Source organism: Arachis hypogaea, chromosome 18 (assembly GCF_003086295.3).
Source record: "Arachis hypogaea cultivar Tifrunner chromosome 18, arahy.Tifrunner.gnm2.J5K5, whole genome shotgun sequence".
NCBI classification, from domain to species: Eukaryota; Viridiplantae; Streptophyta; class Magnoliopsida; order Fabales; family Fabaceae; genus Arachis; species Arachis hypogaea.
Genome location: NC_092053.1, coordinates 117,168,514 through 117,312,692, shown reverse-complemented (window position 1 = coordinate 117,312,692; position 144,179 = coordinate 117,168,514). Strand labels below are relative to the sequence as shown.

At 36.3% G+C, this 144,179-nt stretch overlaps 4 protein-coding genes and 1 non-coding gene across 24 annotated transcripts; 4 read left to right on the top strand and 1 right to left on the bottom strand.

Annotated features, from left to right (window-relative positions):
• The first annotated feature begins 48,472 nt into the window (after positions 1-48,472).
• On the top strand, positions 48,473-49,829 carry LOC112771969 (MLP-like protein 43). Its single transcript, XM_025816835.3, has 2 exons — positions 48,473-48,761; positions 49,215-49,829. The coding sequence occupies exons 1-2, from the start codon at positions 48,572-48,574 to the stop codon at positions 49,487-49,489; spliced, it is 465 nt and encodes a 154-aa protein (XP_025672620.1). The 5' UTR covers positions 48,473-48,571; the 3' UTR covers positions 49,490-49,829.
• Positions 49,830-70,403: 20,574 nt separating this feature from the next.
• Positions 70,404-72,765, top strand: LOC112771968 (MLP-like protein 43). Its single transcript, XM_025816834.3, has 2 exons — positions 70,404-70,668; positions 72,214-72,765. Exons 1-2 carry the CDS (start codon positions 70,479-70,481, stop codon positions 72,486-72,488), a joined length of 465 nt encoding a protein of 154 aa, XP_025672619.1. The 5' UTR covers positions 70,404-70,478; the 3' UTR covers positions 72,489-72,765.
• Positions 72,766-78,121: 5,356 nt separating this feature from the next.
• Positions 78,122-82,337, bottom strand: LOC112771654 (plasma membrane ATPase). Of its 20 annotated transcripts, none has more exons than XM_072223964.1 (7): positions 81,919-82,337; positions 80,938-81,061; positions 80,618-80,723; positions 80,183-80,337; positions 79,237-79,357; positions 78,917-79,112; positions 78,122-78,584 (listed from the first exon to the last, which is right to left on the bottom strand). In XM_072223964.1, exons 1-4 carry the CDS (start codon positions 81,923-81,925, stop codon positions 80,290-80,292), a joined length of 285 nt encoding a protein of 94 aa, XP_072080065.1. In that variant the 5' UTR covers positions 81,926-82,337; the 3' UTR covers positions 78,122-78,584; positions 78,917-79,112; positions 79,237-79,357; positions 80,183-80,289. The 20 variants fall into 20 exon arrangements, with proteins under 20 accessions (XP_072080065.1, XP_072080066.1, XP_072080064.1 ...); XM_072223965.1 differs by having other exon boundaries at positions 78,122-78,578; XM_072223963.1 differs by having other exon boundaries at positions 78,122-78,636; positions 80,192-80,337.
• A 6,352-nt stretch (positions 82,338-88,689) lies between these two features.
• On the top strand, positions 88,690-100,194 carry LOC140181438 (uncharacterized). Its single transcript, XM_072225006.1, has 2 exons — positions 88,690-89,465; positions 99,807-100,194. Exons 1-2 carry the CDS (start codon positions 88,690-88,692, stop codon positions 100,192-100,194), a joined length of 1,164 nt encoding a protein of 387 aa, XP_072081107.1.
• Positions 95,113-95,220, top strand: LOC112773521 (small nucleolar RNA R71). Its single transcript, XR_003188068.1, has one exon. It is a non-coding gene; the product is annotated as a small nucleolar RNA R71 (small nucleolar RNA).
• Positions 100,195-144,179: the final 43,985 nt, after the last annotated feature.

Genomic DNA, 144,179 nt, shown 5'->3' with positions numbered 1-144,179 from the left:
AAATTGTTAAAAATTAAAGCGGTTGACCAAAATGTAATTTTTTTTGAAAGAAAAAAATTTATTCGTTTGTTTGGTCCATTTTTTGGCCCATTCTAACTTTCTCTTATAAAATTATCATATTTTGTTTTGTTTTAAAAAAAAGGCCAACTACATTCTAGGAATTTTGTACATAACATAGCATTTTGTAATTAAGGTTATGAAAATCGAATCGATTATTAAGCTATTCGAGTTATTAATTTATCAGTTTAAAAGTTTAATAAATTTAATCGTAATTCAACAAAATAATCAAATAATTATATAATAACATATAAAATTATAAATAAATACACAAAATAAAAATATAATTAATTAAATTATATTCTTATAATATTAATTAGTATGTCAAATTATAATATTTTTACTAAGGTTTTTATTAGTGTTATATGTAACAACTCAAATTTTTGAGAAATTATATAATGAGTTATTTATGATTTATTATAATTATTGAGGATTTTATTTTAAGAAAATTATTTTACTGATGTTAATTAAATAGATTTTTATGATAAATAAAGTTTAAATAATTAGAATTTTCATATACTCTTTATTATAATTGAATATTTCACATAAATTCAGTAATTGAAAAATAAAAAAGAATTGTATAAATTAATTTAAGTAACTTCTATTATGAATAATTTATGATTTAATTCAAGTTCTTTATTTTTAGAGAATAATTTATTAAAAATTGTTAAATTGATTTTATAAATATTTTAAGTTTAAGATAATTAATATTCTTGTGTAATTTTACCATAACTGATTATTTAACATAATTTGAAATTAAGATTATGATAATAGAAAAATAATAAAAAGTTATATCATTTAATTTGAATAATTAATATTTTGAGTTTAAACTATATTTTATAAAATGTGATTAATATATTTATTTTATAATTTAAATTAGAACTAATTAATTGAACTTAGCAATATGTTGATAAATAATATTTTTAAATATTTTGAATGAAGTATATTTGGTTTTAAAATTACTCTACCCTCCAATTTTATCAAAATATCTATTCATATTTATTCTTTATTCTTTTATAAAATCTCTAATTTCTAACCCTAATTCCCAAATTAAATCACAAACCCGAATTTCCCAAATAGAGAAACCCTAACCCAGTTACCCTTCACACTCCAGCACCGTTTTCCCCTTTCACTCACTCAACTTCATCCCTCAACCCTAGCATTTTCTCCCAATGGTACAAAGAAGAGAGAAAGAAATGAGATTCAGAGAGTGAGAGAGAGCTCGCATCCGAAAGTGAAGAGGAGATGTAGCCCGCGTTGCTGCCTCCATCACGACCGATCCGCCGCCATCCATGCTCGCCGTCACACTACCACGTCGCCACCGATTTGTCGCCGCAAAGCTTCCCGTGACGCTGTCAACCTGCTGTCAAACTGTCGCCGCCGCTGTGCTATCGAGAAGAGAGAGCTTGCGCCGCACCTTCGTCAACCCATCAAAGCTAGTGCGAGAGGAGAGCAGGAAGGGACGGTGTCGCACACTGGAGAAGGAGAGAGGAGCTTGCCGCTGCCGCGTCCTGTTGTTGCCGCTGTCACGAATCAGATCTGAGGTGAGAGAGAGAGAGAGACGCGAAGGAGGAGGGACGCCGTGCGTTGCCGCCGCACCCAGTAGCATCCTCACCGCGAAGCCATCATCGCCATTGAGGAGCAGAGTCACGAGTGAGGGAGAATGTCGCAGCCTTGGAGACCGCCACGCCTTCGTCGCCGTTTCTTGCCGCCTCTTCCGCCAGAAACCGCCATTGAAGTCCCTTTTCTCTTGGTAAGCATTATCGTCTCTGAAACCTTTAAAATCAATTTTCCGTTATAGCCTCTTAGGGTAACTGAGATGATGGTAACATAGGGCTGAGTTGTGGTTCTTGCATGCTGAGTTTAGTAGTCGTGCATGCAACATCAAGCTACCGCGTCATCAACGGAGTCGCCGCCGTTCCTTTTTCTCGGCTATTCGTAAGTTCGGTAAGCTATTTTTTGTTCTGAATTCTTTTAGTCGCTGCTCTGTTATATGTTTCTAAGGTCCTTGCAACATTAATACTTTAGGGTTGAGTTTCGATTCTTATCTGCCATGATTAGAGTTGCTATAGTTGTGGCTGTCGCGGATTGTGCGCTAAGAGAAAAGATTTCCTTGACGTGTTTGGTTTTTGGGTTTCGGCTTGCCGAGGTAGGGACAATTTCTTAAACTTAATTTACTACTAAGAATTGTTTTAAGTCGATATAGATATGAAAAATATATTTTTATGATTTTGCAAGTTTTATGAATTGAACTGAGTTGTCTGGAATGAATGTAAATGCTAGTTTGAATAGTTTATTGATTGATTGAAGATGCTTAGTTGGGTATTGTATTTGGTTTAAGGTTGTTATGATGATGATCGAATTGTGATTATTTGTAATTATTGAGTTGGAAAGTTAGTTTTATTAAATGCTATGTAAATGATTTTCTTGGTTTGGGGTTAATTGGATATTTGAAATGAATCGGTATTTGAAACGATTTGGGATATTAGGAATGGACTTTGCTTATTTATCAAAAATGATTCTGAGAATTGAAAATGATATTAACATTTGAAATTGGTTTGAATTGTTGGTTATGAATTGAGTTTTGGAAGATGATTTCTGATCTTGGAATTAGTTTGAGTCATTGGAAATGGTTGAAAAAAGGTTGAGAAATGTTGTGGTTGGGACCCTTGATAGGTGGCAAAAGTCCCAGTTTTAGAGGAAACGCTGTCGAAATTTTTATAAAACTTTAAAACTTTGTTTAAAGCGTTATTTAAAAGCAAATCTGAGTTTAGGAATATTATTTGATTTCGATTTATTGCGGAAAGAGTCTTGTTTTCAATTCGATTTATTAAGAAAAGTATAATATTTTAAATTCAATCTTTTGAGGAGAAATTTTGTATAAGTTATGATTTGAGTTCGGTTTGTTAAGAAGAAGAAAGAAAGGAAAAAGAGAACACGGCACATGTGATTTATGAAATGATTAAAAGGTCACGAGAGGGTGACAGAAAGTAAGTGGTTAAGGTGCTGATGTGAAAATGTTAAGCCGTGGGCTTTATGTGTGAATGATTGTGCGGGGATACCCGTGTATATGGAATGACTTCCAGGAGAAAGGGGCACATGCCTTAGCTGGAGAATCAGTGCATGCAAGTACTTGTAGAGGTCATGTTCGGCATACTTCAGCTGGAGAATCAGCGCCTGCAAAGGTTTCGGATGTTGCAGAGGTTATGCTGTTGGAATGCCTTATCTGACTTGTGAGTCGGATTGCGTTGGGTGCGGGTCGAAACTGACAAATGAGCTTATTACCTACGTTAGGGATAGACATGCATCATGTTGCATTTGTGTGCTTTGTTTGGGTGTGCTTAAGTGTTTTAGTTTGCTTATTTGATGAATTCTTTTTAACTGGTAACTATTCTGTATATGTGTTTGCCTTGAATTTGATTGTGTTGGTGAATGATTGAGTTTTGATGGTGAATTATTTTGATTTGGGCCAGAGGCCAAGATTTGGTTATGTTTGGGCCGGAGGCCATGATTGACTGGATTGGAGATAAGTTTTGATTAAAATGTTATTTTACATGGAATTTTTGTAAGAGAATATGAATTTTAGATTTGAATAATAAGCTGATAATCATTGTGTTTTGAAAATAGTTTTAATCACAATATCTTCTTACGAAAATTCTTAAAAATCCTCTAATGAGAACTCTTTCGAAGACGATGTTCTCACTCCCGTACAGACTTTCTTTTCAGGAAATGGACGAAGACGCTTATGAAGAGTTTTTTTTAGTTTAACTTATGCGATATGGATGTATTAGTTTATTTATTATTATTTTTCCCTCGCTATTAATATTATAATTTTTGTAACAGGGTCATGATTGGATTTTTGACGGTTCAGAATTTACAAATGAAATCTCGTTGCAATACAGTTTCTAAACCAACACTAATCCCTTCATACAAAAATTTTGTTTGTCACAATTACAAACCCCTAATTTTCCTAATAACCGAAGTATTTAAACCTCGGGTCGTCTCTCAAGGAATTGCAGGGTAGTGTTCTTGTTATTGGCCATAGACATGTATATTTTGGGGTTTTTATTGGGAACAAGAAAAGTAAATGATAAAGGAAATCAAATGACAAAAAGGTCTTGGCAAGGTTTAATGGCAAGGTTCTCTATCCTTATCACTAACCACAACATGATAATTGCAAGGATCAATCCCATTAAGTCATCCTCTAACAAGTAAAGGAAAGTCAAATGAGCTATATCAATCCAAGTCCATAAGTCCTAGCTATTCACTAATTGAATTAATGAGAGCTAGAGTCAATGGCTATCAACTATCAATCACTTGGACATTAGCAACTCAAGAGTTCCTAAGTTACCTTCCCAAGCCAAGAACATAAAATTCTACTCTAACATCTTCTCAAGCATTTTGACAAACACTTGAGAGGTATAAAAGGAAAACATAGTAAGTTGACAACAAGAATGAAATCTAACAACAATTATTGCAAAGAATTAACAACAACAATCAAAAAGAACATTATTGACATGAATTACCTCAAATTGAATTGAAAGAAAAGTAGAAGAGACAAGAGTAAATCTACAACAAAGCATGAGAACAAAATAGAAGAAATTACAACAAAAGAATAGAAGAACAACATGTAACAACAAAGAATTGAAGAGTAGGAGTAGAAGAGAGCATGGATTGAAACCTAAATCTAAGCTTATTGACCTAACCCTAATCCTAATCCTAGAGAGAAGTGAGAGCTTCTCTCTCTAAAACTAACTCTAAACTCTTAACTAAGCTAAACTAAACTAATGATGCCTTCCCCTTCAATCATTGGTTCCTTTTATCTTTTCCCGCCAAAAACTCAGCTCCAAATGGGGCTAGAAACCCTCCAAAATTACCAGGCACAAGTTCTTCTTTAAAAATCACGTGCGACTTTCGTTGCGTACGTGCACAGCGTGCGTACGCGTCCCTAGAACATTTCGCAATCCGTGCGTAGGCGCATAGTGCGCGCGCGCGTCCATGGGCTTTCTCCAAATCTTCAGCTTTTCATGATTTCTCCACTTCGTATGCTTTCCTTTCACTCCTTTGATCCCTTCCTAGCCCTTTTCAACCTGAAATCACTAGCAAACATATCAAGGCATCTAGTGGAATCAAAGAAAAATTAAAACTATCGAATTAAAGGTCTAAAAAAGCATATTTTCACATCTAAGCACAAATAAGGAGACAATCACAAAATCATACTATTTCATTGAATAAAGGTGAGGAAAGGTTATCAAAATGCTCTAAATTAAACATAAGATAAACCCTAAAAACGGAGTTTATCAACCTCCCCACACTTAAACCTTAGTATGTCCTCATGCTAAACAAAGAATGAAGCAAAGGGTATGACATTTATTCAATGCCACTAAACTATCTAAATGTAAACTATTTAAATTCAACTATCTATTATGAATGCAAATGCTTGGTCAAAACAAATCAACTTCCAATAGAATATATGTAAGCACAAGGGCTAAAATAATGGAAATCAAATCCAACCCACAATTGTATTGAATTATCAAAAGGATTTACAAACTTGCATGAATATAGATGATAGTGGTAAATACATGTAATTGAGCAATCGAACCCTAACCGGATGTGTATCCGCTCTATTCACTCAAGTGTTTAGGGGTTGATTTGCTCAATTCTCCCCTAATCATGCTTTCCAAAATTTGTTCTTCATCTAACAATCAACAATTATTCAATGCATGCATATAAATATCATGAGGTCTTTCTCAAAGGTTGTAATGGGGCTAGGGTCAAGGTAGGATCATATATGGATAAGTGGACTAGAATTTGAATCTTTGACGAGCTTAAACTTTCCCACCTAACCTATGTAATGACCTACACAATTAAGTACTAACCTAACTACCCATCCTTCACTTTTCACATACTCATGTGTTTTCCTTTGATTTTCACAACACTTATGCATTGACTCTTGTTGGACTTTACTTTGGGGTTTGTCCCCTTTTTATTGTTTTTCTTCTTTTTCTTTTCTTTTTCTATTATTTTTTTCTTTTTCTTTTTCTTTTTCCTTTATTTTTCTCATTTTTGATCTCTTTCTTTTTTTTCCAAACTACATACAAGAATCTCAATGCATAAGGTTTAACAATTTATTAATACATGAGCATGCACCCAATTCCCAAATATAAAATTACAAAACACCTTTTTATCCCAACCAATGTTCCCAATCTCCCCAAACTTGAATATAAAATAGTTTCACTAGCCTAAGCTAATCAAAGATCCAAACAAGGGACTTTATTGTTTTCCACTTTAGGCTTGTAATGTGCTAAAATAAAGAACAATTGGGTTAAGCGTATGCTCAAATTTGGTTGACAATGGAGAGTAAAAGGTGGGCTATTTGGGTAAGTGAGCTAAATGAAATGATGGCCTCAATCATATAAATGCATAAATACAAGGAATAATTGGACATAAATAATTAAACAAATCAAGGATCACAATCATAGGAAGAGAACAATTTCACACAAGAAGGAAAATAAGTGGTTATAAGATGTAACCACACAATAGGCTCAAAACTCACAAGCTTGTGTTCTTAGCTCAAAACATGCTTCACAAAATATGAATTCATGCAAGTTCATAAAAAATTTTCAATCAATTGGGGTGGTGCCCTATAGATAAATTTCTTGGAAAATTTCATTGTTTTGACTAAGCTTATCCTAAATGCAATGTTGTGATTGAGAAATTCTAAGATTCCTTAGTTTACCCTCTTTTCCAATCAAAACAAAATTCTTTTATGCACAAAGGGTTTAACTAGGTTTTCAACAATTCAAAACATTTTTCAAATCACAACCACAAGGCTAAAATGCAATATATATATATATATATATATATATATATATATATATATATATATATAATAAAAGTGTGCAACAACCAAAATAAAAGTATACACAATAGCAAATATATACAATAATCCCAAAATAGTACAAAATAAAGCAAAATAAGATGAACTAAGTGATAGTGTCCAAAAATGTTCACCAAATCCACCGACGGCTACGACGGTGACCTCCCCACACTTAAGATGAAGCATCGTCCTCGATGCTACTGATCGGGCTCATGGTGAGGGTCAACAGTCGCATCTGGCTCCAGTTGGGGCTCAGTCTGGGGCACTGGCTCCTCGGGAGGCTGCTGGGTCTCCTGAGTAGCCTGCGTCTGTGGAGGTGCCTCCTGCTGAACCGGCTCCTCAACATGCTCCTCCTCGTGCTCTGTCTCGTGATCCTCCACATCGGAAGCAGGAGAGTCGGGGAGAGGGGGTAGCTCAATGCCCTGTGATACAAATACCTGATCTATGCGATCAAGACGTCGTATGATACGACGCTCGCTGCGCTCCATAAAGCGAAACAGGCGCTGTACTAGCAGATATGTCGGCTCGGGTGCTGGTGGTGGTGGTAAAGGTGCTACTGCTGCTGCTGAAGAAGAGGGTCCTGTCGCTGCTGTAGAAGATGAGGGTCTAGTTGCCTCTATTGCTGCTCTAGCTCGAGAGCGGCGCCTGAATGGGGGCTTCTCATGCACCCACGTACCCCACGGAATAGTAACCTCCTTGTCGTCGTCGTCGTCGTCTGGGGTGTTGGTGTCACGTCATCGTCCCTCCTTGGGGCACCGGCTAACTCAATCATGCTAGTGACCAATGTGGAAAATGGTAGAAGACCACGGATGTGTGCTCGCCACATGCCTCGCCTGATCAACCGGGGGAAGTATACCTCCTTCCCCTCCATGACACAGCCAATCAGAAGAAGCATATCCATCGGAATCTCAGAAAAATGGGTAGTAGGCAGGACATAGTGGGCGAATATCTGCTGCCAAGTCCTAGCCTCTTTAGACAGATAAGTAAATAACATCCCCTTGGGCCTTTTGTTGTTAGAGTCCATCACCCAAGGGGCGTCCGGTTTGGCAATAACGCACTTCAGCTCCTCATAATCAAAGGTCATAGCATTTATAGCTATCTCTGCCTGCTGGTATGCACATGTGTCACCGGTCCGGGGTAGACAATGCAAAGCACCCTCAATAGCAGCCTCAGTCACTAAGACCTGTCCGCCCCGTAGGTGGACTGACTCAAGAGTCGTGTAGAAGAGGTTGCAATAAAACTCCTTGACCCATGAAGTGTTTATCCTTCCCCAAAAAAAAAGTTACACAAGTTGAATTTACCAATTGTTGCAAATGAATGAACCATGTTCAAGGAAACTGTCAAGTTAAATCAAATGGTGAATGTAGCACAATCCAAAAGGCATTTGATTAACTTGAAAAGTGAAAGCACGTAAGGGTTCGAATGGATGCATATCACGGGAATCATGACAAAAGTGGCAATGCCAACCCAAACAACCCAGGGTTGAACTTAGTAAACTCAATTGAAGCTCAATTTGAGAGGTACACAGTCCAATCCTAAGTAACAAGTTGAAGAATAACAATTTTCCGAAATTCGGTCAGCATTCTGGTAGTAATTTAGACGTTCCCGGATAGCAAATAACAGCAAAATCAGTCATATGAGTTCAACATATCAAACAGGTAAAACACTCAAGGAATTCATATGACTCGGCAGCATTAAGCAAGCAAGACAGCAGTGAAATAGACATATACAACAGAGCACACCACTCATCATTCATCATGTAACACTCGAACAAATAAACACAAACGGAGCACTTATCAGGCCCAGAATCATCTAACCACATCCTAACTACCTAACAGCATGCATTTCTAAGCTAACCTAACAAACAGATTATTCAACTAATTAATCTAATCTAATCATACCAGATAATGAAAAACAGTAAAGAAATAGAGCAGAGGCAGGGTGTAACCTGGAGTGCAGAAGCAGAAATGGAAAAGAAAGATAGAGGGAATGGATGGTTGATGACAGCGCTGCCTCAATAGTGGTGGCGACGGCGGACTCACGGTGGTGTAGGAAGCAGCGCAAGGAGTAGAGGCTGGAGCAGGGGTATGAAGACAAAACAGAAGGAGAAGTGCAGAGGAGTGGCGTTCAGTAATGGGTAGGGGTAGAATGTGAGAAGGGAAGGGTTCGCCGGCGGCGCTGGTAGTGAGTCGCCGAACAGAGAGTGAAGAGAGGGAGCGGTAAGGGAAGAAGATAGATGGGAGTGAAAAGAGGGGAGAAATATAAGAAGAGATGGATGGGGGTGAAGGCGGCCGGCGGCGACGTGGTGGTCGCGGTGGCGCTCGGCGACGGTTGCAGAGAGGAGTGAAGGTGAGGGGTTATGGGATTTGAGGGAGAGACGAAGAGGGAGAGACGTTGGGGGTGAGGGTTGCGCAAATGCGCTGGGTTCATCGCGTGGTTAAGGTTTAATTAATTTGAATCCACGCGTGCGCGCACCGCGCCGTCTGCGTGGGTGGAAAAATGAGTGAGTGGCGCGGGAGCGTCCTATGCGTGTCCGCGCATTGTGAGTTGGGCCAGGGGCTTAACGCTAGCCCAGAGTTAGCACAACTCTTGGGGTATAGGCCTGGGAACTTCGTCAGCGCATTGGCGCGCACGCGGCATGTGTGCGTCCGCATGCATTGCAAAATATGTATATCAATGCGTATGCGTGCAGTACGCATACGCGTGCATGAGGTTATGCCATTAGCTTAGTGTTGGCGCGAGAGTGGCCCAACTCTCTGGAAAATGTATGGGCCTGTATCCGCGTATGGACGCGCACGCGTACAGCGTGCGTATGTGTCCTGCCCCCTCTTTTTTTTTGAGATATCAAAAATAGCTCAAAAATCCTCCTAACATTACCTAAAGCTCAAAATTAGCCAAAAATATAAAGTGACAAAAATTCTCTTTGGCTTTTTGGGAATTTTCAAATACAAGCAAAAGAAGCTTGCCCCACAAGCAACCTACAATGAATTTATTGAAACAAATATATGGAAAGAAAACTATCTACAATGGTAACTCAATTCACTTATTAATAAAAAATGTAAGAGGGTGGAAAGAGTTTACCATGGTGGGGTGTCTCCCACCTAGCACTTTTAGTTTAAGTCCTTAAGTTGGACATTTGGGAAGTTCTTTGTCATGGTGGCTTATGCTTGTACTCATCCTTGAATCTCCAAGGATCTTTGCTCCTCAAATGGTTGACAGAAGTTCCAACCATCTTCACCAAGTTTGGATGGAGTTCCACCCAAGATATGAGCTCCCATAGTTGGTCTTCGTGCTTCGATCCGGGATCCCATATCCTATTTTCGCATCCGTCTTCTTGTTGGTCTTCATGAATTTTCCGTTCGGGTGGTTGACAAGTAGATTTCTCTTTAGCACACCAAGTCTCTTTCCTAGACCCATGTAAAGTAGCATTCATCCAATCATGGTCCCTATACTTTGAAGCTTTGACCTCAATGAGCCTAATTCCAAACTTCCAACCACTACACAACTCCTTTTTACCCGTTGTTCTACAAAGAGCTCTAAGTTGTTCATCCGTTTCAATCAAGCCATATTCAAGTGAGAAAGTAAAGCTTAGGTTTGAGGATTTTACCCACTTGAATGATATGTTGGATGGTGGCTTAGGGAGGGAAACCTCCCCACACTTAGACAATGCAAGGTTAACTTCCTTATGCTCTTCTTTGGGTATTTCTATCTCTTGACAACTTCTTTCATCTTCTTCTTGCTTGTTGACTTCTTCCCATTCCTCCTCATCATCAATCAAGTCAAACTTAGGGGGTTGTGTGAAATCTACTTCCATATCAGCTTCACCTTTGATGGAAGAGTCTTCAATGAGATCACCAACATCATTTGGTGTTGAGTTGTCTTCAATAGCTTCAATTTCACGCCCCATGAGAGAGGATTCAATTATTGATAGGAAATCATTGATGATTGAGTCCATCTCTTGATCAACCCCCTCATATTCTTCAATCTTTATATGCTCCGGAGGTTGTTGAGACTTCCATGGTGGTTCCGCATCTCCTAGATCTTCAACCACTTCTTCCTTTTCTTCAATGATCATAGGTTTCTCCAATTGCTCCAACACAAAGTTTGACTCTTCCTTCTTCTCCACCGAATTTTCCAATTTCTCTTTCATGCTTTGCTCTTCCTTTGGTTTTTCACATGTGGCCACGAAAGCACTTTGAGTATTCAAACATTGGTAACCTAAAGTATGCACTACCTTAGTCAAATTATTCACAAACTTTAGGGTGTTCCTTTGCATATCCGATTGTCCTTGAAGTAGCAAGGTGAGAGAGTCATCTATTGGGGCTTGGAGGGGATATGAAGGTTCATTATTTTGGAGAAAGGGTTCATAATAAGAAGGTGGTTCTTCATAGTAAGGGTATGGAGATGGCATGCATTGAGGTGCTTCTTGGTGGTAATAATGATAGGATTGTGGTGGTTCTAAAGGTTCTTGCTCATAACGATCACAAGGAAATGGCATGGGTGATTGGTCATACAATGGATGTGGGTCACAAGAAGGTGCTTGGTAAAAATAGGCTTGTGAGCATGGTTGATAGTCATGTTGAGGATAAGGTTCACGAGGATATGGTGGTGGTACTTGATTATCACAGAAAGAGTCACCATAGCCATTGAATTGGCATGCACTAGGATGCAAATTATACCTATAAGTATCCGGAGGTTAGATCCAATAGGAGTGATCAATTCCTTGAGACTCCTCCCATCTTAAAGTGTTCCATCCTTGGTACATGTTGTCATTGGAGTCCGCATTTCCTACAACATAGTGAGAACCAAATTCATAGCCAAAATGAGAATTCATAGTGGAAAAACAAAATAAAACTAACAAAATCTAATAAACAAGCGAAAGACAAACCTATTCACACTATTTACATATATACAATAACCAATAACATAACAACATTGCAACTCCCCGGCAACGGCGCCATTTTCATGATTGGATTTTTGACGGTTTAGAATTCATAAATGAAATCTCGTTGCAATACAGTTTCTAAACCAACATTAATCCCTTCATACAAAAATTTTGTTTGTCACAAGTACAAACCCCTAATTTTCCTAATAACCGAAGTATTTAAACCTCGGATCGTCTCTCAAGGAATTGCAGGATAGTGTTCTTGTTATTGGCCATGGACATGTATATTTTGGGGTTTTTATTGGGAACAAGAAAAGTAAATGATAAAGGAAATCAAATGACAAAAAGGTCTTGGCAAGGTTTAGTGGTCAAGGTCCTCTATCCTTATCACTAACCACAACATGATAATTGCAAGGATCAATCCCATTAAGTCATCCTCTAACAAGTAAAGGAAAGTCAAATGAGCTATATCAATCCAAGTCCATAAGTCCTAGCTATTCACTAATTGAATTAATGAGAGCTAGAGTCAATGGCTATTAACTATCAATCACTTGGACATTAGCAACTCAAGAGTTCCTAAGTTACCTTCCCAAGCCAAGAATATAAAATTCTACTCTAACATCTTCTCAAGCATTTTGACAAACACTTGGGAGGTATAAAAGGAAAACAAAGTAAGTTGACAACAAGAATGAAATCTAACAACAATTATTGCAAAGAATTAACAACAACAATAAAAAAGAACATTATTGACATGAGTTACCTCAAATTGAATTGAAAGAAAAGTAGAAGAGACAAGAGTAAATCTACAACAAAGCATGAGAACAAAATAGAAGAAATTACAACAAAAGAATAGAAGAACAACGTGTAACAACAAAGAATTGAAGAGTAGGAGTAGAAGAGAGCATGAATTGAAACCTAAATCTAGGCTTATTGACCTAACCCTAATCCTAATCCTAGAGAGAAGTGAGAGCTTCCCTCTCTAAAACTAACTCTAAACTCTTAACTAAGCTAAACTAAACTAATGATGCCTTCCCCTTCAATCCTTGGTTCCTTTTATCTTTTCCCGCCAAAAACTTAGCTCCAAATGGGGCTAGAAACCCTCCAAAATTACCAGGCACGAGTTCTTCTTTAAAAATCATGTACGGCTTTCGGCGCGTACACGCACAGCACGCGTACGCGTTCCTGGAGCATTTCACAATCCGTGCGTAGGCGCATAGTGCGCGCGCGTCCATGGGCTTTCTCCAAATCTTTGGCTTTTCATTATTTCTCCACTTCGTATGCTTTTCTTTCACTCCTTTGATCCCTTCCTAGCTCTTTTCAACCTGAAATCACTAGCAAACACATCAAGGCATCTAGTGAAATCAAAGGAAAATTAAAACTATCAAATTAAAGGTCTAAAAAAGCATGTCTTCACATCTAAGCACAAATAAGGAGACAATCATAAAATCATGCTATTTCATTGAATAAAGGTGAGAAAAGGTTATCAAAATGCTCTAAATTCAACACAAGATAAACCCTAAAAACGGGGTTTATCAGAGGGATAGGAGTTGTATGATTTGTATGTATCTAATATGGATAAGTTACTTGAGTAAGAAGTTTTGTTTTATATATATGCTTGTTTATTTTATTGTAAAAGTGAAGAACTGAAGATTGATGGTTTAGAAGTTATAATAAATACTCATTGTAAGTATAGTTACTAAACTAAGCAATCAACCTTTCTTACAAATGTTTTGGTTGTCACAAGTAACAAACCCCTTTTTAAAATTGATAACCGAGTATTTAAACCTCGGGTCGTCTTCTCAAGAAATTGCAGGGAGGTATGTTCTTATTATTGGTTATAAGTCTTGTAAATTGGGGGTTTTGGAAAGAAGGAGCAAGTAATGTAAGATAACAAGTCGTTAAAATAATAAATAACAAAGCTCTTGGCAAGGTATAAGAACTGGAAGTCATATCCTAGTTATCCTTATCAATTGTGATGAGAATGGATTTTTCTCCTACTTTGTTAACCTCTAACTATGAAGGTAAGTTAAGTGGATGAATTAATTTTTATTCCTCAGATCCTAGTCTTTCCTTGGGAAAAGTTAGAGTTATTGGAACTTAAATTAATTCTTGAAGAATTCCAATTTTCAATCAACAATGAGTTTGATAACTCAAGAGTCACCAATTATTTAACCAAAGCCAAAAGGAAAAATATCTAAATTAAATTAAAAGCATTTATAAATAAAGCAAAGCAAAATTAAATCTGAAAATACCTCGAATTGCATTAATAATAGAAGATCAATCTAAACATAAAGAGTTCATAAATTAAATTAAGAAAAGAAATAAAAAGAACATTGAACCTGGGATTAAGAGGCACTCCTAAAACTAAGAGAAATCCTAAATCCTAATCCTAAGAGAGATGATAGAACCTCTTTCTCTAAAAACTACATCTAAATCCTAAAATTGTGAATATTGAAAGCCTGATTATGAATGGATGCATTCTCCTAATTTATAGCCTCTAATCTGTGTTTTCTGGGCCGAGAACTGGGTCAGAAACAGCCCAGAATTCGCTGGTTGCGAATTCAAACACGCTGATTTTTCGTCACTGCGATGCATCCGCGTGGAACACGCGTTCGCATCGCCTATCGTCAGGGAAACTATGGTATATTATATATCAAATCGAAGCCCCAGACGTTAGCTTTCCAACGCAACTGAAACCGCATCATTTGGATCTCTGTAGCTCAAGTTATGACCGTTTGAGTGCAGAGAGGTCAGGCTGGACAGCTTTGCAGTTCCTTCAACTTCTTGTACTCATTCCACTTTTGCATGCTTCCTTTCCATCCTCTAAGTCATTCCTACCATGTAATCTCTGAAAACACTTAACACACATATCAAGGCATTTAATGGTAATAAGGGAGGATTATTATTTGGTAATTTAAAGCCAAAGAAGCATGTTTTCAATCATAGCACAAATTCTGGAAAGGAATTGTAAAACCATGCAAATAGTATGAATAAGTGGGTAAAGAGTTGATAAAACCACTCAATTGAGCATAAGATAAACCATAAAATAGTGGTTTATCAACCTCTCCACACTTAAACATTAGCATGTCCTCATGCTAAGCTCAAGAGAAGCTATAAAGAAATGAAGAGGAATGGTAGAATGCATGAAATGCAACCTATCTATATGAATGTAACTATATGCAAAAATGTTTCTACCTACTTGGTTAAAAATAAGTTCTCCAAGACAAACATAAATCAGGTTTCACTAATTCAATTTATACAATAAAGGACAAGTGAACTTGTAAGAAGATAGCTCATGAAAGCAGGGAACATAGAATCAAGCATTGAACCCTCACTGGTAGTGTATATCACTCTAACTCTCAAGTGTCTAGGGTCAATCACTCTATTCTTTCCTAGTCATGCTTTCTAAACCTTGTTCTTCATCTAACCAATCAACAAATACTTAGCATACTAATGCAAACATCATGAGGTCTTTTTAGGGTTGTAATGGGGCTGAGGTAAAGGTAAGGGTACATGTATGGCCAAGTGAGCTATAATATGAATCTTTGACTAACCTAAGCTCTCACCTAATATACATATACTCTATATACTGTTAAATTCATGCCTAACTACCCATAATTTCCACTTTTGTATGATTTCCATACTCATGTACCAAATTTTTGATATTTCTTTACTTTTATCACATGTGCATTGATCTTTTTATTAACTTAGCATTAGAGTAATTTTGTCCCCTTATTTATTTACTTATTTATTGAATATTTTTGGATTTTTCTCTCTTTTTTTTTGTAGAGAAATAAACATAACTTATCAATGCACATGGATTTTTCATTATTTTTCTATTTTGGTTTTTCATAAGTAGGTTCCCAAATTCCTAATATTCAAATAAATTAGAAACATGATACATTCCCTTATCAACCCATGTTCCCACAATTCCCCATACTTAGTTGATGCACAATCTCTATCTTAAGCTAACCATAGATTCAATTTGGGATATATAATTGTTTTTCTGCTTAAGGCTAGTAATGTGGTAAAATATAGAATAAATGGGATTAAAAGGCTCAAGGTGGCAAACAAAGGTGATTGAAAGGGTAGGCTTATTTGGGATAAGTGAGCTAAAATCAAACAATGGCCTCAATCATATGCAAGCATGTAAATACACTAAATATTGGACATATAGAATAGAACAAAGCAAAGATTGCAATCATAGAGAAGAAAACACACAAGAATAAAAATTTATCGTTAAATAATGTAACCATATAAATAAGCTCAAAATCTTACGGGTTGTGTGTTCTTTGACTCAAAAACCATGTTCCAAATATAACTTCAAACAAGTTTTACACAAAAAAATTTTTTTATTTTAAATTAGTGAAATTTTTCAAAAATAGGATCTTAAAAAAAAACTTATTATTTTAACCAAGCAGTGGCTAAAATGCATAAAATCAAACAATCATGCAGTGAAACATGCAAATGTAAAAATGTACTAAATAGAATATTGGTGTTGAGAAGGAAATAACTAACCCATGGAGATCGGTATCGACTTAAGGTTGCACCGTCCTCGGTGCATGCTAAGATGTGCAAGTGGACGGGTGGCTTCAACTGATGCTTTTCGCTATAGATTGTGCAGATTGACTTGCCTGTCTCCCCATGTAAACGTCTTCCGGTTCTCTTCCGGGTGGCCATCCTGAAAGAAAAAGGGAAGAAAAGTAACCCAGAAATAAAGATAAGAAAATAAATGAAGTATGGGTGGGTTAATGCCAAATGATAAGAGTCTCATTTACATGAAAGCTTCAACATGTACGTGAGAAAATAATAGAAGCCATGGCATACCAGTGGTACAAAATTTGCAACAATGGGAAAGAGAGTGGGGAAGGAGAGATAATATAAATTCATGTCAATGCAAAAGTAATACAGGTATAAAAGATTGGCATTGATTTAAATAATATTACTCAATCAGAATTAAACAAGTCACTAAGCATCAAGAAAATACCAGAAAAGATGTAACAGTTGAATAAGAACATTTGAACACCAATAATAATTTTAGAAAAATAAAAATAAAAATATGCAATGAATGAAAGTATACAAATAAATTAAATAAAATGAAAGTGAAAAAGGATGAGAAGTTAAAAAGATGAAGAAAAAGAAAGTAAGAAAGGAGAGAGAAAGAAGAAAAGATAGAAGAAATTAGGATTTGGGAAGAAAAAAGATAAGATATTTTTGGCAGAGTTGGATGAGCTGTGCGGCGCGAGCGATGCGGATGCGTGGGGTACACGTTCGCGTGAGCAGTGCTTAAATGATTCGATGCGATCGCATCGGTCACGCGGACGCGTGACATGATCCGTGCGAGTGGCGCGAGGGCAGCCGCGCGCTCGCACAACTCTCTGTTCGAAACTCTTTTGGCCAAAATATTGGGTGACGCGGTCGCGTGGTTGACGCGATCGCGTGGATGGCCAAGATCGGAGGGCGACACGGACGCGTGGGGCACGCGGTCGCGTCGTAGGGCTTGTGCGTCTAGCACCATTCTAGCCCAACTTACTGCCATACACCCATTTACGTCGATTCCACAGATCCACGCGGTCGCGTGGGGGACGCGGACGTGTGGGATGCTCTTTTGCCACATGACGCGGTCGCGTGGGGTCAAATTATGCTAAAGGCACGTCTCCAGCCACGCTCTCACGTGACTTTCTGTTCGATTTCTTTTCTTCCCAATGCACTGGTGACGTGGACGCGTCAGCGACGCTGCCGCATCGCGTGTGTGCTTTTTTTTTTTTTTAATAATGCAGTGTGCAGAATGCAATGCTAATATGAATGTTATGCATGATTCCAGGTTCAATCAATACTCAAAAACAAACAAAATAGACTAAAATTAAAACTGAAAAAGGGATGATCATACCATGGTGGGTTGTCTCCCACCTAGCACTTTTAGTTAAAGTCCTTAAGTTGGACATTTGGTGAGCTCCCTGTTATGGTGGCTTGTGCTTGAACTCATCCAGGAATCTCCACCAATGTTTGTACTTCCAGTAACCTCCGGGATCCCAAACAAGGCACATAAAGCCCTTGAGAAGTTTTAAACAGGTTCTCAGGCTTCCAGTGTGCTGAATGTCAGAACAGACTCTAGGATCCCAAACTTTGCTTTTACACCCGTCTTTGTGTTGATCATCATGATTCCATCCGGGTAGCAAGCAATCTGAATTCTCACTAAAGCGGCCAAACAACTTCCTAGACCAATTCAGTTGAGTTTTACACCAACCTTTGCGTTTAAACTTAAAGCTTCCAACCATAATGAACCTTGCAGGACAATTCTTACCACTGGCCATCTTCCTCTTACTCTTAATGCCACAAAGAGCTCTAAGTTGACCATCCGTCTCCAGTAGCCCATATTCAAGTGGGATTAGAAAGCTAAGGGATAAGAATTTTACCCACTTGAATGTTGTGAAGGATGATGGCAACTTAGGGGGAGGGGTCTCCAATAACTTTGGCAAGGTGATTTCAAGCTCCACTCCCTTGTGCTCTTTGACAACTTCCACCTCTTTGCAAACTTCTTCAATTTCAACCTCTTCCTCTTGGTAGCTTTCTTCCAATTCAATCTCTTCTTCATTACTTACCAAGGGAATGGGAGGCTGTGCTTCTTCTTCTTTGGTCTCCATCTCTTGATCAACCTTTACAAAGTCTTCAACCATGATCTGCCTTGGAGGTTGTACGCTCTCCTCAACATCAACATCAAACACCGTGGAAGGAGGCTCTGTGACTGGACTTTCCAATGGAGGTACAGCATCTCTTAAGTCTGCAACCACTTCTTCCTTTTTAATAATTGCTGCTTTGTCCAGTTGTTTAAGTATAAAATCGTACTCATCCTCGATGATTTTCTTTCCATGACAACTCCTTTCAACTACTCTTTCATCTTCAAGGGTCTCTCCTACCTTTACCCGTAGAGCCTCCTCTAGTTCCTTATGAAGTATGGATTCGCGAAGATGATTCCTTCTTTCTTGTTTCATATCAATAGCATGATTGGGATCATCTTGCTCTTGGATTGATGGATGTGGGTGCTCTTCCATGGAGGGTGGTGATGGGATGAAAAGATCATTATGTGGTTGAAAAGGAAGTGCACTAGAGCTTGAGGGTTGAATTTTGGAGGTAGAGGGTTGGTTTATGCGGGATATAAGATTTTGGAGTGTAGAGGTGAGACCAATGATATTAGAGATGAGTGTATTGTTATCCAATGGAGGTTGGGGTGGATCTATGTATGGCTCATTCGGTTCATAGGGTGGTTGGTATGGTGGATGTGGGTTAGGGTCATATGGAGGTAAATGGTGTAAAGGGGCTTGTGAGTTTGGTGGTTCAAAGGTATGTTGGGGATGGATATTGTGAATATTGAAAGCCTGATTATGAATGGATGCATTCCCCTACTTTATAGCCTCTAATCTGTGTTTTCTGGGCCGAGAACTGGGTCAGGAACAGCCCAGAATTCGCTGGTTGCGAATTCAAACACGCTGATTTTTCGTCACTGCGACGCGTCCGCGTGGAGCACACGTTTGCGTCGCCTATCGTCAGGGCAACTATGGCATATTATATATCAACTCGAAGCCCCGAACGTTAGATTTCCAACGCAACTAGAACTGCATCATTTGGATCTCTGTAGCTCAAGTTATGACCGTTTGAGTGCAGAGAGGTCAGGCTGGACAACTTTGCAGTTCCTTCAACTTCTTGTATTCATTCCACTTTTGCATGCTTCCTTTCCATCCTCTAAGCCATTCCTGCCCTGTAATCTCTGAAAACACTTAACACACATATCAAGGCATTTAATGGTAATAAGGGAGGATTATTATTTGGTAATTTAAAGCCAAAGAAGCATGTTTTCAATCATAGCACAAATTCTGGGAAGGAATTGTAAAACCATGCAAATAGTATGAATAAGTGGGTAAAGAGTTGATAAAAACCACTCAATTGAGCACAAGATAAACCATAAAATAGTGGTTTATCAAAAACTATTTTTCCGGTTTTTCAAATAAAATAGCGACACGGTTTCGAGTCAAAGGCTCATATTTTATTATTAAGTACCTGAAGTCGTCGTAATACCTCTTGCTATCAGAGTGGCGCAACCAAAAGCGTGACATTCTAATAGTGAGGATGTTACATTATATTATAATTATAATTATTTGACTAAAATCTTTCGACAATTTATAATCTCTTAATATGAAATAAATTTATTAAGAATTTGAAAATTTTAGACTTTTCAAAAATTTTCTTTTAAACACAAATATATCTTTTAGTATATATTCATTTTAGATTTTATGTGTTATATTTTATTATAGTAATATTTTGGACATAGGTATAACTTAGTATAAAAATAAAAAACTTTGGTAAAAAAATAGAAAATAAATGATATTACATATATACGATGACAAATAAAATTAATAAGAATCTTGGCCTAGCCCGGGCATCCCCCGCGGCCCAGTCGCGGTCGTTGTCTGGTCTCCGTTTCACGGGCCTTGGCCTGCCTCGGGTAACCACGCCTTCTCATAGGGACTATTTATGGCCTCCAGCGAAACTGCTCTACGGGTCGAATTTCGACGCAGTTAATGAAAAAAAAGGTTTTTTTTACTCAAGTAGAAAAGTATAGTCCATAATATTAACCTTAATATCACTCTTCACTAAACCTTTATTCAGGAGCAGCACACTCCACTCCTATTACTGTAAAGATGATAAAAAAGAAAAAATAAAAGCAACATTCCAATTTTTTTCTTATATATATAATTTCAAAAAATATACATTGTATTCACATTTGTCAGAGGCTAGATTGCACATTTGCCGTCAGATTTTTCGTTAGAAACATGAAGAAAATTTGACGATATTGAAATTACTGTCAGAATGAATTAAACGGTATAAATTTTGTCAATAAATATTTATCGTTGGAATTTTTTTGTCTGACAATAATTATTGTCAGATTCTGCGACGAATTACTAGCTCGGAGAACCAATTGGTTATCGGCAAATTTTTCTAATGGTATTCTTAGCGCCAAAAAAATGTTGTTTCTCATACTATTACTGTCATATTATTCCCACAATAAATCTGACGGTAATGTCAATTTTTAAAAAAAATGAAATAAATAGTTAATTTTTAACTTTTAATTTAAATTTATTTTTCACACAATTAATGGTCAATTCATAAATAATGAAAACCTATTATTTAAAATAAATTATACAATATTTAAATAAATTAAAAGTCAAGTACAACAAATAAATACAATGAAACAATAAAACGAAACACTAATAACTATAGATCCATGTAGTCCTCCTCGTCGTCGTCGTCAGTCCCGTGGCCTTGAGGAGGCGGCATAGAAGGCGGTGATGTCTGTGTGCCACCAGTAGGGATGATGACAGCGGCACGCATCTGAGCCTAGTACACTTCCATCTGAGCCTCCATATGCTGAAGCCGCTCCAGCTGCTCCCTCCACTCTAGCCTGAGGTCATCTGTATCTGTTATGCATGTGAGAATCTCCTAATACCTCTCCTGATAATCGCTCAGCTCTTGAGCCTGCTGGTGAAGGCTGCGTTGGAGCTCCTGCACCTGCAGCCTCAAATCCACGCCTTTTTCGGGCTCGACGACTCGACTAGTTACAGAGCCTGACGACGACCTCAATATGGAGGTGTGGAGGCTACTGGTGAAGAACGATCCCAACCCATATACATGGTTCTTGTGCGGCGCTGAGGAGGTCTCGCGTCAAACCGCATTGGGATTGACGACTGAAGCTGCAGAGCCATTGACGGCGTCCTCCCCACTTTGCTGAGACTGCTAAGTCGCGGCCTCTAGTCTCTGTGTGTAGGAATCCTATGTAACACAAGTTATTGTGATTAGTATGACAGATATACAGTTAATCTCTAATAATTTTATACTAGAAGATCAGATGTATGTTTACTCACATAATGGTCCTGAGACCGCTGATAAGCAAATCTCGCTGTGGTCTCCTTCAGGATGTGGATGTACTTGAAAGTCTCCGCCAATATCACCTCGCGATCCAACGACTTTGACTACACATGTTAAATTGAAACAATATGATTAGGACGCCTAGTAATGATATGCAAAAGAATATAACTAAATTTTTAACAAAATTAAAGTCACTACACACCAGCTTGACCTTAGTCTTCATGAAGGTCGTTGAGCTGCCGGTATACTTGGACGACCTGACCGATGCTCTACTAGCTCTGTTTGTGAGACGTCGATGCCTGAACCCCTCGTTGGTCTCCTGATGAATAACAAAGCCTTCTTTATCTCTGGTCGAAGCCAGCTCATCAGGTGGTCTCGTCCTTCACGAACATCCTCCAATATCTGCTGGAGTCGCCGACCCATTCCATGGTGAAATATTTATCTGATGGTAAGATTGTGCTCAGCGTCCCATATAAAGTGTAGCTGCAACAAAGAAACTTTAAAATTAGTTAATCAAAATATAAGATATAAACTAGCTAAAAAGGTTGGTAACTAAAAAAAAATAATTACTGCCCATTTCTGAAACCATCGCTCTCTGGACTCAGTGGGGATCTTCTAGTAGCTAGGCTAGGGATAGTCGTACATCAGCTTGATGACATTGGTCATCTCCTGAGTACACGCGTTGCTGTTCAGTGCAAACTTAACAATAATCCACAAACAAAATAATATGGCAATAACCATAATCACAAAGAAAAAACACTAACCAGGCAACCAAATCTAAATCCACTAAACAAGAAACAATAACCAGGAACTTGTAGTAATAACTATAATCAGTAAACAAGAAATACTAACCAGGCAACCAAACCTAAATCCACTAAATAAGAAACAAAAACCAAGTACTTGCAAAAATAACCATAATCAATAAACACAAAACACTAACTAGGCAATCAAACCTAAATCCACTAAACAAGAAACAATAACCAGGCACTTGCAGCAATAACCATAATCAGTAAATAGGAAACACATTCAGCCATTCAAACCTAAATCTACTAAACTAGAATAAATTTGAAGGCACTTTTAGCAATAACAATAAATAAGAAATATATAAGGCTCAAAGTGATACTTACCCCATGCCGCTATCAAGCCAAATGGTCAACCGTACGATGGAAGGTGGTGGAGGGACATCAGCTGCCTCACTTCCGTGAGAGGACTGGGCCGCAGCATCCGTTGCTGGAGACAGCGTCACCGTGGCAACGGGCTGCTGAGTGGTAGGAGGCGGCGTCATTGTCGTAGATGGAGGCACGTAATTGGGGTTAGGGACCAAGACGAACAGCTGTTCTGCTAAACTCGCAACCAGTGACCCCACCGGGATAGTCGAAGTAGAGGGAGAGAATCCAGAATTTTTGTGGGTGCTGGAAGAAACCCTTCCTCTACCACGACCACGTCCACGACCAATAGCTTGATCCGCGACACCTCTACTTGTCGTCATGATTGCAAATAGCATACCAATTAACAGAAATTTAGAACAACAAATCAACAATAAACTATAATAATACCAATGTAATTCTTATAACTAATACTACAACATTAAGTTCAACATTTGATGATATAAACAAGTGTCTTAGAATCAAACCATTTCAACCAGAATGTTCATTATTGGATCTAAATCAGATACTAAGTATGGAAAATACTTCAATCAAGCAAATTGGCATTTACACACAACATACATACACAAAACTCAATTAGCAAATAATTTGCAACACATTACAATCCTTTATCACAAAGAGATTTAATTAACTATGCCAAGCAAAAATAAAACATCCTAAATTACATGGTAGGTATAACACGCAATTTAAAATGGACAATAGACATAGAGGCATATAAACTCACACTTAGCGTGAACATACATCAAATATACAAAATCAATATAACTAAGTAACAGTTGAAATTTCAAAATCAAGTCAATGTTATTCAACCAAATTTCAGCAATTGTTCAACAAAACAAATTGTGTTTTAACATTAATTCACACAAATTCAGTATATTCAACACAAAATCAGCAGTATTATCCATCAATTCAGTCAATTTTCAACACTTTCAATAATATAACACAAACTAATAATCCTAAAACTAACCTACGTTAATCACCTAAAATAAAAAAATTAACTCTAACTAAATTAACTAACTAAAATTAGAATAATGAAACAACCTAACCAAAACTGAATTTGAAAAAGAAAGTAAAACAAAGTTTAAAAAAACGGGAATGCAGAACAAAGAGAGAACATAGAAGAGGTGAAGATGCAGCAGCACTATAATATTGCCGGAGCTAGAGGTGGCAAAAGGGTGGTCACCAAACGCTGGGGAACCCACCAAAGGCTGGACAGCAGCAACGCGATGATGGTGGGGGCAGTGGTGGTAAGACAGCGTGAGGAGAAAGGAGAGGAGGGGAAGAAGGAGAAGAAGGGAGTAGTCGACGGTGGGTTGACGGCCTTGGAGATGGGGCTGTGATGGTGGTGGTCTCGATAAGATGGTGGTGATGGAGAAAATGGAAGAAGTAAGAGAGAGGGATGGTGGTGAATCTCGAATGAGGGGGAAGAAGGTTCATGATTTTAATTTACGCCCTGTTATTGTCGGATTTACCGTCAGAAAAATTCGACGGTACACCATTGCGGGTCACCAAAATGCAGCATTTCACTAATTAGGTTACCGTCGGATTTTTCTGATGGTAAAGGATGCGCTAGTTTAATTTTTTTCCTCCAAATATTACTGACAAATTTACCATCAGAAACTTAGATCTGCCGGTAATTACTTAATCTTACGAATTCATTGTCGTTACTGTCGATAAATTCGTCGCTATTCTGTGATGCTAAATCTGACGGTACTCAACGTTTTCTTATAGTGTAACTTTAAAAAACTAGTCAGTTTCCAATTTGGTCTTATTCTATCAGTTTCTGGCCAATTTTTTTATTTTTGTTCTGTGTTTTAATTGATGTTTTGATATAAAATCAAGAAGGATAATGTGAGGGGTATATCAAGTGCCTAAGAAAAAAAATACTTGAAGTTGGAATTGTTTGAAATTCTTAGAGTCTATACTGTTAAGTGGATTTCAACTTAATACACTAACACTTTGTGAGGTGATGGATCAAAGTTTTCTTATTTGTAGCAATTTATCAAGCAGCATACATACTCAGTGTGTAAATCCTAATTAATGAATAATTAGTTAATAAATTTAATTATTATTTAAAAGAATTAGAAAATTAAAATTTGATAAGTTAGAAGAGTAGAAATATCAAAAATATGAATTTTGGTACTAATTTTAAAATTTTTGCCCCAAAATTAAACCGTTGGTCCGAATCGATTAGACCGGATCCAAACTGGGTCAAGGCTCAATATATAAGGCCATAATACAGCCTCCTTCTTCCCCAACAAAGGGAATCATGCTGAATGAAGGCGGACTCAAGAACCCTAACTGCATAGTTTCTCAATCTTTAATCTTCTATATCTTTCAATCCGGAGTTTCGATTGACGAGCTGTCAGTGGCCACATGTTCGTCTCAGAATTCTTTACAAAATTCACCAAACAATTTAATAAGAACTTTTCAATTTCTCAACTAGCATTTCTCCTTTCAAATTTGAAAATTTTGGGTTCTTAGGTTTTGAGATTTTGTGATTTAATGATGTTAGGTGTGCTCTAGTGGTGAAGAATCACTAGGTTTTGCTTCGATTATCCATGGGAATGGTAAGGAACTCTAAACCCTTGTGGTTATCTGATGAGCGGATAATTTATACGCTTTTTGGCATTGTTTTCACATAGTTTTTAGTATGATTTAGTTAGTTTTTAATATAATTTTATTATTTTTTAAATAAAATCACATTTCTGGACTTTACTAGGAGTTTATGTATTTTTTTGTGATTTTAGGTAATTTCTGGCTAAAATTGAGGGACTTGAGCAAAAATCTGATTCAGAGGCTGAAGAAGGACTGCAGATGCTGTTGGATTCTGACCTCCCTGCACTCGAAGTGGATTTTTTGGAGCTACAGAAACCCAATTGGCGCGCTCTCAATTGCATTGGAAAGTAGACATCCAGGGCTTTCCAGAAATATATAATAATCCATACTTTGTCCGAGTTTTGACGACGCAAACTGGCGTTCAAATGCCAACTTCCTACCATATTCTAGAGTTAAACGCCAGAAACAGGTTGCAAATCAGAGTTAAACGCCAGAAACAGGCTACAACCTGGTGTTTAACTCCAAAAAGAGTCTCTATACATGAAAGCTCAATGCTCAGCCCAAGCACACACCAAGTGGGCCCGGAAGTGAATTTCTACATCATTTACTTATCTTATGTAACCCTAGCTACTAGTTTAGTATAAAAACTACTTTTAGTGATTCATTTTATATCTTTTGATCATCCTTGATCAGGGATCAGTCTTTTTTCCCTATTTTTTCGAATTCATATGCCATTTGGGGAGGCTGGCCATTCGACCATGCCTAGACCTTGTTCTTATGTATCTTCAACGGTAGAGTTTCTACATACCATAGATTAAGGTGTGGAGCTCTGCTGTTCCTCATGAATTAATGCAAAGTACTATTATTTTTCTATTCAACTCAAGCCTATTTCTTCTCTAAGATATTCATTTGCACACAAGAACATGATGAATGTGATGATTATGTGACGCTCATCACCATTCTCACTTATGAACGCGTGCCTGACAAACACTTCCGTTCTACATGAAAGCAAGCTTGAATGCATATCTCTTAGCCTCCTGATTTATGATCAGAGTCTTCGTGGTATAGGCTAGAATTATTGGCAGCCATTCTTGAGATCTGGAAAGTCTAAACCTTGTCTGTGGTATTTCGAGTAGGATCTGGGAAGGGATGGCTGTGACGAGCTTCAAACTCGCGAGTGCTGGGCGTAGTGACAGACGCAAAAGGATCACTGGATCCTATTCCAGCATGATCGAGAACCGACAGATGATTAGCCATGCAGTGACAGCACATTTGGACCATTTTCACTGAGAGGACGGGATGTAGCCATTGACAACGGTGATGCCCAACATACAGCTTGCCATGGAAAGGAGTATGAGTGATTGGATGAAAGCAGTAGGAAAGCAGAGGTTCAGAAGGAACAAAAGCATCTCCATACGCTTATCTGAAACTCTCACCAATGAATTGCATAAGTATCTCTATCCTATTTTATATTTTAATTATATTTTAACTATCAATTCACCATAACCATTTGAATTCGCCTGACTGAGATTTGTCAGATGACCATAGCTTGCTTCAAGCCGACAATCTCTGTGGGATCGACCATTACTCACGTAAGGTTTATTACTTGGACGACCCAGTGCACTTGCTGGTTAGATGTACGAAGTTGTGAAAAAGAACTAAGATTATGAACGTGCGTATTAAGTTTTTGGCGCCGTTACCAAGGAATGAACAATCACGATTTCGTGCACCATTATCCAATTATGTGAACCCTATTTATTAATTTGGTGAATTTCATGGAATTAGATTGATTTTATGTTAAATTAGAGATTTAATCGGTGAACTGGAGCACTTGAAATCAAATTTTGGTGGCTAGAGCTCTTTGAAATCGATTTGGAGCCTTGGAAGCTTGGAATTTTTGGCGTTTGTGACTTAGGGAGAAATCAGCCAAGGTATGGTATTAGTTTTTCGTAGTTAATGTTAAATGTCATGTGAAAACTTAGGCTAGTGGCCATATGATAGCCTTGAATGCTTTGAATTATTGAGTTATTGGGTTAAATGTATATATGTATATAATGTATGATGATGACTGTTAATGGTTAGTGATCAAACATGAAGATTGTGAATGAATGTATAAGTTGTCATGTTGAGGTATATGAATTATATATGTTGATGATTTGATGATTAAGAAGTGATGATAATTGTTGATGTTGGTGATTATTTGTGATAATTAAGAATGTGAAATATGAATTGAGTTGAGAAGTTGGGTGTGGGATGGTTGAAGAAGGATAGAAAGATAATTGATAGTGATTTTTTATTGCAATTGAAGTGAATTGGATTGAGGATTTTGGAAAACTAGTGTTTGGAAACTTTGGTAAAAGTTAATTTTTTACCAACTTCCGTGGGTCATAACTTGGCTTCTGGACCCCAAATTTTGCAAAACTTATTTCAAATAAAAATTGAGTCTGTGAAGTTTATGTTGTTTGAAGAACGGAGGAAAAATTATTTAAAATGAAAAATTATGCGCGATTGAAGTTTGGTGTAAAAAACTGGTTTTCTGCAAACTTAGCAGCTTTTGAGGAAAAAAGGGGTGGTTGCGTACGCGAACATGCACGCGACGCGGGACTTAGGCTCTGCCCAGGCGTTCTGCGTACTGATGAGCGGATAATTTATACCCTTTTTGGCATTGTTTTTACATAGTTTTTAGTATGTTTTAGTTACTTCTTATTATATTTTTATTAGTTTTTATGCAAAAATCATATTTCTGGACTTTACAATAAGTTTATGTATTTTTTTGTAATTTCAGATATTTTCTGGCTGAAATTGAGGGACCTGAGCAAAAGTCTGATTCAGAGGCTGAGAAAGGACTGCAGATGCTGTTGGATTCTGATCCTCCTGCACTCGAAGTAAATTTTCTAGAGCTACAGAAGCCCAATTGGCGCGCTCTCAATTGTTTTAGAAAGTAGACATCTTGGGCTTTCCAGAAATATATAATAGTCCATACTTTATTCGAGATTTGATGGCCCAAACTGGCGTTAAACGCCAGCTAAAAACTTTCTGGCGTAAAACTCCAAGAATGGCCTATGCACGTTAAAGCTTCAATGCTCAGCCCAAGCACACACCAAGTGGGCCCCGAAAGTGGATTTTTGCACTATCTACACTTAGTTACTTATTTTCTGTAATCCCTAGTAACTAGTTTAGTATAAATAGCACTTTTTACTATTGTATTCATATCCTTTGTCAACCTCTTTGGGAGGTTGGCCATTCGGCCATGCCTAGACCTCTTTTCACTTATGTATTTTCTACGGTGGAGTTTCTACACCCCATAGATTAAGGTGTGGAGCTCTGCTGTTCGTCATGAATTAATGCAATTACTACTGTTTTCTATTCAATCACGCTTGATTCTACTCTAAGATACCCACTCGTACTTCAATATGGAGAATGTGATGATCCGTGACACTCATCATTATTCTCAAACCTATGAACGCATGCCTGACAACCACTTCCGTTCTATCTGAGCTCAACGTAGTCATTGGACGACAGCTTGAGTGCGTATCTCTTGGGTCTCTGATCACATCAACCCTTAAGTTCCAACCTACCTACTAATTAGCTTAGTAGTGGGTTAGCGTCAATGGGTATCAAATTGATCACTAAGGGTTCTCAAATCATCAAATCCATTATACCCAATAACTCAAGTTTACCCAATTCCCTTGGCTTAGACCAAGAGTTGACAAAACTACTCAAAAACTAAAGGGAACATTTCATCAAACACATAGAGTGCAATAGAAATAAACATCATAAATTGCAAGAAATAGAAAAATCTACCAACTACTAATTACAAGGAAAGTAAGATCACAATTCAATTCATCAATAAAAAGAAACATCAACATCAAATTGCATTAAATGTAAACTAAATTCAACATGAGTTCATCTTCACAAAAGAGAGCAAATTGAGAAATTAACTTCACAAATAAGAGAATCAAGATGTAGAAATGAGAAATTATAAAAGAAACAAAATGAGATCAAGTAATTGGACATGGATCTAAGACAATCTAACCTAATCCTAACCTAATTCTAGAGAGAAGAGGGAGCTTCTCTCTCTAGAAATCTAACTAAAGGCTTATGTTGGCTAAACTAATTGCTCCCCCTTTGCTTAGACTTCAATTCTGCATGAAATATACTCAGAAACAAGTTGGATTTGGGTCCGGGCAGCTCAGAAATCGCCCCCAGCGTTTTGCCTTTAAGTGGGCCACGTGAGAGTATCGGCGCGTACGCGCCATGTGCGCGTGTACGTCAATTGGCAAATTCTTCATCTGCGCAGACGCGTCATGTACGCGTGCGGGTCTCTATGCGAAACCACTTCTGCACGTGCGCACCTTGTACGCGTGCGCGTCCATTGATGCATTCCCAATCATTGTTTCTTCATGCATTCTCCCATTTGTATGCTTTTCTACTCATTTCTTCCATTCAATACTTGCCTTATGAACCTGAAATCACTCAACAAACACATCAAGGCATCGAATGGAATTAAAGTGAATCAAAATCACCAATTTAGGGCCTAAAAAGCATGTTTTTACACTTAAGCACAATTCAAGGGAGACTTACAAAACCATGCTATTTCATTGAATAAATGTGGGAAAAGGTGGTAAAATCCCCTAAAATAAGCACAAGATATACCACGAAATCGGGGGTTATCAAATCTCCCCACACTGAAACTAATCATGTCCTTATGCTAAAATCAAGAAAGAAGCAAAGGGTATTACATTTATTCAATGCAACTAACTAAATGCAATCTATCTATATGAATGCAATGGCTTAGTCAAAATAAATCAATCTCCAAGAATACATATACGAACATAAGGGCTAAGGTATTAGCAATCACCACAATTGGATTAAATCATTGAAAGAGTTCACAAACTTGCAAGAAAAGATGATCATGGGTGGAAACATGTAATTGAGCGATCGAACCCTCGCCAGATGTGCACCCGCTCTATGCACTCAAGTGTATGGGGTTGATTCACTCAACTCCTCCCCTAATCATGCTTTCCAAGATTTTTTTTTCATCTAACAATCAACAATTACTTTATGCATGCATACAAATATCATGAGGGTCAAGGTAGGATGCATGTGGTCAAGTGAGCTTGAAATTCGAATCTTTGATTAACTCAAACTTCCCACCTAACCTATGACAACCTAAATAATTCTAAACAAACCTAACTATCTATTCTTCACTTTTTTCACACACTCATGTATTCTTTTTAGATTCTCACACATATGCATTGAATTTATGAAACTTTAAACCTTGGGACATTTTGTTCCCTTTTTGTTGTAAAATTTTTTTTTTGAGATAAAATATATACAAGAACATCAATGCATATGGTTTACACATGATCAATACATGAGTATGCACCCAATTCCCAAAATCTTTCAACAAAAACACAAACACACTTTTATCTCTACCCAATGTTCCCAACTTTCCCATATTCTAATGATGAACACCCTTACTAGCCTAAGCTAATCAAAGATCCAAACAAGGGACATTTATTGTTTTTCACTTAAGCTTGTAATGTGCTACAATTATGAACAAATGGGTTAAGCATAGGCTCAAGATTGGTTAACAATGGAAGATAAAATGTTGGCTATTTGGGTAAGTGAGCTATTTGAACAATGGCCTCAATCATATAAATGCATGTATATACAAAATAATGGACATAAAGAATTAAACAAATCAAAGATTACAATCATAGGAAAAGAATAATGCACACAAGAATGAAAGTAAGTGGTCATATGATGTAACCACACAATTAGGCTCAAATTTCACATGCTTGTGTTCTTTTCTCAAAACATGATCCACAAGTGTATAATTCAAGCAAGTTCTAAAAAATTTTTCAACCAATTGGGGTGGTGTCCTAAAAATGAATTTCTTGGAAATCTTCATCATATTCACTAAGCTTATTCTAATGCAATGTTGTGATTTAGAAAATTTTAAAATTTTCCCTAGTTTGCCCCTTTTTCAATTAAAACACAATTCTTATACAAGAAGGGTCAACTAAGTTTTAACAATCCAAAGATATTTTTCTAATCACAATCAAAAACTAAGATGCAATATAGGCATATATATATATATATATATATATATATATATATAATAAAAGTGTGCAACAATCAAAATAAGGGTATCCACAATAGCAAATATGTACAGTAATCACAAAATGATCTAAAACATAAAGTGCAAAATAAAATAAAGTAGCAGAAAATAGAAATAGATGTCCGAAAGTTCACCACATGAATGCAAACACCGGTCACGAACGGTGACCTCCCCACACTTTAATATCAAGCATCGTCCTCGATGCTACTGCTGAAGCTCGGGATGGGGGTCAACAATCGCACTAGGCTGTGGCTCAAGCTCAGACTGTGGAACTGGGATCGGCTGTGGCTCTGACTGTGGCTGTGGAATGTCCTGCTGAACCTCAGGAGGGTGCTGAACCTCTGTGGTGACCTGTGTCTCTGGAGGTGCATCCTGATGTGTCGGCTCCTCGTCATGCTCCTCACCATGCTCCTCCTCCTGATCCTGCTCGTCGGAAGCGGGAGAGTCTGGGAGCGGAGGTAGCTCGATGCCCTGTGATACAAATACCTGGTCGATGCGGTCGAGACGTCGCATGACACGACGCTTGAGGCGCTCCATGTAGCGAAGTAGGTGCTACACCAACAGGTAAGTCGGCTCAGGTGCTGGTGGTGGTGGTAAGGATGCTGCGACTACTGAAGTAGAGGGGGGTCCTGCTGCTGCTGCTGACGATGAGGGCTGAGCTGCCTCCTCCACTGCCCTGGCTCGGGAACGGCGTTTGGGTGGGGGCTTTTCGTGCACCCACCCACCCCATGGAATGGTAACCTCCTTGTTGTCATCATCTGGGGGTGGTGGTGTCACATCATCATCCTCCCACGGAACATCAGCCATCTCGATCATGCTGGTGACTAGTGTAGGAAAGGGCAGCAGGCCACGGATATACGCGTGCCACATACTCTGCCTGATCAGTCGGGGGAAGTTTACCTCCTTTCCCTCCATGACACACCCAATCAGAACTAGCATATCCATCGAAATCTCTGAGAAGTGAGTGGTGGAGAAGACATAGTGGGCGAAGATATGCTGCCAAGTCCTGGCCTCCCTCGACAGATAAGTAAAACGCATCCCCTTGGGCTTCTTGTTCCCAGAATCCATCACCCAAGGGGCGTCAGGTGTGGCAATCACGCGCTTAAGCACCTCATAGTCAAATGTCATGCAGTGGATAGCCACCTCTGCCTGCTTATAGGCGCAGGTGTCATCAGGACGATGGTGGCAAAGCAGTGCATCCCCAATAGCAGCCTCAGTGATCATAATCTCTCTACCCCGCAGCTGAACTGAATCGAGAGTGGCATGAAAGAAGTTGTAATAAAATTCTCTCACCCATGAAGTGTTTACCCTTCCCAAATCTCTATCAACAAAGTCCAATCCTAACTCCAGAATGCGGGTGTTAATGGCACGCCTCACATCATTCGGAAGGAGCAGTTTCTTCTCAATGTTTAGATTCTTCTTTTGAGAATCAGATAAGCGAAGCTCACAGTAGAGGTTTGGGAATTTGATTGGGTCAGTGGGTGGCAGCAGCTGATTTTCCTTATCCTATTCATTCAGGGGGTTCTTAGCATAGTTTGCATAAGGAGAAGGGGTAGAGGTTTTAGAGCGCTTTCTCTTTTTTGAAGTAGTGGCTATAGCTTTTCCTTTGTCTGACATCCTGAAAAACAGAGATGATATAATATAAGCAGATAGCCAAACAGATATAAAGCACTCAAAGCAAAGCATATTCATGAAGTGAATAAAAAAAAAGAGATTTCTTGGAATGCAAGCAACATAATTCAGAATTCGAATCAAGTTTCAAACCAAGAATTCAAACCACATTTGTACATTACTTATTTACTAAGCCTAGGAAACACCATATCCAAAAGAATAATCAAAAGAGTTAAGTTGAAAACCAAAAGAAGTTAGTTGGTTAAACAAGTTAGAGTTAAAAATCAGTTGAAAATCAGTGATATGGTGGTTACCGGCTCAATTCAAAAGGGAATGTACAAAGTAAGAATGTAAGCACACTCACAATCATGAAATGCATCAAGTCATTGATGATGAAATATAATTTGGCCCAAAAAGCAACTAATATGAAAATAAGTCATCAATCAATGTAAAGATCACTAGAATTATATCAATTGGTGTTGGTAAAATAAGAATTATAGTGAACAACGCACATAAATGAAATTCACACACCAAATTTCAATGAGCCATGAATGTCACAAGGTTGAGATAAGAGTTGAAAATTTTATGCGCCATGTGACTAAAGGTAATTTGGGCATAGAGAAAATGAATCACATTAGCCACATAGGTAGAAGAATTCATCAATCTTGTGAAAGAAAACAAATTGGGCTCAATTTCAAATGAAAACCAAGTTTATGGTCAGTCTGAAAGTTTACTCAACTATGCAATGTGTATGAGTAAATCAACATTGTAAGCAAGTAAGGAATATATCAAGTTTGACCAAAACTCGTAAATAGGTTCTTGAGGATTTTCCAAAACCATTTAGGCAGCAAAATTCTATTTGACACAGAAATCATCAAATAGAAGTTTGTTACACCCATCAAAATAATGTCATTTCATGAAATATGGTTAGGAAAAATCCGGCAGCATTTCAGCAGCAAATTGGCCATTTTTCAAATTCAAACAGTCAAATCGATTTCCATATGAACTTATTAACAATCACAGACAAAAGCCAGATGTGAATTCATATGAAAGAGGCATGTAGGCCAACAAGCAGCACAAACAGCAATAAGCAATATAGACCAATTCAGCCAGCAACAAACAGTTATGAACAATCAAGCAACCAGTAGGTATGAGCAGAGCAATATTCAATAATAGAAAGACAAGGAAAGTTAATGCAACAGCATCAATTAGCCCAAGTGAGCATATGGCAAATCAATGAAACATAGCAATTTCACACAGCAGTAAAAATTCAAACAAGCCTAAATCCACTACTTAGCCCAGATTCGCTAACCACCTAATTACACTGAACTAACTAAACTAATCTAATTACAGAATTGAAATAAAGCAGTAAAGGAAGCAGAACATGGGAAGGTATGGAACCTGGGATACAGAAACTGAATGGAGCAAACGAAGGGAAGGGAGAGCGGAGAGGAGTGAACCGGCCAGAGCAGAGTGGCGGTCTGGTGGCACAGTGGAGCTTGCGCCGGTGACAATGGAGGTCACGGCGGTGCTTGTGGTGGAGCAGGGGTGCTGTGAGAGAGAACAGAGAGAAGGGGGCAGAGGAGTGAGAGAGGTGGAAGAAGAGAGAGAGGGGGAGAAGAAGAGAGGTGAGGCGATGGCGGCGGCGACGGACGCGGACGCTCACCGGTGGTGGTTAGGTGCTTGGAGATGGAAGGTTGAAGGCTGAAGGTTGGAAATGGAGGGAGAAGAAGGAAATGGAACGTTGGAGGGGAAGAGAGGGTTGGGGCGCGACTGCGCTAGGGCTTTCGCGTCCCTGGTTAAATGGAATTTTTAAATTCACGCGTGCGCGCACCATGCGCGTCCGCGTGGGTTGAGGCAATTAGGGATCGGCGTGGAAGCGCCATTCGCGCTTGCGCGTAGAGTGGAAAATTGGTAATGGGCGCGGACGCGTACGGTGCACTGGGCCAGAGGCACAAAAGGGGCCCAGAGTTGGCACAACTCTCGGGTCCTTTGGCCTGGGTGATGCAAAACTGCATCGGCGCGTGCGTGCACTGTGCGCTAGCGCGTGGAGGAGTTGACTGGTGACAGGACGCGGAGGCGCGAGGTACGTCTACGCGCGGATTGGGTAACGCAGAATGGACGCGGAAGCCCACAGCGTGCGTCCGCGTGAGTTAGGGCACAGAGTTGGCCCAAAAGTGGCACCACTCTCTGGTCCTTGACCCAGAAAGCTAAAATGTGCAGCCTACGCGCGCGCGCACTATGCGCTTGCGCGTGGCTGGTGACTTTTTTTTTTCATGAGCATAAAAAAGAGCTCAATATCCTCCTAATCTCCTCTAAGACTCTAAAACCAGCTAAGATGCAAAATTAAGCACATTTTGAAATATTGGGGATTTTTCAAACAAATTGAGGAAACTTGCAATCCAAGCAAAAACTCAAACTCAGAGAATCATCCCTAATTAAAGCATAGAATGTATAAACACCTTAGCAAGCAAAGCAAAATATACTAAGAAGTAAAGAAATTATATACAATGGAATTCAATTCATTCATTCATTATATCTACAAGAGAATGGAAAGAGTTTACCATGGTGGGGTATCTCCCACCAAACACTTTTGGTTTAAGTCCTTAAGTTGGACAATTGGGAGGCTCCTTGTCAAGGTGGCTTATGCTTGTATCCATCCTTGAACCTCCAAGAGTGCTTGTCCTTCGATCGGTTGTCAGAAGTTCCAACCATTTTCACCAAGCTTGGGTGAGGTTCTCTCCAAGATATGAGCTCCCAAAATTGACTTCCGAAGTGTGATCCAGGATCTCATATCTTATCTTCGCACCCGTCTTCTGGTTGATTGCCTTGACTCTGTCCGGGTGACGAGAAAGCAGAATTCTCATGAAAGTACCAAACTATTCTCCTAGACCCATTTAATTGAGCATTACACCAATCTATGCTCTTCAATTTTGAGCTTCCAACCATAATGAGTCTAGACTTACAACGCCAACCACTAAACATCCTCCTCTTTCGCTTAATTCCACAAAGCGCCCTAAGTTGGCCATCCGTTTCAAGCAAACCATACTCAAGTGGGATAATAAAGCTGAGAGTTAGAAGTTTTACCCACTCAAGCAAAGGATTGGATGGCGAACTAGGTGGAGGAGTTCCCAAAGATCTTGATAAAGCATGCTCTACTCCCGTCTATCCTCTTCTAGAGGCTTCCACCACTTGGCAAGGTTTTTCAAGTTTCTCCTCTTGCCAAGCTTCCTCAAGTTCACATTCTTCTTCACCAATTTCTTCTATCTCTTTCCCATCACTCTCATCATAGATAGGAGGTCTTGTGAAGTCTACCTCATCATCAAGTTTAAGCATTGTGGGGAAGGACTCTTCAAATTTGAAAGGATCATATGTTGATGCGGAATCATCATAGATAGGAGGGCTTGTTGCTTGGAACACTGCTTCCGGTTCTTCACTTACAATAGGTCTTGGAGGTTGCACATCCTCCTCAACCTTGCTTTCTAGTCCACTGGGAGAAAGCTCAACAAGATCGTCAAGGGAATTGGTAAATGTGGGCAAAAAATCACTAGTGATGGAATCCACTCCTTGATCAATTTCCTCCAACTCTCCGTTTACTTCCGCAACTTTACTCTCCTTTTTAACATCTCTTCCAAACTCCTTGGAAGATGGATCTTCAACTCGAGATTCATTAATGTGCTCAACATATCCCAAACATCCACCCACTACTTCCTTTTGTTCGCTAATCTCTACCTTCTCCTTTTGTTGCACTTCTTGCTTCAACTCTTCTTCCTCACCATGGAGCTTCAAGTTCACTCTCTCACTAGGCTCCTTGATTGTTTCTCCACATTCAACAATGGGGGTACTTAGGGTACATAAGCTTAGGTGGGATGTTAAGTGACTCACGGCTTCTACTATGCCGGCCATCCTTGCTCTTAGCTCCTTAAACTTAGTTTCATCCTCCTCTTGTCGCCTTAAGATACGAGATTCAAGGTCTCTCAGTTCTAACATGAAGGCTTCATCGGGAGGTGGTGGTGGAAGATAGGGTTCATTGTTTGAAGGAAGATTGTTAATGTTGGAAGGTATTTCATATTGGTGGAATTCTTGAGGTGGTGTATGTGGAATTTGTGGTTCTTGGGAGTATTGGTGTTGGAATGGTGGTGGCTCTAAGTATGGTTCATATGGTGGTTGGTATGGTAGGTATGGTTTAGGATCATGTGGAGGTGAATGGTGGTATGAGGCTTGTGAGTATGGTGGAGGGCTATATTGAGGAGTGGGATCATATACATATGATGATTGTGGTTGACAACCACAATGAGGATCATCACACACATTAGATTGGTATGCATCAAGATTTGAATTGTACCCATAAGAAGCCGGAGGAGGTTGTTGCCAAGAAGGTTGTCCATAAGCTTGGGGTTCCTCCCATCCTTGATTTCCAAATCCTTGATGTATATCCTCATTGGAGCTTCCATTTCCTACAACATAGTTTGAACTACACTCATAGCCAAAAGGATGAGAATTCATAGTGAAAGAGAAAATAAAAACAAAGATTAATATGAAACAAAGAAAATAAAATCCTAAACTAGCAAAAACTAGCAAACAAACCAAGATTCAAGCTATTCATAATATATACAATAGCCAATAACATAGCACCATTGTTTCCCCGGCAACGTTGCCATTTTGATGGACGAAAATTTGTCGTGTCGGTCTAGAATTTATCTTCTTATAGGAAAGAATTACTTCGTTGTGAGCATAACTCCGAACCGACAAACAATCCTCGCAATTAAAAATTTGTGGTTCTGTCACGAATAACAAACCCCTAATAAAAATTAACCGAAGTATTTAGACTCCGGGTCATTTAGGGGTAAGGGGGGTTTTGGTTCATAAGAGGGCAAGAAAAGTAAATTAAGCAAGTAAGTAAAGAAAGCAAGATAAAGAACTCTTGGCTAAGACTTAGGTAACTGAGATCACCATCCTTGTCAACAAATCAAATATTGATAATCATGAGAGGCCAACCTATTAAGTCTACTTCCCAGAAGCCTTAAGTAAGTAATGTCGACTCCTAAGCTTGAAGTACATCAAATAGATTTGATCACTCAACCCTTAAGTCCCAACCTACCTACTAATTAGCTTAGTAGTGGGTTAGCGTCAATGGGTATCAAATTGATCACCAAGGGTTCTTAAATCATCAAATCCATCATACCCAATAACTCAAGTTTACCTAATTCCCTTGGCTTAGACCAAGAGTTGACAAAACTACTCAAAAACTAAAGGAAACATTTCATCAAACACATAGAGTGCAATAGAAATAAACATCATAAATTGCAAGAAATAGTAAAATCTACCAAATACTATTGCAAGGAAAGTAAGATCACAATTCAATTTATCAATAAAATGAAACATCAACATCAAATTGCATTAAATGTAAACCAAATTCAACATGAGTTCATCTTCACAAAAGAGAGAAAATTGAGAAATTAACTTCACAAATAAGAGAATCAAGATGTAGAAATGAGAAATTATAAAACAAACAAGATGAGATCAAGTTATTGAACATGGATCTAAGACAATCTAACATAATCCTAACCTAATTCTAGAGAGAAGAGGGAGCTTTTCTCTCTAGAAATCTAACTAAAGGCTTATGTTGGCTAAACTAATTGCTCCCCCTTTGCTTGGACTTCAATTCTGCATGAAATACACTCAGAAACAAGTTAGATTTGGGCCTGGGCAGCTCAGAAATCGCCCCCAACGTTTTGCCTTTAAGTGGGCCACGTGAGAGTATCGGCGTGTATGCGCCATGTGCGCGTGCACGTCGATTGGCAAATTCTTCATCCGCACAGACGCGTCATGTACGCGTGCGCGTCCATTGATGCATTCCCAATCCTTGTTTCTTCATGCATTCTCCCCTTTGTATGCTTTTCTACTCATTTCTTCCATCCAATACTTGCCTTATGAACCAGAAATCACTTAACAAACACATCAAGGCATCGAATGGAATTAAAGTGAATCAAAATCACCAATTTAGGGCCTAAAAAGCATGTTTTTACACTTAAGCACAATTCAAGGGAGAATTACAAAACCATGCTATTTCATTGAATAAATGTGGAAAAAGGTGGTAAAATCTCCTAAAATAAGCACAAGATAAACCACGAAATCGGGGGTTATCACTCTCTAATACACGGACCGAGTCCGTGAGATTATGATCTTCGTGGTAGAGGCTAGAACCAATTGGCAGCCATTCTTGAGATCCAGAAAGTCTAAGCCTTGTCTGTGGTATTTTGAGTAGGATCTGGGAAGGAATGACTGTGATGAGCTTCAAACTTGCGAATGTTGGGTGCAGTGACAGTTTGCAAAAGGACAAGAGTCCTATTCCGATGCTAGCGGGAACCGACAGATGATTAGCCGTGCGGTAGCTGTACTTGGTATTTTTCATCCGAGACGAGAAATCCAACAGTTGATTAGCCGTGCAGAGATCGTACCTGGTATTTTTCATCCAAGAGGATCATACAGCTTGCCATGGAAGGGAGCACGCATGATTAGAAGAAGGCAGTAGGAAACCAGAGGTTCAGAAGCAACAAAGCATCTCCAAACGCTTATCTGAAATTCCCACCAATGAATTACATAAGTAAATTTATTTTATTTTATGTTTTATTTATCTTTTAATTATCAAAACCTCATAACCATTTGAATCCGCCTGACTAAGATTTACAGGATGACCATAGCTTGCTTCAAGCCGACAATCTCCGTGGGATCGACCCTTACTCACGTAAGGTATTACTTGGATGACCCAATGCACTTGCTAGTTAGTTGTGCAGAGTTGTGAAAAGTGTGAATCACAATTTCGTGCACCACGTATGCAGACATGGTCTCGCGTACGCAGACATGCAAATTTAGACGCTCGCGTATGTGAGCAGTATATGCGACACAAGAATCCCCCACTATTTTGAAATCTCGCGTATGCGGACATAGTCCCACGTACACAGAACCCCTGTTTTGGCCAAATGTGATATTTTTGAATGTTTAACCAAATCTCTAGCTTTCTAAACCTCTTTTACACTTGTTTAAGGTCTGTTAGTGAGCTTTTAACCCTTAGAATGAGGATGAGTTTGTTAAATAAGTTGAAGAGATATTTGGAAGGGTTTTGTGAAGTGTTAACTAAATAAATGAGGCATTGGTAACATTGAATGAGAGGAGATTGATGAGGATGATGTAAGTAATGATGAATTGTAATTAGATGAGATATATGTGACCCCGGGTAAGAGGTAATGATATTGTCCCACCTGCTTCTGGTAAGAGATGAGGAAGAAGAATGATGAAAACTGAGTTTAATTATGAATTTTGAATGAATATGAAAGAATTGAAATGTTATTGAGAATGAAGGATGACGAGGATTGAATTGAATGATATTAAGGTATATGTGATCGGGTAAGATACAGGGGCGTTGTCCACCTACTCCAGGTTAAGTTGAGACTCCAGGTAAAATGTAGTGGTATTTTCCACTTGCTCCGGGTAAGAGTCGAGACTCTGGGTATGATACATCGGTGTTATCCACTTGCTCCGGATAAGAGTTCGAGACTTCGGGTAAGAGGCAAGGGTTGAGTTTTGTCGCTGCTTGCTCTGGGTCGAGAACTATAACACCGCATGGTTAAGAGGCAAGGGTTGCAGATTGGTCTCACTTGCCTCGTGTTTGGTGTTCTGTCTAGGGTTAGCTACCGGATATGTCAGGTTTGGCTTTCTAACCGACAGATGAGACTCATCGGCCATAAGGCAGACATGCATCATGTGCATTTGTGTGATTTGTTTGAGTATGATTTTTTTTGCTTTCCTAATTTGTTTAACTGTAATCAATTTCTACTTGTCCTATCAGCTGTAACTGTTATCTATGCTTGTGCTTTCCTTGTCTGTTTTGTATGTGTTTGCAACTGAGAGATCCCTCATGCTGGCAGAGGTGACGCTGAGGGTAGTTCTACCGGTGTTCAGAGGGTTGGAGAAGACGTGAAGTGAAGTGTTAGGTTAAAGGTAGATTTAGAACTTGAACACCTTAGATGACTTACCTAATTTATGGTTTAGAATACTTTCTTAAGTTTAATTCTGAGTGTCGGAGTTCTAGGATTGTCTCTGGCTTTCCCGGGACCTTTTATATTAACTATGTGGGCACCATTACCATGCTGAGAACCTCCATTTCTCATTCTATACATATATTATTGTTTTTCAGATGCATGTCGAGAGGCACCTCGCTGAGCATCTAGAGATCTCCTGAGCAAGCGAAGTTTCAGTTTGGGATGTTTTATTTTGTTCTTATACTATGTATATATGTATATAGATTCTCCTCTGTATGTACTTTGTGTTTGTCTCTCTTAGAGGTGACTTGGAGAAATAGGTTGTCGGTTTTCTATTTTGTGATTTCTGGATATATATATATATATATATATATATATATTTTTTTTTTTTTCCGGCCAGTCTTAGTTTCGCAGGTCGAGTCTGGAGTTCGATATTTTGTATCATTTGGTATTCTGCTCTTTATATACAAATGCTTTAGCCTTTCTTTTTATCCGGTCATTCGTTTACCTGGGCAATGCACTTTTCTTTTTGCGAATTTTATTTAAACTCTTCTTAAAGGCTCCTAGTTACGCACTCTTTCGACTATGTCTATGAATATATTTTATTTTAGAGGTCGTAATACCTCACCATCTCTGTTTTACAACTTAAGCGTAAAATTTTGAATGGTAGAGTATTACACGGTGTATAGTGAAAAATTTCTATCACTTTAGTGGGAGCAGTGATAGAGCTTGAAAATAAAATTTGAGGGGCCAAACGCCAAAACATGTCAAATTTGAAAAAAAAAAGATTAAAGTGAATGAGAAGAGTTTGCCATAGCTGGATGTGGTAGTTCATTTGATTTTTGGTCTATTGCAATATGTCGAATGTGAGGGAATATGTTTTCAACTTGTCAGAGCCTTAATACTTTGCCATTTGCTAGTATGATGTATTAAGTCAAGAGTCAAGACTGATGCCATGGTTTTGGCAGGCTAATTAGTGTAGGCGAAGCATCCTTCATAAGTCTTGCAGTACTTTTTATAGATGACAATGCTCCTATTGAACAGGTTAGTCTTATCTTTTTCATTTCCATCAGAATTAGGTGAATTTAATGTCTCCACCAATCTAGAGTTGCAGCTTTACTTGTATTTTTATTGATGGTAGAAAACAGCATGGCTTGCTACCTTCTATATGTATATACCAGCTGGGACAGCTTTAGGCTATGTTTATGGTGGATTGTAAGATTAATACTCATAAAATCTAGCTTGTTAGATGGTTCTCTTATTGTTTTCTTAGTTTGCTGGTTTAAATAATCATTTTATTTGTCATGAACTAATGTTGTTTGAGTATTAGTATAGTTGTTTATGAGTTCATTTACTGCAAATTTATGGGCTTGTGTAATGCTAACTTAAAGAACTGTTCATTGAAAAATTTTCTATACACTTCGCATCTATTATTTTTTTGAATGTGTCATCTGCAAATGAGCCAGCTTCAAAAATTTAAATAATGTGTAGGTTGGAGGCCAATTTAATTGGCATATTGCATTTTGGGTGAGGCAATTTTGATGCTTCCTTTTTCTAAACTAATACTGACATCTAACGAATGTGGAGATACTGTCAACTCTTGACAATTATGTTGGTAAAATTATTTTTTTCTATAACCTTTGTTGTCTTTTAGAATTTCAAAGGGTAAAATGAAATTTATTTTCTGATGCTCAAAGTTAGAGGTTTTCCTTATAGATGGTGAGATGCTTGTTGGAGATCAAGGCTTTATCAAAGGATCCAAGTGAGTTAAAACTGAAAATCTAGTAAATTTAGAGGAGGAAATTTATTAATAGAGTGGATAATATTAACTTTAAGAAAATTTTCTATAAAATTTTTATGTTATAGTTTTATTTTACACTCATTGTGTGTAACTCATAAAAAGTTATTGCAAGTTTGAGACAACAATGACAATTATGTTACAAATAGACCAGCTAAAATATTATATTTTACCTTTATGATTGATATTTATGTTTCTCAGGTCACTATTCATATTGAGGGATCACATCACCAGGTTCTCAAAAGATATGCTGGAGCTTTTGCATGACCAAGTGTATGTCATAAATATTCTAGATATTTACTTTTTTACTAACTGGGAGATAATTAATTTTTTTCATGAAAGTTTTATTGACAATATTACCTGAGGAATCAAAACAAAATTTTAATTGAAGATTTGATAATTGAGTCGTCAATTCAGAACAATTTCAAATATTCTTACTTAAAGAGTTTAATCATTGCTAGATTATATATCATACAATTTTATTATTGGGCCTACTCGTACTAGGGACCAAAGGCAAGATATAGCATTTATCATATAGTATGATAATGCGCTTAAATATCATATACTTCATATCAAATATTAGGAGAATTCATTACAAAAAGATATATTGGATGGAATGGCACTTTTATTTTATTTTATTTTTTAATTTTATAAGATAATCTTGGTCCTTATGTCAAGATATACCCTTGTTAGTTAATCTCACTCTTCCTAAAAGTCCCAATGCACTTGGTCGAATTATGATTTTGCGTAGGCTTAGCAAAGTTTCTCAAATACAGAGGATGGTCAATGATTCTTGCATAAATGTGAAGGTCTTTTATTCTTCATCCCAAACTAAATTTGTTTTACACTTTTGTTAAGTATTATGTTAATTTTCTTCTATTGCTGCAATTTCGTACGAGACATGCACTTGAGCAGATTATTACTTTTGGTGATAGCTAAATCTAATCAAATCCTCGGATACAATCCCTTTGGCACAAGCAAAGATGGGAGATTTCAATAGAAATTGTTTCTTTTTGTATTTACATATATTTTGTGTATATTGCATCCTGCATTCAAAATCAGCTTTCAATATGGTACTTTAATGTTTTTCAGCAGATGATGTTCAATAGGGCACTCTGTTTACTGATTGTGGGAGTCCCGAAAAATTTTCTTAGAAGATGAGAGTTTTCTATTATGTCATATATCTGATTGCTTCTTTAATGTTTCCCTTTCCACGTGTATCAAGTTGCATTAGAAGATTAATGTAGATTTACAAGTTTAGTGTTCTAAGATATGAGTAGTAAATGTACCTTGTACCATGAATTTGGATTGTAGATTATAAGCCATCAATGTACATTTGGATTGTGGATCATAAATTTAATGTATTTATGAATTTTGTCTCTTTTAATTTCTTTATTTCGATATGGATATTGTAAATATTTATGAATTTTTGTCTCTTTTAATTTCTATATTTCGATATAGATACTGTGAATAATTAGTAAAATTCTATAATTAGAAAATCAGTAACAGTGACCGATTGAGAGACCAATTTTATATTTTCAGGTCAGACATCAGCGACCGATTTTATTAGCAACCGATTTTTTCAGCGACCAATTTAGCGACAAAAAAGTAGTCGCCATTTAGTGACCGATTTTAATTATTAGCGACCGATTTAGCGATCAATATCGTTTGGTACTAGTTTGGTAGCATTAGTTAAAAATCGGTTGCTAATAGTTAGTGATTGAAGTTAGTTGCTATTTTTAAATTAGCGACCACTAGAATCGATCGCTAAATCGATCGCAAAGAGTTTAGCGATTAATTTTTAAAAAATATCAGTTGCTAAATCAATCGCTATTCTAATAATTTTTGATAGTGAATGAGAGTTGAACTTAAAGTACCTGAATTAATTATACTCTTTCATATAATTCTACTAGTTCCTTTATAAAATGTTTTGAGGAAGAGGGATAGCCCCATTGTCTATGACGAGAAACTCCGCGCCTAGTGGAGAAGATTGCAGGTAGATAAAAGAAATTATATCAAATAAAAATAAAATCTAAGTTTGCATTTTTTCTTTCCCACACTCTTAATAGTTACTTGTTATTTTAAAATAGTGTGAAAAGTATAACTCTTTATAATTGTTTGAGGTTTGTTTGCAAATTCTAAAAAAAGTACAATTGCGTTACTATTTACTTTTTAATTCAAGTGGTACATAAAAAAATTAAGTATATGGTCTAAACGTTTTTGAAATTTGCTTATAGAACAAAAATTTATGTTTTGTTTTTTATACTCAATTCACCCTTCTTAAGTATATTTGTGCATTCTAAATTCAATTTTACTAGAAAGATAATAAAAAATTTTGATAATGTGAATAATGAATTGGATGTTTAGTCTAATATATATATAAAAATACTTCACAAATTACTTAAATTAAAAAATCCACTCAGTTATTTCAAAAAAAATAATCATCCTAAATCTTAATTTACTAAAATATTTTACTTCAATACTCTCTTTTTTTTTAATTGGCTGTTATCCCCATCTTTATTAATAATTATTCCACTTCACCGTTGCTACTTGGCTTGTCACACGCTGTCTCCGGCATCGTTCACCCTTAGTGAAAATAACCATTTACTTAAGGATAAAAATAATCATCTGCATACCTAGTGAATAGAACATCCAATATATTTTAATTATATATAACTAACCCAATTCAATCAAAATAATCATCCACATAATAATTAAAATAACCATCTACATACCTAATAAAATGACCATTTTAAACTGGCCATTGAAATAGATTCACTGAAAGGCCATGTTAAAAACGACGCAACGACTATAGTTGATGATGTGATAATGAAATTAAATTGATGAATAAATGGTACGTATATAATAAGATCTAATAATCAATCTAAGAACTAGTTGAATAAATCTATAGTTAGAGTTTGTGGTGAAACATAGTTTGAAGGACTAGGCATGACGAAAGCGGCACTGTTGTGAAACATAGGGCTCAAATCATGAAAGAAGCTAATTATGCTTGGATTCGAAGAAGAAGAAGAGCATGGTGGTATCATCGGTGAGAAGAAGCTTAAAGGAATGGGAGAAAGTGAAGCCGGTTTGGAAGAGTAGTGTGAAAACAGCAGTAACAGCATTGGGCTGAGCATCGAAGGGCGTGCGTTGGGCTGACCAGCGGAAGTGAGAGCAGTGTCAGCGGGAGGATGCGGCGGCATCGGTATGGCCGACGAAAAGTGCAGCGGCGCGAGGTGAGAACCGGAGAAGATGATGGCGAGTTTTGGACGTGTATTGGAGGTTATGGTGAGATTATGAAGAACCGTACGTAGTGAAAATGAGTTTAAATGCTAATTCTAATTTTTTAAATTTTAAAATTTGATATTAAATAATTAATTAATGATCTCATTTTTAATTTTAATTTTATTTTTTTTAATTTATTGTTCACATTGTTCACAATTAACATTGTTTTTCCATACTTTCTCTTCTGAATTAATACGAAATAACGTATTTTACTGGGACTAAAAATTTTTTAAAATGTTTTTTTTTTGTGACTTAAAAGAAAACAAATAACAACAAAGAAAGAAATAAAAATAAACAAGAAACTGGTTAAGAACGGCAGTACCGCTGAATACTACTCTCAAACTCCTTCCAAGGCAACGGAAGCTCCACTTGAGGAGAAAGGGTCCTCATTGCAGTCTTTGTCATGATGTCTGCTACTGTGTTTGCATCTCTCAAGATCAACCGGAGATCAGCACGCCATTTCCAAGACATGATATCTCAGATTTTTAACACCAAAAGATCAATAAAATCAGAATAATCCTGTAAATTATTGACAATAGTAAAGGCCTCTACACAGTCTGTCTCACATATAATGTCTCTTTGTCCCGAGTCTCATGCTAAAAGAAAGCCTCTCCAAGTAGCAAACAACTCTCCTTGAAAAATGCTACGACTCTCAATTGTTCCCAGACAGCCTCGTTGCCACCTTCCCTTCCAATCTCTGCTAACACAAGCAAAACCAATCCGAGCACCATTGCCAAGATAGCTAGCATCACAATTAATCTTAAAGGTACCCACTGAGAAGGGAATCTAAGAGCCACTAGTGGTGGAGGTGATAGACAGTCGTTGCAATTTAAAAATATTCAAAAGCTCCTTTTTCAAGGATAAAGCCATACCAGTCACCTTGTCTGTGGTCCAATGCTCGTGAGGATGAAAGATCTCGTTATTCCTCGAATGCCAAATCCACTAGAGACTAGAAAAGAATCTAAAGGGGCGCTGTTTGCTATTATGTAGGAACCAACTCATCAAATCCACTGGTTGACCGGAGATCCCAAAACTTGCCAAACTAGCTCGACTTTTGGACAATTCCGAATGCAATGTAAAACCAATTCTTGACCTGAGAAACATCGTGGACAGCTATCCGTGTACGAAATGCCCCTCCTAAAATAAAATGCAGCAGTAGGAAGAGCCTCCCGAAGACATAGCCAGGCTGAAAATTTGTACTTTTTTGGAACATGTTGACGCCAAAGTCATAGTCAAAGCCAATTACTCCTATCCTCCCAACTAAACATCTTCTTACTGAGTCACAAATAACCACTACGAGTGTCATAAACTTTTGAAGTCGCATCAGTCCAACACCAACCGACCTCTGAACCAGCTTGAACATCCGGGTTGTAAGAGTTAATGTTGCTCTGCAGGGACTGATTCAGAAGAAAATAGATATTCTCAAGGTTCCACTGTCCAGATGACCAAAGGTCCAAGATCTTGAGATCCGAATCAGAAATGTGAACATAATCCATCTCATGACACAGTCACCCCTCTCTTCTCCATTTATAAAATCAAAAGTTCTGTTCTAAATTCCCAATGCACCAAATAAAACCTTCCTTCAGGATATCCCAAACTCAACATATAATCTTCCAAATATAAGATTCCGTTCCTCGAGACCGACTGAAACAATCATCCTTAGAAAAATGGTATTTCTCCATCAACAGTTGAACCCATAGCTTGTCAGGATGGTGAAAAAGTTGCCAAACTAGTTTTTTAGGAAGAGCAATATTAGCACAAATAGGATCTCTAATTCCCAAACTCTCAAACTTCTTAGGGGTGACCAACACCTTCCGGTTAACTAGATTCATGCCTCTACCATCAGCCTGACCCTTCTATAGAAAGTTTCACATCATGGATTCTATCTTATTAGTTACCCCTTTAGGGAAGAGAGATACTTGCATGCAGTAAGTAAGAATCGCAGTCACTATCGAATTGAGCAAACATAGTTTACCTGCCTTATTAAAATGTTTAAAATGTTTTAAATGGTTTAATGTAAGGGGAAATGTAGATAAATATATTTTATAAAGTAATTCTTCGGTTCTTCCTTGAAGAAATGGATTCAGTATCTAATATCTTAGTTAAATAAGGAAGATGGTTGACAATATTGTACATAGTAGGTAGCTTGTTTTCTATATAAGGTCCTACATGGCTGAATGTTTCTCCCCATCATTCGAAATCATCATCATCTAGTAGTGTTTCTTTAGTTTCTCTAAGAGATGGCACTTACTGGTAAGCTTAGCTTTGAAACTGTGATCCGTTCACCTGCTGCAAAGTTCTTCAACCTCATGGCAAGGCAACTCCACCATCTTCAAAATATTTGTGAAAGAATCCATGCGGCGAAACTCCAAGTCGGTAATGACTGGGATAGTGTTGGTGGTTCAGTTAAACACTGGACTTATATCATAGGTAAATCTTAAGCTTCTATAATTGATTTTAGTCTTTACTTAACTTTAATTTTCGAAACTACTCAATAATGGAAGTAATTGTTACAATTAAATTTTACCTCTATTAATCAGCACTCGCATAGTCAAGTTCAACAAATTTATGTACTATTTCTTTTTGAGAAATAATTCATTAATTTTCTTATTTAATATAAATTTAAAATTTTAAAACTAATTAACCAAGTTTCAAACATTTTTTCAGATCTTTTAATAAATTAGTTCTAGGTGTTATTAATTAACAGAAATATATAAAAAAATATAAAATTTAATTTTTTAATGTATTTGTTATTTATTTATTGAAGTAAAATTTTTATTAATTTTTAATAATAATGACATTAAAAAAGTGAATGCAAAACATTTTAAACATTTTTTCTTTCATCCTCTTTCTTCTGTTCGTTGATGTTGATTATAATAACAGATGGCAAGGTGGTTACATGTAATGAGACGATTGACATCATTGATGAGCAGAAATATTTGGTGATATACAACCTCTTTGATGGAGATATCAGTAAAAACTATAAGGTTTTTAAGCTAGCTTTTCAAGTGAGTGACAATAGTAATAATAGCGGCACTTTAGTTACCTGGAGTGTTGAATATGAGAAGATCAACAATGATGTTGAAGCTCCATATGGCTACATGGAGTATCTTGACAAGTCCACTAAAGAAATTGATGCTTATCTTCTCAAGGCATAAGGGTGATTATCAAGTTAATTGCTTGTTATGATCTAAATAATCAGTGTGAAGAATAAGGATGTTTCCAATGTTTGTTCAATTGTCCTTCCTTTGAATGTCTTAATATGAAAATACAGGTGCAGTAAATTTTATATGAAGTTGATAAATGAGAGCCATTAGATAAAAATTAAGTCAAATCAATCAAATTATTTAACGGTTCTTAACTATTAACTTCATATAAAATTGACTGTAACTGAATTTTCACTATGTTTTAAACTTGAATATGTGTATGTCATCGATAGTGGATGATTCTCGTTGATTGCGTTATGTGTTATGTGTAATAAAAATAATTGGATATTTATTTGTTGTCGCAAGCTTTTAAATTAAATTATAAATAGTTTTACCTAGCTAATGGTATTTGCTCAACAATCGGTAAACAATTAGGACATAAAATTAAGGGATTAATTAGTTCGTGAAAATATTTTTTACTTTTATTGAAACGTGATTAGTTTGTTGAAACATGTTTTGTTTTCAAATAGAAAAAATATTGAAAATATGCTTGATTTTAGTCATTTTCAAAAAAAAGAAAAATCAATTTTAAAACTAGAAATAACATAATTATATTTTTAATAAAATTATAGAATGTATGAATATATTTTAGTTTCATAATTTAGTTAATCTGCTACAAATAATTGTATTATGTTATTAGTTTGATTGCATGAATTCAAATCAAAGCAAATGATTTAAGAAAAATTGTCATTAAAAATTGTTATTTATATCCAGTGATATTGGGATGTAGACAAATTAAAAAAAAAAATAGAATTTTGCAATAGAAAAAAGATAATTTAAACAAGAACAAAATTACTACTAATCACCAAAAGAATAAACAAACAAATGTAATATAGTTAGTTCATTTCTTGTATTTTTTCTGTTTAATTTTTTCTAATTTAAAAAATTTTATTATAAATTATTTAGATTGCAAGAATTTATTCCTTTCATAAATTTTATCATGTGTATAATGATAAATTATTAATTTTAAATTTTATTTTAAAAATAAAGAGGTAACAATAATACAAAATAATAATAAACTAAAAAAAAGGGTAAAAAACCGTAATAAGCTAAGGGTAGTTTCGCATTACGTAAATAAGCCAAAAGCAAAATCGTTTCAGCAATGAGCCAAGGCCTATTTTTATGTAATTCGAACCAGCCTGGTTCGAACTACATTCCTTAGTAATTCGAACCAACCTAGTTCGAATTAGGAGAAGAAAAAGTTGAACGTAATTCGAACCAAGGTGGTTCGAACTCAAGCTCCACATAATTCGAACAAGGCTAGTTCGAATTATGCATACTCTAGCAAACCATGTAATTCGAACCAACCTGGTTCGAATTACCCTTCTCGTGGCTCCTTAATAATTCGAACCGAGCTGGTTCGAATTACTAGTGATTCGGCTATATAAGGAGTTCGAATCATCCTCATTCGAACTATTCTTCCCTTCCCCTACCCCACCAAATCCCAGAGAAAACGACCCAGATTCCATACGACGAAGACCTGAACGGAATACTCTGCTGATGGGGGACGATCCGGCACGGTTACATCGCTTGGACGGAGTTGCTCATATAGCCGGGGTCATCAACGAGGAGGTTAGTACAGAAAAAACTTCGTGGTAGCGGTATATGTGACTTAGTGGTTTTGCATGCAGGTTAGTTGGTGGTTTACTTGGTGGTTTATTTAGGTGGTTTATGTTAGTGGTTTATGTTAGTGGTTTATGTTGGTGGTTTATGTTAGGGGTTTATGTTAGTGGTTTATGTTGGTGGTTTATGTTAGTGGTTTATGTTAGTGGTTTATGTTATGCTATAGTTGTTTTATGTTAGCACTTTTAAGTTAGTGGTTTATGTTGGTTTCTTATGTTGGTGGTTTATGTTAGTTGTTTTATGTAAGTGGTTTCTGTTAGTTATTTTATGTTATTGGTTTGTGTTAGTTGTTTTATGCTAGCTGTTTTATGTTAATGGTCTTAGTTAAGCTGTTTTATGTTAGTGGTTCTACTTAAGTTGTTTTACGTTACCAGTTTAGTTGTGCGGTCTATGGGTTTGTTTTGCATGTGGTTGTTGTTCATGTATTTTTATGCGGTTTTATTTAGTATAATGTTTTGTTGATGATTTATCGTGTTGGTTATGTCTGTCGTTTGTTATTAACCTGGTTCTAACAATGCGGTGCATTTCATGCGCAGCCTCAGCGATGCATCAGGAGCATGCGGCGGCAGCAGGGCATGCGACTGGATGACAGATACGTTCCGTACTTGCAGATGGCCGGTCTATACCATCTTGCAAGGCTGAACGATAGATGGTTCCGGTTAGACGAGGCCCTTGTTAGTGCATTCGTCGAGCGATGGCGTCCGGAAACGCACACGTTTCATATGCCGTTCGGAGAGTGCACGATCACACTCCAGGACGTGGCATACCAGTTGGGTTTGCCAGTGGACGGGCGTTACGTGAGCGGCTGCCTATCAGAGTTCCATATATACATCCAGGGTGGGCGTCCACCCTGGGAGTGGTTCCAGGAGTTGCTTGGAGTGATACCTCCTCCTAGCCAGGTTCAGAAGTACGCAGTGAACTGCAGCTGGTTTCAGGAGACTTTTGGTGAGTGCCCTGAGGGAGCCGATGACGAGACTGTGCGCCGATATGCCCGTGCATACATCATGATGTTGTTGGGCACGCAGCTGTTTGCGGACAAGTCCGGCAACCGCATTCACATCAGATGGCTTCCGTACGTAGCTAGGCTGGAGGAGATGGGTACCTACAGCTGGGATTCTGCAGCACTGGCATGGTTGTACCGGTGCATGTGCCGAGTGGCGAACAGACATGTTGTCAAGCTAGCGGGACCACTTCAGCTACTTCAGTCATGGATCTTCTGGCAATTTCCTCGGTTTAGGCCTGGACGGTATGAGACGTTCAGCTGGCCATTGGCCTCGAGGTAGTATACTAACCCTTCTTTATTTCAATTTAATATATATAACTCCGTGTTTATTAATAATGTATTACATACCCTAACCACACATTTAAGTAGCCGTAACACATGTTTATGATGCAGGTGGTCCGGGTACAACCCTTCCGGTAGCGAGAAGGGTCCTAGAGTGCAGATGTGGAGGCAGAGGATAGACCAGTTACAGGACAGGGAGGTTAGTACGCTACTTAATAAGTTTCTCTATTTAACCACACTTTATGAGTTGAGTCCATGAGTTGCCCTGACATTGGGGAGTTCTCCGTGCAGTTTATCTGGATGCCGTACAGCAGCCCTGACGTACTTCAGGTTGTGCATCCAGAGGCTTTGGAGCCTCGGCATATGGCGTTGTGGCGGTCTGTGACGTCCCTGATCTACTTTGCTGTCATAGAGTGGCATCAGATTGATAGGGTTCTTCCGCAGTTCGGAGGGGTGCAGCCCCGTCCGAATCCCGCCCTGAACATCGACTTTCTGATGTCGAAGGACGGCAGAGGCGGTGATCGATGGTTTCCGTACCATTTGCAGAAGTGGCATCTATATTGGGATGACCGTGCGGAGACCGTGCTGAGGTTCGATGTTGTTGCCGACCCTGGACCATCGCATGAGTTCCTCGAGTGGTGGAGTCAGCATGGAAAGACGTTCTTGTCTCCGGATATGCACTTGGGGGATCCGAGAGCCGTTCCTATTCCAGTTGAGGCCTCACAGCGGGGTGCTGGGCGAGTTCCTGACATGGATCGTCCTGAGGATGTGCCGGACAGACGGCGGGTTGAGAGGAGAGCTCGTGTGGGGACACGACGGAGCGGGCATGACTGGAGATGGCTTGAGCATGCTATGGACGATGATGACGATGCAGGTCCCGCTGGAGCCAGACGACGAGGCTAGCGAGGGAGACGGAGAGGGCGTGGTGCGGCGGAGCACCCTGGTTGTGACGACGACGACGATGACGATGATCAGCATGGGCCCGTGGGCGGGGATGGTGCAGGGGCAGTGGCAGTTGCTGGTGTTAGTACCCACGATGGCAGACATGGAGGTGAGTGGTATGGGTCATGTATGGGTGACGGGGCTGACCCTGGTGACGCTCGACTCGGGTCGGGGCCTCTTGGAGATTACTTCGTTGGTGTACCCGCCTATGACCAGCCTCAGCAGGAGGGTACCCCATGGGTTATTCCGGGATCACAGTGGTCAGACTTCCTTGCCTCAGATACGCTTGATGCAGACTTCGGGGGTCAGCAGTTTTTAGAGGAGATTACCACCATCATGTAGGAGGACATGTCGGCCCGGAGACGTGGTCAGACCTCTGGCACGCAGCCACCTTTAGATGTCGATCTGAACGAGCCTCCTACGACATCTGTTGCCGACCATTTTGGTTTGGGAGGTACCCCACCCTCCGCCTACACTACTGCATCACATTCAGTTGCCGGGCCGTCTGTGGCACCCATCCATTCTACGCCACCTGCACAGCCTGCCCCGGATGAGGAGGAGGATGAGATCGAGGACGAGGAGCCGCTTATCCGCAGAGGTCAGAGGACACGTGTACCCCGTCATTGCTTTACGGGCTCGCATCTGTTTAGATGATTCATGTTTCATGTATGTTGGCCATGTTTACTTTTGTTGTTTTCTTAGCCAATTTCACTTTTGTTGTTTGGCCATGTTGTTGTACTTTGAAAACGGATGTTTAGAGGTTATATCATTGAATATCAGATTCATTTGTAGTACGCCACAATGTAATATTTTGATTTACTTATTAAAAATTGCATTCACCAGACTTGTTGAAAGACTCAAAACGAAACATAACATATTCATTAGTTAACGCACAGCATGCACAATACAACACACAAAGCTCAACAAGTTACATGAGTGCTTAAATAAAACATCGAAACGCGAAACTTAAAAAAAAATTCCAAGACTAAGAACATGGCTACTAATGGCCCCCTATGTGAGACGATCCAGCTAGCTATGGGCAACTCCGGCGTGTGTGCCTGGGTTGGCGACATAGGCCACACCTCTTTGGTCGGTTCGGATCCGCCTCATCCATATTCGTCCGTATCCTAGTGGACCTTGGACGACCCTCTCTCGCACGCCTCTTGTTAGGGTCCGATATCACAGTGGGCCCGTCGTATGGTGCCCAGAAACCCTCCGGGATCGGAGGTGTGAATCCAATCCGATACACACTGAATACCGTACTAATCCGATAGACGCCGTGAACATAAGAGGTCCAGGTCACCCGTGAGTAGGCACAACATGCAAGTGCGTGCTGACACAGGAAATGAAGTGCCTGGAAGTACCCGCAATCACATGTCTGAGAGGCAAGCGATACTCTGTAGCTACCCAATGAGAAAGATCCCGTCGGAGTGGTCTCTGCTACGGTGAACTCGGAGTTATCCCGGTCATACAAAGTCACCGTGAAGCACCTGGCCGTCTTCAAGTTGGCCTCAATACACTTCACCAAGTGCTGACTGGATTGTTGTCCGGTCCCCATATGGGCTTCAGCCTCTCTCCCCTTGCGAACAAAGAGTTCCGCAAGCCTTCTATATGTTGCCTTCACCAGAGAGCATACAGGGAGGTTCTGACACCCTTCAGAATTGAGTTCACACACTCGGAGATATTAGTCATCATGTGACCGAATCTCCGTCCCTCATCACGATGCTGAGTCCACAAGGAATAATCAATCCGGTTCGCCCACTCACACATCGCCGGATCTTCAGACCGAAGAATATCAAACTAGTAATCAAACTCAACCTCGGTCTTGGAATATTCCGCATTCACTAGAAGCCTTCGTGCGTCTTTGCCCTTGAAGGTAAGGGCAAAATTAGCCGCTACGTGTCGAATGCAGAATGCACGGTATGCAGATGGAGATAACCAACCTCCGTCAGGAGCCTCAAGCGCAGCCTTGATGCCGTTATGCCTGTCCGATATAACCAACAGACCTGGCTGCGACGTCACGTGCTGTCGAAGGTGGGAGAGAAAGAATGACCAAGACTCTGCATTCTCACCCTCTACTAGTGCGAATGCAACAGGTAGAATGTTGGAGTTCCCGTCCTGTGCAATTGCGATGAGCAAAGTACCCCCGTACTTCCCATACAGATGGGTGCCGTCAATGCTAACTAGCGGCTTGCAATGACGAAATGCCTCGATGAGCGGTGGAAACGTCCAGAAAAGTCTGTGGAAAAAAGCTTGAGACTCGTCTACTTGTCCACCAACTCGAACGGGGCTCGTCTGTAGGATTGCAACAGTACCGGGCATCGTCAACTGGACTCCCAACACCCACCTGGGGAGCTCGTTGTATGACTCATCCCAGTCACCGTATATGAGGGCAATAGCCTTCTGCTTCGCCATCCAGACCCTCCTGTAAGTCGGCCTAAATCCAAAGTGTGCTGCCGTGGCATTTAGGAGCACCTTGATGCTGACGGATGCATCAGCCCTAACCATTGGCATAATGAACGCCGAAATCACATGATAATCCAAGCTCATGTGGTCACTCGAGATGGAGGTCGCAAGACAAGTGTGAGGTCCATTGTACCGTTTGACCTCCCAAATGCCCTTGCGCTGCCGGAGACTCAGTCGAATCAACCATGTGCACCCATTCCCAAACTCAGAACACTTGCCCACATAACGGCGATGATCAGACTCCACTACCTTGTACTGTACCCCTCGCCGGATGCTATAAGTCTTCACGCTTAACAGGGCCTCATCTTTATCCTGAAATTGCTGACCAACCTGGAACTCTGTCAGACCAGCAGTCCCTTCCGCATCTCTAGCTCCGAATCCAATAGAGTGCCCTGAAACACCCTTCTGCCTCATGGCATCCAGGTCCAAAGAAGAAAAATGTGGTGGATACTGCTGTGTGCTAGAACTAGAACCACCGACCGCCAATGCAGGCTCAGTCGCTCCAACTTCGTCGCCGCTGTCATCCTCAATCATATCCGGCTCGACGTCGTCCTCCTCTACATCACCCAACAATCCGTCTCCGATGCTAACCGGTAGAACGCCCTGTAAAGCGTTCGGCAAAATATCAAATGATCCTGCCACGTCGCCTACTCCGTCATTGAGATCAACAGCAAAAGACGGGGAGGCGACAGGTTGGACTGCTGGCTCGTACACAGGGACGAACGAAGAAGCAACGGCAGGCCTGGAACTGGAACCGGCTGCCGTGGCTACAGTGGTGGTATTCCGGTTCGAACCCCCTGAACTGGATACCACATCAACCAGCTTTGCCAACAATTCAGGTGTCCTCACCTCCGGAAACTGCCTCCGACAAAGAAACATGACTTGCAGGTCCTCATCACTACCAATCGTGAAACAATCATACTTCACGGTATCCTGCAAGACCGTGATTGGAATGCAATAGAAAAACTTCTTAACCCGCTTCGCACCTTCCAGACCAAGTTTCATCAGCACAGATCTAACAAGGTCATCATAGCTCGTCGTTGGGTTCACGACAATACAGAAAGGATCCTTATCTGTGAACTTCACACCGGAACGAGTTTTCCTCTTAATGGATCCTCTGTGGTGAACCAAAACAACAAAACTCTCCTCACTAGTCATCTTACACCCTCTAATGAGAGCAACTCACGTTTACAACCTTATATATACTGCTCTGTCTACCACTAAATCGAACCAGCCTAGTTCGAATTAGGGATTGTGTAATTCGAATCAGCTTGGTTCGAATTACTTGATGCATATTCTCTCTCTATAATTCGAACCAGCCTGGGTCGAATTATATGATGCAACCTTCTCTCTCTATAATTCGAACCAGCTTGGTTCGAATTACTAGCATTGATAAATCGAACCAACCTTGTTTGATTTACTTTAACCAGCTTCTCTATGTAATTTGAACTGTATTGTTTCGAATTATATAAATATGTGGTTTGGCTCATTACTGAAACGATTTTGGTTTTGGCTTATTTACGTAATTTAGGCCTGGCATTGGTTTATTATAGTTTTTTACCCTAAAAAAAAAAAACTCAAAATGAAAGTGGATGGAATTGAACTCTCATCAATTACACGCGCACCTTGTTTAAAAGTTAAAACCCACTAAATAAAGTATCGCATTGTGGAGAAAAAACGTTAGTTCTTTGTGGTATAATGCAAAATACTGTACTTTCAACCCAAAATGTTTTCAAAAAATTTAAACTTAAATATCTAAAAATACTAATTAAAACACAAAAACATTGTTTTCAATTTCATGTGAGTTTTTGAAAATATTTTTTACATACTTTCAAGTTTCTTTTTTATTTTTACTGAAAATGAGCAAATTAATCATACTCTAAACTTTTTTCTTTTTCAAAATTGAAATAATTTATTAAAGTTGATTTTTAAAATATAATTTTTTAAAAGCGATAGCATTAATAGTGTTTGTTTATATGAAACTAAAAATGATTTTTCATCAGTACAAACAATGACAATTATATTTGTTAAAATAATTTTTAAATTTAAAAAGACCATAATAACTATAAATAAAAATATAAATTTGGATATTTATTAAACTTTTTAATTTAATAAATATATGTTAATTTTGAAAATTAAAGCATGCCCTTAAGTACTTCCTAAAGAACTACTCTTAACTTTCAAAAACAATAATTACAAGCGCATGATTTTCTTTTTTGTCTGCTAACCACAAATTAAGAAGCTTGTGCATTTTAAAAGATTTCGAAAAAGTTTTACCGAATCTAGCTAGACCTTAATTAAACTACACGTATAACCATATAAAAAGTATGAAATTGTTTTCCAAACAAGAAGTGCATGCATGACATATATATTACATTATAGAAATACTTTATTACACATAATTTTACATTTAAAATATAAAACAGAGGTGGTGAGGCGTTAAAAAACAAAGGTGGTGAGACGCTATAACCTCTAAAAGTATATATATATATATAAATAAAAGAGTTTTGAAAGAAAATAAGGCCTTGTCAGTATAACTTTCTTTTGATTATATAACTTTTTTTTAGAATTCTACTTTCATATATCTGTCTCTTGGTTTTTTGTATAAGTTTTTTATTCTTCTGTTTCTAGTAAGTATTGTACTCTGGATTTTGTTTTCGTCGTACCCCTTTTCTTTTAAGGCTCTTAGATATATTATTCTTGTTATATATACATAAATATTTTTATTTTTAGGGGTCGTAGCGCCTCGCCACTTCTGTTTTATATTCTAAGTGTAAAGTTTTGTGTGACAGGGTGTTACAATACTCATATGCGCCTAATCTTTTCTTTAAATTTAAATATTTTTCTTTCTTTTTTATTCATAATAAGTAATTAATTTTGAATTAATTTAAAAATAATTCTGATTTTTTCTTATTCTAAATTATATGTTTCTTTTTTTTATTTTATATCAATCTTATTTTAGTTGTTATTATCTTTGACCGGCCAAGATTTTATTATAACAAATTTTAGATTATAGTTCAAATAGATTATAAATCATCGATTTTTTTAAATTTAAAAATAATAATTATTTCTAAAATATAATACATAATCATTTATATACTGTCTTTTTTCATTTTTTTAACATTCATTTTTTATTATATAATGTGTATTTTATTTCATTTTTAATTCTTCTGCATTTAAAGATGTTATATATTAACACAATATATTAAAAAATATTAACATCTATATTTAAAAAAAAAAATAAAAAATTGACCATTCATATATTCATATTTTAAGTACATAACTTTACATGAGTAAAATAAATAACATTCAAATATTATAATTTCATCATTTTTAGATCACAAAAAAATTTATGTGAAAATATAACATCTGAAAATTTAAGATTTAACATCCAAAAAAACATGAATAATAACATCCAAAACAACCAAATCCTATCACTTCAACTTCTCTAAATTTGGCTAGGTCTTGCTTATGTGTCACATATTATCCCATTCATAACTTCTATTATATATATAGAATAGAATGCATTAGCCACCAACTTTTTTTATAAAATTAAGTAATTATATTAATTAATTTTTAAAGAAAAAAAGATACCTAGCTATAACATTAAGGTAATTAATATCTAATATCATAGGATCTTCACATAAAAAAATATAAATATAATATAGTATAACATTTAAAATTTATCATTTTTAACATCCAAATTTCTCAATTCCAACATAAAACAATATAATGCACCATAACATCCAAACGTCTTATTATTAACATCCAATTATATAACACATTAACATCCATAAATAAATTAATATTTTGGTGTAATTAAATTCCACAGTACCTAAAACAATTATCTACAAAAATAAAGACAAATAATAATAAATTAAATCTGTTCTCAAAGTGGCTGAAGCCCTCTCTCTGCCTTGGAGTTTTACTCGACCTTTTTGTGCAATAATTACGCCAAAGGCCTCCTTTCAAATTGTTCCACACACTCTAGAAACCTCCTCTTTTCAAATGATTTTGGATATGAGATTGGGTAATGGTGTGAGTAAGAAAAAATATAGAATATTTGATTGATGACAAGCATAATAATTGCCATAAATCTAAAAATAACCGTTTATTTATTATTTCTTTAATCATAGATGTTACACGCGCCTATTGTGAATTTAGGTTTAAAAACATAACAAATTAAATATAAGCTCATCTGTGACCTCAATAAAGATTTGATTGATTATTTGTTAATATTTTTTGGTTACTTAGCACTATTGCATGTTAGAGAAACAAAAAAAAAATTAAACTTATTTTATTTAGTATTCATTTATTCTAATAACAATTAATAAATGTTAGAATTAATGAATATTTAATAAGACAAATTTTAATTATTTTTGGATTTTAAATTTTAAATTTTGAAAAAAGAGAATTTTTAAAATTAAAAAAATTAATCAATATTAACTAATTAAAAAATAATTTCCTATACATGTTCTTAATTTGTTAGTAGCTTCTCAAATGAAAACTACCATAGATGGCAATGCCAAATTGCCAATAAAAAACTATGTAAATGCGATGCAATTTGCAAGAAATTGGAACCGACGCAAATTAAAAGGGGTTTGAAGTGTGAAATTACCAAAATTACCAAAATTTGCCAATATAAAATTATTTATTGATTGATGACAAGCACAATATAGAATATTTCATTCATGACAAGCATTTATAACCGTTGAAAAAGGGAGGAAATAAACATTGCCTTTAGTTGTAGATTTACAATTGGTCTAGCCTTTTGCCGTGGCTTAAATGGGTAAGGAAGGATTTAACCGAACGATAGTTAAAAATGGACAGCAATTAAAGGAAAATAAGACAATCTTTTATATGGGGAAAAAATCTACGAGCATTATATTATAGCGTCAACTAAGCATTGATTCTGCTACGGTAGAGTTTGTTGCTAATTAGTGACTATCTTTTATAGGGGTGAACACAATTTGGTTTAGTTTAGGTTTATGATAAAATTAGAATTGAACCGATTAAAATATAATTGGTTTGGTTTGGTTTAGATTTATATTTTTTTATATATATACTCGAACCAAACCAAACCGATTAAAAACGGATTGATTCAGTTCGGGTAATTGGGTACTCAATGACTTTGAAATTCATAAAAAAAAAACTAAATTTTTATCTTAAAAATTTAATAAGTACAATAAACATGTAACATCAATAGAAATAATCCAAACATATTAAATATCAAATACATTAAAAACTAAACTCATTAAAATTCAAACATATTAATAGTGAAAAATTTTTGTCTAATGAAAAAGTCATATATATTTTTTATTTTTTTATTTAATTAATATATGATCAGATTCGCGGGTTGGTTCGGGTTCCGTACCCCTAAAACCGATACCCGAACCAATCACTAACAAAGATCATCGGTTTGGTTCGGGTTGGATCCGATTACCCGTTGGTTCCAAAACCAATTTAATTGGTTCGGTTCGGATTCGGACGGGTAATCGGGTACTCGCTACCCGTGCTCACCCCTAATCTTTTAGTCTATTTTTTCTATGGAATTTGCGATGACATTTTGCGATAGTATTGCAACTAATTGACTACATATTATTTCCTAGCAAATTAGCGACTATTTCATAACTTTACTTTCTCATTTCGAATATCTTTGGTTTAGCGAAAACAATCCTACAAATTTGATTAACGATTTTCGAAGATTAACTATAGATTTGGTACAAAATGTGACAGATTTGCGATCATATTAGCGGACAACTCGCGACGAGTTAGGTTCGGAAAAATTTTTCGCTAATTAGCGTCAACTAAGCATTCTATTTCGTCTACGAAGTTAGCTTGCATTTAGCGATGACTCTGTCGCAGTAGAGTTTGTCGCTAGTTAGCGATTACCGTTTAGTCTATTTTTTCTATGGAATTAGCTTTTACTTTAGTGATGAATTTGCGACTATCTATTTGGTAGCTAAAAAACTTTCCAATGAATTAGCGACTCTTGTCTTTGCCTCACTAATCTGCGACTTGCAATTAGTGAGGAAAGCATTAGTTGCTAGGCGGTAGCTAATCCATCACAAATTATATTTTGCGTCAGATTAGCGATGATTTTACGACTCTTTTTGTGGTAGCTAATTGGTCATATTCTTGTAGTGCCTCTTCTCTCTAGAATTAGGGTTCTTAGTTTAAGTTTCTCTTTAATTTCACCCTTTAATTCTTGTTTTAGTATAGTTTCATTTATATTTCCATGCTCTATTGTCTTAATTGTCTTATTAATTTCTCATTTTTGTCATTTTTAGTTTATAAACCCTCTTTTTAATTTCACTTAATGCAATTTGATGTTTTGTGTTTCCTTGTTGCTTAATTGAGTTGTTGTTATTATTTTCTTGCATTTGGTAGCTTTAGATTTTATTATTATTGTAATTTAATATGCTTTTCTTTTTATGCACACCAAGTATTTGATAAAATACTTGGCTTAGTTTTAGAGTAGATTTTTTTGCATTCTTGGCTTGGAAAGAGAGATTAGGCAATCTTGAGTCATTAATACCCAATTTGGATTGGTGATCTAGAGTTTTTAGTTAATCTTGTTCCCATTGACACTACTTATGGATTGGGATTAATAGGCCAAATGGATCTTCTTCCGATGTGAAGATAACGTAATAAGCTTAGCTCTCGGTAATTATTGTGTTATCATTAATGACTAGGATAAAAAAATATTTATTCTCAATCCTTGCCATGAATGCATCTTTAGTAATTGTTATCTTTAGTTGTTTGATTTACTTTCTTGTCATTTAAATTTCTTGCCATTAAATTTCTTGCCTTTTTATCAACCTACCCCAGTGAATCTCATAACCAATAATTGAGCATTCGATTGCGATTCCTAGGGAGAACGACATGGGAGTAATACTCTCGATTATTTTTATTGGATTGAACTTGTGACAACAAAAACTAAACTTTGATGGATAATCTATTGTTGGTCTAGATTATGCTTGTAATGAAGAGATTCTTTTTATTGAGGAATTCTAGACCGGACAAAAATTCTTTCTCATCACACTGACAGGCCAAGCCATAGTTCAGATCACAAAGACAAAGGAGCTTGGCCTGGAGTGGTTGAATCTCCTACTTTGAAGGGAGTAATAAATTACATTTCAGGAGGCATTGCAAGATGAGGAGCAACCAATATGGCCAGAAAGAGAAGTTACCGAGCCATGATAACAATGGACGGATCTTGCCAAAAACACACACACTTTACCTCCAACAAAACAAATCACCTTCAATGCGTTTGATCTCAAGTCGTAGAATCCGAACTTGGACGATCCAGTGGTAATTTCAATGCACATAGGAGAACAGACAGTCAAAAAGGTCCTACTTGATCCCAGAAACAGTGCCGACGTGTTGTTCTACTCCACTTTCAAAAAGATACAACTCAAGGACAAGGCCCTACAACCCTTAACACAAGAATTGATAGGATTCTCCGGAGAAAGGGTACCCATATCAGGTTATGTATGGTTAAGAACAATACTAGGGGAGTTTCCGAACTCAAAAATCCTGGATATCCAATTTTTAGTGGTTGATTATGCTAGTTCCTATAATATCATTTTGGGACGCCCAACTCTTAATTCTCATTTCTACTGTTCACCTTTGTGTAAAGTTTCCTGTCTAGGACAATATAGTAGAACTAGTGTATGCCGATCACATGGAAGCTTAACAATGCTACAATGTAGGCTTAAAGACCATTCCAAAGGAGATCATCCCAAGAGTCCAATCTGTCTACAGTGCGGAGAGCAAACCAACTCTGGCCGAGATGGACCCCCGAAATAATAGCAGTCGACCCTCTCAAACAGGCAACATAGAAAAGGTACAATTAGGAGAAACTGACCAATTTACTAACATCGGTTTTGTTTTCTCTACAGGAACAAAACAACACCTCATCGAAATATTGAAATCCAATTCCGACATTTTTGCATGGACACCAACTGACATGCTAGGAATTGATCCGAACTTTATATGCCACAAGCTAGCAGTCAATCTCAATGTCCGACCCATACAACAAAAGAAGAGGAATTAGAGCACAGAAAGAAGAGACGCAGAAATAACGAAAACACAGAAATTGCTCGATGCAGGCTTCATCCGATAATTTAGATTTTTATCATGGCTAGCAAATGTGGTAATAGTTTAGAAGAGCTTGGGAAAATGGTGTATGTGTGTAGATTTTTCAGACTTGAACAAAGCATGCCCGAAAGATTCCTATCCACTCCCGAACATTGATAGATTAGTAGATGATACTTCGAGGTTTCAAGTGCTTAGTTTCATGGATGCCTATTCTGACTACAATCAAATACTAATGCATCACAGCGATGAGGAGAAAATAGCATTCATAACCGATCAAGGTAATTTTTGTTATAAAGTCATGACTTTTGGGCTGAAAAATGCAAGGGCTACTTACTAGCGATTGATGGACAAGGTCTTCAAGGACTATATTGGCCAAAACATTGAAATATATATTGATGACATGGTGGTCAAATCAAGCTCAGAAGAATAACATAAAACCGACCTTAACGAGGTATTCCAACAACTTCGAAAATATAACATGAGACTAAACCTGAAAAAGTGTACATTCGGAGTGCACGGAGGCAAGTTTCTCGAAGTTTTGTTGACACACAGGGGAATAGAAGCCAACTCAGACAAATGTCAGGCTATAATACAGAGACAGTCACCTCGGTCGATCAAGGAGGTACAACAACTCACGGGTCGCCTGGCGGCCCTGTCACGCTTCTTGCCCGCGGTGGCCACCAAATCATATCATTTCTTTGACACCCTCAGGAAAGGCGAGAAGCTTGTTTAGACAAATGAATGTGAAAAAGATTTTACCGATTTCAAAAACCTTCTCGATTCACCACCTATACTCTCCAACCACAGCAAGATAAGGCTCTTTACTTATAACTTTCAATTTTTCCTAACACTGTCAGTTCTATGCTTGTAACAGAAACAGAAAAAAATAACATCCAGTATATTTTGTGAGCAAAGTCCTGTAGAATGCCAAAACGAGGTAGCATTCGGCTTAATCATTACAGCTCAGCATTTGCAGCACTATTTCGAAGCACACCAGATAATAGTTTGGACTGGTCAGCCATTATGTCAAATATTGGCAACACTAGATCTAGTAGGACGACTCACAAAGTGGTCAATAGAACTTTCAGAATTTGATATCTGCTATCAATCACGAAGATCCCCCAAATCGCAAGCACTGACCAATTTTATTTCAGAATTCACCACTGTTGAAAATGGGAGTTATATGTAGACGGTGCATCAAACAAAAATGGATGCGGAGCCGAAATCTTACTAAAAGAAAATATTGGAGTGCATGCCGAGCAATCAATAAAATTCCTTTTTCAAATGACCAATAATCAGGCCAAATATGAAGGATTACTAGCCGGACTAAGATTAGCAAGGAAATTCGAAGTCAAAAACCTAAAAGTATACTGCGACTCTCTCCTTGTGGTGCAATAGGTAACTAGTCATTTTCAGGTATGAGATCAGCTCTTAGAAAAGTATTTAAATTCTGCAAAAGATATTATACAATATTTCCAAAATTTTGAAAAATCATATACCTAGAGAGTAAAACTGTAGGGCTGATATTTTATCTAAATTAGCTACTTCCCGAATCAACAGATATAATGTCACATCTCACACTAACAAAACTGAGTTTAGATATCAAGTCTGTTTTAAGTGTATCACAGGAAGAAGATTGGTGAAGTCCATACATTCACTATTTAAGAATTGGAAAACACCATACAATGAACAACCGAGGTCATTTAGATACAAAGCAAGCTATTACACTATCATGGGAGATGACCTGTATAAATGGGGTTTCTCTCGACCATTACTGAAGTGCCTCAGACAATCAAAAGTCGAAGCCACCATAACCGAGGTTCATGATGGCATTTGTGGCCACCACACTGGAGGTAGGAGCTTGGCCATGAAAATTTTACGAGTATGATACTATTGGCCGACCTTGCGCAAAGATTGCATGAACAAAGTGCAGAAATGTGACGCATGCCAGAAATGTGTACCACTCATTTATAGTCCGGTAGAACTACTACATACTTCAGATATTAGCTGGATTTTTTACAAATGGGGGATGGATATTCTCGGACCATTCCCATAATTGCTAGGACAGGTAGAATTTCTATTAGTAGCAATTGATTATTTTACTAAGTGGATAGAAGTACAGCCACTTGCAAAAATAACCCCGGACAAGGTACGCACTTTTATTTGGAAATCAATCGCATGTAGATATAGTTTTCCTAGAGACGTTTTTCTGATAATGGTCGGCAGTTCATTGATAAGGAAATTGCATCATTTTTAACAGACCTCCACATTAAGCATCATTTCTCCTCTGTGGAGCACCCACAAAGTAACGGGCTCGCAGAGGCAGCTAACAAGATCAGCTTGCAGGCCTTAAAGAAAAAAAAAATTAACAGATGCTAAGGGACGCTGGACTGAGCTAATACCAGAAATAGTATGGAGCTACAACACAACACCACAATCCACAACCAATGAAACCTTGTTCCAGTTAGTATACGGCACGGACTCTATGATCCCAATAGAAGTCGGTCAAGGCTCAACTTGGTCCGAGCACTTTGATGAAGATGCCAATATGAAAGTGAGATCATCCAAACTCGACACAATAAATGAAGAACGATGCCTGGCCAAAATTTGACAGAAGTCCATGTAATTAGCTATGCAAAAGAAATATAACAAAACAGTATGACAAAGGGCACTACAACAAGGAGATCTGGTGCTGAGACAAATAGAAGAAGTTCGAAAACTTGCAGGACATGGAAAATTAGCAACAACCTGGGAGGGGCCTTTCTGAGTCTCCAAAGTCATCGAAAAGCGGGCTTTCTGCCTCGAAACATTAGATGGGACGACCTTACCCAACACTTGGAAAATTTCATCACTGAAATTTTATTATAGTTAATTTTTCATTGTAAATAAATTGAAGTGGGCATGTACTCTTTTTCCTGATCACGGGATTTTTTCCTAAAGAGGGTTTTACTCGGACAAGTTATAACGAGGCCGACCACTCTACACCTTACAAAATTGAAAGGTCTTTTCCATATAACAAATGAAGTGCATTCTTTTTTCTCTATTTGCTATATTGTTCTATCTACTAAGTCATTTCATTCAAACTAACACAAGGTCAAAAAGTTAGAAACAACATCTCAAAACAACATGAAACAATAAACATTCCAAGTTCAAACCAACATTATACATCGGATAGCAGTTCACAAAAATTCACCGATACCAAATTGGTAATCAAACCAAATATTCCAAAACACAAATTCTCAAATTATTAATCTTTTTCAAGAGGGGAGAGGAGCATTCTCATCATGCTCCTCACCCGCCTCATCTTCAACAAGTTCCCCATCCACCACAATTTTTGTAACGTCGAGCCTCCCAACATCATATTCAGGCGCAAACATAGCAATATGGCTTACAACTCGGTCGAAGCCGGTAGAAAACATTTCTAAAACTTCATTCTCCAGCTCGTGAATACAAGAGGTCATCTGACCTTTGGACTTGTCATTTTTCTTAATTTCATTTTGGAGAAGACGGATTTGATCTTGAAGCCTGCCGACTTCTTCCTCTATGTCCTTCATCTTAGAAGTCACATCAATGATGACGCTCTCTTTTTCTTTCATTGATCGCTCCAAATTCACAACCTTCTCACCAACAGTACCTTGCTCCGCACCTAGTAGTTCGGTAGCATGGCCAACGCATAGTAAACACGAGGCCACAATCTACGGAAAAAATAAAAGAAAATATAAAGCATACATACAGGTGACAACACCCAAATAACAACAAAGATATACTAACCTGGATAAACTTTTCCATTCCTTCCATACCCGTACGACGAGTTAGTCACATATCCCCAAGATACTGAGAAACCCTATCAGCAAGTTCGAAGACGGGATATTGATCACTCCAAAGGGATTTAGGGTTCACTCCCTCTATAAACCCATGAAGCTTCCTCTGCTTCTCAAATACCGACCTATCACCTTTATTTTCCTCGGAAAGCACTTCCAGTGACTTCTCGGACTCGACTCTTTTTCTCTTGGGAGAAGGATGAGGTCGGGCACCGGAATGAGAGGCATCCCCACCACCTTCATTCCCTACCCCCGAGCCGTTACCAACTTTTTCACTTTTCATTTTTAGAAAAGATTGCAGACGAGAAGTGGACGAATTAGGCACTCTACCACCTACAAAACAAATGAAGTGTTACGTTAACAATTAGCAACCAACCAGCAAAGAACAACAAAAATACAATACCTATATAAGCCTTCAAGAATTTGTCTTCTTCCTCATTCCTCTCCACGGCCTCAAGAATTTGTATGGGCTCCGGACACCAATACAAGGGAAACCTCTCTATCAACTCACCATCTAAAAGGAAAGGGTATTCAATCTCTAGCGACTGAACTTTCACAAACATAGACTTGAAAATTTTAAAAGATTTATATAATAAGAAGATGGAATGACCGGGGAAGCTGCTAAGGTAAAACCACGAACTAACCTTTTCGCACCCCCTTAGATTAAAATAAAGAAAAAAATATTTAACGACGCAGGAAATTTCAGAAAAGCCATCAAACATTCAGAAGCTCAGAGAAAAGCCCAAGAGTTTGGGTGTAACTGCGAAGGAGCACAATTTAGTTGCGTCAAAACTTTGCACTAAAAAAAGGCATTTCAAGTAAAGTTTTGTAAAACGGGGGTATACATATAGAAATAAGCCCAACCCGCCCTTCCTCTCACAAACCCTCTCCTCACTACCACAAGGGAGAAGTTCGATGCCAATAGCCGAACCCTCTTTGATCAGTTTCAGAGCCCTAAGCTCTAGCAATGAGTCGTTATCACAATAGGCAAAAGAACGAGTTTTAACATCAACATGCACCCAGTGACGAGGATTTTCACGTTTGACCTCCACCACTTTTTCCTTTTCTTTTTCCCTAGCCATTGTAAAAAACAAAAAATACAAAGAAAGACAAAAGACCTAACCTTTTGAAGTCTTGTCTCTTTTGTGAACTTAAGCAAAAAGACCAAGGTCAAGAGTTCGTGTCTCTTTCTAAGATGAAAACGGTAATAAAGTATGAATACTATCTACTAACTTAGTGGGTAATTCAAAATGTAACTATTCACATACCATGATGAAAATAACGGTCCAAATCTCATTTAAGGGACAAATACGAAGTTATTATAGTCCGGTTTACAAGGTACAATCATTATTAATTACCAATTTTCAATTAATATTATCGTTATTATTTTCAATATTTAATTTGTTTTAAAACCCTAGCTTGAAAAATAGCAACGTGCGTTGAGTTTGGGGGCTAACATATTCGTCGATAACTGAGGTATAACTATACGACAAAAGCTCAACTTGCTAAAGCGTAAATTTGGCAAGTCAAGCTTGGGGCTATGTGCTGTATCCTTAATACATCGGTGAAACCGGGTTATATCTCGGTAGGTCAAATAAATTCAAATTAATTAATTCCTTATCATAACAAACTTCTCCCCCAAAATCTCGCACTTAGTCGGCTACGACTAACGGACCGACGAATAATTTAACTATAACGGCTATAAATTCGAGGGGAAGCTGACAATAAGGAGACGAAAGATTGGCCAACGCAACAAACGATATTATACTCGCTATTTAAGATATTTTACTGAATCGAGTGTCAGAGTCCTTTTTGTAGGTACTATGTTTGAGTTCAAGTTTACGAGGATACTGCACTTCTAAGCCAAAAATTTCAAAAGCTCTCAAGAATAGAATGGAGCCAACCTATAGCACAGAAGAGTATCCTTGCCAGAATATCACGTGTTTTTACTAGGACTAAAAATTGCTTAGATTATTTTAAATGTTTTAAATGGTTTAATGTACGGGGAAATGTAGATAAATATATTTTATAAAGTAATTCTTCCTTGAGAGAGATGGATTCATGATCTAATATCTTAGTTAAACTATGATGTGCAGACATTGATACGGGACATCACACGACACGGAATATGCCGACACGCGAATTTTAAAATCTTATAAGACACGGGGACACGCATATATATAAAATATAAAGTAATTTTAGATAAATCTCAATAATATTTTGATATTTTATTGATATAAAATATAAATTATTTTTTTATTTATTTTTAATTTTTTATTTTAATTATATCAAGTATTTAAAATATTTTTTATTTTAATAAATAATAATATATATTATATCTAAATTTATTTCAAGAATATATGTTAAAAATAAAACTGGACACGCTGACACGTGATGGTATTTAGGTGTGTCCAAGCATATCCGAAGAAGAATTTTTCTTTTTATTAAGATACGGTTGGACACAGCAAACACGCGTGTCGAACGAGTGTCGATAAGTGTCGTCTCCAAAATTCGTCGGACACGTAGACACGACAACTCAGCGAAGTAACCGTGCTTGGTAGCAGTTAAATAAGGAAGATGGTTGACAATATTGTCATAGGAGGTAGCTTGTTTTCTATATAAGGTCCTACATGGCTGAATGTTTCTCCCCATCATTCGAAATCATCATCATCTAGTAGTGTTTCTTTAGTTTCTCTAAGAGATGGCACTTACTGGTAAGCTTAGCTTTGAAACTGTGATCCGTTCACCTGCTGCAAAGTTCTTCAACCTCATGGCAAGGCAACTCCACCATCTTCAAAATATTTGTGAAAGAATCCATGCGGCGAAACTCCAAGTCGGTAATGACTGGGATAGTGTTGGTGGTTCAGTTAAACACTGGACTTATATCATAGGTAAATCTTAAGCTTCTATAATTGATTTTAGTCTTTACTTAACTTTAATTTTCGAAACTACTCAATAATGGAAGTAATTGTTACAATTAATTAAATTTTACCTCTATTAATTAGCACTCGCATAGTCAAGTTCAACAAATTTATGTACTATTTCTTTTTGAGAAATAATTCATTGATTTTCTTATTTAATATAAATTTAATATTTTAAAAGTAATTGACCAAGTTTCAAATATATTTTCAGATCTTTTAATAAATTAGATCTAGGTGTTATTATTTGACAAACACTACGTTGGTCATCAAGTGGTAAGAAACTCTTTCCTTGTTTAAAGTTGTGGAGTTTAAATCCTTTGGGAGGAGAAACAAAAAACACAAAAAAATCATTGCACTATTTTAAAATAGACAATCATAGTTTCTCAAATCAAAATAATTATCTGATTACTAAAAATAAATATCGAATAAAATATGCCTGTGTGTTTGTCCTAATCTTATTTAGAATAATATCATGGTACGTGTATTCTAAAATGATTTAAATTTTTAAAAGCATACATGATTAAATTTTAAAATAATCTTATATGGAGTCAAATAGGTTTATTAAATTTTCAATAGGGTGAACGCAGATCTGATCATTCGATTAGATAGGATTAAAATTTCAATTCGATTCGCACTAGCTAAAATTATCAGATCGGATCCAATATTTGCGTTTTTAAACTTGGATCAAATCCAATCTACACATTTGTGGATCGGATATCGAATATATTCGATCCGCAAAACATAAAAATATTTTTAAAAATTTATTTTTATTAAAAATATCAAAAGAAAATATTTTTTTCCATTCTTTTAAACATATCTACTCCTAAAATATTATTAAACATATTTTTTAAATAACAAAAATAAAAATTACAATATATATGATAAATATTAGTTTAAATAAAATATAAAAAAAATATTTATTTATCTATTGTGGATCTACAGATATACAAATACCTACTTGAAACTGCAATCTGATTATATTAGTGTTTAGATTAGATTAATATTCACAATTTTTGAATCAGATTCTGATAAATACCATGGATATACGGATTGAATCTGATCTATACATACCTTTAATTTTTAGAGTGATCTTTTCAATTCATGACTTTCATCAATTTAATTTCTCATCTCAATTTTATTATAGTGCTCTTTGAAATTGAACTCTAAGAACTATAGTGATTTCTGAACTCTTTTTTTATGTTGATTAAGCAAACGCACTAAAAACACATGTTAATGTTATTAATTAAAAGAAATATATAAAAAATATAAAATTTAATCTTTTGATGTATTTGTTGTTTATTTATTGAAGTAAATTTTTTATTAATTTTTAATAATAATGATATTAAAAAAGTGAATGCAAAACATTTTATAAATATAAAAAATGTGTTTAAACAACTTAATTTTTAAATTAGTTTTCGATCTTGTATATCTCCTTCAATTTAATTAATATATACATATATTCTCTTTTCCTTTCATCCTCCTTCTTCTGTTCGTTGATATTGATTATAATAACAGATGGCAAGGTGGTTACATGTAATGAGACGATTGACATCATTGATGAGCATAAATATTTGATGATATTCAACCTCTTTGATGGAGATATCAGTAAAAACTATAAGGTTTTTAAGCTAGCTTTTCAAGTGAGTGACAATAGTAATAATAGCACTACTTCAGTTACCTGGACTGTTGAATATGAGAAGATCAATAATGATGTTGAAGCTCCATATGGCTACATGGAGTATGTTGACAAGTGCACTAAAGAAATTGATGCTTATCTTCTCAAGGCATAACGGTGATTATCAAGTTAATTGCTTGTTATGATCTAAATAATCAGTGTGAAGATACAGGTGCAGTCAACTTCATGTAAAGTTGATAAATGAGAGTCGTTAAATAAAAATTGAATCAAATTAATCAAATCATTTAACGATTCTTAACTATCAACTTCATGTGAAATTGACTGCAACTGAATTTTCACAATGTTTTAAACTTGAATATGTGTATGGAATGATTCTCGTTGATTGCGTTATGTGTTATGTTGTGTAATAAAAATAATTGGATATTTATTTATTGTCGCAAGCTTTTAAATTAAATTATAAATAGTTTTACCTAGCTAATGGTATTTTCTCAACAATCGGTAAACAATTAGGACATAAAATTAAGCGATTAATTAGTTCGTGAAAATATTTTTTACTTTTATTGAAACGTGATTAGTTTGTTGAAACATGTTTTGTTTTCAAATAGAAAAAATAGTGAAAATATGCTTGTTTTAGTCATTTTCAAAAAAATTTCAATTTTAAAACTAGAAATAACATAATTATATTTTTAATAAAATTATAAAATTTATGAATATATTTTAGTTTCGTAATTTAGTTAATCTGCTACAAATAATTGTATTATGTTATTAGTTTGATTGCTTGAATTCAAATCAAAGCACATGATTTAAGAAAAATTGTCATTAAAAATTGTTATTTATATCCAGTGATGTTGGGACATAGACAAATAAAAAAAAATTTAAAATTTTGCAATAGAAAAAAGATAATTTAAACAAGAACAAAATTACTACTAATCACCAAAAGAATAAACAAACAAATGTAATATATATATATATATATATATATATATATATATATATATATATATATATATATATATATATATATATATATATATATATATATATAGTTAGTTCATGTCTTGTATTTTTCCTATTTAATTTTTTCTAATTTCAAAGATTTTATTATAAATTATTTAGATTGCAAGAATTTATTCCTGTCATAAATTTTATCATGTGTATAATGATAAATTATTAATTTTAAATTTTATTTTAAAAATAAAGAGGTAACAATACAAAATAATTAAAAATTAAAAAAAACCCTCAAAATGAAAGTGGATGGAATTGAACTCTCATCAATTACACGCACCTTGTTTAAAACCCACTAAATAAAGTATCGCATTGTGGGAAAAAACCGTTAGTTCTTTGTGGCATAGTTATCAGAACAGAATCGGTAATCGAACTGGTCAGGTTACTGGGTCACTGGATCACTGGTTTAATTGATGGGTTACTGGTTGAACCGGATAATCCGGTCCTATGTAAATAAAAAATAAAAAAAGTCAAAAGTTTAAAATTAAAATTTAAAATACATATTTTTACTAACATTTTAAAAATATCAAGTTATTTTAAAACAATATGGAATATGAACAATAAATATTTTATTATTTTTACACTATCATAAATATTTTTATTTTGTTTTTATATTAAAATAACTATTATTTTTAAATTTTAATAATTTATTAATTAGTTTATATCTATTATAATGTTATATAATTATAAAAAAATAAGTGAGTTTATAATTATTGTTAAATAAAAATATAATTAATTTAAGAATGAATAAGTTTATAATTAAAATTAAAATAAATTAAATAAAAATAAATTATTTGATGAAAAATATCTATATGTATTATAATTTGCATAATTTTTAATGAGAAACATAGTGGCCTTGTGGTTGTAGACTTCTTTTGTTTCCTTGAGGGCAAGGGTTCAAACCCTACCTTAAGCATTTTGAAAATATTTTCACTCTCAAGCAGTTCGGTCGGACCGGTTCGTACTAGTTTGATTCTTTGTACGGTCTAAACACCAGACCGAACCAGTATAAAATCTGGTTCACTAGTTTTTCGATTGAACCGACCAATCCGATCCGATTTTTACAACAATGCTTTGTGGTATAATGCAAAATACTGTACTTTCAACCCAAAATGTTTCCAAAAAATTTAAACCTAAATATCTAAAAATACTAATTAAAACACAAAAACATTGTTTTCAATTTCATGTGACTTTTTGAAAATATTTTTTACATACTTTCAAGTTTCTTTTTTATTTTTACTGAAAATGAGCAAATTAATCATACTTCTAAACTTTTTTCTTTTTCAAAATTAAAATAGTTTATTAAATTTGACTTTTAAAATATAAATTTTTAAAAATTGTAATACTAGTATTTGTTTATATGAAACGAAAAATGATTTTTCATCAGTACAAACAACGACAATTATAGTTGTTAAAATAAATTTTAAATTTAAAAAGACTGTTACGGCCCAGCCCAGCTAGGTGTGAAGACCGACCCGGCCCAAAGACCTACCGACCCGATTGGGTGAGTCACCGTACCCGCCCGTCTGGCGACCCGGCCATGCACCTTCCTTGCCAGCTGCATAACAGATGGGGAGAAGAAAACTTCCTGAAAAGAGGCCTTCTCCTATGGGGCCCACTTTTCTAACAAGGTATATAAGGGGAGGGTCCTACCCCTCCCCCAAGGTACGTCACACACATCATCTTATCCCTTTCTCACCTGCACACCTGTCTGACTAGAGCGTCGGAGTGTCTTTGCAGGTGGCACCCCCCTCCACACGAAGAGCTCGTGAAGTCGGCTGCTCCAGCCTCACTCCCACATCCTTGAACCAGGCGAAACCCCACCTTTCCAACTCTGCAATCTCCCCGAACCGTCCGGTACCCGAGCTACCGTACATTGGCGCCATCTATGGGGATTGCCTAAATGGACGTCATACGGGGTCCTAGAGAACTTGGCCGCGGGGTAGAGCCCAGAGGGGCAGCCTCCGTGGCCTCCTCCTGGGAGCACACAAGGTCCCCTCCACGACGACCCGAGCCGTCTTCACGATCCCAAGAGAGACGCCCATTTGGGGGAACAGGCAGCAATAGATCCAGAATAATGCAGGAATTACGTCATAGGATACAGAACCTAGAACGCCAGCTGGCAGATCAGGAACATCATCAAAGAACTCCCGAGCCAAGCCCTTCCCGGTCTACCGAGGCGCGCGGAAGAACTCCTCAAAAAAGTCACTCCCGGCGCATGCCTAGCCCACGATCTGAATCTGAAAGCGCTTGGGAGGAACAGGAACGCCCAAGAAGACGTCGTGATCTCGTGACATACACTCGGCCTGAAAGGAGATGCGCCACAGGGCGTGAGCGGGAAGACGGCGGAGAAAGGCCGAGGAGAATGCGGCGACCCGTGATAATGGGCGCAACCCCGTTTCATCGTTCCATCCTCGAGGTCCGGCTACCAAAGCACTTTGATAAGCCGACGGACATGAGGTACGACGGAACCCAAGACCCCCAGGAGCATCTTACGGCCTTCGAGGCCAGAATGAACTTGGAGGGAGTAGGCGATGAAGTAAGGTGTCGCGCCTTCCCGGTTACCCTGGCAGGACCTGCAATACGGTGGTTTAACAGCCTCCCACAAGGCTCCGTCGCTAGTTTTTCGGACATTAGCCGCGCTTTCTTGGCCCAATTCACTACCCAAACCGCGAAGGCAAAACACCCAATCAACTTACTCGGGGTGACACAAAGGCCTGGCGAGCCGACCAGAAAATACTTAGACCGGTTCAACGATGAATGTTTGGAGATCGACGGGCTAACTAATTCGGTGGCCAGTTTATGTCTGACGAATGGACTCCTGAATGAGGATTTCAGGAAGCACCTCACCACGAAACCCTTATGGACGATGCAAGAGATCCAAAGCGTGGCCAGGGAATATATCAACGATGAAGAAGTCAGTCAAGTTGTGGCAGCCAACAAACGGCAGCCCGCCTACAACCAACCCTGGCAGCATGGTTGCGGGGAAAGGCCGAAGGAGCACGCCAGAGACGGCGGGCCGAGCAAGACATCCAGGCCGTTTCTCTGAGTCAGAAAATTCACCAACTACACCCCCTCACCGTTCCCATCGTAGAAGTTTATCAGCAGATAGCTGAGAAATGAATTCTATCAAAGCCCCGACCTCTCAAGGACAGAACAGGGAGGAACAAGGGCCTCTATTGTGATTATCATAAGGGCTATGGACACAAGACACATGACTGTTTCAACCTGAAGGACGCGCTAGAACAAGCGATCTGGGACAGAAAGCTGGCTGAATTCTCCCACCTCATCAGGGAGCCAAGGAGACGAGATCGCGACCGCGAGGGAGAGGAAAAGACCCGCGCAGTGAAGCGATGTCAGGAGCCAGAGGACAACGAGCACGACTTTACCATAGTAAACGTGGTAACAGCAATAGACGCGGCTCCAAGGTCGAGGTCAGCACACAAGAAGGACGCCAAAGTCCTGGCGATCTCCTCCTCTTCCGTGCGAAGCTCCAAAAAGGTTCCGCCCATCTCGTTCAGTCAGGAGGACCAGTGGTTCGATGAGGTCGCGGAAAACCCTCCCATGGTCATCACGGCCAGAGTGGGAACCGGCCTTATCAAGCGGATCCTCGTAGACACCGGGGCCGACTCGAATATCATGTTCCGTAATGTGTTCGACGCCTTGGGTCTCCGGGATGCCGACTTAAGGACTCACCAGCACGGTGTAGTAAGTTTGGGCGACCACTTCATCAAGCCCAACGGGATAATCTCCCTACCAGTAAAGAAATTTATAGAATTAATCGTGTTGTAAGTATAGTTTCTAAACCAACAGAGAATCCTTTCGTACAAAAGTTTGGTTGTCACAAGTAACAAACCCAATAAAATTTATAAACCGAAGTATTCAAACCTTGGGTCGTCTTCTCAAGGAATTGCAGGGAGGTATGATCTGTTATTGGTTATAGAAAACAATATTTTTTTGGGTTTGAAAAGGTTTGAACAAGGGAAATAAATTGCAGGAATTAATAAATTAATAACTAATAAAACTCTTAGCAAGGTATAAAAATTTGGAAGTCCTATCCTAGTTATCCTTATCGATGGTGATGAGAATTGAGTTTTAATCCCACTTAGTTAACCTTTACTAAAGTAAAGAAAAGTCAAGTGGATAAATCAATTTAACACCTAAAGTCCTAGCCAACTCCTAAGGAAAGACTAGAGTTATAGGAATTTAAATCAATCAGCAAAGATAACAATTATCAATCACGACCACTACAAAAAAAAGGTTAAAATGGCGGTTATTTTTGGAAATTACGGCGGTTAGAACCGCCATTATTACCAAAAATGGCGCCTCCAAGAAACGCCGTTATTCTGGGCGCCATTCTGGTTATTACGGCGGTTTTCAGAAAACCGCCACAATTACCTTGGTTAAAACGGCGGTTTTTGGATAGGTTAAAACGGCGGTAATAAAATGACACTTTCTGATTGGTTAAAACGCGCGATTTTTAAATGGGTTAAAACGGCGGTTCAAACCGCCATTATTTCCAGAGTTAAAACGGCAGTTCAAACTGCCATTTTTACCCTAATAGTGTTGTTTTGATTGGTTAAAATGGCATTTTTGAACCGCCATTTTTACCCTCACCGCCATTTTTGTAGGATTAAAATGACAATTACAAACTACCCTTTTTCACCGAAATATTTTTTTATCGTTTAAAAAGATAGTTTTTACCGTCATTTTTACCACGTTAAATAAATAATTTTTTATTAAAATTTCACAATAAAAAAATCATAATCCATAAACAAAATATAGAAAATAAACTCTATTTTGATTACTTTTTTTATTCCAAATTTATCTAAATATTATACATTGGTTCTCATCATTTAATTTTCTCTACACATCAAAACCCAACCAAAAAAATAAAGAGCACGTCACCTAATTTACATTTAAAAGTACACACCTAACTTAATACATTTACACCAACCATGGTCAACAAAATCATGGGTACACACTCATTTTCATTGACAATTTCAAGCCTGGGAATCTTAATTTTCAAAACTTCATTGCAAATTTGGCCCATTGAGTTGTAGAATGACAATAGATTAGATAATTATTTCAGACATTTTTTCCATAACCTTACTTGCCAATTTCTCTCTTTCTTGATTCAACTTCAGTCTCTCTATGTATGGCCCTGCATTCCTCACTGTTGCACCCTGTATTCAGATATGATTTCACCATCACCTCCATAGGTCGAGCAAACTGAAACCTAATACTAAAAAATGGGATTAGAAATATATTTTCATGTACACATCATGTAAGAAAACCTGCATAAGAATAAAGAATAACTAACAAATTAATATAAGCAATTGATAAGAACATAACTAATTATTCTCAAAGGTAAAAATGAGGCAGGTATCAATAACTCAAGAGAAAATGCACATGCCAAATCAATGTAGAAACTTCTTTGGAAGACATAGGTCAATGCATCAATCATACAACACATTATTAAGGTTTTTTTATTTTTTTTTACTTCATATCAGGTAGCAGGGCATACAAATCAAGAAAAAAATGATATCATCTCCCCTCAGACATATAACAAATTACCTATGAGAACAATCCAAAAGGTGTTTGTTCAGTCCTCATCACCTGACCCCTCCCATCACAAGTTGAACATATTTTCATTTTAGAGCCAATCTTTGCTCCAGTACCACTACAGACTTCACATGTTTCCAAATGAGAAAGGTCAAATTCTTTCTCTATTTCGAAAATTGCCTCAGAAAATGTCAAGGAGAAATCATACCTGTTGACATTTGAATCAAACTTTTAAACACGGATAACATTTACCTTATGAAGCTAAGTATAAAAATTATTGAACTGACTAACATGGGCACAAGAAATACCCAACTAAATGCTGCATAACTTACTGGATGTCTTGACCCTTAGTAACAGTACTTCGACATGTTCCAAATCCAGTAGAATCCATGCCACGACAAAAGCCACCCATACTTAGCCCAAAAAAGTCTCAAATAAATCAAATGGATTGGTCTGCAAGAGAAAAGATTATTACATATGAATTCCTAGAAAAGCAACTAAAAAATTAGTAAATAAAATAAAACACAACTTTAACTGCCATGCATTCCAACCCGGAGCAATGGCCAAATATTTAGTAGTGTACTTTTCATGCACACCTCATAAGCAGCACTAGTCCAATTCCAATTAAAATATTTTAACAATTATATCTTACTATTCATAAATATTTCAATTTAACACAATAACGTATAAGTAGTTATCAGTTATTACAGGTCCTCCCTTGCAACCACAAAATAATTGGCCATGGTTTTGAAAGCCATAACATATAAGTAGTTATTTCAATCTTCCACTCTATAAGGACTCTTGTAAAGCCAAATCAAATAGAACATCATTTCCCTTCTCTTTCACACACATACTAACTCTCTCACATAGTTACCACATTCCTGCAGACATGCTATTTCATTTTTTAATATCTGATTTAACTTTTACTATATACGCTCTATTTATTATTATATCATTATTATCATTACTAGAGACTAGAGACATCAAAGGCATGTTCACAAGTAAAAGCCGCAACTGAAGCTAAGTATCATATAATAATAATAATAATAATAATAATAATAATAATAATAATAATAATGATGTAGTAACCAATACCAATGAACAAGAGAGATGTATAGGGGGTATTCATTTTATTTTATTTGTGATACTAATTAACTAAGCCATAGATAAAGGAACTACATGAAAATTGTGAACAAATTGCAGTTCAATTATATTGCAATTAGAAATTCAACAAAGAAAGAAAGGGGTTAAAAGCTATTTTTCCAAAACAAAATTTACATGCAGCACCTTCCAACCATAATGATCCTGAAGTTTGTTCAAAGCATGAGAGCAGCATCTTTTGATATCATCACTGCAATCATTGAACCACTAATTGAAAATAGTTGTTACAAGTATTTTGGATGGTTGATTGGAGGGAATTTCACTAGAGATAGCTGCATAATTATAACAGTGAAGCATTAGAAACTGCAAAAGTGGTCTTAAAACTTGTTTAATAAAGAATAACAAACTACTGTTTAAGATGGAAACAATGAGATAATAGATATGCATGTTCTAATGATGAAACATACTACTTAATTAGCATTTCAATTTAGAGTTGTATATCAAGTTATTTCCATGAACATAGAGACTTGAGATATACAATTTTTGGGTGTTATAATAATTTTGAAAACAAAATTTCATATGCTGAAAGAGGAATAAGAGGTTTATGCTTACCAGCTGAGCAATCAACAAGGCACCTAGTAGGAGAAGACCGGGTCTTTCGACATATGACCAGCTGCGAGACCTAGTGAAATATACACTAAATATACACCACCAATTACTGAAATTCAACAATGGAACACAAGAATGGGGCTACAAACAAAATTAATTCCAACCTTGAAGAGGATTAAAGAATGAAAATCAAAACCATAAAATAAAAAAGGAGTAGATCAAGTTTCAGATGCAATAATCACATATGAGCATTTGAATTCAGCAAAATCAAATCACAGATCAAGTGCAAACCAAGAGAACAAAGGAAAAGAGGGAGAACCTACCTCGTGAGTCTGCCGAAAGAGAATCTCACAGCACAGTAGCTCGATGGACGAAATTCCCGACGTAGGAGAATGCCATCGGAGAATTTCACAGCACAGTAGCACATATGATAGAATGATGTTGCGGCTGTCCAAATCAAGTCAACATGTCAAACTCAAATTCTAACTTTAAAATTTCAAAATCTAATTGAGCTAAACGATGCTGCGGCTATCCAAATCAAGTCAACATGTCAAACTCAAATTCTAACTTTAGAATTCCAAAATCTAATTGAGCTAAATGATGTTGCGGCTGCCAGCTTAATTATTTATATATTCAGAGAATAAAGTAACTTTATTGTTACACGAAGCAATAAACATCACAAGTACTGCGCAGTCAAAACTAGGCCAGTAATTAAAACCTGTCACATAAGCACAAAATCTGGCATATAAAATTTGGTTCCCTAAATACTAAAAATATTTCAACAGATAGCACAGAGGAACAAAACTATTTTGCTTCTATACTGCCATTATGTGTACAAACTATGACTAAATCTAACAACAGAGACGTATCAAATTTCAGCAGATGCTCTATACCTCTTCCTTGAGTCTATTCTCAACATAGAAACCAGACAATTGCTACATACTGAACTAACACACTAGCAAAAGAGAGCAGCACTACTGCACGAGAAGCTGCAACTTCTTCATTCCATTACTAACTCTCATGCTGTAATTCATCCTTTCTTTCTTTTCAATTTCATTGAATCTCCTAAATTTAGAAAATGTTCATTCAGTATCCTTACATTCAGTATCCTTAGATATCTTTAATTCCAAAATAACTGGATAAAGGAGAATTCAAAGATGTAACTTATTACAAATTTATCTATGATAGGAATTAATTAATTCCAATTTCAATTCCTTATCAGCATATCCAATTTCACAGAAGCAAAAAGCAGAGAAATAATTTGCACTTTTGAACCCTAGAATGTAAAAAAGTAGGAAGCTAACCTGCCATATCCAGAACGAAAGGGAGGCGTTAAAGATTTTCGCGGAGAAGACATATAGTTAGGACGACAAGGAGAGGAAGCTGAAGGAGACGTCACCGAAGGAGATCGCGGCTGAAAGAGATGTCGCCGAAGGAGGTCGTCGCTGGATGAGATATCATTGGAGAAGATTGTCGTCGGAGAGAAAGAGGATCGGAGGTCATCGCACAGGCCAGGGGCAGCGACTATGGAGAAACAACGTCGGCAAAACGTGGTTCCATGACGTGAGGAAGCGACTATGGGGAAGAAAGCGCGTGTGTGGCTTGGAACCTTCAGTTTCGTTGGAGGCAGCGATGCTGAAGTGTGAAAGCGTAGTGGACGAAGCAACATAGACGAAAGAGAGAAGGGAGAGGCCACCGTATGCGTAGTGTTAAGGGTTCTGGAATTAGGGATTGCAAATTTTTGCATTTTATACCTACGTGATAATGGCGGTTCAAAACCGCCAGAATTACCAGAACCGCCACCAAATACAAGTTAATTATGGCAGCCACAAAAAATGCCATAATGTTTGAATATTACGGCGGTTTTTCAAAACTGCCGTAATATAAATGCCATTTTAAACTCTTTTTTTTTGTAGTGGATGAGTTTGACAACTCAAGAGTCACCAATTAATCAACCAAAACTAAAAGGGAAAAATCTAAATTATTTATATAAATAAAGAAAAGTAATCATAATTCTGAAATACCTCGATTTATATTAAATAAAGAAAATTCTAACATGAATGGTTCGTAAGCCAATTTGGCAACATAAGTAATCAACAAACAAAAGCATTAAAGTATCTGAAAGCAGAAGAGAGATATAAAGTAAAAGGAATATTGAACCTGAGAGGAAGTTGAAATCCTAAATCTTTTAAGAGGAATCCTAATCCTAAAACCTAAGAGAGAGGAGAGAACCTCTCTCTCTAAAAACTACATCTAAATTATGAAAAGTGAATAATCGAAGACCTCTTATGAATGGATGCATTCCCCCACTTTATGGCCTCTAATCTGTGTTTTCTGGGCCGAAAACTGGGTCAAAAACAGCCCAGAAATTGCCCCCAGCGTATTCTGGTACGTACAGGTCGCGGGAAAGTGACGCGGAAGCGTCGTCCACGCGTTTGCGTGGATTGCGTTTCTGCCAGGTCATGCGTCCGCGTGATCCACATGTTTGCGTCATCTGGCTTCGGGGCAGCTATGGCAAATTATATATCGTTGCGAAGCCCCGGATGTTATATTTCCAACGCAACTAGAACCATCTCATTTGGACCTCTGTAGCTCAAGTTATGACCGTTTGAGTGTGAAGAGGTCAGGCTGGACAGCTTAGCAATTTCTTCAACTTCTTGTATTCCTTCCACTTTTGCATGCTTCCTTTCCATCCTCTGAGTCATTCCTGTCCTGTAATCTCTAAAATCACTTAACACACATATCAAGGCATCAAATAGTAATAAGAGAGGATTAATATTAGCAAATATAAGTCCAAAAAAGCATATTTTCAATCATAGCACAAAATCAGGAAGGAGAATGTAAAACATGCATTTTGTATGAACAAGTGTGTGAAAGATTGATAAAATCCACTCAATTGAGCACAAGATAAACCATAAAATAGTGGTTTATCAACCTCCCCACACTTAAACAATAGCATGTCCTCATGCTAAGCTCAAGAGAAGCTATAAGGGAGTGAAGAGGAGTGGTAGAATGTATGAAATGCAACCTATCTATATGAATGCAACTACATGCAAAGATGTTTCTATCTACTTGGTTAAAAGTAAATAAGCTCTTCAAGACAAACATAAATCAGATTTCACTAATTCAAATTATACAATAAAAGACAAGTAAACTTGTAAGAAGACAGCCCATGAAAGCAGGGAACATAGAATCAAGCATTGAACCTCACTGGTAGTGTATATCACTCTAACTCTCAAGTGTCTAGGGTCAATCACTCTACTCTTCCCTAGTCATGCTTTCTCAACCTTGTTCTTCATCTAACCAATCAACAAATATTTAGTATACCAATGCAAACATCATGAGGTCTTTTCAGGGTTGTAATGGGGCTGAGGTAAAGGTATATATATATATATATATAAGGCTAAGTGAGCTAACAAAGTGAATTCTTGATTAGTCTAAGATCTCACCTAACATATACATACTTTATATAATTTAAAATGCTTTACCTAGCTACCCAAAATTTTCCCACTTTTGTATTACATGCTCATGTATCAAACTTATTTTTGAATTTTGTCCCATGTGCATTGATTCTTTTTATTTTGCATTTGGGGTAATATTATTTTTCTTTTTTCTTTTTTTTGTATCCCCTTATTTAATTACTTAATATTTTTTTTAATGCACATGCTAATTTAATTATTTTGATTTCACATGAGCATGCTTCCCAAATTTTCAAATAACTTATTCAATTTAATTCCCTTTTTTTTTCTATCATCTCATATTCCCATAAAATTCTCCATACTTAAATTATACACAATATCTATCTTAAGCTAACCAAGGATTTAACTTGGGATTTTTATTTTGTTTTTCTGCTTAAGGCTAGTAATGTGGTTATGGAATAGAGGGGGTTTATTTGGGAGAAGTGCGCTAAAACAAGTAATGGCCTCAATCGTATGCAAGCATGTAAATACACTAAATAATGGACATATAGAGTGGAACAAGGTAAAGATTGCAATTATAGAGAAGAAAACACACAAGAATAAAATATTTATGGTTAACTAATGTAACCATGTAATTAATCTCAAAATCTCACAGGTTGTGTGTTCTTTGGCTCAAAAACCATGTTCCACATACAACTTCAAACAAATTTAACACATAGAAAATTTTAATTTTTTATTTAAATTAGTGAATTTTTTTTTCAAAAATAGGGTCCTAGAAAGAAACTTATTATTTTTCAACTAAGTAGTATTTAAATGCAAACAATCAACTACACATGCAATCTATTATGCAATGCAACAATGAACTAATGAAGAAAATAAGACATTGGTGTTGAGAAGAGAATAACTAACCCATGGAGATCGGTATCGACCTCCCCACACTTAAAGATTGCACCGTCCTCGGTGCATGCTAAGATGTACAAGTGGACGGGCTGCTCCCACTGATGCCTTTCTCTATAGATTGTGCAGATTGACTTGTCTGTCTCTCCATATAGAAGTTCTTCCTTTTCCCTTCCTCGGTGGCCATCCTGAAAGAAGAGGAAAAGGGAGAAAAGTAACCCAGAAATAAAGATAAGAAAAATAAATAAAATATGGGTTGGTAATGCCAAATAATAAAGGTTTCAATTACATGGTAGCTACAACATGCAGTGAGAAAACAGTAGAAGCATACGACATATCAATAGTGCAAGAATTGCAACAATGGGGAAGAGGGTGTGGGTAATGCAAAATAGTGTAAGTGCGTATCAATGCAAAAGGAATATCAGTATTATAAAAATTAGCATTGACTTATGAATAATAATACCCAATTAGAATAAAACAAGTCATGAAGCACCAGAATAATTCAAAAAGATGTAACAGTTGAATGAGAAAAATTTTAACACCAATGAAAAAATAATAATTTTAGAAAAGAAAATAAAAATATACCCAAGGTTAAAATGCAATGGATGAAAGTATGTAAATAAACTAAATAAAATAGAATGGAAGTAAAGAGGGATGAGAAGTTAAAAAGATGAAGTAAGAAAGAAAGAAGAAAGAAGAAAAGATAGAAAAAATTAGGATTAGAAAAGAAAAGATAAGATAATTGGTGCTGATTTGGATAAGTTGTGCGGCACATGCGACGCAGACGCGTGGTTCACGCGTTCGCATGATTGGCAAGGGAAATAAATTACAGAAATTAATAAATTAATAACTAATAAAACTCTTGGCAAGGTATGAAAATTTGGAAGTTCTATCCTAGTTATCCTTATCGATGGTGATGAGAATTGAGTTTTAATCCAACTTAGTTAACCTTTACTAAAGCAAAGGAAAGTCAAGTGGATAAATCAATTTAACACCTAAAGTCCTAGCCAACTCCTAAGGAAAGACTAGAGTTATAAGAATTTAAATCAATCAGCAAAGATAATAATTAGCAATCACGATGAGTTTGACAACTCAAGAGTCACCAATTAATGAACCAAAGCCAAAAGGAAAAATCTAAATTATTTATATAAATAAAGGAAAGTAATCATAATTCTGAAATACCTCGATTTATATTAAATAAAGAAATTCCTAACATGAATGGTTCGTAAGCCAATTTGGCAACATATGTAATCAACAAACAAAAGCATTAAAGTATCTGAAAGTAGAAGAGAGATATAAAGTAAAAGGAATATTGAACCTGAGAGGAAGTTGAAATCATAAATCCTTTAAGAGGAATCCTAATCCTAAAACCTAAGAGAGAGGAGAGAACATCTCTCTCTAAAAACTACATCTAAATTATGAAAAGTGAATAATCGAAGACCTCTTATGAATGGATGCATTCTCCGACTTTATGGCCTCTAATCTGTGTTTTCTGGGCCAAAAACTGGGTCAAAAACAGCCCAAAAATTTCCCCCAGCGTATTCTGGTACGTACAGGTCGCGGGAAAGTGACGCGGAAGCGTCGTCCACGCGTTTGCGTCATCTGGCTTCGGGGAAGCTATGGAAAATTATATATAGTTGCGAAGCCTCAGATGTTATCTTTCCAATGCAACTAGAACCATCTCATTTGGACCTCTGTAGCTCAAGTTATGACTGTTTGAGTGCGAAGATGTCAGGCTGGACAGCTTAGCAATTTCTTTAACTTCTTGTATTCCTTCCACTTTTGCATGCTTCCTTTCCATCCTCTGAGTCATTCCTGTCCTGTAATCTCTAAAATCACTTAACACACATATCAAGGCATCGAATAGTAATAAGAGAGGATTAATATTAGCAAATATAAGTCCAAAGAAGCATGTTTTCAATCATAGCACAAAATCAGGAAGGAGAATGTAAAACATGCATTTTGTATGAACAAGTGTATGAAAGATTGATAAAATCCACTCAATTGAGCACAAGATAAACCATAAAATAGTGGTTTATCAAGGAGATCGGTAATGGCTGAGTTCGTGGTTCTGCGAGACTCCACGGCCTACAACGTCATCCTAGGAAGAAAGACTATCAACGATCTTGGGGCAGTGATCAGTACAAAGATGCTGGTAATGAAGTTCATCGCTAACGACGGATCCGTTGGATCCATAAAGGGGGACTTGGAAACGGTAGTCGCTTGCGACAATGCCAGTCTTTCCTTAAGGAAGAAATCTAAAGAAGCATCGGGAGTATTCCTCGCCGACCTGGACGCTAGAGTCGATGACAAACCCAGACCCGAACCGGAAGGGAACTTAGAAAGGTTCAGGGTTGGCGACACAGAGGAAAAGTTCACTTTCGTGAACAGGAATCTCCCACACGACCTGAAGAAACCTTTAATGGAAATGATCAGGGCTAACGGCGACCTGTTTGCCTGGTCACCAGCCGACATGTCGGGGATAGACCCCCAGGTTATGTTGCATCGCTTGGCCGTCAACGCGAGGGCCAAGACGGTCACTCAGAGGAGAAGGAAAATGTCACAAGAAAGTGCAGAGGAGGTGGCCAGGCAGACGGCCAGCCTTCTCGAAGTGGGATTTATCCGGGAACTCGACTACTCGACTTGGCTGTCGAATGTAGTTCTGGTTAGAAAGCACAATGGGAAATGGAGGATGTACGTAGATTACTCCGATCTTAACAAAGCATGTCCCAAAGACTCCTACCCCCTCCCCAATATAGATGCGCTCATCGACGTGCCGGCGGGATATAGGTATCTGAGCTTCATGGATACTTATTTTGGCTACAATCAGATACTGATGCACCGGCCAGACGAGGAGATGACAGCGTTCATAACGCCGGGGGGGACATATTGCTACAAGGTAATGCCGTTCAGGCTGAAGAATGCAGGGGCCACCTACCAAAGGTTGATGAATAAGATATTCAGCGACCTCATAGGCAAAACGGTGGAAGTATACGTAGACGATATCTTAGTAAAGACCACCCGACCTGATGACCTCATAGGTGATCTGGAAAACGTATTCGCCTCCCTCCGACAACACGGCATGAGGCTCAACCCACTTAAATGTGCCTTCGCCATGGAAGCAAAAAAGTTCTTGGGATTTATGATAACCCAAAGAGGGGTAGAGGCCAATCCAGAAAAATGTGAAGTAATACTCCAGATAAAGAGCCCGGGATACATTAAAGACGTCCAAAGGTTGACAGGGAGGCTCACCGCGCTATCACGGTTCCTTGGAGCGTCGGCTACTGGGGCGCTACCATTCTTTAACCTGATGAAAAGGGGATAGCATTTGAATGGACCCCGGCGTGTGAAGAAGCATTCAAGCATTTCAAAGAGATCCTTGCAACACCACCTGTTCTCGGGAAGCCCAAGGTCGGAGAACCGCTATACCTGTACTTGGCTATAATGGATGAAGCGATGGCAGCAGTGTTAGTGCGAGAAGAAGGAAAGATCCAACAGCCAATTTACTTTGTGAGCAAAGCACTGCAAGGGGCAAAATTGAGATACAGCAAATTAGAGAAGTTGGCACTTGCGCTCCTGACCTCTTCCCGTAGATTACGACAATACTTCTAGGGTCATCAAGTGGTCGTGAGGACCGACCAGGGAATCCGCCAAGTACTCCAGAAACCCGACTTAGCGGGAAGAATGATGACTTAGGATATCGAGCTATCCTAGTATGACTTGCAATATGAACCCAGGCATGCGATTAAAGCGCAGGCCATGGCCGATTTCTTGGAAGAAGTAACGGGAGACCCAACCGAGGCGACGAGCATACGATGGAAGCTCCACGTAGACGGGGCTTCCATCCAAACGTTCGGAGGAGCCGGAATCATCTTGGAAAGCCCAGCCGAGGTCATATATGAACAATTGATCAAGTTCGAGTTTCCGGTGTCAAACAACCAATCGGAGTACGAGGCCCTTCTGGGCGGCTTAATCCTGGCTAGGGAGGTCGGGGCCACAAGGATAGAGGTATGCAGTGACTCGCAGGTCGTTACCTCTCAGGTCAATGGGACCTACCAAGCCAGAGATCCACTGTTACAGAAGTATCTGGAGAAGGTCAAAGAGTTGAGCAAACAATTCGAGGAGGTCACGATCCAACACGTTTCAAGAGAAAAGAACACACGGGTAGACCTCCTGTCCAAGCTAGCAAGCACAAAACCAGGGGCAGGTAACCAGTCTCTCATTCAGGGTTTAGTTAAGGAACCAGCTGTGGTCTTGCAACTGACTCAATCAGAACCCTCTTGGATGGACCCGATCGTTGATTTTCTGGAGAAGGCGAGGCTCCCCAGCGACGACAAGCTGGCCAAAACGATAAGGCGGGAAGCGGCCAAGTATGCAATCATACAGGGCCAGTTGTTTAAAAAAGGGATCAGCCAACCTTTATTGAAATGCCTGCATCCCGATCAAACAGACTATGTGCTTAGAGAGGTCCACGAGGGGTGCTGTGGTCACCACATCGGGGGCAAAGCTTTAGCAAGAAAGCTCATTAGAGCAGGGTATTACTGGCCATTGATGATGAAGGTCTCCAGAGAATTCGTAAGAAAATGCGTCAAGTGCCAAGAGAACACTGGTGCACGAAATTGTGTTGTCCAGTTCTTTGTACTTGTGTGAGATTAACAATATATAATTGTATTGAATCCTCATTGTGGCTCTATGTGTGGACACAACTCCGTACAACTAACCAGCAAGTGCACTGGGTCGTCCAAGTAATACCTTACGTGAGTAAGGGTCGAATCCCACGGAGATTGTTGGTATGAAGCAAGCTATGGTCACCTTGTAAATCTCAGTCAGGCAGATATAAAGTGATAATGATGTTTTCGAATATTAATTAATAAAAGAGGGATAGAGATACTTATGTAATTCATTGGTAGGATTTTCAGATAAGCGAATGGAGATGCTTTTCGTTCCTCTGAACCTCTGCTTTCCTGCTATCTTCATCCAGTCAGTCTTACTCCTTTCCATGGTTGGCTTTCTGTGATACATCACCACTGTCAATGGCTACTTTCGGTCATCTCTCGGGAAAATGATCCAATGCCCTGTCACGGCATGGCTAATCGTCTGGACGCATCACCCTTGTCAATGGCTTCATCTTATCCTCTCAGTGAATAATATGCTCACGCACCCTGTCACGGCACGGCTATTCATCTGTCGGTTCTCGATCATGCTGGAATAGGATTTACTATCCTTTTGCGTATGTCACTAACGCCCTGCAATCGCGAGTTAGGAGCTCGTCACAGTCATTCAATCATTGAATCCTACTCGGAATACCACAGACAAGGTTTAGACTTTCCGGATTCTCTTGAATGCCGCCATCATTCTAGCTTACGCCACGAAGATTCTGGTTAGGAGATCTAAGAGATACTCATTCTAGCTTATTTCGTGTAGAACATAAGTGTTTGTCAGGCACACGTTCATAAGGGAGAAGGATGATGAGCGTCACACATAATCATCACCTTCATCACGTTCTTGGGTGCGAATGGATATCTTAGAAGCGAAATAAGAAGAATTGAATAGAAAACAGTAGTACTTTGCATTAATCTTTGAGGAACAGCAGAGCTCCACACCTTAATCTATGGAGTGTAGAAACTCTACCGTATGAAAATACATAAGTGAAGGTTCAGGCATGGCCGAGATGGCCAGCCCCTAAACAAGATCACAGGATCAAAATACGATCCAGGATGCCTAATACAATAGTAAGAGGTCCTATTTATAATAAACTAGTCACTAGGGTTTACATGAGTAAGTAATTGATGCATAAATCCACTTCTGGGGCCCACTTGGTGTGTGCTTGGGCTTGGGCTTGAGTGTTACACGTGTAGAGGCCATTTGTGGAGTTGAACGCCAGTTTCTGTGCCAGTTTGGGCGTTCAACTCTGGTTTTGGATCCTTATCTGGCGCTGGACGCCAGATTTGGGCAGAAGGCTGGCGTTGAACGCCAGTTTACGTCGTCAATTCTTGGCCAAAGTATGGACTATTATATATTGCTGGAAAGCCTGGATGTCTACTTTCCAACGCAATTGGAAGCGCTCCATTTTGAGTTCTGTAGCTCCAGAAAATCCACTTTGAGTGCAGGGAGGTCAGAATCCAACAGCATCAGCAGTCTTTTTTCAACCTCTGAATCTGATTTCTGCTCAAGTCCCTCAATTTCAGCCAGAAAATACCTGAAATCACAGAAAAACACACAAACTCATAGTAAAGTCCAGAAATGTGAATTTAACATAAAAACTAATGAAAACATCCCTAAAAGTAACTAGATCCTACTAAAAACATACTAAAAACAATGCCAAAAAGCGTATAAATTATCCGCTCATCACAACACCAAACTTAAATTGTTGCTTGTCCCCAAGCAACTGAAAATCAAATAGGATAAAAAGAAGAGAATATACTATAAATTCCAAACTATCAATGAAACATAGTTTCAATCATATGAGCGGGACTTATAGCTTTTTGCCTCTTGAATAGTTTTGGCATCTCACTTTATCCATTGAGGTTCAGAATGATTGGCATCTATAGGAACTCAGAGTTCAGATAGTGTTATTGATTCTCCTAGTTCAGTATGATGATTCTTGAACACAGCTATTTTATGAGTCTTGGCCGTGGCGCTAAGCACTTTGTTTTCCAGTATTACTACCGGATACATAAATGCCACAGACACATAATTGGGTGAACCTTTTCAGATTGTGACTCAGCTTTGCTAAAGTCCCCAATTTAGAGGTGTCCAGGGTTCTTAAGCACACTCTTCTTTTGCTTTGGACCTTGACTTTAACCACTCAGTCTCAAGTTTTCACTTGACACCTACACGCCACAAGCACATGGTTAGGGACAGCTTGGTTTAGCCGCTTAGACCAGGATTTTATTCCTTTAGGCCCTCCTATCCACTGATGCTCAAAGCCTTGGGATCCTTTTTATTTGCCCTTGCCTTTTGGTTTTAAGGGTTATTGGCTTTTTCTGCTTGCTTTTTCTTTTTCTTTCTATTTTTTTTTCTATTTTTTTTTTCGCCCCCTTTTTTTTCTCTTTTTTTTTTCTGCAAGCTTTGCTCTTTGCTGCTTTTTCTTGCTTCAAGAATCATTTTTATGATTTTTCAGATTATCAAATAACATGTCTCCTAGTCATCATTCTTTCAAGAGCCAACATATTTAACATTCTTAAACAACAACTTTAAAAAGACATATGCACTGTTCAAGCATACATTCAGAAAACAAGAAGCATTGTCACCACATCAATATAATTAAACTAAGTTCAAGGATAAATTCGAAACTCATGTAATTCTTGTTCTTTTGAATTAAAACATTTTTCATTTAAGAGAGGTGATGGATTCATAGGACATTCATATCTTTAAGACAAAGTTACTAACTACTAATGATCATGTAATGGAGGCACAAACATAGATAAGCACATATCATAGAAAACGAAAAACAGAGAAAATAAGAACAAGGAATGAATCCACCTTAGTGATGTCCTTGAGCTCTTCTATGTCTCTTCCTTGTCTTTGCTGCTCCTCCTTCATTGCTTTTAGATCTTCTTTGATTTCATGAAGGATGATGGAGTGCTCTTGATGTTCCACCCTTAGTTGCTTCCAATAATTGTGTGGAAGAAAATGTATCCCCTGAGGTATCTCAGGGATCTCTTGATTTGCAGTCAAATGTTCTACCACTGAGTTATAGACCCTTGATGGAAGCTTTTGTCTTCCCTTTCCTCTTTCTAGAGGTTTCTCTGGCCTTAGGTGCCATCAATGGTTATGGAAAAAAAACAAAAAAGCTATGCTTTTACCACACCAAACTTAGAATGTTGCTCGCCCTCGAGCAAAAGAAGAAAGAAAAGAAGAATAAGAAGGATATATGGAGGAGATGGATGGGAATGTGTATTCGGCCATATGGGTGGGATTGGGTGAGAGAGAGATCTTGAATTTTGAAGGTAGTGGGTGTATGGATGTGAGTGGTAAATGGAAAGTAGAAGGGATGATCATGAATGGGAAGAGAGATGATGAGGTAGGTGGGGATACTGTGGGGTCCACAGATCCTGAGATGATCCTGTGGGGTCCACAGATCCTGAGGTGTCAAGGCATTTACATCCCTGCACCAATTTAGGCATGTAAAATGCCCTTGCACACAACTCTGGGCGTTCAGCGCCAGGTTGGTGCCTATTTTGGGCGTTCAACGCCCCTTTGCTGTCTTTTCTGGCGTTGAACGCCAGGATGCCCCCATTCTGGGCGTTCACTGCCAGAACTATGCTCTGTTCTGGCGTTTGAACGCCAGACAGATGCTCCTCCAGGGTGTGATTTTTCTTCTGCTGTTTTTGATTCCGTTTTCAATTTTTATATTTATTTTGTGACTCCACATGATCATGAACCTAAGAAAATATGAAAAACAATAAAAATAAGAATTAGATAAACATTGGGTTGCCTCCCAACAAGCGCTTCTTTAATGTCAATAGCTTGACAGTGGGCTCTCATGGAGCCTCACAGATGTGCAGAGCTTTGTTGAGACTCTCCAACACCAAACTTAGAGTTTGGATATGGGAGTTCAACACCAAACTTAGAGTTTGGTTGTGGCCTCCCAACACCAAACTTAGAGTTTGACTGTGGGGGCTCTGGTTGACTCTGCTTGGAGAGAAGCTTTTTCTGCTTCCTCTCCATGGTTGCAGAGGGAGACCCTTGAGTTTTGAATACAAGGGAGTTCTCATTCCATTGAAGGACTATTTCACCTCTGTCAACATCAATCACAGCTCTTGCTGTGGCCAGGAAAGGTCTTCCTAGGATGATGGATTCATCCTCTTCCTTTCCAGTATCCAGGACTATGAAATCAGTAGGTATGTAAAGGCCCTCAACCTTTACTAATACATCTTCTACTTGTCCATAAGCCTGTCTTCTTGAGCTGTCTGCCATCTCCAGTGAGATTTTAGCAGCTTGCACCCCATAGATTCCCAGTTTCTCTATTACAGAGAGGGGCATGAGGTTTATTCCTGAACCAAGGTCACACAGAGCCTTAAAGATCATGGTGCCTATGGTACAAGGTATTATGAACTTTCCAGGATCCTGTCTCTTCTGAGGCAATGTCAGTTGATCCAGATCACTTAGTTCATTGATGAACAAGGGAGGTTCAACTTCCCAAGCATCAATGCCAAATAATTTGGCATTCAGCTTCATGATTGCACCAAGAAACTTGGCAGTTTGCTCTTCAGTGACATCCTCATTCTCTTCAGAAGAGGAATACTCATCAGAGCTCATGAAGGGCATAAGGAGGTTCAATGGAATCTCTATGGTCTCTAGATGAGCCTCAGAGTCCTTTGATTCCCCAGAGGGAAGCTCCTTATTGATCACTGGACGTCCCAGGAGGTCTTCCTCCTTGGGATTCACGTCCTCTCCTCTCCTCATAGGTTCGGCCATGGCACTTATGTCAATGGCCTTGCACTCTCCTTTTGGGTTCTCTTCTGTATTGCTTGGGAGAGTACTAGGAGGGATTTCAGTGATCCTTTTACTCAACTGGCCCACTTGTGCTTCCAAATTTCTAATGGAAGACCTTGTTTCATTCATGAAACTTACAGTGGCCTTAGATAGATCAGAGACTAGATTTGCTAAATTAGAAGCATTTTGTTCAGAGTTCTCTGTCTGTTGCTGAGTTGATGATGGAAAAGGCTTGCTATTGCTAAACCTGTTTCTTCCACCATTATTAAAGCCTTGTTGAGGCTTTTGATCCTTCCATGAGAAATTTGAATGATTTCTCCATGTTGAGTTATAGGTGTTTCCATAAGGTTCACCTAAGTAATTTACCTCTGCTATTGCAGGGTTCTCAGGATCATAGGCTTCTTCTTCAGAAGATGCCTCTTGAGTACTGTTGGATGCAGCTTGCATTCCATTCAGACTCTGAGAGATCATATTGACTTGCTGAGTCAATATTTTATTCTGAGCCAATATGGCATTCAGAGTATCAACTTCAAGAACTCCCTTCTTCATAGGTGTCCCATTACTCACAGGATTCCTTTCAGAAGTGTACATGAACTGGTTATTAGCAACCATGTCAATGAGTTCTTGAGCTTCTGCAGGCGTTTTCTTTAGGTGAATGGATCCACCTGCAGAAGTGTCCAGTGACATCTTTGATAGCTCAGATAAACCATCATAGAATATATCCAGGATGGTCCATTCTGAAAGCATGTCAGAAGGACACTTTTTGGTCAACTGTTTGTATCTTTCCCAAGCTTCATAGAGAGATTCACCTTCTTTCTGTCTGAAGGTTTGAACATCATCTCTAAGCTTGCTCAGCTTTTGAGGAGGAAAGTACTTGGCTAAGAAAGCCGTGACCAGCTTATCCCAAGAGTTCAGGCTGTCTTTGGGTTGAGAATCCAACCATAATCTAGCTCTGTCTCTTACAGCAAAGGGGAAAAGCATGAGCCTGTAGACTTCAGGATCTATTCCATTAGTCTTAACAGTATCACATATCTGCAAGAATTCAGTTAAGAACTGAAAAGGATCTTCAGATGGAAGTCCATGAAACTTGCAGTTCTGCTGCATCAGAGAAACTAATTAAGGTTTCAGCTCAAAGTTGTTTGCTCCAATGGCAGGAATGGAGATGCTTCTTCCATGTAAATTGGAATTAAGTGCAGTAAAGTCACCAAGCATCCTCCTTTCATTATTATTATTTTCGCCTGCCATCTCCTCTGCCTGTTCGAAAATTTCTGAAAGGTTATCTCTGGATTGTTGTATTTTAGCTTCTCTCAATTTTCTCTTCAGAGTTCTTTCAGGTTCTGGATCTGCTTCCACAAGAATGTTCTTATCCTTGCTCCTGCTCATATGACAAGGAAGAATGGCCAGAAAAATGATAATAATAATAGAGATCCTTTATACCACAGTATAGGGATCCCTTTGTAAGTAGAAGAAGAGGGGGAGATAGAGGATGTGATGTAAAGGAAGAAACACAACTGTGAGGATTGGAATGTGAGATGAGATGTTAGGACATGAATGAATAAATAGAATGAGATGGGGGAGGAATAATTTTCGAAAATTATTTTGAAAAAGAGTTAGTGATTTTGGAAAATTGGTTTTTTGAAAATTAGTTAGTATTTTTCGAAAATTTTTGAATTCAAAAATAAAAAATAAAAATAATTAGTTAATTAAAAAGAAATTTTTGAAAAAGATGGAAGATATTTTCGAAAATTGAGAGAGAGAGAGTTAGTTAGGTGGTTTTGAAAAAGTTAAGAAACAAACAAAAAGTTAGTTAGTTAGTTGAAACAAATTTTTGAAAAGATAAGAAGTTAGGAAGTTAGAAAAGATATTTTGAAAAGATATTTTTGAAAAAGATAAGATAAGAAGATATTTTGAAAAGATATGATAGGATTAGTTTTGAAAAAGATTTGATTTTTAAAATCTCAATTAATGACTTGATTCATAAGAAATCACAAGATATGATTCTAGAACTTAAAATTTGAATCTTTCTTAACAAGCAAGTAACAAACTTCAAATTTTTTGAATCAAAACATTAATTGATTATGTTATTTTCGAAAATTTGTGATAAAAATAAGAAAAAGATTTTTGAAAAATATTTTTTTTGGAATTTTCGAAAATAACTAATAATTTTGAAAAAGATTTGATTTTTGAAAAAGATAAGATTTTCAAATTGAAAATTTGATTTGACTCATAAGAAACAACTTTGATTTTAAAATTTTTTGAAAAAGTCAACTCAAATTTTCGAATTTGATGAGAGAAAAAGGGAAAGATATTTTTTTGATTTTTGAAATTTTTATGAAAAACATGAAAATTATGCAATGCATGAAATTTTTAGATCAAAACAATGAATGCATGCAAGAATGCTATGAATGTCAAGATGAACACCAAGAACACTATGAAGATCATGATGAACATCAAGAACATATTTTTGAAAAATTTTTTTAATGCAAAGAAAACATGCAAGACACCAAACTTAGAATTCTTTAATGCTTAAACACTAAGAATTTCAAGAATGCATATGATAAACATGAAAAGACACAAAACAAAAAATCATCAAGATCAAACAAGAAGACTTACCAAGAACAACTTGAAGATCATGAAGAACACTATGAATGCATGAAATTTTCGAAAAATGCAAGATGCATATGCAAGTGACACCAAACTTATAACGTGACTCAAGACTCAAACAAGAAACAGAAAATATTTTTGATTTTTATGATTTTCTAATTTTTTTGGATTTTTATTTTATATTTTTCGAAAATAAAAAGGAAAAATAAGGATTCCAAAATTTTTAATATGAATTCCAGGAATCTTGCCATGTTAGTCTAAAGCTTCAGTCCAGGAATTAGACATGGCTCACTAGCCAGCCAAGCTTTCAATGAAAGCTTCAGTCCAAAACACTAGACATGGCCAATGGCCAACCAAGCTTCAGCAGGTGATCGTGGATCAACAGCGGGTAGATCAGGAACAGTAGCAGGTGGATTAGCTCCAACTAGCTTGCTCTTGATAACCAATTGCAAGCCTCAGTCCAAATGAATTTAGACATGGCTTTACAGCCAGCCAGGCTGCAACATATAATTACATGGGCTGGAGTGATTAGTTGAATACCAATCCCAAAGTAGTTTGGGTATGGCTTTACAGCCAGATATGATTCAACATATTTCATGAAACACTAGAATTCATTCTTAAAAATTTTGAAGCCATAGAATAATTTATTTTTGAAAACATTTTTATTTTTTTTTCGAAAACAGATGAGAAAATTTTAGAAATATTTTTTTTTGAAAAATTTTTGAAAATAAAATAAAAATAAAATTACCTAATCTGAGCAACAAGATGAACCGTCAGTTGTCCAAACTCAAACAATCCCCGGCAACGGCGCCAAAAACTTGGTGCACGAAATTGTGTTGTCCTGTTCTTTGTACTTGTGTGAGATTAACAATATATAATTGTATTGAATCTTCATTGTGGCTCTATGTGTGGACACAACTCCGTACAACTAACCAGCAAGTGCACTGGGTCGTCCAAGTAATACCTTACGTGAGTAAGGGTCGAATCCCACGGAGATTGTTGGTATGAAGCAAGCTATGGTCACCTTGTAAATCTCAGTCAGGCAGATATAAAGTGATAATGATGTTTTCGAATATTAATTAATAAAAGAGGGATAGAGATACTTATGTAATTCATTGGTAGGATTTTCAGATAAGCGAATGGAGATGCTTTTCGTTCCTCTGAACCTCTGCTTTCCTGCTATCTTTATCCAGTCAGTCTTACTCCTTTCCATGGCTGGCTTTCTGTGATACATCACCACTGTCAATGGCTACTTTCGGTCATCTCTCGGGAAAATGATCCAATGCCCTGTCACGGCACGGCTAATCGTCTGGAGGCATCACCCTTGTCAATGGCTTCATCTTATCCTCTCAGTGAATAATATGCTCACGCACCCTGTCACGGCACGGCTATTCATCTGTCGGTTCTCGATCATGCTGGAATAGGATTTACTATCCTTTTGCGTATGTCACTAACGCCCTGCAATCGCGAGTTAGGAGCTCGTCACAGTCATTCAATCATTGAATCCTACTCGGAATACCACAGACAAGGTTTAGACTTTCCGGATTCTCTTGAATGCCGCCATCATTCTAGCTTACGCCACGAAGATTCTGGTTAGGAGATCTAAGAGATACTCATTCTAGCTTATTTCGTGTAGAACAGAAGTGTTTGTCAGGCACGCGTTCATAAGGGAGAAGGATGATGAGCGTCACACATAATCATCACCTTCATCACGTTCTTGGGTGCGAATGGATATCTTAGAAGCGAAATAAGAAGAATTGAATAGAAAACAGTAGTACTTTGCATTAATCTTTGAGGAACAGCAGAGCTCCACACCTTAATCTATGGAGTGTAGAAACTCTACCGTATGAAAATACATAAGTGAAGGTTCAGGCATGGCCGAGATGGCCAGCCCCCTAAACGAGATCACAGGATCAAAATACGATCCAGGATGCCTAATACAATAGTAAGAGGTCCTATTTATAATAAACTAGTCACTAGGGTTTACATGAGTAAGTAATTGATGCATAAATCCACTTTTGGGGCCCACTTGGTGTGTGCTTGGGCTTGGGCTTGAGTGTTACACGTGCAGAGGCCATTTGTGGAGTTGAACGCCAGTTTCTGTGCCAGTTTGGGCGTTCAACTCTGGTTTTGGATCCTTATCTGGCGCTGGACGCCAGATTTGGGCAGAAGGCTGGCGTTGAACGCCAGTTTACGTCATCAATTCTTGGCCAAAGTATGGACTATTATATATTGCTGGAAAGCCCTGGATGTCTACTTTCCAACGCAATTGGAAGCGCACCATTTTGAGTTCTGTAGCTCCAGAAAATCCACTTTGAGTGCAGGGAGGTCAGAATCCAACAGCATCAGCAGTTCTTTTTCAACCTCTGAATCTGATTTCTGCTCAAGTCCCTCAATTTCAGCCAGAAAATACCTGAAATCACAGAAAAAAACACAAACTCAGAGTAAAGTCCAGAAATGTGAATTTAACATAAAAACTAATGAAAACATCCCTAAAAGTAACTAGATCCTACTAAAAACATACTAAAAACAATGCCAAAAAGCGTATAAATTATCCGCTCATCAAACACCAATTTCCACAGGGTGCCGGCAACTGAGCTAAGCCTATTGACGTCTTTCCAACCTTTCTCACATTGGGGAGTCGACCTCCTGGGACCCTTCTCGGTCGGTCCAGGGCAGGTCAAGTACCTTATAGTTGCTATCGACTACTATACCAAGTGGATAGAGGCTGAGCCACTAGCCAGCATATCCTCATCCAATTGTCGGAAGTTCATGTGGAGACAAGTGGTAACTTGATTCGGCATCCCTGAGGTCGTTATCTCTGATAACAGGACGCAGTTCACTGATAAGAAGTTCGTAGAGTTCCTCGCCGGTTTGGGCATAAAGCAAAATTTCTCGTCTGTGGAACACCCCCAGACAAACGGCCAAGTTGAGGCCGCGAATAAGGTCATCTTACTAGGCCTCAAAAAGCGGCTTGATAAGAAAAAGGGAGCATGGGCTGATAAACTCGCCACCGTCCTCTGGTCCTACCGCACAACCCAGCAATCGTCCACAGGGGAAACCCAATTCCGCCTGACATACGGGGTGGATGCTATGATACCCATAGAGGTCAGCGATCTGAGCCCGCGATTGCTTCTGGGAGGAGTAGAGGAAGCGGTAGATAAAGACCTAGTAGACGAGGTGAGAGAGATGGCCCATTTGTCGGAAGCAGCGCTGTAGCAAAGAATGACCCTGCGCTACAATGCCAAAGTACTCAGGAGAGAATTCAAACAAAATGACCTGGTCCTACGGCACAACGACATCGGGATGCCGACTCAGGGGGAAGGTAAGCTTACGGCTAACTGGGAAGGCCCTTACAGGGTCAAAGAGGTGATTGGTAAGGGCGCCTACAAATTGGAAAGACTCGACAGCAAGAAAGTCCCGAGAACGTGAAACGCGGGTAACTTAAGAAGATTTTATTCTTAGTCCAAACATGCCAAATAGGTGACCTGACCAGCTCAGTAAGACCCGGATTTCGCTTTATCATCAAATAATTTACTTATGTTAAATACTTATCATTGCAATAGACTTGTTCAATTGCCGATTAATGTTCACTTGCTAAATTTACTTTTTCCCATTTATACATCCCACGACAACAAATTTCTTATGATACACGCTAAACGAGGCAATGACACGGTACCCTGGGACTGATCACCCTGGAAACCCACTAAGTTAATGCCATAACAAACGGCTGCAACAATAATGAAGCCACGACTTGGCTTCGTCAAATTACCAACACAATGGTAAACAAACGCAAGAGACAAGCCAATACCAACAAAACGGTAATAAAATAGAACGAAAATACACTACCGAGTAAGCGGGGAAAAACTGTGATCATAAGCCGACCAAGCGACTACTAAAGCAGTTCAAGTTGCAAGATCCAACATGCACAACAACAAAGTTCATCAAACTACACGACAAGATCTACAAAAACAAAAAATTACAAAATTTATACAAGAGTTCAGAGATCACTTCTTCGGCATATCGACAATCTTGCCGTCCTTGATGGTTTTAAAGACCCCGATTGCCGACGTGTTGAAGTCAGGGGCCACGATCTTAACCTGGGCTTTAAGGACCTCTTCAGTCATCAGTATGGCGCTCTTTTCCTATTTCACAGTCTCTTTGTACTTCTTCTTAAACTCTTCAGCTTTGTCTTGAGCAGTCTTAGCCGACGAGATAGCCTCGTCACGTTCTTTCTCCAAAGCAGCCACCCGACCCTGCGCAGCATTAAGCTGGCTCTCCAAAGTCAGCTCCCACTCGGTTAGCTGGGAAACGGCTGCATCAGAAATGTTCAATTTCTCCTCAGCAACAGTGGCCTTCTCCTCTGCAGCTTTGAGCTTCTCCTTCGCTTTGGACAGTTGCTCCCGAAGTGTCTCAACTTGCACCTTAAATTGATTGTTGGCCTTAATAGAGGACTCGAGCCTCCTCTGCACCGACTGCATTCCAAACAGCTCAAACTTGGCCTTCCAGGCTATGGTAGCACCATGGAGAAGAGAATGGTACATCCACCTCGCTTGCCCAGGGAGATCCGAGCCATGGAAATATTCCTCCGTGCCAGGAAACAACTGGGAGTCTATAAAGTTCCCGGCATCAAAGTTTCTCTACATCACAGTGAGGGCTCCTTCAGGGCTGAAGGAAGACTTCCTCCTCTTTGGGTTGTGGATAATCTTCACATTATCCTCCTCGAATTGAGGGTTGGATGTCGAGCCCTCGCCAGGACCAACCGCCTCACCATAAACGGGAGAGGCATGCGCCTCATCAGCATTTTGGTCCGACATCTCGGCATCATGGGGAGGGGACACCACCTGTTTCTCATTATTTTCAGGTGGAACCTCCTATTTCTCGTCAGCCATTTCCTCATCGCTGTCGCCAGCCAGAAAGGTATTATATAAATTCTCAAGGCCTGTCACTTCGGCAGACATTCCCACTACAGCAAAACAGTGAAACAGGTTAGTCGTGAAATCGGCATAACAAATCAAAGCAATAGTAGCGCAAGAAATGCAAGTTAAAGCTACTTACAAATATAATTTCTAGCGACCTCCCGATTACCCATAAGGAGATGGGGGTTCACATGGTTTTTTCCAAAAACAGCCAACAACACATCGGCAATCTTTTTGTCCACAGAGGACATTCCTTTGTATGTTTGTTTGATAAAGGTATTCGACCCCGCCCCAAAACTCCAATATGTCAGGATGAGGCGTTGCCCCTCCAACGACAGCCAGAAGGGATGGCGACCTTTGACTGGCCGCACCTTGAAGTACTTGTCCTTGAACCCGTGGTAAGAGTCCTCAAACAAGCCAAAAATCCTCCGACCCTAGGCAGATCGGAAGGACATGAACCCTTTCTTCGCTTTCCCTTCTTTGGAAGGATTCGTAAGGTTAAATAGATAAAGAAAAATGTTGACAGACACCGGCAGCTCTAAATATTCACACACCATCTCAAAACAGCGGATGGAAGACCAACTATTCAGATGCAACTGCGACGGCGCCACGGAACACCGGTTAAGGAGCACCATTTGGAAAGAAGAAAAAGGAAGGCGAACCCCCAATTAGGTAAATATTGCCTTGTAGAACCAGATCCAATCGGCAACTCGGGGGGAGTGGGGGTTGAGTTCGTATATCCGTTCGTGAGGGGCGGGCACAAAAACATCATAATTAGATTCCTCATCAGTCCCGCCGCACAAGTACTCGGCTTGGCGGAACTCGGTTAGCTCCTCTTCACCCATTTGGTTTGGGGAATCCTTTACATCGAAAGTCACCCAGGCATACCGGTCGTAAGCCGCGCTTGAGGCAGAACCTCGTGTGACGTGACGTGGGGCCATACCTACAGTGGGGGCACCACTCAGTTAGTCTACAAGGTCGGGAGTTCGAAAAAAGTCCAGAAACTACATTTAGCCTATTCAATAACTGCAACCAAGCATGGCCGAAGCAAATCCTAAGTGAAAGCCTAAAAACTAATACCTTGGAATGGTAACCCCCTAATGCACCTACCTAACACTATTGTCATCCAACATGCAAGTCAAATCAGAAGAGCAACATGCGTACAGGAGCATAGACAATGAAGATAAAATAAACATGAAGCAAAGAGCGAGGGATGAATGCTTACCAGGACAATTGTAGGGATTCAAAAGGAAGTACGAAGGCGTAGGAATGCAAAGTTACAGTAGGGAATTTGAAGACGAAGAAGATGGAAATAGAATAAGCAAGGAAATGATGTGGAAATGAAAAACGAAAACTGACGGGGGATTAGAAAACTAACTCAAGAAGTGCGAAGGGCAAGGGCAAAACAGTCTTTGCAGGCAGGATTTTGAAATAACCCATTATAAGTATTAAATGCTTGACACGAAGAACGAGGCAACGAAAAGTTATCCCCACAACAAACAGACACGCGCGCAAGAGGCATGTCCTCTCCACGAGCGGCCGACCTGGCGACAACACACGAGAGAAAACATAGCACGCCACCAACGGCACTCACGACCATTGCTGGTGCATTGGGGGCATTGTTACGGTCCAGCCCAGCTAGGCGTGAAGACCGACCCGGCCCGAAGACCTACCGACCCGGTTGGGCAAGTCACCGTACCCGCCCGTCTGGCGACCCGACCACGCACCCTCCTTGCCAGTTGCATAACAGCTGGGGAGAAGGAAACTTCCTGGAAATAGGCCTTCTCCTATGGGCCCACTTTTCTGACACGGTATATAAGGGGAGGGTCCTACCCCTCGCCCAAGGTACGTCACACACATCATCTTATCCCTTTCTCACCTGCATACCTGTCTGACTAGAGCGTCGGAGTGTCTTTGCAGGTGGCACCCCCTCTCCACACGAAGAGCTCGTGAAGTCGGCTGCTCCAACCTCACTCCCACATCCTTAAACCAGATGAAACCGCACCTTTCCAACTCTACAACCTCCCCGAACCGTCCGATACCCGAGCTACCGTACAAAGACCATAATAACTATAAATAAAAATATAAATTTGGATATTTATTAAACTTTTTAATTTAATAAATATATGTTAATTTTGAAAATTAAGGGCAAAAAATTTAATAAATGTATGTTAATCTTGAAAATTAAAGCATGCCCTTAAGTACTTCCTAAAGAACTACTCTTAACTTTCAAAAACAATAATTACAAGCGCATGATTTTTTTTTTTTTTTTTTGTCTACTAACCACAAATTAAGAAGCTTGTGCATTTTAAAAGATTTCGAAAAAGCTTTACCGAATCTAGCTAGACCTTAATTAAACTACACGTATAACCATATAAAAAGTATGAAATTGTTTTCCAAACAAGAAGTGCATGCATGACATATATCACATTATAGAAATATTTGGGAGCCAAAAATAAAATAATCAAAATAGCCTAAAATTACTATTTTTATGTTTTTTAATTAAAGTATAAACATTAAATTAATATTTATTATCTAACGATACGTTGAATATAAACAAATATTTGTAATACTTTATTACACAAAATTTTATATCTAGAATATAAAATAGAGGTGACGAAGCGCTACAACCTCTAAAAATAAAAATATATATGTATATATAACAAGAATAATATATTTAGGAGTGTTGAAAGAAAATAAGGCCTTGCTTGTATAACTTTCTTTTGATTATATAACTTTTTTTTGGAATTCTACTTTTATATATCTGTCTTTTGGTTTTCTGTATAAGTTTTTTATCATTCTGTTTTTCGTAAGTGTTGTATCTTCGATTTTATTTTCGTCGTACCCCTTTTCTTTCAAGACTCTTAGATATATTATCCTTGTTATATGTACATATCACTACAAGAAAAATACCCATTCAGCCACATTTTTTTAAGCTACATTTGAAAAGCGTAGCCTATTCTATGAATAGGCTACGCTTTTCTCCGTGTTACCTTTTTATATGAGAAAAAGATACACAATTTTGGCATCATTTAAAAAGTGTAGCCTTAGGTATTTTAGAAATCACTTATAAAGCGTAGCCGTAGGTTGATATCTATAGGTTCACTTTTTGTATCAAAGGGGACGCTTTTAGAGAGTAGCCTATTTATTAAGTTTTGGGTGCGTTTTAAAAGTGATGCCTAATGTGTCTAGAGCAAAAAATTTGACACTTAGTGAATTTTTTTCCTCTTTTCCCTGAAAGCAAAGTCACACTTAGTAAAATTTTTGTCATTCCCTCCAAATCTCACTGATCACCTCCAAAGCACCCACCTTCATCCCCTTTCGTAAACCCTCGAAAGCTCACTCAGCATCCATTGACCCTCTTCACTCTGCCTCCAAAGCTCACCATCGATCGTCGCCCCCCACTCACTCTCTTCACTCTCGCCATTGACCCTCTCACCGTCGCTCTCGCCATTGACCCTCTCACTCTCTCCATTGACCCTCTCACTACAAGAAGAAATCCTCTCAATCTCGCCAGTGACCGTTGTCGCCCCCTACTCACCACTCGCCCGCACTCACCACTCTCCACATTGCTGCACCACTGACCGTCGCTCCTCTTCGCCATCTTGCACTGATCGTCGCTGCGCTGCCCTCACCATCATCGCTGCTGCCGCTCTCACCATCGTCATCTCCGTGCTTCTCATCATCATCTTCTCTGTGCTCATATCATTGAATAGGTATGTAGTGATTTCTATTTGGTTCTGAAATTTCAGAGGCTTAGGGTTCCGATTTTAGGGGTTTTAATTTGGGAATTTTAATCTGTGAAATATGGGTTTGTGAACTGTAATTTGATAACATGCATGCTGTTGTTGATGAAGATGTGTGGTATTTTAGGGTTTGTGAACTGTGATTTAATATATAGCTTGTCTATTTTCTCTGTATTTTTGTTTGTGAGACTGAATCCAAATGCAGCGTTAATAATTTTCTCAATGAATAAGTTGGCTTCTATTTCTCTGTTTTCAGCTTCCGTTTCTCTGTTTTCAGCTTCCGTTTCTTCTAGAAAACTTGGCTTTTGACCTATCTTACATTCTCTTATAAGTTTTTCATTTTTATCTTTTTTGTGTGTTTTTCTGTTTCATTTTAAAGTTTGTTCCTTTTACTTGATCTCCATGTCTAAAGGCATTACTGTGTTATAGAACTGATTTTTTGTGGGAAAACTCCCCCTCCCCATCTTTTTTCCCTGGATCTTATGTGAGCTATGATAGCTCTGTTCAGAAGGGTATTTCAAAAGTTGAGAAGGAAGCCAAGGTAGTATTGATAATGACAAGAGATCACTAGAAACTTACCTGCAATCTTCAGTTAAGAAGTTGAAAGTCTCAATTTTAGGTGTATGAAACAAGACTGAGCTAGTTTTTAAGGAGCCTATTGTCTCTGCTAAACAGGAATAGAGAAAGAATCTGTTTTGGTTCAATATTTTATTAAGGAATGTCAAACAAAGAGAAGGGGTTGCACTCCCCGGAGAGAGATATTGAGAGCTATTTCAAAGAAAAATGATGAAATGATTAAATTAAGAACTAGCTAGCTTTGTCTCAAATTGGTTTAATGAAAATGTTAACAAATTATAAGTAAAACTGACCATCCATCAAATTGTAAATTGATAAAGTTTGAACTGAGGGCTTTTCAGTAATTTACAAGTTAACCTCATAATTGAGGCGTCTTAGCACCACCAAGGCGAATACTTTGCCAACTTAGTTTACTGAAATTTGATTGTTTTTAGGTATTTTTATACTACAATATCTAGGAATATCAATATGTATCATTTCTCCTTTTGTTCATGGTTGGTTTTTTCATTAGCTTATTCATTGAGACTGAATCCAAATGCATGTTGAGGATTAATAATTTTCTTCGTCCGAAATTGTGTTACCTTTTCAGGAGCAAAATTTGGTGGCTGCTATGAGCTTTAGATTGTTTTTATCACTCTCTCTCTGGATCTTTGATCTCAACAGGAAACGCAGCATTTGCTCAGTGAGCCAGGTAACTTGTCATTTCTCAGCTCCATTATTGTGGTTGCATACATAATTTAAAGTTTCCCTTCTTATGTGTATTTGAGTAAGCACACCCGTCTCAATAAACTTGCTCTAAGTCAGACATTGTAAGTTTTCATTTTCTACCTTGTGATTAATTTTTAATTTTATGTCACGGAAAGGGTCTTTCAATTTTGTTTTCATTTTATTTTCCTTGAGGCTTTCTTGGTTGTTCTTTCTTCCCAATTTCCTCTACTCTTTATTTGAAGAGGATTTCTTTTCCTCAGAAGTCAGGTCACACTGTTCTTGTACTTCTCTGATTCACTCTCTTTCCTCCAATAATATTTCTGCTTTTATTCAAGATCTTGTACTGTAGCAGTGCGGAGTTTTTTTTTTTTTGGGCATTTATAATGTGTAGGGTGGCTAAACGATTTTATACTTGACTTTTGAAGTTGCTTATTTATTTGATCACTTATTTATCGTAGTTAAAATTGTTTTTTAAGCTTTGATGTTTTAGTTGCTGTTTAGTTGTACCTTCTTTCTCTTCTCTCTGTATATGTGTTTTATTAAATTTTATAATGTTTCATCCACAATGAAGTTATGGAATATTGTTGGCTAATGGTTCTTATTAGAGCACTTCTTTCATTTGCATTAGACTTTTTTGTTTCAATGAGTTACTTTGGATTGGTTGATTTTTTCTTAATTTCTTTGGAACTAGCATTTTTTTCCTTTCCGTTAAGTGATTAATGTGCTTTTTATTTTTATTTATTTTTCCAAAAAAAACTTGAATGCTGGATGGCTTCATGTATACAAACCAGTGGTGCTATGATTCAGATTCATAATTTTGTTCTTTGGATTTTCATTATCACCTAAGCATTTTTAATTTTTGATAACATTGATCACTTTAGTTTAGCAAAAACAAATGGCTAGATTCTTATGCTTAGACTAGTTATACACTTGCCTATGGATTTTTCTTCCTCATTTTCTATGATAGTTCTAAATTTCAGTGGTTCTTACTTGAGCTTTACTAATTTTCTACTGATGTAATTTTTTGTTTGATTTGCTATTTTGAACATAGCTAAGAATCGTCCATATATGTGAAGCAACTTTCACTAAGCGGTTGGTAGAGTTTGAGAATACAGAGTCTGCTAGCTTGACAGTATGTTTCTTATTCCCTGTTATTCTTTGAGGTGTAGGCTTAAATGGATGTTACACTGTTGATTGTTGAATAACCTTTTATTGAAGTAATTTTTTACAAAACCTACTATTGGATAAGAAAATTATACAGAGTACAGACACACACACACACACATATATTTCCATTATTGTGGTTATCACTTTCTTCATATAGCCCAATGCCCTTTTTCATCTGTTTTCCTTTATTCACAAATTCAATATGTGATAAACGAAGTTCTAGTTAATAGCCATATTTATACACTTAAAATTTTGTAGTTTTTCCGTTATCTGTTGAATGATTTAATTGTTGTAGCTGCTGCTGGGTCCCAAATCTGTTCGATTATATCAATTTAATTCTTGATAAATGATGATTGTGCTAAATTCGTGGTTAAATGGTTGCATATGTCAATTCCATTTTTTTTTGTCTGTAATTTTTACAGTTATTCGTGGTTAAGATTGAAGGCGAAAGTTTTTGTTTAAGGTCTTCCAAGCAGATTTTGTCAAAACGCTGATTGTGTCATGGCAAGGTACAATGCATACTTTAATTCTTTTGATTTGTTAGTTTTGAAGTTGGAATTTAACTTATTATATTTGTACTATAAATTCTATGTTTCTCTTTATTTGTTTTACCTCAATGGGTTTCTAGAGAATTACTTCTAAGACTAGAAACTATTTCCCAACCTAATTACAAGGCTTTGAAAGTCCTTTTCATTGCCCATTCCCTTTATAGCGAATAACACCCTTCCTCCTCTATTCTTGTTATCTTCACTTTGCGACCCCTTATAAATTTTCCTCCTAAAAAATTTAATAATTATCGATTAGGTTTTGTGATATGCCAAAGGATTGGATGGATCTACCGAGTTATAGTAAAGAGTATATCAATGGTGTTATTAGTTTTTTAGACTTTGCATACTCCGAGGGAGAACCGGACGGACGACAAATTCAATGTCCTTGTAAGAGGTGTTGTAACATTAATTGGTATAGAAGAGATCTGGTATTTGACCATTTAGTAGCCGACGGATTTGTTAAGGGATATAGAACATGGATTAATCATGGCGAATGGGCAATCCCGATGGCGGTTGATGATGACACGGATGATGAAGAAGGTGCACGCGATGACATCGAAAGACTGCTTAATGATGCATTTGGAGATGTATCTCATGCTGAGAGTGTTACTGTAGGTCAAAATGAAGAGGCTAAAAAGTTTTATAATTTAATAGATGGGACAAGTCAAGAGTTATACCCGGGTTGCAAGAAATTTTCTACATTATCTTTTACCATCTGTCTGTACTTGTTAAAGTGTTTGCACGGTTGGAGCAATGCCTCCTTCACTTCACTTCTTGAGCTATTGAAAGAGGCAATGCCTGACATTAACATACCTTCATCTTTCCATAAGACAAAGGCTATGATAAGAGATTTAGGTCTGGATTATAAAAAAATTGATGCTTGTCCTAATGATTGCCTCCTGTATAGAAAAGAACTAAAGGATGAAAAACAATGTAGTGTGTGTGGAACTTCTCGATATACTGAAAATTCTCGTGATAATAGCGAGAACCAACCTGACAAGAAAGGTCGTCCTATTCCTGCAAATACTCTGAGATACTTTTCTATAATTCCAAGACTTCAGAGATTATTTATGTGCTCAAAGACGGCAGCTAGTCTGAGGTAGCATGATGAGGAGCGCGTAAAAGATGGGACGTTAAAGCATCCTGCTGATGGCTTGGCATGGAAGAACCTTGATGAAATGGATGAAGAATTTGCAAAAGAATCTCGCAATATTAGACTAGGCTTGTCAAGTGATGGGTTCAATCCATTTCGTAGCATGAACATTTCATGGAGCACGTGGCCCGTGATGCTGATGGTATACAACTTGCCTCCGTGGATGTGCATAAAACCCGAATATTGTATGCTTTCTTTGCTTATTCCTAGGCCACAATCACCTGGTAAAGACATTGATGTGTATCTACAACCATTGATAGAAGACTTGAAGTTGTTGTGGGAAATAGGGGTCGAAACTTATGATGCGTCAAAGAATGAGACCTTTCAAATGCGGGCAGCTCTTTTGTGGACAATCAACGATTTTCCTGCTTATGCTATGTTGTCTGGGTGGAGTACAAAGAAAAAATTGGATTGTCCTTGTTGCAACAAAAATACATGTAGCTTACAACTAAAACATAGTCGGAAGACAGTTTATATGGACCATCGTATCTTTTTACCCATGGATCATCCATGGAGAACCAATACAAGGTTTTTTAATGGGAAGTAGGAATTAAGACCCCCTCCACCTGTTATAGAAGGAGCTGAAATTTTTGAGATGCTACAAAATGTTGAGAATGTCTTTGGAAAGAAGCAAAGTACATCAAATAGTTTCCCATGGAATTAGAAAAAAGATAAATTTTCTTTGAATTTCCTTACTGGCACAAGAACCCACTGCGTCACAACTTAGATGTCATGCACATAGAGAAGAATATACTTGACAGTGTAATTGGAACTCTCTTGGATATCCCAGGCAAGACAAAGGACCATTTGAATGCTCGATATGACTTAAAAGATTTGGGTATCTGGAAAAATCTTCAACCAAAGGAGGTGAATAATGGCAAGAGAAAAAAGTTGGCAAAGGTATGCTTTTCTATGACTGCTGCAGAGAAGTTAGTTTTTTGTGGTGTTTTGAAGACAACAAAGCTACCTGGTGGTAGTGCTTCGAATATATCACGCTGTGTAAATCTAGGAGAAAGAAAAGTTTCTGGGTATAAGACCCACGATGCTCACTTTATGCTTCACTATTTACTACCAATACCGATTAAAAGCATCCTTCCTGATCATGTGGCCATTCCGTTGATTCGACTAAGTTCCTTTTTTCGTCGCTTGTGCAAGAAGTTCATCACACTGGAAGAGATAGATCTACTGGAGTTAGAGTTTGTGGAAATGTTATGCCACCTTGAGAGGATCTTTCCCCCTAGTTTTTTTGACATAATGGTTCATCTTCCCATTCATTTAGCAAATGAGGTGAGATTGGGAGGTACGGTGCAGTTTTGTTGGATGTATCCTCCGGAAAGGTACATGTGTACATTAAAGTCATATGTTCGCAACAGAAGTCGGCCTGAAGGTTCTATTGCAGAGGCATATCTGGCTGAGGGGTGCTTAACTTTTTGCTCAAGATACTTGCATGGAGGTGTGCAAACAAAACTTAATAAGCGACCTCGGAATGATGATGATCCTAACGAAGATGAAGTTGTGCCATCAAAGTTGTTTTCTAACAAGGGTCGTTCGTTAGGCGTGGAAAATGGAGAACCAATTAATCTAGATGACATAGCAATTGCTCAAGCCCATGTGTATGTATTACACAATTGTGAAGAAGTCGCAGATTATGTTAGGTAACTTAATTAAACTTTTTCTTTATTCCGGTCAAGTTCACCCATATTTTTTAGATCAAACCTAACTATTATTAATTATAGAGAGCATGAGGTAGAGGTTAACAATCAGCGGGGAACGAAATAGAGAAAAGCAAAAGTTCACAACAAAACGTTCGCGCAGTGGTTTGAAACTCGTGCGAGGGATCCAATGTGCCTTCTTGGCTAAAAGAATTATCTCGAGGTCCAAGCTCTGTGGCAAGAATATTTTCTGGATATGTAATTAATGGATACAGGTTTCACATGGTGGAGCGTGAGGCAAGGAGGAAAACACAAAACAGTGGTGTCACATTAACTACTTTAACTTCAAGCTTTGCAAGTGCTAAGGATCAAAATCCAATCCAAGACAATGTAGCTTATTATGGCAGGTTGTTTGAGATAGTAGAGTTAGACTATTTTGGGCGTTTTAAGGTTGTCTTATTTCGGTGTGAGTGGTACGATGCTGGGAGAGATAAGTATGGTCTTACATTTGTTCACTTCCATAAGAAATGCTTCCAGAATGAACTTTTTATACTAGCATCTCAAGCACATCAGTGTTTTTATGTGCAAGATCCATATGAACATAACAAACATTATGTTATGGAAACTGTCCCAAGAGACTTATTTAAAACAAGCGACGAATCTGAGTCTGAGGCCCGTCAAACACACTATAGTGAACAACACGAGCGTATAACGAGCCCTGCCATACCAGCTGATGATGGTGAACTTATTCTGGGGAGGACTGATTTACGACCCACGGTTATTGAAATGGTTCCCCAAGTGACTTCTGCCCAAGAATATGAGGCAGACTTCATTGGAGATTCTGATTCTGATTGGTCATCCTAAGCAATTTATTGCTTAATATGTACATATGTATACTTAAGTTTTCTTCTTCACCTTTTTATTTGTAAGTAATACTTATTTTTTTGTTAATTTGTCAGTCTCTTACATTTTTCTTATATTGATTTTGATGGGTATATTGACTCTACTTAACTAATTTATTTGTGTAGGAATAAGGAATTTATTGATCTTAAAGCTACATCAAGGAAGAATTTGCTTAGACAATTTGAGGCTAAGAGACAAAGGATTGTAACTGAACGCAAGAAATATGAAATGGAAGCTACAGCTGCTAATGACAAGGAGAAATCTGAGCGAAGGGTGGATGAACCGAAAAGTCAATTGGAGATGCGTGCAACCAAAGGGTAGAAGAAATCCACGTCAAAGAAGCTGGATTTTAGTCATCTGCAAAGCACATTCGATTCTATTAGCAAAAGAACTAATTCCACGCCTACCACCTTGGAAGTACAGCCAAACATTCCTTCGCAACAGCCAAAAAATAAAAAGAGAAAGGAGCTATTGACTATGCCTACTGCTGAGAAAGTCAAGAATGGAGTGCAGGGTGGAAAATCAACACAAGGCTTGAAGAAGTCTAAGCCTACAAACATGGAGCCAGATGAACTTACAAGGAAGCTCGAAGCAATTCGTAAAAGGAACAGCAACGTGTCAACAAGTCTAAGCCAAGAGCGGAGTTGTCTAAGTACTACTAAACTCACAATCAAACAAGGGCAGCAGTAGAATATTCAACTCACAGATGAAGAGACTCAAACAGGACAAGATGACACGACTTTGCCTTCTCCTGAAACTACCCCACAACCTGAAAGTGCAATGTTTGAGCAAGGAATATCAACAAAGGGTAAGAGGATGCCAAGAGTAAAGGCTACAACAATTGACAAATTCTTAAAGAAAAATGGGATAGACGTGGAAATTGAAGGACCAAGCACTGAACTAAGTGAGGACAGGGAAGAAAGCATGACACTTGATAAAGACTATTATCAACATGTGATGGAGGACATTGATGATGAAGAAGGTATTGTTTTGCTATTTTTCTATCTTCTCTTGTAAATTGTAATGCTTCTTTTTTCAATTGGTATCACTAATTAGTCCTTAATCTATTTCCTAATGAATGAAACTAGGAGAGCCAAAGAAGAAGAAAACCCGTGGAAAAACAACTTGCAAGGAGATTTATGCAAGGACTATGGAACAGCGGAAAGAAGTCACTTTTGATATTAGACAGCCCGTAGGACCAACCGACCAAAGTGTTTCTAATAATACTAGTTTTGTTGGCACTATTGGTAGAAATAAAAGATTCGTAAGTCTTTTGTACACTAGTTGGCATGCTGTTCCTTCTAAAGCTAATAAGTTCATGTGGGATTATGTTAACGTAAGACACTTGGTAATTATTGATTTCAATTTTTTTATTCAGCACAAGATCATATAACAATTACTTATAATCATGCAAACCAAGTTTATCCTCCCAGGCAGTGGAGAAAAGTGGGTAATGCAAGTGATTTGAGATGCTTGGAAGCGGTTCAAAGGAAAGATTAAGCAAAAGCACTCCATTCCCTATGATACTATTGAAGATATGGTGAAGAATCGACCCCCACAAGTACCAGAAAGTGGTTTCATAAAATTGATCTATTATTGGAGTCATCCTCTAATTCAGGTAAAAGACTATATATGTCGAATTTTCATGTGAAACTATTTGACTATTGAAAGAGCAATATGGTATTTAGTTATTAATGTGAAGCAGCTCTACTGACACCTTAACACTTAACAATCTTATGTTTTTTGATGTCTCAATAAGCACTGATTGGATGTGAATTATTGTTCTTAAAAGAAAATTTATTAAGTGTTTCAGCATTATGTGATGTCTATATGCAGGGACGGTTCTAAGCATACTATTGTAGGGGCAAATGCCCTCACTACAATTTGGATTTTTTTTTTGAATAATACATGATAATAATATTTATTTGCCCTCATTAGATTATTAAATTTGACTCCACAATAATTTTTATTTAACTTTTGGTACTTAATCGTCAATTTAAAAATTTCACAATAGATATTTGTTAGAATGATCAATTCTCAGATTTAAATGAAATTAGTGTTCTTTCTTAAAAATCAACTCAAAAAAGTATTATTTATCTTTTTTGAAATTAACTTTAATTTTTGCGTAGCAACTGTATTAATTGAAAGAACTTTTTTAATTATGAATATTAATAAGAGTCGGCTTCTAATTGAGTTGGGAAGTGTTTTTAAATAATTTTTTAGTAATATATATAGAAAGAAAAATTTTAATGGTAGTGTTAAGAGAAAAATTACTTAATTTTTTAAAAATATAAAACCTAAAATAATAGAATTTTAAATTATATATTATTATTTAAATTACTATTTTAATGTTTTAATTCGTATATTAGATATTTTGAAGACTAATCATATTTTATAATAACAAAATATAACCATAATAATAATCATGTTATATATACATAAAAAATAATTATTCGTATAAAATATATATTAAAATATAAAATATATTAAAAATAAGTTAAATAATACATATATTTATACACAGATATATAGTAGTTAATAGATTATTTAATATTTAATTTTTTATATACATATATTATTTTTATTATAAAAATTATTATCATGTTATATAAATTTTTCCCCACTTCTAAAATTTTCTGGATCCGTCACTGTCTATATGCCTTTTTATTTGGCTAGCTACTTTTTTACTCTGATTTCAAACCTGCTAGAACCAACAGAATGTGTCAGTATTCTTGCAGTTTTTTTCCCTCCATTTTCTTGCAACACAGATAAAGGATTGGTTTGGAAGATAAAATACTTAATTCCTATGCAACTTGCGTAATTGGTAGGTATCACTCATCTATACTGCGTGGATAAGAAAAGATCCACCAATGTATCCACCAATTTTTTGGAGTTCCTAGTCATCAATTATTATCAATTTCAATGATACATTTCCTGATCCTGCTGTATCTCAGTGAATAATAGAATAAAGGGAGAATATTTTTAGAATCTTTTTTGGAATAAAAATGCCATCTTTAAAAGATCAAAAGGGTTATTTTCTTTTTAAATTAGATTTTTTAAAACCAAAATGATAATGTATTTTACCTGTTTCTGATTAGGGTTTTGTTGAATGGTATATTGGTCCAAACTCCTTGATCATACCAGTTTACATCTTTTCAATTACTTCATAGCTCTAGGACTGAACCAGTTGATATCACAGTAGTAAAGTGTAGGGTTTGGTTCATCTTTACAGTTGTGAAAAACTAAATAGGTGCTCCAATATATTATAAATAGATCTTTTATGCTTGCTTTTGGGTATTGTTCATGAGCAATTTTTTTGAACACTTTGAAATTGGGGGCTTATATATTGTCGCTTCATGGATAAATTGTACTAAATAGTTTGTATAACCAGATGTAGAGTTAGGTTCATTGTTTTTGAATAATATTTAACGAGTGAATGTGACATATTTTTCAGTGCTTTAGCTTAATAATGCAGTCTTGCTAGTAGATTTGCCTAACTCATTATGCTACACGTGTTAGTAACTGTATGCTAACTTTTTATTCACTTCCAGTCAATAAGTCAAAGAAACAAGCAACACAAGAAAAAACAGAAGTTTTCACATCGCATGGGGCCAATCAATTTCGGAAGAGTACGAGTGGCTATGGTAATAGTAGATTTATATTTATTAGAATTTATATTTGCATAAATTGAAGGAAGAAACCAAAGTATGATCTTGTTTTGCAGCGAGCAACAAAGGAAACAAACGAAGAACCAAAAAGGTTTGAGATGTACATTGCTACCCGAACAAGTCGTAAGAGGAAATAAGTGGATGAGGAAACACAAACTGCTGTTGTAAGAGTACATTGAATCATTCATAATTACATTTCAAATTTAGGATACGGTAACTAACTCAATTTTAAATGTTTCTTCTATGCAGGAAGACTTCCAACACCGCCAAGCTGCTGGTGAAACAGAAGAGGAAGCATTTGAGGCCTTATTCAGGAAAGAACGACCATGTCGGGTAAGGTTGTATGGAAGATCTGTGACAAAAACTGATTTAAAAAAACATGCTGAAATTAATGAAATCAAGAATCAGCACAAAGAGGAAGTGTCCAGTCTGAAGGATAAACTTGGACACATAGAGGCCCAATAGCAAAAACAAGAGGCCAAACAGCAAAAACAAGAGGAAGAGATTCATGGGTTGCGAAATATGATCAAGTTAATACTGCAGCAATCGGAACCTGGAATGAGGCTAGAAGAACTAGAAGCTTTATTATAAGACGCCCAACAGTCTCCTATTGATGCGAATAGCGGCCATGGATCAACACATTTTCCGAACTTAGATGTGGTATGTCCTTATCTATTCCTTGTTCCATAGTTTTTTACTTGCATTTACATTAATTGCTACGACTGGAAATGTTTGTTGGCTTTATTAACACTGAAGTTGTATTGCTATGGCTAAAATTTATTTGTGTAATTTTGGTTGTTGTATTTTTTATTTTGTGCACTTGGTACATATGAATTTGTCCCTATATCTAATTTAAGTGTGAAAGTCTGGTTAATTAGTGCATGAAAAATGCTATAGGAACATATCAAGATTGTGTTAAAGGAAATGGAAGAAAGAAACACCTGTAGATTTTCATGATTTGAATGAAACAAGGATAATACATAATTTCTTGAATTCACCTCTTCTACCATGACCATGTTATTTTTTTTAGTATATGCTTTTTTGGTTTACTATGTCTACGTGTTCCATTTAATTTTTATAATTACGAATGTCATTATGAATATTTTTTTAACTACTTTTCTATATAATTATGCAGGGTAACAATGAAGATTAAGCAATGAAGATTAAGCTGATTATTATTGTGGTTTATTGGCTTAGATAGAGTGCTATTTAGAATCTTTACATATATAGTTGATTAATGATTTTTATTAGAAGATACTTTTATTGGCTAAGTGATATTATGGTTTTGATATGTCTATGCTTACTTTAGTTTGAGATGTATGAATTTTTACAGTTAACTTCATTTTAGTACTTTTAGATCAATATTATAAATATATTTTGGTTAGAGATAATTTTTATTATATAAAAAAATTATTTAGTATAATTATGTATTTATTTTTATTTTGTAATATTCAACTCATTTAAATAAAAATGCAGAATTATTATACATGTAATCATATTAACTATTATGTTGTATTAATAATTATTTTATATATATATATATATCTTAGGTCTTGTTTTTTTTCTGTATATATTATATATATACAGTAGCTATAGTATATAAAAAAAAAGAGGGACCTAAGGCTACGCTTATAAAAAGTAGCTATGGTATACAATGTGGCTACGCTTTACAAGTAATGCAGTAGCTTTGAAAAGCGTAGCCTATTCTGAAAAAATGAAAGCTGAAAAAAGCGTAGCCTTTGGTCCTGGACAACATCACTTGAAAAGCGTAGCCTATTCTCAAACGCCAAAAGCGTAGCCCTTGGTGCAGAAAAGCGTAGCCTTTGAGAATAGGCAACGGCCAAACAGGAATCACCTCAAAAAGCGTAGCCGTAGCCCAAAAAGCGTAGCTGTAGTCTAAGGCATCATTTTTTCACTTTTGGCTACACTTTTCAAGTGTACCTGAATGGGTGTTTTTCTTGTAGTGATATATATTTTTACTTTTAGGGTCGTAGCGCCTCGCCACCTCTGTTTTACATCCTAAGTGTAAAGCTCTGTGTGGCAAGGTGTTACAATACTCATATGCGCCTACTCTTTTCTTTAAATTTAAATATTTTTCTTTCTTTTTAATTCATAATAAGTAATCAATTTTGAATTAATTTAAAAATAATTCTGATTTTTTCTTATTCTAAATTATATGTTTCCTTTTTTATTTTATATCAATCTTATTTTAGTTGTTATAATCTTTGACCGGCCAAGATTTTATTATAACAAATTTTTATATAAATATTTGTAGATTGAAGTCTTATTATAATTCAAATAGATTATAAATCATCGATTTTTTTAAATTTAAAAATAATAATTATTTCTAAAATATACTACATAATCATTTGTATACTGTCTTTTTTCTTTTTTTTTTAACATTCATTTTTTATTATACAATGTGTATTTTATTCCATTTTTATTAATTCTTCTACATTTAAAGATGTTATATATTAACACAATATACTAAAAAATATTAACATCTATATTTTTTAAAAAATAATAAAAAATTGACCATTCATATTTTAAGTACATAACTTTACATGAGTAAAATAAATAACATTCAAATATTATAATTTTATCATTTTTAGATCACACAAAAAATTTTATGTGAAAATATAACATCTGAAAATTTAAGATTTAACATCCAAAAAAAACATGAATAATAACATCCAAAACAACCAAATCCTATCACTTCAACTTTTCTAAATTTGGCTAGGTCCTGCTTATATGTCATATATTATCCCATTCATAACTTCTATTATATATATATATATATATATATATATATATATATATATATATATATATATATATATATATATATATATATATATATATATTATATATATATATATATATATACCAATATATAAAGGCAATACTAGAGTTTGGTGTCCAATTTTTATAGACACCATTTGCCCTCAAATAATTCATTTTACAAATCAAATTTATGGATAAAATAGTAATAATACATTTTTGTTTATAATTAAAAAAAATCGTTAACCCATTAAATAACTGCTGCAATCGTGAGAAAATAAATAACTGCTCCACTTACAAATATTCCTCACTATTGTCGATCCTTTTTTCTGCATCTTGCTGCTATCTTTTGGTTCTGAAATGTATTTACTAAGAAAGGGACACCTGCAAATCATCGTGAGAGAATTTGACAAGGAAGTTGATACAATTTCTATGCCAATTTCATTACCAAATACAGGTACCTTTTGAGTAATAATAGACGTTATGAGTACTAATTTTTTATTTTTAAAAAAATTCAAAGGACAAGTATTCTTTATCTTATTCCATTTTTACATCTAAAGTTTGTATTTTTTTTTGTATAATTATAGATCGAGCACTACTACTCAAATATATTCTATAGTATTAAAATTTATCTATAAATATATTCTATATTTATTAAAATTTATCAATATTTTTTTTGCATTGTTTGATACGTATTATCAAAGTCTATGTTTATTAATTGATACGTATTATTAAAGTCTATGTTTATAATTTTCTAAACTATCTAAACTATTAATTATGTAGAGTATTAAATTTGACATTTATTTATAAAGAGTACTAAAATTGACATTTACTAATTTTTTAAATTATTGTAAAAAGATTAATTAATTTAATATTATTCATCTGTCATATGATTGGCATATAAAAGATGTAAAAAAATTTATATTTACCAATGGTAAAATGAAAAATCTCTACGTATATTTTGTTAATTTTTTTCTTTATTTTTAATATGTTCTATATTAAAAAATATTATTTTTTATTAATTATTAGATTCACATATCTATACCAATATATAAAGGCAATACTAGAGTTTGGTGTCCAATTTTTATAGACACCATTTGCCCTCAAATAATTCATTTTACAAATCAAATTTATGGATAAAATAGTAATAATACATTTTTGTTTATAATTAAAAAAATCATTAACCCATTAAATATGTAACACCCTACCATACAGAGACTTATGCTTAAGTCATAATTCAGAGATGGCAAGGTATTACGACCTCTAAAACAAAAATTTAGTACGTATAGTAGTATGAATGATTGATTATAACTAGGAGCCTTGTAGAAAAAAGGGATAAACAAAAACCGCAACTCGAAAGCGCAACACTCCGATCACTAACACAACGAGCAAAGGATAAGCTAACGCAAGATCATATATATAAAGAGTATCAAAAACAGGAATATCAAGACTCAAAATCCGGCTGCGAAGGTAACCGGTTCGAGCATAGCAATATATACATATAATAAAATAAGGAAAACCCCAAGGAAAACCCAAAGGGACATAAATACCGAAAACCTAATCTCCAAAATCCCCTCTAGAAGGAGTCATCACAGTTTGTATTATTTAATGGAGATAAAAGTATCTAAACAAGATATATAAATCAAGATAGAGTCCCGAGAACAAGAATCTTCGCTAATCCCGAAGTCCCCAGCATGCCTCAACGAGAAGCCTCGCGTCCTGCATCTGAAAACCACAAAATCCGCATGGGTGAGAACCAGAGGTCCCCAGTACGGTAACAGCTTCCACATATATAATACATAATAATAGAGGAAAGCCGAAGGCAATCCTAGAACTTCCTCCAGGAAATATCAAAGCTTATAAACAAGCTAAACCGTAAGCGGCAACTAACTAAAGATCCTTCAGTCTAACTAATACTTCCCTTTCTACTTCCTTCAGACCTCCCAACAACCAACAGGAGTATAATATAGCAAACACAGTTATATCAGACAAGAGATTTACAAATAGGAACAAATAAGGCATTTAGGCAATTAGCAAGTAATATGCAGTCAAATAGGCAATCTCAAACAATTCATGTAGTATGCTTATGATGCATGCCTGTCCCTAGTGGCTGATGATATCATCTGTCGGTTATAGAGCCAACCCGACAAGTCCTGGTAGCTAGCCATTGGACTGTCCCTCTGTCGTGCATCCCCAACTCGAGTTATACTCATCATAAACTTGATCATAATCATGATCCATATCCATCACCCTCACTGGTGAATATTTATCCATCACCATCACTGGTGAATATTTATAGGGGCGAGCTCATCCGGGCCTTTCACAGTGCCCGGCCACACTTACGACATAGGGTCAAAAGAGCTTCGAGTCTCAACCTGGAGCACATGGTGGCTAGCCATTGCTACTACCCAGGGAAACCCTCATCTCCAATGGTGGAAGTGCAAACCTTCACAATTCAATCAACATCATATATGCATTTATACTTGGCCATAAACATGGCTCCGCCGTAACACGGCAATAATCTAGCCATCCGGCTCACGGTTAAATCCATAACCAGCCAATTCATTAACAATTACGGCCCTTCGGCCCATGGCACAACAAGCACTTCCACCGCCATTATCCGCATCTCACATAATCATCTTTGATCCTCAATGATCATTCATTTTTCCCTTGCTTCACTCGCAAGTTACCACATTCACTAGCCCTTTTTCTCATGCTAGGCATATCATAATGATTTAAGACATAAGTGGTGAGATCGGAGGCTTAGAAGTATGAAATTTGGCTTTTAAAACTCAAAAATCAACTTTGGGATGAAAACAGGTCCACGCGTACGCGCACTCCACGCGCACGCGTGGATGGCGCTTTCTCGAAGAACGGCGCGTACGCACCAAGTGCGCCTACGCGCGAGGGGTCATTCTGCTAAAAATTTTCTAAGTTAAAAGCTGCAGAATTTACAGATTCAAACCCCAATCTTCCGACGGACATAACTTCCTCATTTTAAATCGTTTTTCACTCGTTCTTCGAACGGCATGGACATCCCGGATCCAATTTCATTTCTAAACAGATTTGGCACAAATCAAAGATCCGTAGTCCAAGTTATGTCCCGTCAAAGTATGCCCAAAAACCATGTTTTTATACAAAACCACAAGGTGCCATTTTCAAAACAAGCCACTTTCAACTCTTTTCAAAATCAATCAAACATGCCAATTTCAATCCTTCTCTTTGAAATCATTCAAAATGTACCAAAATCAACAACAAGCCATCCTCAACTCACACATTGACACTTTACCAAGGTTTCCAAAACCACATCCAACCATTTTAACACTTCTCAATCAAATGGCTAAAGGACAAACACAATATCATGTCATACATCCTTCCTCATCCCAATTTCCAATAATACCATTTCCAATTAACCATCATTATACATAATCAACATCATACTCACCATCAACATGGTACCACCCATCAATTCAACCTCAATCATCCATCAAGCATATATCACAACATGCATTTCTCATATTTCACACAATCAAGGCATCAATATTCATAATCACATATATGAACACATCATATATTTCAACCATTCAACAACACCAACAATTCAATGCCTATCTTAGGGCCTCTAGCCTAAGTATTTCCTACCACATTACATATTAGATACGGGAAACTAAAACCATACCTTAGCCGATTCCCCAAGCTCAACCGGAGCACTTCCAAACCACTTGTCCACAAGCTCTCAAGGTATCAACACCTCCAAGAACAGATTTTATCACACAAAACCCTCTTCCAAGCTTTCCAAAATCACCAATCAAGCTCCAATATTCACATATACACAACCTAAGCCACAATCATCATACCCATACACAACATCTCAATACCCAAACATCATAGAACAACAAATTATACTAGGGTTGAGAATCTTACCACACCCAAGGTCCAAGGAGACAAGATTAACCTTCTCCTTCAAGAGAGTTGGGTCCTATAACATTAAAGAACCCAAAATCTCAACATTTTTGCTCATGAAACTCGAAATCAAGGGCTGGAATTTCGAACAGTAAAACGTGGCTTACCTCAAGATTGATTGTATGGGTTTTGTAGAGCTCTCCGCGGTGAACGCGTGGCCGCAAACGGAGCGGCAATCGGAGCTCTAGATCAAAAGTTATGGTGGTTTGAAGATCAAGTGAGAGAAGGAAGTTGAGAGAGTGTTCTTCCCCCTTCCATCTCAATTTTCAGCGTGTTTTGGTGTTGTGTGAGGAGAGAGAGTGCTGAAAACTAGGGTTTTGGTTTAGTTATGTTGGGCCAAGGGCCCACTTTGGGTCCGGTTGGTCCGGTTTGGCCCGTTCGGTCCAATCTTGGTCCGATTTCTATAAAATTGGTACCGAAATTCTCGTCTCAATTTCCTCTATCACATTTAGCCATAAAAATAATATTTTTGGCTTTCTAGAATAAATTCTCATTTATGGGTTAATTAGCCATTAATTAACCGGGTCTTACATTCTACCCACCTAATTGGAAATTTTGCCCACAAAATTCAAATTCAATTACCTGAGAATAAGTGCGGGTAATCCGTTCGTATCTCCGACTCAAGTTCCCAAGTGTGTTCTTCAACACCGCCTCGACTCCAAGCCACTTTGACTAATGAAACCTCTTTTCCACGCAATCGTTTGATACTAGTATCGTCAATTCTAACTGGAGCCACTGGAAGCGTCAAATCTTCTCTTAACTGAACTGATTCAGTTTCTAACACATGGCTAGCATCAGGAGTGTACTTCCGAAGCTGTGACACGTGAAACACATCGTGCAGGTTCGAAAGATGAGGTGGTAGAGCCACCCGATACGCCACCGGCCCAATCCTCTCCAGGATCTGAAATGGACCAATGTATCGAGGATTCAACTTCTTTGCTTTAATCGCTCTACCTACTCCTGTGGTCGGAGTAACCTTCAGGAAAACATGATCTCCTTCCTCAAATTCCAAGGGCTTCCGCCTCTGATCGGCGTAACTCTTTTGGCGACTCTGCGCCGTAAGCATCCTGTCTCGGATTTTCTTGACTTGTTCAGTGGTTTCAGCTATCATTTCTGGCCCCAACAAGCCTTTCTCTCCAGCTTCATACCAACATAGTGGAGATTGACATTTCCTCCCATACAATGCCTCATACGGAGCCATTCCGATGCTCGCATGGTAACTATTATTGTATGCAAACTCCACTAACGGCATATACCGATCCCAACTCGTCGGTTGGTCCAAAACACAAGCTCTCAACATATCCTCTAGTGTTTGGATCGTCCTCTCAGATTGACCATCTGTTTGAGGATGGTAAGCTGTACTCAAGCTTAATCGGGTTCCAAAAGCTTTCTGAAATGCACCCCAGAACCTCGAAGTGAAACGAGGATCTCTATCAGAGATTATAGTAGCAGGTACACCATGGAGTCTCACAATCTCCTTTATGTATAACCGAGCTAGCTCCTCAAGGGTGTAAGTCATCCGAATGGGCAAAAAGTGAGCTGACTTCGTCAGTCGGTCCACAATCACCCAGATAGCATCAAAACCAGTCCTAGTCCTTGGCAATCCCGACACAAAGTCCATTGCAATACTTTCCCACTTCCATTGCGGAACCTCTAAAGGTTGCAACATCCCGGAAGGTCTTTGATGTTCAATCTTTACCTTTTGACAAGTTAAGCACTTTGAAACATATTCCGCCACATCATTCTTCATACCCGGCCACCAAAACATCACCTTTAAATCATGGTACATCTTAGTACTTCCCGGGTGAATGGAGAATCCACTTTTGTGTGCCTCCCTTAAGATATCTTGTCTCAAAGTACCAACATCCGGCACAATGATCCTACCCTTGAATCTCCATAACCCATCTTTTTCTTCCGACACTCTCCACTGTTTTCCTTGCTCGATAGCCGGTAACACCTTCCATAATGCTTCATCATTTTCATGAGCCTTTAGGAGTTCGGACTTAAAGTCACTTGAGATTTCTAATCGGCTCAAACACAAGTTTCCAGATACTTCTCGAGCACCAATTTTTAGACTCTCGAATCCCTTGAGCAACTTCTCCTCTTGAAGCATCATCCAAGATGCATATAACGACTTCCGACTTAACGCATCCGCCACTATATTCGCTTTTCCCGGATGGTAATTCAACTCAAAGTCGTAGTCCTTCAATAATTCCATCCACCTCCTTTGCCTCATATTAAGCTCTTTCTGATCAAAGAGGTATTTCAAACTCTTGTGATCGGAAAAGACTTGGAACTTAACCCCATAGAGATAATGCCTCCACACCTTCAAGGCAAATACGACCGCAGCGAGTTCCAGATCGTGCGTAGGGTAACTAACTTCATGAGGTCTCAACTGTCGTGAGGCATACGCCACCACATTATGATGCTGCATCAGCACGCACCCTAGACCCTTCAACGATGCATCACAGTACACCTCAAAAGACTCGTTCGGCTCAGGTAACACTAACACAGGTGCAGTGGTCAACTTTTTCTTCAATGCCTGAAAGCTCTCCTCACACTCAGGAGTCCAAACAAACAGAGTGTCTTTGCGAGTTAACTTTGTCAACGGCAAAGCTAATTGCGAAAAGCCTTTGATGAACCTTCGGTAATAGCCAGCTAAACCCAGAAAACTCCTTATCTCAGTTACTGTGGTTGGTTGCTTCCATTCCATCACAGCCTCCACCTTAGTTGGATCTACGGCTATTCCCCTCTTACTCACCACGTGACCCAAAAACTTTACCTCATCCTTCCAAAACTCACACTTAGACAATTTCGCATAGAGTTTCTTCTCCTTTAAAATTTGCAACACGGTCCGCAAGTGTTCCGCATGCTCTTCTTCGGTCTTGGAGTAAATTAGTATGTCGTCAATGAAGACAACAACGAATTTATCCAGAAACGGATGGAACACTCTATTCATGTAATCCATAAACACTGCAGGAGCGTTCGTCAACCCAAAAGACATTACAGTATACTCGAAATGACCATAACGAGTCCTGAAAGTAGTCTTAGGGATATCCTCACCCCTCACCCTTATCTGGTGATAACCGGATCGCAAATCGATCTTGGAGAAAACCCCAGCTCCTTGTAATTGATCCATGAGATCATCAATCCTCGGCAATGGGTATTTATTCTTTATGGTGACCTTGTTCAGCTGCCTGTAATCCACACAGAGCCGCATACTTCCATCTTTCTTCTTTACCAGTAATACTGGAGCACCCCACGGGGAAACACTTGGTCGGATAAAGTTCTTACCCAACAATTCCTCTAACTGAGACTTTAGCTCGGCCATCTCTAACGGTGACATCCTATAAGGAGCACTTGAGATTGGTCCCGCCCCAGGCACCAACTCAATAGCAAACTCGACCTCTCGGTTAGGTGGAAATTCCTCAATATCAACGGGAAACACTTCCGGAAACTCACAGACTACCGGAATCTGATCCAACTTTTGATCATCACCCGAAACACCAGCGGTTAACAACAGGATACCCTGACATTCGATTCCAGAACAGTTCACCATCATCGAATTCAAGTAATAATTATTCACCACGACCGGCCCTTCTGTATCTTCCGGCATAAAGTACACCGACTTTGTAGAACAATCAAGCAGGACATGGTTCTCAGATAACCAGTCCAATCCCAAGATAAGATCAAGACCGATCATCGGCAAGCAGATTAAATTATGGACAAAATCACGCTGCTTGAACCTGAACAAAACTTTCGGGCATCCTAGCCTAGTTACCATGGCTTCATGGGTAGCATTATGTACCTTTAGGTCATAACCTAAGGTTACGATCTTCAATCCTAACTCATGGGCTTTCTCAAATGCAATAAATGAATGCGATGCTCCCGAATCAAAAAAAGCATTTAAAGTTTGACCAGCCATTTCACAATTACCTCGAATGAGTGTCTCAGATCCTTCTGCACCCACAGCTGAGGTGGTGAACACCCGACCAGTCTGTTGTGCTTTCCCAGCACCTTGCTTTTGCTTCTCTGGACAACTTGCGGCTTTATGTCCCGCCTTTCCACAATTGTAGCACAAACCCCATCCGGCCTTGCATGGTACTCCCGGATGGTGACTCCCACACCTAGTACAAGCTTGATCATTCTGAGGCTGCTTCCCAAACCTTTTCCCTTGGGAGTAGTTGTTGTTGGGCCTCCTAAAAGAACCTCCCCTCTTGAAAGACAGACCTCTAGGTGCAAAGCTCTTCCCTCGGTTCTGTGGAAATGATCCTTTGTGACTTCCTTTCTCAGCGGCTGCCCTCTTCACACACTCTTCAGCAACCCTACACTTGTTCACCAATTCGGAGAAAGTCCTAATCTCCATTGGCCCCACCGAACCGAAAATATCACTCCGGAGTCCTCCCTCGTACTTAACACACTTCCATTCCTCATATTCCACCGGAGTCCCTTGACACATACGAGAGAATCTGAACAACTCCTCAAACTTGTCAGTATACTCAGATACGGACATAGTACCCTGCTTCAGCTGCAACAATTCAAGCTCCTTGGCCGTCCTAGCAGAAGTCGGAAAGTACTTCTTATAGAACTCCTCTTGGAAGACATCCCAGGTGATATAATCATCACCCTGCTGCAGAAGACGACGGATACCTTGCCACCAATGCGACGCTTCACCTGTGAGCATATAGGTAGCGAACTCGACACGCTGTCCTTCAGGTACCACTTGTGCTTGCAGTGCTCGCTCTATAGCCTGAAACCATGTATCGGCCTCAGTCGGGCTAGTAGTTCCCTTGAACTTAGGTGGATTAACCTTCAAAAAGTTTGCCAGTGTCATCGGGCCTTGAACTCCACCTCCGTCATTACCATGGTTGTTCATCTGTTGACCAAGAGCCTCAGCAGTGGCTTGCATAGCAGCAGCCATATTCTCCAACGCAGTCATAAAGTTCAACGGGTCATTAGGGTTAGTGTCCGGCGCACGAGCATTAGTACGACCTCTCCCACGGCCTCTACCGCGTCCACGAGGCGCCATCTGGTTCCTATACACACCAAACAATCGATATTAAGTTGATCAGTCTCAATATCGGAAGTTTAGTACTTTAAAGTCCCAAATGCATGCTCATGAACGTTTATGCCAACTATATCAAGTAGATATACTAACAGCACATAACACACATACAGAGAATGCACAGAAGCATAGTCAGTCCATTCCTCAGGCTCTACAGGAACGAACTGCTCTGATACCATAATGTAACACCCTACCATACAGAGACTTATGCTTAAGTCATAATTCAGAGATGGCAAGGTATTACGACCTCTAAAACAAAAATTTAGTACGTATAGTAGTATGAATGATTGATTATAACTAGGAGCCTTGTAGAAAAAAGGGATAAACAAAAACCGCAACTCGAAAGCGCAACACTCCGATCACTAACACAACGAGCAAAGGATAAGCTAACGCAAGATCATATATATAAAGAGTATCAAAAACAGGAATATCAAGACTCAAAATCCGGCTGCGAAGGTAACCGGTTCGAGCATAGCAATATATACATATAATAAAATAAGGAAAACCCCAAGGAAAACCCAAAGGGACATAAATACCGAAAACCTAATCTCCAAAATCCCCTCTAGAAGGAGTCATCACAGTTTGTATTATTTAATGGAGATAAAAGTATCTAAACAAGATATATAAATCAAGATAGAGTCCCGAGAACAAGAATCTTCGCTAATCCCGAAGTCCCCAGCATGCCTCAACGAGAAGCCTCGCGTCCTGCATCTGAAAACCACAAAATCCGCATGGGTGAGAACCAGAGGTCCCCAGTACGGTAACAGCTTCCACATATATAATACATAATAATAGAGGAAAGCCGAAGGCAATCCTAGAACTTCCTCCAGGAAATATCAAAGCTTATAAACAAGCTAAACCGTAAGCGGCAACTAACTAAAGATCCTTCAGTCTAACTAATACTTCCCTTTCTACTTCCTTCAGACCTCCCAACAACCAGCAGGAGTATAATATAGCAAACACAGTTATATCAGACAAGAGATTTACAAATAGGAACAAATAAGGCATTTAGGCAATTAGCAAGTAATATGCAGTCAAATAGGCAATCTCAAACAATTCATGTAGTATGCTTATGATGCATGCCTGTCCCTAGTGGCTGATGATATCATCTGTCGGTTATAGAGCCAACCCGACAAGTCCTGGTAGCTAGCCATTGGACTGTCCCTCTGTCGTGCATCCCCAACTCGAGTTATACTCATCATAAACTTGATCATAATCATGATCCATATCCATCACCCTCACTGGTGAATATTTATCCATCACCATCACTGGTGAATATTTATGGGGGCGAGCTCATCCGGGCCTTTCACAGTGCCCAGCCACACTTACGACATAGGGTCAAAAGAGCTTCGAGTCTCAACCTGGAGCACATGGTGGCTAGCCATTGCTACTACCCAGGGAAACCCTCATCTCCAATGGTGGAAGTGCAAACCTTCACAATTCAATCAACATCATATATGCATTTATACTTGGCCATAAACATGGCTCCGCCGTAACACGGCAATAATCTAGCCATCCGGCTCACGGTTAAATCCATAACCAGCCAATTCATTAACAATTACGGCCCTTCGGCCCATGGCACAACAAGCACTTCCACCGCCATTATCCGCATCTCACATAATCATCTTTGATCCTCAATGATCATTCATTTTTCCCTTGCTTCACTCGCAAGTTACCACATTCACTAGCCCTTTTTCTCATGCTAGGCATATCATAATGATTTAAGACATAAGTGGTGAGATCGGAGGCTTAGAAGTATGAAATTTGGCTTTTAAAACTCAAAAATCAACTTTGGGATGAAAACAGGTCCACGCGTACGCGCACTCCACGCGCACGCGTGGATGGCGCTTTCTCGAAGAACGGCGCGTACGCACCAAGTGCGCCTACGCGCGAGGGGTCATTCTGCTAAAAATTTTCTAAGTTAAAAGCTGCAGAATTTACAGATTCAAACCCCAATCTTCCGACGGACATAACTTCCTCATTTTAAATCGTTTTTCACTCGTTCTTCGAACGGCATGGACATCCCGGATCCAATTTCATTTCTAAACAGATTTGGCACAAATCAAAGATCCGTAGTCCAAGTTATGTCCCATCAAAGTATGCCCAAAAACCATGTTTTTATACAAAACCACAAGGTGCCATTTTCAAAACAAGCCACTTTCAACTCTTTTCAAAATCAATCAAACATGCCAATTTCAATCCTTCTCTTTGAAATCATTCAAAATGTACCAAAATCAACAACAAGCCATCCTCAACTCACACATTGACACTTTACCAAGGTTTCCAAAACCACATCCAACCATTTTAACACTTCTCAATCAAATGGCTAAAGGACAAACACAATATCATGTCATACATCCTTCCTCATCCCAATTTCCAATAATACCATTTCCAATTAACCATCATTATACATAATCAACATCATACTCACCATCAACATGGTACCACCCATCAATTCAACCTCAATCATCCATCAAGCATATATCACAACATGCATTTCTCATATTTCACACAATCAAGGCATCAATATTCATAATCACATATATGAACACATCATATATTTCAACCATTCAACAACACCAACAATTCAATGCCTATCTTAGGGCCTCTAGCCTAAGTATTTCCTACCACATTACATATTAGATACAGGAAACTAAAACCATACCTTAGCCGATTCCCCAAGCTCAACCGGAGCACTTCCAAACCACTTGTCCACAAGCTCTCAAGGTATCAACACCTCCAAGAACAGATTTTATCACACAAAACCCTCTTCCAAGCTTTCCAAAATCACCAATCAAGCTCCAATATTCACATATACACAACCTAAGCCACAATCATCATACCCATACACAACATCTCAATACCCAAACATCATAGAACAACAAATTATACTAGGGTTGAGAATCTTACCACACCCAAGGTCCAAGGAGATAAGATTAACCTTCTCCTTCAAGAGAGTTGGGTCCTATAACATTAAAGAACCCAAAATCTCAACATTTTTGCTCATGAAACTCGAAATCAAGGGCTGGAATTTCGAACAGTAAAACGTGGCTTACCTCAAGATTGATTGTATGGGTTTTGTAGAGCTCTCCGCGGTGAACGCGTGGCCGCAAACGGAGCGGCAATCGGAGCTCTAGATCAAAAGTTATGGTGGTTTGAAGATCAAGTGAGAGAAGGAAGTTGAGAGAGTGTTCTTCCCCCTTCCATCTCAATTTTCAGCGTGTTTTGGTGTTGTGTGAGGAGAGAGAGTGCTGAAAACTAGGGTTTTGGTTTAGTTATGTTGGGCCAAGGGCCCACTTTGGGTCCGGTTGGTCCGGTTTGGCCCATTCGGTCCAATCTTGGTCCGATTTCTATAAAATTGGTACCGAAATTCTCGTCTCAATTTCCTCTATCACATTTAGCCATAAAAATAATATTTTTGGCTTTCTAGAATAAATTCTCATTTATGGGTTAATTAGCCATTAATTAACCGGGTCTTACAAAATAACTGCTGCAATCGTGAGAAAATAAATAACTGCTCCACTTACAAATATTCCTCACTATTGTCGATCCTTTTTTCTGCATCTTGCTGCTATCTTTTGGTTCTGAAATGTATTTACTAAGAAAGGGACACCTGCAAATCATCGTGAGAGAATTTGACAAGGAAGTTGATACAATTTCTATGCCAATTTCATTGCCAAATACAGGTACCTTTTGAGTAATAATAGACGTTATGAGTACTAATTTTTTATTTTTAAAAAAAATTCAAAGGACAAGTACTCTTTATCTTATTCCATTTTTACATCTAAAGTTTGTATTTTTTTTGTATAATTATAGATCGAGCACTACTACTCAAATATATTCTATAGTATTAAAATTTATCTATAAATATATTCTATATTTATTAAAATTTATCAATATTTTTTTTGCATTGTTTGATACGTATTATCAAAGTCTATATTTATTAATTGATACGTATTATTAAAGTCTATGTTTATAATTTTCTAAACTATCTAAACTATTAATTATGTAGAGTATTAAATTTGACATTTATTTATAAAGAGTACTAAAATTGACATTTACTAATTTTTTAAATTATTGTAAAAAGATTAATTAATTTAATATTATTCATCTGTCATATGATTGGCATATAAAAGATGTAAAAAAATTATATTTACCAATGGTAAAATGAAAAATCTCTACGTATATTTTGTTAATTTTTTTCTTTATTTTTAATATGTTCTATATTAAAAAATATTATTTTTTATTAATTATTAGATTCACATATAATACAATAAATATAATAAATATAGTGAGATACAATAAATATAGTAAGATACGAACTTTGTTAATTGATTTTTTAAATAATCTGGCAACTTAAGATAAGAACTTTGTTAATTGATTTTGTTAATCTCTTTCTTATTTTTAATCTATTTTACATTGGATAATATTATTTTTTATTAATTATTAGATTGACATATAACATTTAAATGTGTTAAGATAAGAACTGTGTTATATATTTTTTGTTATTTCAACTTTTATGATTATTTCGTTCTCTTTATTTTTCTATGTCATAGACCAAGTAAGTTTTAATTTATTATTTTTCTTATATATATATATATATATATATATTCTATTTTAAAAATTATTTTATTTTTTTAGGTTTTCTAATATGTTTTATTGTATTTTTCTTTTACTTTAAAGATTTTTTGGTCTGAAGATCTTCTGTTAAACGATTCTAATCACATGATCAAGGAAGAAGTTCAAGATAATAAGTTTGAATTTTGGTAATTTATTGAGTCTAATTGAAATAAACACATTGAAATATAATAAACAGAATGTTAATGCAACATTTATTAATGAATAATTACTAAAAAAATATTATCTATACCAATGTATAATAATTGTGGTATCCAATTTTTTCTTCTTATTTTATCCCTGTTTTCTTTTTATTAAAAATTGGCTTTATCATATGACAGGACTTAAAATTTAAAAACATCATCAATTCTTTTTATTTTAATTTTTTTTTTTCAAAAACTGGCTTTAACCCACGACAGATTTAAAACTGATTCACTTTCAACCACGACAGAATTTAAAGTTGATTCACTTTCAATAAAAAAACTATTAATACGTACTCAATTTAAATATCGATTCACTTTCGATAACAAAAACTTCTGCGCCTTCAATCGTACTTTATTCACTTTCGATAACAAAAACTTCTGCGCCTTCAATCGTACTTTACTCAAGAGAGTTAAATATCTGTTTCACTTTCAATCATGCTCTTGCAACCTTATGTTCTGACAAATATAATTGGAAAATTCAACGAATCAGCAATCATATTATATCAACTAATATAATTCCTATTCCAAATCCATTGTCAAGTACATAATTAACTACAATTAGACAAATGATAAGAGCCACCCATCATCATCATCATCATTTTGTTTCAGGTAACATAAAACTTAACATGTCTTATGATAATTTAATTTTTTTCGACTATAGATTCAATTTTTGCTTAAAATCTGTATTCTACTCTTTGAAAAATCTAGAATTGAAAGCGCATGATAATGAAATTGGTCCAAATAACAGACGTCATAGTAACATAATTGGTTGGTATTCTATAACAAAATTAATTAAATTAATATACACTATTTATATATTTCTGATGCTTATTATTTAACTTAAAAAAAATTACATATATAACAAAGCACTCCTTAATAAAAAATATAAAAAGTTACTAGAATTTGGTGTCCAATTTTTTTTAGACTTCGTATATCCTTACATAATTTATTTTATAAAATAAATTTAGTGGACAAAATAATAATTTTTTTAATATTTCATCTTTATCATATAGTATATAAATAATTAAAAAATTAAAAAATTAAAATAAACAATGTATTCATAAAACTAATAATAACAAATAGAATAAAGAGAAAAAATATTAACATATCGCTTATTTTTTTGCCATGTGTATTTTTAAATTTGAGTGATTAAATATATTTTACAAAGTAATAACTATAAAATAAAAATAAATTTTTTGCTCTAAATTATTAAAAGAAGTATTGAGTACTCTTTAACTAAAACTTTTATTATAAATTTATTACAAAAAAAATATATTTATGTTTCAAATTAATGTAGATGCTTGAGATAAAATATTAAAAATAAAAAAAAGATACATTTGCATTCTCATATTAAAAAAATAAATAAAGTCATTTTAAATACAAAAATACTACGTTATAAGATAATTATAAAAAGTTGTCAAACATAATAATTTTATTATCAAAATAATATTTATATATTGTGTTAAATTAATGTAACATAATGATTTTTAATATACTTTAATTTAATTTTTTTAGTTTTTATTTTAATTTATATATTTTCATATTTTAAAATTTTGGTAATAATATATATTTTTTATAATTTAAAAATAAAACCAGGAGAATTCTGACTTAAATACAAACATAATGATAGAAGAAGAATACAAGAATATTGATATTTCATCTCATGTATTTAAATACATGGCATAAATAAAAATTAATCCTTCTTATTATAAAATTATTTTTCATTTAAAAATTTAACAAATGCCAAAATTTGATCACGGTAAAATGGGTCATAATTTTATAAAAAATCTAAATACTATATTAAATATTACAAACAGTGATTGGATAAATAATTTTCAAATTCTAAAGTTAAAAACATAGATAACGCTCTACATATTTATATGAGTTACTGAATCAATTTTTATTGAATAACTATCTTAAATATCAATTATAAAAAAATGCTACTATATCAGCCAATAATCTATACCAATATATAAAGCCAATACCAGAGTTTGGTGTCCAATTTTTATAGACACCATTTGCCCTCAAATAATTCATTTTACAAATTAAATTTATGGACAAAATAGTAATAATACATTTTTGTTTATAATTAAAAAAAAGTCATTAACCCATTAAATAACTGCTGCAATCGTGAGAAAATTAAATAACTGCTCCACTTATAAATATTCCTCACTGTTGTCGATCCTTTTTCCTGCATCTTGCTATCTTTTACTAAGAAAGGGACACCTGCAAATCATCGTAAGAGGATTTGACAAGGAAGTTGATACAATTTCTATGCCAATTTCATTGCCAAATACAGGTACCTTTTGAAAAATAATAATAGACGTCATGATAATACAAGTGATTGGTATTTTATATTTACGGTTTATTTTATTTTTGAGTACTAATTTTTAATTTTTAAAAAAAAATTCAAAGGACAAGTACTCTTTATCTTATTCTATTTTTACATCTAAAGTTTGTATTTTTTTTGTATAATTATAGATCGAGCACTACTACTCAAATATATTCTATAGTACTAAAATTTATCTATAAATATATTCTATATTTATTAAAATTTATCAATATTTTTTTTGCATTGTTTGATACGTGTTATCAAAGTCTATATTTATTAATTGATACATATTATTAAAGTCTATGTTTATAATTTCCTAAACTATCTAAACTATTAATTATGTAGAGTATTGAATTTGACATTTATTTATAAAGAGTACTAAAATTGACCTTTACTAATTTTTTAAATTATTGCAAAAAGATTAATTAAAAATTATTTATAAAGATTAATTTTTTATATATATTCTATTTTAAAAATTATTTTATTTTTTTAGGTTTTCTAATATGTTTTATTGTATTTTTTTTTACTTTAAAAATTTTATGGTCCGAAGATCTTCTGTTAAACGATTCTAACCATATGATCAAGGAAGAAGTTTAAGATAATAAGTTTGAATTTTGGTAATTTATTGAGTCTAATTGAAATAAACACATTGAAATATAACAAACAGAATCGTTAATGCAACATTTATTAATGAATAATTACTAAAAAAATATTATCTATACCAATATATAATGGGATATGGAATTGTGGTATCCAATTTTTTCTTTTCTTCTTATTTTACCCCTATTTTCTTTTTATTAAAAATTGGCTTTATCCTATGACAGGACTTAAAAACAGATTTCAATAAAAAAAAACTGCTACTACGTACTCAATTCTTTTTATTTTATTTTATTTTTTCAAAAACTAGCTTTAACCCACGATAGATTTAAAACTGATTCACTTTCAACCCACGACAGAATTTAAAGTTGATTCACTTTCAATAAAAAAAACTATTAATACGTACTCAATTTAAATACCGATTCACTTTCAATAACAAAAACTTCTGCGCCTTCAATTGTACTTTACTGAAGAGAGTTAAATATTTGTTTCACTTTCAATCATATAATTGAAAAATTCAACGAATCAGCAATCATATTATATCAACACATATAATTCGTATTCCAAATCCATTGTCAAGTACATAATTAACTACAATTAGACAAATGGTAAGAGCCACCCATCATCATCATCATCATCATTTTGTTTCAGTTAACATAAAACTTAACATGTATTATGATAATTTAATTTTTTCGGCTATAAATTCAATTTTTGCTTAATATCTGTATTCTACTCTTTAAAAAAACTAGAATTGAAAGCGCATGATAATGGAGTTGGTCCAAATAACAGACGTCATAGTAACATAATTGGTTGGTATTCTATAACAAAATTGATTAAATTAATATATACTATTTATATATTTCTGATGCTTATTATTTAACTTAAAAAAAATTACATATATAACAGAGCACTCCTTAATAAAAAATACAAAAAGTTACTAAAATTTGGTGTCCAATTTTTTTTAGACTTCGTATATCCTTACATAATTTATTTCATAAAATAAATTTAGTGGACAAAATAATAATTTTTTAATATTTCATCTTTATCATATAGTATATAAATAATTAAAAAATTAAAATAAACAATGTGTTCATAAAACTAATAATAACAAATAGAATAAAGAGAAAAAATATTAACATATCGCTTATTTTTTGTCATGTGTATTTTTTAATTCGAGTGATTAAATATATTTTACAAAGTAATAACTATAAAATGAAAATAAATTTATTGCTCTAAATTATTAAAAGAAGTATTGAGTACTCTTTAACTAAAACTTTTATTATAAATTTATTACAAAAAAAATATATTTATGTTTTAAGTTAATGTAGATGCTTGGGATAAAACATTAAAAATAAAAAAATATGTATTTGCATTCTCATATTAAAAAAATAAATGAAGTCATTTTAAACACAAAAATACTACGTTATAAGATAATTATAAAAAGTTGTCAAACATAATAATTTTATTATCAAAATAATATTTATATATTGTGTTAAATTAATGTAACATAATGATTTTTAATATACTTTAATTTAATTTTTTTAGTTTTTATTTTAATTTATATATTTTCATATTTTAAAATTTTGGTAATAATATATATTTTTTATAATTTTAAAATAAAACCAGGAGAATTCTGACTTAAATACAAACATAATGATAGAAGAAGAATACAAGAATATTGATATTTCATCTCATGTATTTAAATACATGGCATAAATAAAGATTAATCCTTCTTATTATAAAATTATTTTCTATTTAAAAATTTAAAAAATGTCAAAATTTGATCACGGTAAAATGGGTCATAATTTTATAAAAAATCTAAATACTATATTAAATATTACAAATAGTGATTGGATAAATAATTTTTAAATTCTAAAATTAAAAACATAGATAACGCTTTACATATTTATATGAGTTACTGAATCAATTTTTATTGAATAACTATCTTAAATATCAATTATCAAAAAATGCTACTATATCAGCCAATAATAATAATAATCATGAGACACGTAACATTATTTATTATTAAAAAATATATTAATTTAATAATATTAAATATGTAATAAATTCCTAATGTGAAATGTTAAAATATAAACACAAAAAATAAAGATAAATTAGAGAATAACAAATAAACTATTTTTTAAAAAATATTTCTGCAATCTTAACGGACAAAATACTCATCATATTGTTAATTTATCATAATAAATTAAAAAAAATAAATTTAAAAATGTCACAAATTAATGGACGATATTCAAACTTTGAAAAAAATCAATGAAAAAATATAATAGAAGAATATTATTTTTAAAATATTCTCTGTTTTAGAATAAAATTAAACAAATTTAAAATAATTAAAATCACCTTTATACGCGACATAAAAGTTAACTTTAATCATGATAACTAATTTTAATCTTATGAATTCAAATTATGTTTATTATCTGAATTGCTCTTTAAAAATATAAGTTTGGAATCACATTATAATGAAGTTGTTCAAGTAAACGATGTGGTGATGTCCTAACTGGTTAGTACCCTATATATTCAAAACATGTAATAACATCGTTTTAAGTCATTCTGCCTATACATTAAATCTTAATACACAAGATTAACAAAATTAATTAACTTAATTTACGCGATTTGATTTGGTTTCTGAGAACTAATTTTTAATTCTTTTAAGATAATCTAAAATATATTAAGTTTGTATTTTTTTTTTGTATTAGTGTAGGTCGAGACATACACCACTGCTACTAATTCAATGCCTCAATCAATCTCTTATAATGAACCAGTTACAAACAATACTAAAAGCCATGCAAATATGAAGTTAGTACTCACTTACTCTACTTATATTTTTAATATTTTATTTTCATCGCATAATATTCATTTAAAATATTTTTTGTATTGAATAAATTAAGAGGTTTGATATTGTGCACTACTATATAAAATGCCTCATGTTAAACAAAATTATGAATTCTATAATAAAAAAAATAAAACAAATAATTAACAAATACTATAAATTTTAAATAGGCAATACATTCATAAGACTAATAATAACAATAACTTTGTAATAAAATTTTGGTAACAACATATATCTTTTAAAATTAAATAGTAAAATTAGAAAAGATCTACCTTAAACACAAAATAACAACTATTGTAAAATAGTACAAAAATATGTCTTATTTTATCTCATGTATTTATTAATGTATTGTATAAATTATATGCATCCTTTTTATTATAGAATCTTTACCCAATTAAAAATTTAATAGATAGTAAAATTTGGTCATGGCAAAATGTGTTCTAATTTTTTAAAAAATATCAAAATACTATATTAAATATTATAAGTCAATAGGTAACTAAACTAAAAATCCTCAAATTAAAAATATAGATAACATTGTATATATTTTTATGAGTTACCGGACAAATTTTTATTGAATAACTAATTTAAGTACAAACTAAAAAAATGCTACTACAAATATTATTTAATATTATTTAAGCGTAATACACATAACATCATTTAGTGATGAAAAATAAATCTTAATTAAATTACAGTAACTAAATAATAAGTCCTTGATGATAAAAAAATTATCAAATTAGAATTTAATAATGTATGGAATATAACAAAAACACAAAAAAAAAAACAAAATAAAGTACAATGAATAAACTAATTTTTAAAAATATTTTCGCAATTTTAGTGGACAAAAACTTCATCATATCGTTATTTTGTCATAATAAATTTAAAAAATTAAATTAAAAATATTATAAATTAATAGACGACATTCAAAACTTTTAAAGAAATACAATAGAAGCATTATCATTCTGAAAATACTTTTTGTATATTTTAGAATAGTTGAGAATAAAAATTTACTCTATCGAATATTTCACCTCATATATTACCGATTCACTTTAAACTATGACGATTTTATATTACCTCTTTATTGTGTGGTTTTATAATTTAACATTTTAAAGTGTTTTATAGTAATTTTAATTTCAACAAAATATGATATAAATAAGATCACGTCAATATTAAAATAAAAAAATATTTATCTAATAAATTTAAAAAATAAATAATATATTAACAGAAAAATAAAATTAATTTTTTAAAAACAATAGAAAAGCGGCTGAACAGGCACGTTAGTGCCTGTTGAGCCGCTAGTATATATATAATGCATTAGCCACCAACTTTTTTTATAAAATTAAGTAATTATATTAATTAATGACATAAGTTTTAAAGAAAAAAAGATACCTATAACATTAAGGTAATTAATATCTAATATCATAGGATCTTCACATAAAAAAATATAAATATAATATAGTATAACATTTAAAATTTATCATTTTTAACATCCAAATTTCTCAATTCCAACATAAAACAATATAATGCACCATAACATCCAAACGTCTTATTATTAACATCCAATTATATAACACATTAACATCCATAAATAAATTAATATTTTGGTGTAATTAAATTCCACAGTACCTAAAACAATTATCTATAAAAATAAAGACAAATAATAATAAATTAAATTTGTGCAAAAAACAAGTAAACAAAAGAGCTAAACTATTAGATCTTCATTGCCGAAACCCTATCTATGCCTCGTCAAGATGTTAAAGTCTTCCTCTTTCACCTCGCTGAATCTGTTCTCAAAGTGGCTGAAGCCCTCTCTCTGCCTTGGAGTTTTACTCGACCTTTTTGTGCAATAATTACGCCAAAGGCCTCCTTTCAAATTCTTCCACACTCTAGAAACCTCCTCTTTTCTATAGTTTCAAATGATTTTGGATGAGATTGGGTAATGGTGTGAGTAAGAAAAAATATAGAATATTTGATTGATGACAAGCACAATAATTGCCATAAATTTAAAAATAACCATTTATTTATTATTTTTTAAGTCATAGATGTTACACGCGCCTATTGTGAATTTGGGTTTAAAAACATAACAAATTAAATATAAGCTCATCTGTGGCCTCAATAAAGATTTGGTTGATTATTTGTTAATATTTTTTGGAGTAATGCTACTAGCTAAAATATTATAAATAATAAATAAAGATATATAATTAATAATATTTGTGTTTATAAGAGAGTGTGAATCACTCTCTTAATTTAATTAATACAATTAATTTTTTTATTTAATTATACTAAAAGTTAATTCCAAATTTAATATGAATCAGATTCCAAAAATTTCTCTCTCATTATTACTCATGCATTTATAATTTTATAATTTTTTCTCTCAAATAAAAATTTCAAATTTTTATATTTTCAACTTTTAAAAAATTTCAAATCACCTCAACACATTTTATAAAAAATAAAAACATCTTAAATTTGATCAATTTCTATTTATTAAAAATAAAAAAATCCAAAATTGTTGGTTCATGACTTACAAAATAAAATAATAAATAGTAATAAATTAACACCAATTTATTAATTATGGATATTATATATATAAAATTATAAATATTATACGTATAAAAATATGGATGTTAAATTAGAGAATTTTACAACTTCTATTATACAACTCACATTTTACATATAGACTATTATAAAATAAAAAAATAAAAAATAAAATATAAACAAAAATTAAAAAATAAAATTTTAAAAATAATTATTAACTCGTTATATTAAAATCAATAAATAAGCATACATATGAATAATAAATAAAAAATATTAAAATTATGACCCTTTAATGTACATGTAAGATAATTATGAATGTTATAAGTATGAAATTATGGATGTTATTAATATGAAATTTTGGATGATATGTGTACTTTACCTAACTATGAATGTTATGTGTATAAATATCTGAATGAATAAATTTAAGTATTTGATATTTTCTTTTTCAAATCTAATTATAGTAAAATTTGAAAATATATATGAATCAGAATAAATCATTTTCACTTTGAAAACATGAAACAAATTTTTAAATGATCGAAGACCGTAATTTAAAAAATTATATATTGATTTAAATGTATAATGTCTTCAAAAAAAATATTAAAATATTTTGAATCATAATTTATTAGTGCATATGTAAAATAATTTGAAATATATAATAAAATATAGTTTAGAATTGAATAATATTAATTGTCAAAATATATTAATTATAAAAATTATGTGTATGAATATATAGATGTTACATAATAAATAAAAAAATGTGCTTTTGTTATTATAATATAAATTAAATACCATAAATATAAATTATGTATATTCATTTAATAAGAATATAAATTGATAAATGTATGTACTTATAATATGCTATTTAATATATGCAATTAATGTTTTTATATACATTAAATATTACAATAAAAAAAATAAGCGCGTGAAAGAATAACAATTAAATTTTGTTTATTTCATTAAATAAAGTTAAAAATAAAAAAATTTTGACTGCTTTTAGTTCCCTAAATTTGGTTCCCAAACTTTTTCCTATTTTTTGGTTACGTAGCACTATTGCATATTAGAGAGACAAAAAAAAACTTAAACTTGTTTTATTTAGTATTCATTTATTCTAATAATAATTAATAAATATTAGAATTAATGAATATTTAATAAGATAAATTTTAATTATTTTTAGTTAATTTTTTTTGTTACCAAATATTTTAATTTACCTCAATTCAAAAAATGTGTAATTATTAATAAACAATTACGGTGTTCAATGAAAAACAGAAAAAACAAATCACACAGAATCGTATTTATCCAAAGAAATGTCCTTTTTCATCCAAAGAAAATCATATTTATCCCAGTCCTACCCCAAAAAAATGGAATTCTCAATACAATATTGAAACAATTAAAAATTTCTAAACCTAACATAAATAAAAGAATTTTCAAATCTCCCTAAACATCTCTTCATAAAAATTAGTTTTTATTAATCCAACCAGTGAATATACAATATTGTGAAAAAATGAACAATAAGGCTTTAATCAACAATGATGAAGTTTGAGCAAGAATGAGAAATCGAGAGAAAATGATGAATGTGAAAACTGAGTTTGTGTATTGAATTGATTATGATCACTCCTTATTACAATATATATACACTTGAGTCATCCTCTGCCAATATAACAGTAAAACCAAAACAGAATTATAACTAACCTGCTATACAAGCTAACTTACATCTCTACATAACTAACTCTGTTAACTAACTTTCTTTATTTTCTTTTATAGCAGTGTTATCTCTATCATACAATATATATAAGGGCAAATCGCTCATATAAACCATAGGCATAAAAAAATTACGCAGATTACCAAATCAAAATATATTGACTCATTTTATTAACTGAGTAGGTAATATCTGGTCTAGTAATGTTTACTTATTACTGCCCTCCAATGATGGAAGTTGGGTCCTTAAAAGCAGTACTAACTTCAGATGTTAATTTGATAGAACTAATCATTGAAGTAATCACTCTTTTGGAATTTTGCAATCTTGCCTTGACTAACAACTCACCAATACATTTAGATTGATTTAAAGAAATAAGAGAAAAAGAGTGATGAACAACCTTAATTCTAAGAAAGTAGTTTAAGTCACCTAGCCCTTTAACATAAAAGTAAAATTCATGAACCTATCATCATTTTTGATACTCTTAGCAATATCATTATCAACGTTACCGGTCACTAACATGTCATCGTTATAGATGAGAATATAAGTAATAAAGTTAGGTGTAGATTTGATAAAACGAGAGGAATCACTTCGAGCACAATCAAAATCAAATTTCTTTAAAGTTGCAGTGACGCTTACCATGCTCTAGGAGCTCACTTGAGGCCATATATAGCCTTATTTACATACAAACCAAATTAGGGTTAAATTGTTGAATCTTGATGGTTGTGTTGTGTGAATAGTCTCTTGTAAGGTGCTATTTTAAAAAGCATTATGAAAACGATATTTGTTCTTGTGTGAGTAACATGGGCGTAACTCGGTTCTTGGGAGCTGACGCCGAGCTGTTGCCTTTTACGCCGAGCTATAAGTTAGGAAGATCTGAGCTCTTCTTCTAGAAGGATGTCACGTCACGGAGAGTATGAACAAAGGGGAGTGTACATGCAAAAGGCACTCCGATACTTAAGTTAATATTGTGAATTTCAGTATATCTTTCGAGGGTAAAATATCATACCTTTATAGGTGGAGTAGGATAGGTCGGTTACGCTTCTGTTGGTCATCTGTATTGAAGAGTAGTTATTAGGTTTTAGTAGGCGATAATATCTGGTCAGATGTTTTTGTTCTAAGATGTAGTCCGTTGAGTCTGATTGTAACGCATGGTGCCGAGCTATAACGTATATTATGGTGCATAATGCCGAGTTATGGCTTCGAATTTGTAACAACCATATCAATATTGTTTTATTTTTCACCTTTTTGAAAGAGCAACAGTAAGCATTACCCAAATGATGACATGCAAAAAAAAAACTGGTCAAAATCAATGACATGTGCTTGATTGAATACTTTTGCAACTAAACATGTACATTAGAAATATCTAAAGCATTTTGTTATTGAGAAGAAGCTTGTATAATAGGATTAGAAGAATTTAAAATAGAATTTGAGGAATTTATAGAAGAGGGTGGTACAGTAGATATTGAGGATAAAAATTCATTGACAGAGTTAGAAGAAGAATTTAACATATGAGATGATGAGTTTAGAAAA

Bases quoted from the DNA above. Each gene is read 5' to 3' on its own strand.
- LOC112771969 (XM_025816835.3), top strand. From the start codon at position 48,572: ATGGCACTTACTGGTAAGCTTAGCTTTGAAACTGTGATCCGTTCACCT. The intron at 48,762-49,214 runs GTAAATCTTAAG...TTATAATAACAG, and splicing joins ACACTGGACTTATATCATAG to ATGGCAAGGTGGTTACATGT.
- LOC112771968 (XM_025816834.3), top strand. From the start codon at position 70,479: ATGGCACTTACTGGTAAGCTTAGCTTTGAAACTGTGATCCGTTCACCT. The intron at 70,669-72,213 runs GTAAATCTTAAG...TTATAATAACAG, and splicing joins ACACTGGACTTATATCATAG to ATGGCAAGGTGGTTACATGT.
- LOC112771654 (XM_072223959.1), bottom strand. From the start codon at position 82,283: ATGTTGCTTCGTCCACTACGCTTTCACACTTCAGCATCGCTGCCTCCA. The intron at 81,062-81,918 runs GTTAGCTTCCTA...TGATTTGGACAG, and splicing joins TTTCGTTCTGGATATGGCAG to CCGCAACATCATTCTATCAT. The intron at 80,756-80,937 runs GTAGGTTCTCCC...TTTTGTTTGTAG, and splicing joins TCTTTCGGCAGACTCACGAG to CCCCATTCTTGTGTTCCATT.
- LOC140181438 (XM_072225006.1), top strand. From the start codon at position 88,690: ATGGCCGATTTCTTGGAAGAAGTAACGGGAGACCCAACCGAGGCGACG. The intron at 89,466-99,806 runs GTATTACTGGCC...CTCTGATAACAG, and splicing joins AGAAAGCTCATTAGAGCAGG to GACGCAGTTCACTGATAAGA.